General features: G+C 45.0%; 1 protein-coding gene across 1 annotated transcript; it reads right to left on the reverse strand.

The window, feature by feature from the left end:
* Positions 1 to 18,093: 18,093 nt before the first annotated feature.
* On the reverse strand, positions 18,094 to 73,826 carry LOC122128263 (anaphase-promoting complex subunit 4-like). The gene is given in 27 exon segments (XM_042702523.1): positions 18,094 to 18,492; positions 18,495 to 18,561; positions 19,354 to 19,477; positions 20,926 to 21,105; positions 21,549 to 21,623; positions 24,007 to 24,111; positions 24,198 to 24,236; positions 24,320 to 24,381; positions 25,195 to 25,292; positions 27,246 to 27,339; positions 29,268 to 29,324; positions 37,495 to 37,578; positions 39,298 to 39,344; positions 41,310 to 41,365; positions 43,033 to 43,045; positions 43,311 to 43,414; positions 45,660 to 45,761; positions 46,867 to 46,931; positions 47,674 to 47,760; positions 49,528 to 49,618; positions 51,186 to 51,283; positions 51,929 to 52,013; positions 52,897 to 52,941; positions 53,040 to 53,066; positions 53,177 to 53,251; positions 72,052 to 72,148; positions 73,685 to 73,826. Coding segments are annotated over 27 exon segments (2,256 nt in total). The 3' UTR covers positions 18,094 to 18,355.
* Between the last annotated feature and the right edge of the window lie 70,353 nt (positions 73,827 to 144,179).

Consider the following 144,179-nt stretch of genomic DNA (forward strand, 5'->3'; position numbering starts at 1 on the left):
AGAGGTAAGATTGTACAGCCAATGCTACATTAAAAAACTGAAGAGATAACATACTATCTCAGTGGCAGAACACTTGCCTCAATTTACATCTTGGACATCTAACAACACACACACAGTCACAGTCAAGACACCGACACAGATACAGACACAGACACAGACTCAGACACACACACACATTCATCTCCTAGTTAAGTATATTTGTAGATATTGTTGAAGCTCTATTAATAATTGTTTTGTTTTCCCAATTTCTTTTTCTGCATTTTCATTGTTGGAATATAGAAGGGCTACTGATTTTCATAGTTGATTTTGCATCATGCTACTTTGTGATGTGTTTCTTGGAGAAGTCTCCAGAGTCTTTTAAATATACTATCATATCACCTGCAAGTAGATACTTTGACTTCTGCCTTTCCTATATGTACCTTGTTTATGCTTTCTCTTGCCTCATTGCTGTGGCTAGGAATTCCAGCACTGTTTTGAGTAAGAGTAGGTAAGGTGGTTATATTTGTCTTCTTCCTCATTTCAGAGGAAATGGTTTCAGGTTTTCTTCTATTTGTGATGATGTTGGCTACAGATCCACATGTGATATTGTCTCATATATCATTCATTATGTTGAAGTAGATGCCTTCTGTTTTTACTTTCTTCATGGCTTTAACATAAAAGGATGTTGAATTTTATAAAAGGCTTTTTTTTTGCATGTAATGAGATGCTCATGTGTCCTTTATTCTGAGCATATGTCACATTATATTTACTGATTTTCATGTGTTGTACCATCTTTCATGTTTGGAATGAACCCACCTTCCTCACAGTATATTATCTCCCTAGTGTGTTACTGAATGTGGTTTGCCAGTATTTTCGATGAGAAGTTTTTGCATGTATATTTACTAATAAAATTGGTCTATATGTTTTTGGATGTTGTTGTTCCATCCTTATCTAGTTTGGGTATCAGGGTAATACTGGCTCCATTGAATATAGTAGAATTTTTTTTCCATTTTGTGAAATAACTTGAGAGCCATTGGTGTTAGTTCTTCTTTAAAAGCCTGGTAGAGTGAATCAATCTAGTCCTGGACTCTTCTTTGGTGAGGAACTTCGTTTAGCTGTTCTAATCTCATTGCTCATTCTGCATCTGTTCATGTGGTTGATATCCTCCTAGGTTAATTCAGGAACATCTTGAGTCCAGAAATGTATCCATTTATTTTATGTTCCAGTTTATTAGAATCTACGTTTTTAAAGTATTCCCTTATGATCATCTGACTTTTGTTGATATTTGTTGTTTCTCATCAGTAATTTTGTTAATTTGGACCTTCTTCCTCTTTCACTTTCCTTCTTTTTAGTTAGTGTAGGTAACTTATTTCAAGGCTTGAAGTAAGTTTTCTGTCCCAAGCACTCTCAGCTTTCGGCTTCTGTTTAGAAACCATTTTCTGTTGAAAAATCTGCTGTCATTCTAGTGGGTTTGCCATTCTCTTTGACTTGATACTTCTCCTGCAACAAAAGAAGTTCCACATATTTCATTTTTTACCTACAATTTGTCTTGAAGTTGTTCTTTTCTGTTCTTATACATTAGGTGTACCTGACTGGCTGGCTTTTTCTTATGACTTAGGAATTTTTCTTCTTTTTAATTGAATATGTTTTCTAGCCACTTAGCTTGCATCTTTCTCCTTCCATGCCCATCATAAGAATCTCATGGCTGGGCGCTGGTGGCTCATGCCTATAATCCTAGCTACTCAGGAGGCTGAGATCTGAGGATTGCAATTAAAAGCCAGCCTGAGCAGGAAAGTCCATAAGACTCTTATCTCCAATTAACCACCAGAAAACCACAAGTGGTACTGTGGCTCAAGTGGTAGAGTGCAGTTTTGAGCTGAAGAGCTCAGAGACAGCACCCCAGCCCAGAGTTCAAGTCCCATGACTGAGCCCCACCCCCCAAAAAAGTCTCAGACTTTCCTGCCTGGGCTGGCTTTGAAGCATGATCCTCAGATCTCAGCCTCTTAAGTAGCGAGGATTAGAGGTGTGAGCCACCAGCACTGGGTTTATTGAATTCTTCTTCCATATCCTGTACTGTTTTTATTTCATCAGCTGCTTATCTGTTTCTTTCTCAGAATTTGCCCAGCTTTTACATGTTACTTATATAACAAACTTCCTAGTCCTCAATGGAGCAGCACTTTTCTGCTCTGTTCCACCAAGGTGCACTGGCTTCCTTGCAGTGCTCAGCACTTGGTGCTCAGTGAGTTGTAAATTATTCCCTGCTGCAAACCGCAAGCCTGCCTTCTGCTTCACTTGTATCCTGAAGACCACCGTTCCTCCTCCTCCTCCTCCTCCTCCTCCTCGTCCTTCTCCTCCTCCTCCTTGTCCTCATCCTCCTCACTCTGGGTTCCTAGCCTACCCTGGAGACTCTCAATCACTGGGAGTCTACACACCACAGAAAGCAAAATGGACAGGACAATGCGGAAATAGGCTATGGGATATGCACCACATATTGCTCTTTCTACCTGTTCAGTTGGTCATAGGTCTAGGAACATAAAAGTAGATGAGATTCCTGTCTCCCAGAAGTTAGCTCAGACTTCCTCCTTCCCAGGCCATGCAGAATTGTTCTTGTGATCAGTGATGCACTGAAGACAAGATGCCACTATGAACATTGGCTGCTTCTGGGGTTAGAATCAAACCCTAACCAGTTAACCCTCTATTGCTGGCTTTCATCCTAGCTTGCCAATGTCCACAGCACTTTCCTCCCTCCTCCACCACTGCTTCCTAGGCTTAGATCTCAGCCTTTTTACCTACTGAATGATCTCAGGTAACTTGAATTTGTTGCCCTTGCAAAGCCTGGGAGCCTTGGAAGTACACACAGCTTGTCCCGGTCAGTTCTCATTCTTCAGTGACCTCAGCACCCAGCTCACAGCATCTCTTCTAATAATCACATGGACTAGCTATCCAAAACAGCACCATTCAGTTCTTGACTTGGTGGTAGTCAGATTTCCTGTATTGTGACAAAATGCCTGAGATAATGAAGGCAAGATTTTGGTTTGGGCTCACAGTTGGGAGATTTCAATCCATGATCTTCTGGCCTTGTGGCTTTGTGGCTCTGGTGATGCAGTACATCATGGTGGCTAGTTCACCTCATGGTGCCCAGCAAGCAAGGCATAAGACAGGGTTGAAGTCCCACTAAGCCAGGTCTACTGAAGTTTTTACCCCCTCCCAATAGTACCGTGAGCCTTCAGGGGACACTCAGAACCTACTTAGCTTTTGTTCTATCCTTCACCCAAATGGAAGCCACCTAGGCCTTAGTTATACTTGTCATCCAGTGTAGTCCTGTCATTGTCCCACTGCTTGACCAGAGCCTCAGCCTGTCCATTCCTCTGATTCTATACCACCATGTTCTGTCTTCTAATCTATTTGTCCTTTTACTACTACTCCCCTCCCCTGCTGGCTTGCAAATGTCCCTTGCTGGTTGTTGTTTTATACCAGTTTGCCAAAAAAAAACCAAAATAAAACAAAAACCTGTACTGGGTTGCCCCAGCCAGCTCCACACCTCAGCAGCTGGAGAAACTATTCCAACATTAATACTGCCTCAGTGAACTAGCCTCGCCACTCCATGAAACAATTTCACAATTTGCTCTGTAGTCCTCTGGGATATCTTTATATTATTTCATAGGAAAACTGCATCTATCAGCACATCCAGAACCAGCCAGCATCCATTCCCATTTATTACTACTAGGAGATCTCACATCTTACCCTACCCTGGCCCCTCTACTGTCACACTCTTACCCTATCCTGACTAGAGGTAAGGTATCACTCATGTTTCCCTCTTTCCCCTAGAATCATCCATTTTTCTCCCTTTTGTGAGTCCCTTCAACTGATACATAAGTATGCATAATATCCACCTTTTTGTTATTATAAAGGTGGTGTACAGAGGGGTTACAGTTACATAAGTCAGGTAAAGAATACATTTCTATTTGGACAATATCACTCCTTCCCTCCCGGTTTTTCCCTGTTCCCATCCACAAGCTGTATAGTTCTTTTTCAGCATAGTGTCTAGTGAGTACCACTGTTTTATTTGCTCACTCTTTGTCCCTCCATTTCTGTGTATCATCCACCCATTAAGAAAAATGATCCCTAACACCGTGTCTTTCTATAGCTACCACTTTAGTTCTCTTCCTCCTACACCAAGAGTTGCCTGTGCTTGGCCTTCACTCCCTCAATTCACATCTAATCCACAGCTCACAATTCCTGAAAAACTTCTATTGGTGTCCCTGATAGGCAGCTTTTCTAATAAAAACCAATTGTTTCATTCTTGTGCCTGGCAGGCCTCCATTAATCAGTTATCTGGGTCTGTTTGATGGTTCCTCCCACTCAGAAAGAGGGGGAAGTGCTCCTACACGTTGCAGGACCAGGGAACAACGGTTACTACCCACACTGACCACAGGAAACCTGACTTTATACCCAAAAGTAGCCACCTCATATTACGTATTTTACTGTAATTTCACAGCTCTTTCTGCAAGAAATATGCAGGACAAATGGTGAGAAGAAGAACCATATTCCTAGTTACTCAAGAGGCTGAGACCTGGAGGTTAGCAGTTCAAAGACACCCTGGACAGGAAATCCTCAAGACTCTAACTCTAATTTATCAGCAAAAAATCAGGTTAGATGCATGGTTCAAGTGGCAAAACTCCAACTATAAGCAAGAAAGCCAAGCAAACACAAAGCTCTGAGTTCAAGCCCTACTACAGAAAGGAGGTACATTTCAGTTATAAGTTGTGCAGCATTACCCAAATGTCAACATTCATGAGCATAGCTTCTAACAGCTGGCCACTCATCTAATGTGAACCCAAACTGTGGAAATGTAATTTAAAATAACAATAATGTTCACTCAGTAACAGGAACTTCAAATGTAGAAATTTTCAGTATTGTTGAAGGATGAAAGCATTCAAATTTAATGGTAGGAACAAGCTTATTTCCTCACTTTTAACATTTAAAACATTACACACTAGTAGACATAGTTTTCATTTACAGTTCTGATGCAGGACAGATCCATCATCTATACAGCAGTAACTACACCTTACACTTCATGTCCTGGGGCACAGGGAACAGGTGACATTTATGAATAGTAATGGTTATTACAGCATGGCCCATACACACCCAACTAAGCATCAACTACTCAGCAGAACATAATCTTGTCAGGGCGGAAACGTAGCCCGGAGGGACTCATTTCCACATGCTGCAGTGCATAAAGAGAGTTGGAGTACAATTATGCCTACCATCATTTAAGCAGATTTATACGAGTGTGAGCATCTTGCAAGTATAATTAACCACCAGTAAAGATCATTTTTCAAGGAAAATAATAATTTCCAACATATTTATGGGAACAGTTAGTGATCTTACAACTAAAAAAATTATAAACATACTTTCTAAAAATAGCTAGTTCCTGACTAACCAGGATTAAAGCTGATTGAAAATGCAGCTTAGGAAAGGCTTTCTTGGGGTGGGTGGGTGGTGAACTAGCAGAGAGGGTTGGGCTAACAAGAAGGGTGAATGGGAAAGAATATGGTGAAAGTACATCCTTTGCATGTATGTAAATACAACAATGAAGCCCATTGAAATTGTTTTAGAAAGTGGGGCAGAATAACAGAGGGGATAAGACTGACTAGAATATACTGTGTACATGAGTTGGAAATGTCACAATGAACCCTAGCCACAGAATATATGCTTAAACAAATGTTACCCTTGGTGCTACCTTCATATCCTAAGAGAGTCGGTATTTTTACTCACTGGTCTGAACAAATCTGGCCTAAGAAGTGTGTTTCATGGGAATTCCTGTTTTCAATATTCAAGCTTGCTCAGACACCAATTAATACATCAACAATTTATTTCCTAGAACTTGCCACTTAAAAAATTAAGTTCTGGGGAGTTCCGGGAAGATGGCGGAGTAGAAGCTGGAATCTGAACAAGCTCTTGCATAGAAAGCAGTTTCAGAGTTCCAGTGAATAGTCCCAAGCCAGAGAATCACACCAAGTGTGCCATCACAGGACAGAGAGTTAGTCAAGAGAGGGGAAGCCAAGCAGACACATCTGAGCGCCTGCCAGCAGCTGTCGCTGCGGCGGCAGGGTCGTGGTGGCGACCAACGCCGCGGGGTCATACCTGAGACACAGTCCGGGACGAAGGAGCCAGAAGCAGCAGACGAGCGGATTCTACTCAACACCAGCAAGAACCGACAAGGAGCGGACAACTTCATCCTGCACTTTGCAGACCAGAGACGACCCAGGATCGAAGACTCGGCGTGAGTAGAAGCCCGACTTCCTCACTCCTTCTCAGGGAGCAGAGGAGGGAAGGCCACCCCTCCCACCCCCCAGCACCGGTGATCTCCATCTTGGATACCGACAAAGCTCGGAGGAGCGGCTAGCTCCAGCTCAGGCCTTGGAATAAAACGAGTCATTTAGCAGGTCACAAGAACTTAACGGCGAAGTGACCTCACAGACTCAGTTCCATCCAGGGAAAAGTCACCCAGCTCAGGCGCCAGCCATTGGAGTGGCTCTCCTCACCGGGTAACCAGAGCCAGAGGCTGCCCCTCCCTCCAGCAGCCACCACAATCAATTGAAAAACAGAAACCCTGAGAATGGCTCCAGGCTGGGTGCTGTGAGTTTTTTTTCACAAAATAGCCCCAGGGAAAAGCTACTGTTTGTTGAAAGGCCTCAATTCTACCCAGAACCTAGCTTCATCACTGCATCCCCCTCTTTTGTGATTCTCAAAGCAGATCACCTTCCCAGTAAACTAACCTGGGAGGGGGGATCTCAAAATCTTGGGTGAAGCAGAGCATTTTTCTGCCTGTTTGAACAATCTGACTTAAGAAACCAATCAAGCCACAGGACCTCAAGCAGACCAGAGACTCCAACAAGAGGCTGGCTACAGACACAAGGGAGATACAGGATTTTTCCCACCCCTCTCAAAAAAATCAAAGAACTTTTTTTTTTCTTCTTCTTCTTTTCTTTTTTTCTTTTTTTTGTTTTGTTTTTTTTTTCGTTTTTTGTTACCTTATATATATAAAAAAATTTTTTTCCTTTTCTAAAACTTTTATTAATCTTTAATTTTTGCCTCTTCTGAAAAAATAATTGTTTTCCAGTAACTTTTTTTTTTCTCCTCTTATAATTTTTATTTTAGGAATACGTGAATGTGTGTTTTCCTTTCTTTTCTTGTCTTCTTTCTCTTTTTCTTTCATTCTTAATTATCTTTTTGTTTTTTGTCTAGCTCTACTGAACTTCTGATCTTTTCTTCTCACTTTCCTATCATTTCCACATTTTCCTCTTTTGTTCTTCATTATGTGACTTAACTCTTGTCCTGCACATCCTCAGATAAACCCGTAGTTAACTAGTAGACCCTATCCCCCATTGTGTACACACTTAATCCACAAACTTATTACTCAATTCAAAACCTCTGAGACTTAAATTCATTAATAGCAGTACTACCTCTTTATACCTATATAATATTTTAAGCATTTTTTTTAAAGTTTTTCACATCTCCTCTATGTCCCTCCCTTTCTCTCAACATATTCACATTCCTCTCTAAATAGATGGTCTTTTAATATCTATAATAACATTAATTTTTACGTTTCTATTTTTTTTCTGGTCTCTTCTCATTCCCCTTTGCCTTTCTTCTTTTTCTCTCTCTCTCTACTTGCATCCTACCCAACCTATTTCCTGCATTGTGATTAGGACATAGTTAACTCTCCCTGTGCCTCCCCACACCAATCTATTCCTATTTTTTACCCACATCTCTCCCTAACCCTAATAATTTCTGGTTTTCCAAATTCTTCTCTGTGGTTCGAAGTCCTTTAACATATAGTTGTTTGATGTTGAATAGATGTATCTGTTGAACTAGATTGTATCTGTAGACTATTGACTGTACAAATGCAAACTTTGGTTGATGGTTGCCATAAGATAGTGTTCTAGCACAAAACTGGTGCTATCTTCATCTCAAATGGGCAGAGTAAGCCGGAAAAACACAAGAAAAATGGCAAATTCTGGTATCTCAATTCCCAATCTTGATAATCAGGGGTTAGAACAGATAATGAACAATCCAGAGGAGAGTTCCCAAATAGCTCCACAAACACTGCTGGCAAACATGATAAACGAGAAGTTTGACAATGTACAAAGGACTCTGTATGAGCATGATAGGGAGAGAGAGGAGGCATCCCAGAAGTTTATATAGGAATATCATAAGCGTGAGGAAGCTACTCAAAAACTGATACAGGATTTGCATGAACAACTTGAGAATACTCAAAGAGAAAGGGAGGAATGGCGTGAGCAGGCTGAGAACACTCAAAGAGAACCGCAGGAATCCCACGAACGGGAGGAAGCTAATCAAAGAGTAATACAAGAATTGAGAGACCAGGTAGAGAACACACAAAGATCACTAAAGGCATTCATGGAATCCATTAACAAAGAGCTGAAGGAAGTCAGGGAGACCACAAAGGGAATGCTGAATGGAACCCAACAGAAGGAATGGGAGCCCAAAGAAACCATAACCAATCAACTAAGTGATTTGAGGACAAACACTGAACACCAAATTAAGGAAGTAAAGAAATTCATACAAGACCTAAAACAGAGCTTCAACAAAGAACTTGAAGCCATCAAAGCTGACCAACTAGAAGGAAAAGAGATAAAAAAAAATGTAGAGAGTCTTGACAGCAGGTTAGACCATGCAGAAGATCGGATCTCAGGGATTGAAGACAGCCTAGATATTATAGAGAAAGAACATACAACCATCCAAGACAAGTCCAAGAAATATGATAGATCTATCCAACACCTGGAAGACACCATCAGAAGGCCTAATCTAAGGATAATGGGTGTAGAGGAGCACCTAGAAACAGAAGTTAATGGTCTAGGAAACTTGTTTAACAGGATCCTAGCAGAGAACTTCCCAAACATGCAAAAAGATAGGCCTGTCCAGATACAAGAAGGCTTTAGAACCCCAAATAGACCAGACCAGAATAGGACATCCCACCACCACATTATAATCCACACAGGATCAACTCAGAACAAGGAAAAGACCCTTAAAGCTGTCAAGGAGAAAAGGGTAATCACCTATAAAGGGAAACCAATTAGAATCACCTCAGATTTCTCAGCAGAGACAATCAAAGCAAGAAGAGCCTGGAATGATGTATGACATGCCCTAAAAGCAAACAACTATCAACCAAGAATACTGTACCCAGCTAAACTCTCCTTCATAACTGAAGGCCAAATAAAAACCTTCCATAGCAAAGAAAAATTGAAACAATACATCTCCACCAAACGAGCCCTACAAAAGATTCTTAAAGATGTCCTACACATAGAAAACCAACAAGACCGCAATAAAGGCCAAGAAACTGTACCCAAACTGAGAATCCAAGAACCATAGGAAGAACCCAGTTTTCGCAGCCCCCAAGAAGGTAGATAACATGGCAGGAACTCCCAAATACCTCTCAGTCCTATTTCTTATTGTTAACGGACTGAACTCTCCAATTAAGCGACATAGACTTTCTAGTTGGATTAAAAAACAAGACCCTTCTATCTGCTGCCTGCAGGAGTCACATCTTGCCCGTAAAAACAAACACATTTTCAATGTTAAAGGCTGGAACAAAATCTACCAAGCAAACAGACCCATAAACAGGCGGGAGTTGCAATCCTAATATCAGATAAAATAGACTTCAAATTAAAATTCGTGAGAAGAGATAAAGAAGATTGCTACATACTAATTAAAGGATCTCTCCTTCAGGAAGATATTACAATTCTAAATATCTATTCGCCAAACAATGGAGCACCCAAATTTATCAAAGAAACACTACTTTCCCTCAAATCCCATATAGATCCAAAGACATTAATTGTTGGGGATTTTAACACACCACTCTCCCCACTAGATAGATCAACTCGGCAAAAACTCAACAGAGAAACCACAGATCTAAACAGCTGCATAGATCAACTAGACTTAACAGACATCTACCGAACATTTCATCCAGCAGCATCAGAATACACGTTTTTCTCAGGAGCACATGGAACATTTTCTAAAATAGGCCACATTTTAGGCCACAAAGCAAACTTGTCTAAATTCAGAAACATTGAAGTTATACCTTGCATTCTCTCTGACCACAAGGGAATAAAATTAGAACTCAACACCAAAAACCACCAAAGAAAGTCCGGTATCACATGGAGGCTGAACAACACACTGCTGAATCATGAGTGGGTCATGGAAGAGATTAGAAAGGAAATTCAAATGTTCATGCTATTCAACAAAAATGAACACACAAAATACCAGCTTCTCTGGGACACAGCAAAGGCAGTACTCAGAGGCAAGTTTATAGCTCTGAGCTCCTACATCAACAAATTGGAGAGATCTGAAACTAACAATCTAAAGACATATCTAAACCTCCTTGAAAAAGAGCAGCAAGATAAACCCCAATCCAGTAGACGGAAAGAAATAATCAAAATTAAATCAGAATTAAATGAATTAGAATCCAAAAAAACTATAGAAAGAATCAACAAAACAAAGAGTTGGTTCTTCGAAAAACTTAACAAAATTGACAGACCCTTAGCAAATCTTATCAGAAAAAGAGGAGAACACACCCAATTTAATAAACTCAGAGATGAGAATGGAAACATCACCACAGAAACAACCAAGATTCAGAACATTATAAGGGAATACTTCTCAAAACTTTATGCTAATAAGTTTGAGAACTTGACAAAAATGGACCTCTTCCTAGCAAATATTGACATGCCAAAACTAAACCAGGATGAGTTAAATTATCTTAACAGGCCCATATCAAGCATTGAAATAGAAACAGCAATAAGAGACCTCCCAGCTAAGAAAAGTCCAGGACCAGATGGTTTTACAGCGGAATTTTACAAGGCCTTCAAAGCAGAGCTCACACCAATTCTCCTCCAACTCTTCAATGAAATTGAAAGAGAAAGCTCACTACCGAACACATTCTATGAAGCCATCAAAACCCTCATCCCAAAACCAGGCAGGGACTCATCAAAGAAAGAGAACTATAGACCCATTTCTTTGATGAACATTGATGCAAAACTTCTCAACAAAATTTTGGCCAACCGACTTCAACAATTCATCCAAAAAATCATACACCCCGAACAAACAGGATTCATTTCAGGGATGCAAAGCTGGTTCAATATACGCAAATCAATTAATATTATTCATCACATCAACAGGAGCAAGAATAAGAACCACATGGTTATCTCAATAGACTCAGAAAAAGCATTCGACAAGATCTAACACCCCTTTATGATGAAGGTTTTGGAAAAATTAGGAATCTATGGAACATTCCTCAATACAATAAAGGCTGTATATGACAAACCTACAGCCAGCATTATACTCAATGGTGAAAAACTAAAGCCATTTCCTCTTAACTCAGGAACAAGACAAGGATGCCACTCTCTCCACTTCTCTTCAATCTAGTATTAGAATGCCTAGCTACAGCAATAAGACAAGATGCAGACATAAAGGGGATCCAAATAGGGAAAGAAGAAATAAAACTCTCCCTCTTTGCAGATGACATGATCTTGTATTTAAAGAATCCCATAGACTCCACTCCCGAATTACTCAAGCTGATTCAAAACTTTGGCAAAGTAGCAGGTTATAAAATTAACCCCCAAAAATCAATGGCTTTTCTCTATGCCAACAATGAGAAAAGTGTGGCTGAAATTAGGAAAGCAACTCCATTTGTAATAGCCCCACAAAAAATAAAATACCTAGGAATTAACTTAACTAAAGAAGTGAAGGACCTCTATGATGAAAACTTTAAAATCTTGAAAAAGGAAATCAAAACAGAACTTAAAAAATGGCAAAACCTCCCATGCTCCTGGATTGGAAAGATTAACATCTTGAAAATGGCAATACTTCCCAAGGGTATCTACAAATTCAACGCAATACCTATCAAAATTCCAACCTCATTCTTCAAGGAAATAGAAGAGGCAATCCAAAAATTCATATGGAACAATAAAAGACCCCGAATAGCAAAAACGCTCCTCAACGGAAAGAACACTGCTGGAGGAATATCAATACCAAATTTCAAACTCTACTATATAGCCATAGTAATCAAAACAGCTTGGTATTGGCATAAGAACAGACCTCAGGACCAATGGAATAGAATTGAAAACCCAGAAATGAACCTACAGACCTATAGCCGTCTAATCTTCGATAAGGGAGCTAAAACAATAGAATGGAAGACAGACAGCCTCTTCAGTAAATGATGCTGGCAAAACTGGTTAACTACATGTAGAAAACTAAAGCTAGATCCTTATATATCACCCTGCACCAGAATCAACTCCAAATGGATCAAAGACCTTGAACTCAAAGCAGACACTCTGAAAACATTACAGGATGGAATAGGAGAAACCCTGGGTCTCCTTGGCTCAGGCCGAAATTTTCTGAATAGAGACCCGGAAACACAACAAATCAAGAAAGGTTGGACAAATGGGATTGCATAAGGTTGCAGAGCTTCTGCAGGGCAAATGACATAGCTAGCAAGATCAATAGAAAGCCCACGGATTGGGAGAAGATCTTTACTAGCCATACAACGGACAAGGGTCTCATATCTAAAATATACTTGGAACTCAAAAAATTAAACCACCCAACAACAAACCCTCAAAGAAACAACTGCCCAATAAGTAAGTGGGCGAAAGACTTAAAGAGAAGCTTCTCTGAAGAAGAAAGAAGGATGGCCAATAGACACATGAAGAAATGTTCAACATCCCTAGCCATAAAAGAAATGCAAATCAAAACAACATTGAGATATCACCTCACTCCAGTTAGAACAGCAAAAATCAAGAACTCTAACAACAACAGATGCTGGAGGGGATGTGGACAGAAAGGAACCTTACTTCATTGTTGGTGGGAATGTAAACTTGTTCAACCACTTTGGAAAGCAGTATGGAGGTTCCTCAAAAGACTTCACATAGAACTCCCCTATGACCCAGCAATCCCACTTTTGGGCATTTACCCAAATGTTTACAAACAAGACCACACTAAAGCTACCAGCACAAGTATGTTTATTGCAGTATTATTTACCATAGCTAAGATATGGAACCAACCCAGATGCCCCTCAGTAGATGAATGGATCAAGAAATTGTGGTATATATACACAATGGAATTCTATGCCTCCATCAGAAAGAATGACATTTCCCCATTTGTTAGGAAATGGAAAGGCTTGGAAAAAATTATATTAAGTGAAGTAAGCCAGGCCCAAAGAAACATAGGTCCCATGGTTTCCCTTATTTGCAATATCTAGTATATGTATGAGTCAAGCAGAAAAGGTCAGATAATGTGATGTTAGGAAAACAAACCCTCAAATATGTATTTTAATGTTTTTGTTTCTTTCATGCATGTGTTTCTAACGCATATATAAGATTATTTCTTTGTTGCTTTGTATGTCCCTCCCCCACAGTGTAACCCCCGCTTTCACTATATTTGATGTCAGTATAACATGTGGAGGAGATGGGGACAAACAAGTCGTTTAAGGATTCAGGTGGACCTGTTGCAACAATGAGAAGTACAAAATGTCATGTCAAAACCAACTTTACAATGTTGGTGTGGTGAGGGGGGAGGGGGGTATGATTGGGCGGGAGGGAGGGGGGAGGCTGGGAAGGGAGGTGAAGGGTAAACAAAGGAGGAGTCTGCAATGCTTGGTAAGAAATGTATGCATTATCCTGCCCATGTAATTGTAACCCCTCTGTACAGTATGTTCTCAAATAAAATAAAATAAAATTAAAAAAAAAAATTAAGTTCTGGCTGGGAGTGGTGGCACACACCAATCATTATGCACCAGGGAGGCTGAGGCAAGAGGATCACAAATTTGGGTTCTAACTGGGTTACACAGTGAGTTCCCATCTGTAAACAGACAAATGTATGTTTGTGAATGGAATATTCCTCATAATGGTCATTTCTGCTCTCATGTTATTTAGGTTGGGTAACCTTGACAGTATAATCCTAAGTCTAGCTCCCTTTGGTCTATGAGAACTAAAACTATGATGGACAGGCAGGAGTAAATGTTAGTATAAATGATCTGTAAGTAGATAATCACAACTTCAAATGGTGCCAAAGAAACTGACCAGCTCCTATGCAATCAGGCTGCCTGATTTCAATAGAATCCTTCAGATGCTGTAGTTCATGTCTGCTTGCAGACTTTCCTTAACATGCAGAAATAGCTGGGCCCCGGTGGCTCATGCCTGTATCCTAGCTACTCAGGAGGCTAAGATGTGAGGATCATGTTTCAAAGCCAGCCAGGTCAGGGAATTCCATGAGACTCTTAGCTCTAATAAAAGCCTCTTAGAAAACTGGAAGTGGAGCTGTGGCTCAAGTGGTAGAGCACTAGCTTCGAGCTGAAGAACTGAGGGACAGGGCCCAGGCCCAGAGTTCAAGCCCCATGACCGACAAAAAAAAAAAGGCAGAAATATTCAGATAAACTAAGATGCATATAAACTCTCTAGTTATGTTGCCATATAAAGGCTATAGCAACATTTTGTCATGTTTACATTAAAATGTTCTTAATTAAGAAGGCAGAATAAGCTGGGCCCTGGTGAATCATGCCTATAATCCTACCTACCAGAAGGCTGAGGTCTGAGGATTTGAAGCGGGCCTGGGGAGGAAAGTCCCTCTGAGAATCTTATCTCCACTTAACCTCTCAAAAACCAGAAATGGAGCTGTGGCTTGAAGTGATAGAGCTCTAGCCTTGAGCAAAAGAGCTTAGGGACAGCACCCAGGCCCTGAGTTCAAACCCCGCAACCAGCAACAACAACAAGAAAAAAAGGCATCATGTTTTAGCATTTTACTAAATATAAAATTTTTATTTTGGAAAAAGATCAAAAACCCAACAACAACCACAACAAAAAGTATAAAGACAGAGAATCAGGCTTATCATATTTCTATTAAGTTTAGTGTTTAAAAAAAGCAGGGGGGGCAAGGAGTATTTTTTAATGGAACAATACCACACAGACAGGAAAAGGACAACACACAATATGTAGTCAGTACTCAACTTGCTGGGTATTGCCCACGTGGCCAAAGATCATGCTCTCAGTAATGCCTCAAGCCCAGAGATGGGCATTCAAGGCCCTACGATAGGAGGCAAGGCATCCAGTGCTCCCTCTACACAGCTGGAACCGTGAGGTTCTACTTCCCAGCTTCCTCATCCTGCACTTCCCTTGCCATTCACAAAAGTAATGCAAGAGCAGCACCCACAGCTATATATACTAACATGATAGTGTACAATGATCAAATTGGTTCTAAATATTAAAAGCAAAGTAACCAGTGAAGTAAAAAAGTTGTACGATATATTGAACCACTCAATGATAAATAGGAAATCATTTGTTCTATACATTAAAAGTTAACGAGCTTTAGTTAAGAGTATAAAAATTTTCATTTAGATTTAATAAAAAATTAGTTCCTACTTTTTTATATATTTGCAAAGCATTAATAGGAAAAAAACCCTACTACCCATAGTTAGAAACGACTGAAATTAAAATTTTAATTTTAGGTGACAGCTGGCACATCAATAAGAGTAAGACTGACCCATCACTTAAGGTAAGAGGCTGGACATTTCTGTTTCAATTTATGCCTGTGCTAAAACCACAGGAAGCAAATATGCATTTATCAAAAGCACTTTAATAGATACAGTACTGAAGTCCCACAATCAGATTACCAGACTTAATAAAGAACTGGCTACTTATTGTGACATCATAATTCACTCTAAGTACAAGCTGAGATTATTTGTCTCCGAAACCACTGAAGATTGGTGTGGTGAACATGCAATACGTTATTTTAAAGTGTCCTATATTCCTACAACCTATCATTTCTCCACAGAGTCTGACAGTTGATCTTTCCTGCTCACAAATGCTAATCTAAGACATTCTACTCTCTACCATGAGCACTGGTCATTTTATAAATTACAAAATGAAAATAACATATTGATCAAGATCAATTCTATTATGAACTCATCTTTTGAACAGCACAAGCCCTCAATACCCTGCCACCCGCAGTGGCTTCTATTCCTTCAAAATGTACAAAGATCAGGCCATGGTAGGTATCCTGAGCACCTGAAAAAGTCCTGTCAAAGGAAAAAGGTGACAACAAATTTAGTTCCAAGACAACTGGCTTTGAGATTCTAAATTTGAACATTTCCTTCTATAAAACAGAGAAATGTTCTGATGGACTGAATAGAAGATACTAGTTTTCTACAGTGAACACTAAAAGATTCAAAAACAAAGAGCAAAAAGCAGACCTATCCAGGGCTGGGGAGGTGGCTCAGTGGTAGAGCACTTGCCTTGCATGCTTGAGGCCCTGGGTTCGATTCCTCAGCACCACATAAGAAAAAAGAAAAAAGCTGGAAGTGGCACTGTGGCTCAAGTGGTAGAGTGCTAGCCTTGAGGTTGAAGAGCTGAGGAACAGCGCCCAGGCCCAGAGTTCAGGCCCCACAACAAGACCCCCCCCCCAAAAAAAAGTACACCTGTCATTTCAAATTTACAGGGAGATCGAATAGAAAAACACTTGATTTGTTCATCTCAGGTTATTTTATTCTAAGATTAAAGCACAGAGAACTGCATTGTTCTGCCAACTCAAGCTGGTCCATTTGGAAATTTTATTATTTTTCTGTGCCAGTACTGGGGCTTGAACTCAAGGCTTGGATGCTGTCCTATAGCTTTTTGCATACGGCTGGTGATGCTCTACCACTTGAGCCATAGCTCCACTCCTTTTTTGGGTGGTTAACTGGAGGTAGACTTCCCTTCCTGAGCTGGTTTTGAACCAGAATCTTAAGATCTCAGCCTCCTGAGTTAGCTAGTATTTACAGGAGTGAGCCACCAGTGTCTGGGAATTTTAGCTGTTAGGTCTCTTATTTCTTAGGAAGTCAGATAAGAACTCCTGTCTTTTTGGTGACATGGGTAACTTCACTTTTTTTTTTTTGCTGTTCATGGGGCCTGAACTCAGGGCCTGGGTACTGTCCCTCAGCTCTTCAGCTCAAGGCTAGCACTCTACCACTTGAGCTACAGCACCACTTTTGGCTTTTTCTGCTTATGTGGTGCTGAGGAATCGAACCCAGGGCCTCATGCATGCAAGGCAAAAGCTCTACCACTGAGCCACCTTCCCAGCCCCTAACTTCACTTTTTTAGTGTAGTGTTCTAGGACCCAGTAAGGGTGCCTCAAGTAAAACAATGGCCTCCTCTGATTTTTACTAGCAGACCCAAACCCAAGTGTTATCTACCAACCGATTAAGCTGACAAACTACTCATCTACCTGGAAGATACCCACTCACACAGTTAGTGTAAGACTTCCTGCTCAAGGATATTTACATGTTTAAGAACTGGTCCTTTCATTTATCAGTGAACTGATAGTAGAATTCATGCACACTGGAAGCTCCTAAGCATTAGGAAGACAATAGGAGCACACCTGTACTAACTCGGGGTTGTATTTAGTTCAGCCATTCTTCTCAGATTCCCAAGTTAGCCAATCACCCAAACAGCTATTTCAGGTCCTTGACCAAGTATTCTCAGGGGGGAAATACATCTAAACGTGGCTAATTCAAAGCAACTCTGATATGCATACAGAAACACAACAAGGAAACTAATCATGTGGGTACAGTGTATTTGCTATTTAAAGTTTTTGAGGCAAGATTCATTTTTTTTGGCTATCAGCTGATTCATTTTAAAGACAGCAGTAGAAGTATTCTAGAGATCAAACATGATTTAGATTAAAAACCTAGAATAATTATTGTCCAATAGAATGTTTAAAAAATACTAAATATACAAGATTTTCAGTGAGAAAGGATTACTGAATTTCTCAGACAGGAATTCTGAGTAACTTTTTAAGAGAGGAGATTGACCAATTTTTCATCTCATCAAATTTGTGGGAATTTTTGTTGTTGTTGTAGCAGTACTGGTGTTTGAGCTCAGGGCCTTACACTTTCTAGACAGGTGATATACCATGTGAGCCACAACCCTAGCACTTTTGGCATCACTTTTCAAATAGAGTCTTAAGTGTATGCCCAGGTCAGCATCACCATGCCCAGCTTTACTGATTAAGATGTGGTCTTGAAAACTTTGCCCAGGCTGACCTTGAACAAGGATCTTCCAAATTTCTACCTCCTGAGTAGCTAGGATTACCAGGATGAGCCACCACACCTGGCCTCTTCATTTGTGTTTTCTTTACACATTTTTAAAGACTTCTAACAAAGAGAAAGTATTACAATGGCCATCCTACTAAGAGAAGGTGATACAAAATATGAAAAAAGTTAATTTTTTTGTTATACAAAGAAAATTAAGCACAGCCCAAGACATCTCAGTCCATCTTCTAAGTCCTTTCTGCCACAGTAACATGTAATAAACAATGGCAAGTTGGATTATGAGTCCAGTTCAGGGTCAAGCTTCTCCACTTTGACGACTATCTCTGGGGCTGGAGCATCAGCAGAGGCGTGGTGGGCCTCTGTCTCCTTGATCGTCACAGGCTTACCACTGGCTTCCTTCTCTTCATCTGAGACTCATCCAGCTCCCATTCATCATCGATGTCCATTTCAAATACTCTTACATGATGGAGACTTGAACTTAACTAAAGAAAAGGCACATTAATGTGTGTGTGTGTGTGTGTGTGTGTGTGTGTGTGTGTGTGAAAGCGCACATGCACCTGGAACTGGGACTTGAACACAGGGCCTGAGCATCTTTTGCTCATAGCGTTCTAGTGGAGCCACAGCTCCTGAGCAGCTAGAAATATAGGTATGAGCCACTGGTGTCAGGAGTCACATTAACAATTTTCTAACTAATGGCTTTGCAAACAAATTTTATAAAACGAAGCAGAAATCAGAAGCTTTAAGCAAAGAATAGATTTATAGGAAAGTTATATTTTTAGCAATTTACTATAAAATCACCCAATTCCACCTTCATTTTACATAAAAGGATCTCCACACACCACATGGTGAATTTATGTAACTTAGAAGCCAAACTATTTTTGCCAGTCCTGGGGCTTGAATTCTGGGCCTGGGTGCTATCCTTTTGTTCAAGGTGAGCACTCTACCACTTGAGCCACAGAGCCACTTTTGGCTTTTTCTGTAATTCATTGGAGATAAGAGCCTCTTGAACTTTCCTGCCTGGGCTGGCTTCAAACTAAGATCCTCAGATCTCAACCTCCTGAGTAACTAGGATTACAGGCGTGAGCCACCAGCACCTGGCTCTGAAATTGCTCTTAATTACTCAAAGTTTCTCCAAACAAGAAAACAAAATAACTAGCCTGCTGCTTGCTCAGTTAACTGAAACCAAGGGACAGAATGACAAGCAGAGAATGAGCCTTGGAGATGACATGATTGAGTACTCATAGGATGCTGCATAGAAACAAATCCATACTCACCACACAGGACACTTTGTGAAAAACATTCCCAGCAACGTACTGAGCTTTCATGCTCTCCAGTAACTGCCAGTGCTTCTCAAAGTGCAGGGTGCATGTGGAAATAACACTGCTTTGTTCATCTAGCCTGGAGGAAAAACCAGCCCAGGAATCAAACAGGCCCTCCACCTCCCACATTCACTAGAGGAGGGGTTTGGGGCAACTGGGGTCCTACTCCCACCCACACTCCATTCCCAGGTGACAAGACAGTCTGTAAAAATACTACATTCCACAGAGCCTTGGCTTCATTTTAGTAAGGTCTTGGTGCCCTTTGTTTTTTGGGTGATGGGGAAGGAGGATACAGTACTAGAGATTAAATTCAAGCCTTGCACAACTGAGCTATGCACCCAATCCTCAATTCCCTTTCAAGGAGAGCAGATGCTCATGTTTTTAAATTAGAGAAGGAATCTCATTACTTTAAATCCTCAAGCAACTAAAACTATCTCCTAGAACTGACTTTAGACTCTGCAATGGAACTGGGGTCCCAATTCTGGAAAACACTAAAGGCAAGTTTACAATTATTAGTGACAACAAACTAAAGTTAATGCATTCCTTTAAAACATAACTCAAATGAAGTCCTCTTCTCCATTCCAAATAATTCCTCATCTTATTCTAGCAAAAAATCCTAGTTTAATATTAAAGCAAGGGACAAGACAAAGATTAAAGTCGGCACATTTTTTCCCATTTTTTAATTTTTAAGGTAACATACAATTGTAACATTAGGAAATTTGTAACATTTGGGAAGACTTTGTAGCATGAAGGAAGACTTACCTTTTGATTTTTTTCAGTTCTGGGGTAGATGATCCTCCTAAATTTAATAGCAATTAGCCTCCTCCTCACCTTTCCTAACACTGTTTGGTGGGTTTCAGCGTGTTGTATGAAGTTAGGATTTTAAAAATACAAAGTAGGAAGCCAGGCAGGCACTGGTGGCTCATTCCTGTAATCCTAGCTACTCAGGAGGATCATGGTTCAAAGCCAGTCCATGCAGGAAAAACTGTGAAACTCTTCTCTCCAATAAACCACCACAAAACCCAAGGTGGCACTGTGGCTCAAGTGGCAGAGTGCTAGGCTTGACCTGAAGAACTGAGGGACAGCACTCAGGCCCAGAGTTCAAACCCCATGATGGACAAAGAAAAATAAAAGCAGGAGGTTTTCTGCTCAGCTGTCTGTATGGGTAGACCAGTAACTAAAAAAAACATTGCCTAGCATATCTAAGAAACTGGAATTCTTGGCATATGGTAAATATAGCTAAATATAAGCTAAGCCTGGTACCATATGACTGACAACTCAACACCTTGGAGACCAATGCAAGAACTTCATGAATTTGAGACAAGCCTGGTTATTTCAAGGCGAGGCAACCTGAGATACACAATGGGACACTTCTTTTTTAAATTTTTGGTGGTTCTGGGTTTTGAAATCAGCACCTGGTACTCTACCACTTGAGCCACACTTTCAGCTCTTTTTGAGATCCTACCTTTAAAAAAATAAAGCTAACTTTAACCACACAGACCCTCTACCACTAAGGTAGTTAGTTACATTGTGGCATAAGTTCTAGTGAATTGATACTCTGCAGCATCTTCACTATTATACACAAACGACAATGGCAACTGGACCAAGAGTCTGTCTCTTCCTTCACGTCCCATGGTGTCTTTAAGAATGACTGTTACAGTTTCATCATCATAAAACTGGGCATCTAAACAGCTGAAGTTGCTGGAAGTGAGATGCGTTTTGTTATATCAGAAATGATCATAATCACATAACATTATGCTGACACTAAGCAAAAACAAAATAATTTAAAACTGTAGGTGATATTCCCTGCAATGACAAAACACCTTATCAGTTTATACTTTTATATCAATTTTCACAAATATAACTAGTTATAACAAAATAAGTAATCATGAGATCAAACAAAATGATCTGTGACATTTTATCACTGTTCTAGAAAACTCTGGACATAAATGGCTAGGCCTTAAGCCTGTGAAAATTTCATGAGTTATACCTTATATATAACTGAGTGAACAGAGCTAACAAGAATCAAAGTAAAAGAAAATCTGGCCCCCTACAAATGACAGAGCCCCTTTGTTGACAGCACATCTGACATAGCACTGACTACACATACATCCCACATGCTTCTGTCCCAAATCAGGCTTGGGCGTTATCTTCTTCTGACTTTTTCAGTTGTAGCATAGGTGAAGCTCCCAAATTTCACAGCAATTAGTCCATTACTTACAGATCTTGAAGAAAGAAAGGAGAGAGGGGAATGAGACCCTATGGAACAACTACATAGCCAATAAATCTAAATGCCTGAACAAACATGACTGGCAATGTTAGCACACATATCTACTTCCCAAATCCCAGACCAACACTACCACTTCCACTCCAGAATACTATAATTTAAACACTTAGTCAGGCAAACCAGCTTGATTTAAAATCTTAATCACTAAGCAGCTAAAGGCCATAACTAAGGACAACTAACATCTTGAATTCAAAAATTCCCTTTAGTGGAGGTTCTCAAAAGGCACAAAGAGCTCCCCTATGACCCAGCAATCACCTGCTGGGCATTTACCCAAATGACCACAAACAAGGCCATACTAAAGCTACAGCACAACTAGGTTTATTGCCGCATTATTCACCATAGCTAACATATGGAACCAACCCAGATGCCCTTCAGTAAATCAATGGATCAAGAAAATGTGGTAAAGCTGGGTGCCAATGGCTCACGCGTGTAACCCAAGCTACTCAGGAGGTTGAGATCTGAGGAATGCAGTTCAAAGCCAGTCCAGACAGGAAAGTCTGTGAGACTCTTATCCTCAATAAACCACCAGAAAACTGGAAGTGGCACTGTGGCTCAAGTGGTAGAGCACTTGCCTTGAGCTGAAGAGCTGAGGGACAGTGCCCAGGCACAGAGTTCAAGTCCCATGACCAACAAAAAAGAAAATGTGATACACATATGTATACATACATACACACATATGTATACATACATACACACATATGTGTGTGTGTATATATATATATATATATATTATATATATATATATATATATATATATATATATATATGGAATTCTATTCTTCCATCAGAAAGAATGACACTGCCTTATTTGTAAGGAAATGGAAAGACTGGGAAAAAAATCCTATCAAGTGAAGCCAGACACCCCCCCAAAACAGGTCCCATTGTTTCCCTTATTTTCAATAATTAGTATACATCTAGGATAATTTTAACAGATGAGAAAAATAGCTCAAGAGCTATGTACATATGACCATATAAGATGATACTAAGCGAAATGAACTCCAAGACATGGAAACATGAGGTTTTTCTTTGTTATTGTTGATTTTGTTTTGTTTTTTGGGTCAGTTCGTGGGGCCTGAACTCTAGGCTTGGGCGCTGTCCCTCACCTCTTCAGCTCAAGGCTAGTGCTCTACCACTTGAGCCACAATGCCACTTCCGGCTTTTTTCTTTTTGCTTACGTGGTGCTGAGGAATCGAACCCAGGGCCTCAGGCATGAAAGGCAAGCACTCTACCACTGAGCCACCTTCCCAGCCCTGTTGTTTTTAATGTACTATGTACTTTTTGTTTCTTTGGTGTGTTCTTCCCCCTGCGGTTTATCCCCTATTGTCACTGTATTTGATTTTGGTACCCTGGTATTGTACATACATTTATCTGAATTAGGGAAGGGAAAGGAGAACAGAATCGTGAGACAAAGGACAAGGGGGATCCAATACAATAGCCATATTCACAAGTCAATATGTTGGAAATGATCTGTACAATTTGGCAAGTGGGAGGATTAGGGAGGGGAGGGAAAGGAGAAAAATGAGGCAGGGGGTAACAAGTTAGACAAGAAATGTACCTATTATCTTACTTATTAACTGTAACCCCTCTTGACAATGGAAAAAAAATCCCTTTAGCCATGTGCTGGTGGCTCATGCCAGTAATCCCAGCTACTCAGCGCTGAGATCTGAGGATCATCATTTGAAGCTAGCCTGGGCAGGGATCCAGGAGACTCCTATCTTCAATTAACCACCAAAAAGTCAAAAGTGGAATTGTGGTTCAAGTGGGAAAACAATAGCCTTGAGCACAAAAGCTGAGGGACAATGCCCAGAGCCTAAATTCATACCCCAGACTGGCACACACAAATAAAATAGTACCTTCATAGTGAGACTTAAAACGATTTAAAATGCTAATGGAACCCTGAATATCATTTGATTTTCAGAATGTTTACTTTGGAATCTCAAAAAGTCTCTGTGGGCAAGATCTCTTATTTGATGAAAGATAATTAACCTAAAATTTAAAAAAGCCTTTCTATAAAGTACTTACTAACACAGTTTTGAATCGCTAAGTGTTCTTAGATATAACCCAGGTCTGCTGTCATTTTCCTAAACCTATTTTAAAAAAACTTATATATGAGGCTATATACTAATATAAAAGTTAAAACTCTAGAACAAGAAGGGATCAAATAGCTTCTCAACTCAGCATTACCATCTCCCAGATGCAAACCTAAAGTCATGAGGCAGCTTCGCTGAAACCCGAAATGCTGGAGGGAAGCTGAATGGCTTATTATTATTACAAATATTAAGCTCTCATCTCTTCGGTTCAAACTTCAAAGGAATACTCACTGGGAAATATCAGTATGCCTTAATCTTAAGATACACATTTTATACAGTGAGTCTTCTAAAATAGTAAAAAGAAGGTACTGTAGATTTGAACTTTTATTATTCCACCTAAGGAAAGAAAAGTAATGTATTTAGCTATTTAAGTTTAGAACAAAAACTACTGTTTACACAAGACGAGGAGAACACACACTTACAGAAAAGGAAATGTGAACAATCTGCGTGCAGAGTCCTCACTAAAACAAAAGCAAAAAAAAAAAAATGAGAAAAATTCAAACTTGCTGCTAAATTATACTACCTAACAGGTAAAGAAGATTACCTTCTAGCATCTCTATATAACGGAATACAGATGGCTTGATTCATTGATTTTCCAATTTCATCCTACAGAAAAGCAAGATTTGGAAACATCATTAGAGAGAAGGGGAGCAGCTAGTGGTGAGGAGCCTGCTTGGCCTGTGCTAAAGGACCACTCCCTCCCTCTGGTCTCATGACATCAGTCACTGACAAGACAAACCAGCTCTGGGACGAAGACTGTAATGAGATTGATCTGGAGGGGCAAATAAAACACTAAAGATACTAAGACGATAATTTTTAAATTTATGTGAGCAGAAAATGAGGGAGGGGGTTACATTGTTGAAAAAGAAATGTACAGTATTCAGTACCTGACCTACGTAACTGTAACCTCTCTGTACATCACCTTTACAATAATTTTTTTTTGTCGGTGGTGGGGCTTGAACTCTGGGCCTGGGAACTCTGTCCCTCAGCTCTTCAGCTCAAGACTGGGCACTCTGTCCCTCAACTCTTCAGCTCAAGACTAGTGCTCTACCACTTGAGCCACAGTGACACTTCTGGTTTTCTAAGTGGTTTATTGGAGATAAGTCTCATGGCCTTTCCTGCCCTAGCTGGCTTTGAACTTGATCCTCAGATCTCAGTCTCCTGAGAAGCTAGGATTACAGGCATGAGCCATAAGTGCCTACCTTATAATAATTTTAAAAATACATAAAGTAAAATAAATTTATATAAGGAATTAACTATGGATATAACGAAGCCATAAGAAACTGCCAATTTTGACAATCAAAACCAGTTGAATATCAGCATTTTTACAATTTATCCTAATATATATGTTCATTTACATAGATGAGACATACTATACTCTTGTTCCCACACAAAGACATGCATTTCTTCCCAACTTACTGCTGTCACTTGCAAACACTGATCAATAATGGTTTCCATTTGCCTTTTCACAAAATGCAATGATTTTCGAGCATAATAAGGAAACAGCAAAGGGCTTTCTGGTTTCAGACAAAAACAGAAACAAAACAAAAACTATAGCAAACCAATGATTAGGAGAAAATAATCCAGTGTCAGAAGCAGTCCATACTTTTTCATGGTGGAATTCTCATTATACTTTGGACATACCTTGTTAAAATAAATGACCAGAATCTCCCTTCAATCCAGTCCACTTAATACAACTACATTCGCTTGGTCCTTCTCATGCTTAGTCCTACACCAAAGCCCAACAGTAAAATGCTATTGGCTATTAGAAAAATGGAAGGCATTGGAAACCATAAGCTATGTACTGAAACCTGTTCTTTCTTCTCAACTCTGCCACAATGTGATAGCAGCAGCAGTCCAGGCTACTCTGCCACTGCTAGCTTTGTTTCTTTTTTGTTGTTGTATTCAGTATGCTTTTTATTTTAAAATGGTTTTTTTATACAGTATTACAATATCCATAAGAACTCATCGTATTCTCCAACTTAAAAGGAAAAAAAAACAAAGAGGCCTACTGGGCCTCTGGAACTGCCTGGGATGAAAAGAGCTGTGAATCAAGCTGTGATTCAGGCCCACCAGCTCAAATGGCTCTGAGACTGTCTCTCCCACACTCAGCACTTCCCTTCACAGCTGTGTTAGGTAAAAAAAATCATCATTTCAGCACTTTAAGGTTCAAGAGGTGACATACTAGGTAATTACAGAAAAACATGTTGCCTTTGTCCCCAGTTCCCAAAACTCAGCTCCTGAAACCCAGATATCCTGAGTAGTAAATGTGATGGCCAATTTTAATGTGGCCACTCTGGCAGGTTCCTGCAAAGCCTCAGGGTTGGGTGGGGTGGAAAGACTATGCCTTAACCAGAAGCTTATAACTTTCAGCTCCATCTGCCAGACTGCAGGAAAGGAATAGGGGCTTGGGGTTGAATTCTACCCCAGTGACTTAATCATTATAATAAAGCCTCCATCAAAAACCCAAGACAAACTGGGAGAGAGTAAGGGAAAGGGTGACATTGTCAAAAAAAAGAAATGTAATCTTTACCTGCCTTACGTAACCATAAACTTTCTTTTTTTTTCTTTTTTCTTTTTTTCTGGTCCTGGGGCCTGAACTCTGTGCCTGGGAGCTGTCCCTCAGCTCTTCAGCTCAAGGCTAGCACCGTACCACTTGAGCCACAGAGCCACTTCCAGCTTTTTCTGCTTATGTGGTCCTGAGGAATGAAACCCAGGGCTTGATGCATGCAAGGCAAGCCCTCTACCACTGAGCCAACTTCCCAGACCACCATAACCCTTCTTTACTAACCTTCTTAATAATTAAAAAAAAAGACACTGGGGAGGTTTGGATGGCTCCCTGGTTGGTGAACATGTTGAGTGCTGGGAGGATCTAAAAGCTGTGGCCTCTTCCTCCATATCAAACCCTGAATGATGTTTTCCACTGGGCTATGCCCAAGTTAAATTTTTATTACAAACAGTCTGGAAAGGAAAGCTGAATGTGTTCCTGAGCATTGTACACTAGTCTGGAAGCTATGCCAACTTAAGGGAGAAAGTTGGGACATATGTCCCATAGTCAAGTCCCACAGAGGTGTGAGTAAGGGAACCTAGCTCTTGGGACTGATGTAATGTGAGGAGTCTAGCGGACTGAGCCTTCCTCCCCCTGGAGGCTAATGCTCATTGTGGGTGCTCAGTGTCATAACTGCAATGAATTGCATTGCAGGACCTTCAGCTGGTATCATAACTGGCTGGTGTCAGAAGGGAAAAAATAATTTTAGTGTCAGCATAGTTAATGTACCACAGCACAGTTAATTTCAGGGTGCTTTCTATCTATCATGGTGACATCATATTCTACTTGTTAAAATGCTGTTCTCTAATCAAATAAAATGGACATGCCAAGTAAGCCTGAAGAAATTAGACAAATTTTGAGGTTACTCTTTAATCTCAAATAAGTATAAACATGGCCAACATCTGCTTGGTTCATAAAGTACCTTTAAGATGGCTGCTGTTTTGGAGGAAGTCATACCACTGGTTTCCTTCCATGTTAGGGGGTGATACAAGGCCATCATCTTCATCTTTCAAATACTAAAAATAGTTAAAATTTTTTTCAGTTAAGCAATGATTCAGGCTCTAATCTCTATTTAACATTATTCTAGTTAGTAAGTTATCTTGTTGTACTGCCAGGTTCTCTGAAGGTACATTATTTTTCTAAGTGAGGTGACAAATTCTAGACAACATGAAAATGACTTAAATGGCCAGAGTACAGTAAATGTAGAAACCAGAGTTTACATTTTGTGGTTCATTTTCAAGATATATTTTAACCTTACCTATCAGGGCTATATTTTAGTTTTACAAGTACCAACTGACAGTATGCTCCACAAGGGCAGTTCTCACAGTGTAGCCCCATCCCTGAGAGTGCTCAGCATGCTTCCATTGACTACAAGGTTAATGCCAGCTTTAGTGCCAAGGTGTCATTTGCCCTTTCACGGTGTCAACATTTGCACTGAAGGTGTGGAAGAAAGAACAGCCAGTACCTGCACCCCTCACCTAGTGGACCAAATTCTTGTGTTCTTTGTCATATATTCAGTTTCATTAATCCTGATAGAACTATTAAATTGTTAATTCTCAAGTCTTGATGGCAGATCTTTTAACGTTTTTTGAGACAGAGTTGGGAGGCACACAGGGGTGATTTTACAACACATCAAAGCATGCAAGGTTGTCTTGAAGAAAGACTGAAACTGTCTTGTTTCAGTTGTAAAGGCAGACATTTTGTAAAAAATGACATTCCAGGGGGGAGGATGGGAAGGGATGGGAAGGGGAAACTAAGGAGGAGGCTACAATACTTGATAAGAAATGTACTCATTATCTTGCCCATGTAATTGTAACCCCTCTGTACAGTATTTTCACAATAATAAATAAATAAATAATTTTAAAAATGACATTCCATTTTTACTTGGAAACAAAAGACTAGGGGACAAACTGATTCTTCATACTTAGATGTTTGCGAGGTATTTTTTAATTTAAAATTTTTTATTTATTTTATTAAATAGATGCACAAGGAGTTGCCATTGTTCAGCTTATGGACAAATATGTCTTGGTCAATGTTACCCCTTTGAACATGCATACTCATCCATCCCTCTACCCCCTCAAACTCTTACTTTTGGCAGGTATTTTCTTGAAAATAAAGTGACTTTGAACAAAACAACCTAAAATATTTATTGCAAATAACATTTCAGCTAAACTTGGTTCTAACGGCCTATAATTCCAGCACTTAGAAGAGGATGAGGCAGGAATATCACAAGTTTAAGGCCTATAGAGCAAGACCCTGTCTCAAAAAAAAAAGCAACTTTTAAGCAAAACTCAAAATGTTGGCACCTGCATCTGTTACTGAGTGCCTGACAGCTTCACAGTAACTAAAGACTGATTAGAGTAGACTGAAGTCACCTGATATTTATAATGTATAATGGAAGGCATCAGTACTTAAAAAGATCTGTAAAAGCCACAGAACCAATATTTCTAAAAAGACCAAGTTATGATGCTATGAAAACAAGCATGAGTAAAAGTGCCTTTCAAAGTGCAAGGAAGATGGAGAGATTTTTAATGAAACTGAGTATGAAGTGTCTACTAACCCAATTTTAGATTCCACATTAAAAACTTCCAAGAGACCAACACTTGGAAGGATTTTGTATAATATTAAAGAATATCCTCAGTTAAAGGACAAAACTAGTTCAGTACTTTCTCCTTTCCAAGGACACACACCTGCTTGAAGTTAGATTTTCCTTATATACATTAAGCAAATTAGCATATTAAAACAGAATAAACACATAGGTAGACATTAAAATTAGCTGTCTTCTATTAAGCTGGACATCAAAGACAGCTGAGAAAATACACAACAATGCCAGTTATACTGGCATTATATTATTTTCCATAAAATTTAGATAATATGAATTAACAGTACAAAGTCTTAAAATTCGTTCTTAAAAATCAAACCAAGTTCAATAGAAAGCCCATACCTGACCAACTTTTTCAACATTAAAGTATTTTCTTTTTTGATTATAAAAGTCTGGAGCCTAGAAAGAACAAACATAGTTTATTTCTAAAAGCTCAAAATATTAAGAAAATAATCTTAAAATTAACAAACTCAATATGTATTTTATAAAACAGCTATCCATAGCATTTAGTTTTTTGCAGATTGTAAGTACATACAAACAGAAGTCTACTTATAGACTTTATGTTTAGTCTTTTTAAAATTAGTCTTTTTATAAAAGTAATTGCTAATTACTTTTTTTTTTAAAGTTATTATCTTTTTTTTTTTTTTAATTTTATTTTATTTTATTTTATTTGAAAACATACTGTACAGAGGGGTTACAATTACATGGGCAGGAAAATGCATACATTTCTTACCAAGCATTGCAGCCTCCTCCTTTGTTTACCCTTCACCTCCCTTCCCAACCTCACCCCCCTCCCCCCCAACCAATCATATCCCCCCTCCCTCCCCCCCACCGACATTGTAAAGCTGGTTTTGACATGACATTTTGTACTTCTCATTGTTGCAACAGGTCCATCTGAATCCTTAAACGACTTGTTTGTCCCCGTCTCCTCCACATGTTATACTGACATCAAATATAGTGAAAGCGGGGGTTACACTGTGGGGGAGGGACATACAAAGCAGCAAAGAAATAATATTATAAATGCGTTAGAAACACATGCATGAATGAAACAAAAACATTAAATACATATTTGAGGGTTCGTTTTCCTAACATCACATTCTCTGACTTTTTCCGCTTGACTCATACCTATACTAGATATTGCAAATAAGGGAAACCATGGGACCTATGTTTCTTTGGGCCTGGCTTACTTCACTTAATATAATTTTTTCCAAGCCTTTCCATTTCCTAACAAATGGGGAAATGTCATTCTTTCTGATGGAGGCATAGAATTCCATTGTGTATATATACCACATCTTCTTGATCCATTCATCTACTGAGGGGCATCTGGGTTGGTTCCATATCTTAGCTATGGTAAATAATGCTGCAATAAACATAGTTGTGCAAGTAGCTTTAGTGTGGCCTTGTTTGTGGTCATTTGGGTAAATGCCCAAAAGTGGGATTGCTGGGTCATTGGGGAGCTCTATATGGAGTCTTTTGAGGAACCTCCATACTGCTTTCCAAAGTGGTTGAACAAGTTTACATTCCCACCAACAATGAAGTAAGGTTCCCTTCTGTCCACATCCCCTCCAGCATCTGTTGTTGTTAGAGTTCTTGATTTTTGCTGTTCTAACTGGAGTGAGGTGATATCTCAATGTTGTTTTGATTTGCATTTCTTTTATGGCTAGGGATGCTGAACATTTCTTCATGTGTCTATTGGCCATCCTTCTTTCTTCTTCAGAGAAGTTTCTCTTTAGGTCTTTCGCCCACTTACTTATTGGGCAGTTGTTTCTTTGAGGATTTGTTGTTGGGTGGTTTAATTTTTTGAGTTCCAAGTATATTTTAGATATGAGACCCTTGTCCGTTGTATGGCTAGTAAAGATCTCCCAATCCGTGGGCTTTCTATTGATCTTGCTAGCTATGTCATTTGCCCTGCAGAAGCTCTGCAACCTTATACAATCCCATTTGTCCAACCTTTCTTTGATTTGTTGTGTTTCCGGGTCTCTATTCAGAAAATTTCGGCCTGAGCCGAGGAGACCCAGGGTTTCTCCTATTCCATCCTGTAATGTTTTCAGAGTGTCTGCTTTGACTTCGAGGTCTTTGATCCATTTGGAGTTGATTCTGGTGCAGGGTGATATATAAGGATCTAGCTTTAGTTTTCTACATGTAGTTAACCAGTTTTGCCAGCACCATTTACTGAAGAGGCTGTCTGTCTTCCATTCTATTGTTTTAGCTCCCTTATTGAAGATTAGATGGCTATAGGTCTGTAGGTTCATTTCTGGGTTTTCAATTCTATTCCATTGGTCCTGAGGTCTGTTCTTATGCCAATACCAAGCTGTTTTGATTACTATGGCTTTATAGTAGAGTTTGAAATTTGGTACTGATATTCCTCCAGCAGTGTTCTTTCCGTTGAGGAGCGTTTTTGCTATTCGGGGTCTTTTATTGTTCCATATGAATTTTTGGATTGCCTCTTCTATTTCCTTGAAGAATGAGGTTGGAATTTTGATAGGTATTGCGTTGAATTTGTAGATAGCCTTGGGAAGTATTGCCATTTTCACGATGTTAATCTTTCCAATCCAGGAGCATGGGAGGTTTTGCCATTTTTTAAGTTCTGTGTTGATTTCCTTTTTCAAGATTTTAAAGTTTTCATCATAGAGGTCCTTCACTTCTTTAGTTAATTCCTAGGTATTTTATTTTTTGTGGGGCTATTACAAATGGAGTTGCTTTCCTAATTTCAGCCACACTTTTCTCATTGTTGGCATAGAGAAAAGCCATTGATTTTTGGGGGTTAATTTTATAACCTGCTACTTTGCCAAAGTTTTGAATCAGCTTCAGTAATTTGGGAGTGGAGTCTATGGGATTCTTTAAATACAAGATCATGTCATCTGCAAAGAGGGAGAGTTTTATTTCTTCTTTCCCTATTTGGATCCCCTTTATGTCTGCATCTTGTCTTATTGCTGTAGCTAGGCATTCTAACACTAGATTGAAGAGAAGTGGAGAGAGTGGGCATCCTTGTCTTGTTCCTGAGTTAAGAGGAAATGGCTTTAGTTTTTCACCATTGAGTATAATGCTGGCTGTAGTTTTGTCATATACAGCCTTTATTGTACTGAGGAATGTTCCATGGATTCCTAATTTTTCCAAAACCTTCATCATAAAGGGGTGTTGGATCTTGTCGAATGCTTTTTCTGCGTCTATTGAGATAACCATGTGGTTCTTATTCTTGCTCCTGTTGATGTGATGAATAATATTAATTGATTTGCGTATATTGAACCAGCTTTGCATCCCTGAAATGAATCCTGTTTGATCGGGGTGTATGATTTTTTGGATGAATTGTTGAAGTCGGTTGGCCAAAATTTTGTTGAGAAGTTTTGCATCAATGTTCATCAAAGAAATGGGTTTATAGTTCTCTTTCTTTGATGAGTCCCTGCCTGGTTTTGGGATGAGGGTTATGATGGCTTCATAGAATGTGTTCGGTAGTGAGCTTTCTCTTTCAATTTCATTGAAGAGTTGGAGGAGAATTGGTGTGAGCTCTGCTTTGAAGGCCTTGTAAAATTCCGCTGTAAAACCATCTGGTCCTGGACTTTTCTTAGCTGGGAGGTCTCTTATTGCTGTTTCTATTTCAATGCTTGATATGGGCCTGTTAAGATAGTTTAACTCATCTTGGTTTAGTTTTGGCATGTCAATATTTGCTAGGAAGAGGTCCATTTCTGTCACGTTCTCAAACTTATTAGCATACAGTTTTGAGAAGTATTCCCTTATAATGTTCTGAATCTTGGTTGTTTCCGTGGTGATGTTTCCATTCTCATCTCTGAGTTTATTAATTTGGGTGTGTTCTCTTCTTTTTCTGATAAGATTTGCTAAGGGTCTGTCAATTTTGTTAAGTTTTTCGAAGAACCAACTCTTTGTTTTGTTGATTCTTTCTATAGTTTTTTTGGATTCTAATTCATTTAATTCTGATTTAATTTTGATTATTTCTTTCCGTCTACTGGATTGGGGTTTATCTTGCTGCTCTTTTTCAAGGAGGTTTAGGTGCGTCATTAAATTGCTAGTTTCAGATCTCTCCAATTTGTTGATGTAGGAGCTCAGAGCTATAAACTTGCCTCTGAGTACTGCCTTTGCTGTGTCCCAGAGGAGCTGGTAATTTGTGTGTTCATTTTTGTTGAATAGCATGAACATTTGAATTTCCTTTCTAATCTCTTCCATGACCCACTCATGATTCAGCAGTGTGTTGTTCAGCCTCCAGGTGATACCGGACTTTCTTTGGTGGCTTTTGGTGTTGAGTTCTAATTTTATTCCCTTGTGGTCAGAGAGAATGCAAGGTATAACTTCAATGTTTCTGAATTTAGACAAGTTTGCTTTGTGGCCTAAAATGTGGTCTATTTTAGAAAACGTTCCATGTGCTACTGAGAAAAACGTGTATTCTGATGCTGCTGGGTGAAATGTTCGGTAAATGTCTGTTAAGTCTGGTTGATCTATGCAGCTGTTTAGATCTGTGGTTTCTCTGTTGAGTTTTTGCCGAGTTGATCTATCTAGTGGGGAGAGTGGTGTGTTAAAATCCCCAACAATTAATGTCTTTGGATCTATATGGGATTTGAGGGAAAGTAGTGTTTCTTTGATAAATTTGGGTGCTCCATTGTTTGGTGAATAGATATTTAGAATTGTAATATCCTCCTGAAGGAGAGATCCTTTAATTAGTATGTAGTGACCTTCTTTATCTCTTTTCACGAATTTTAATTTGAAGTCTATTTTATCTGATATTAGGATTGCAACACCCGCCTGTTTATGGGTCTGTTTGCTTGGTAGATTTTGTTCCAGCCTTTAACATTGAAAATGTGTTTGTTTTTACGGGCAAGATGTGATTCCTGCAGGCAGCAGATAGAAGGGTCTTGTTTTTTAATCCAACTAGACAGTCTATGTCGCTTAATTGGAGAGTTCAGTCCGTTAACATTAAGAGATAGGACTGAGAGGTATTTGGGAGTTCCTGCCATGTTATCTACCTTTTTGGGGGCTGCGAAAACTGGGTTCTTCCTATGGTTCTTGGATTCTCAGTTTGGGTGCAGTTTCTTGGCCTTTATTGCGGTCTTGTTGGTTTTCTATGTGTAGGACATCTTTAAGAATCTTTTGTAGGGCTCGTTTGGTGGAGATGTATTGTTTCAATTTTTCTTTGCTATGGAAGGTTTTTATTTGGCCTTCGGTTATGAAGGAGAGTTTAGCTGGGTACAGTATTCTTGGTTGATAGTTGTTTGTTTTTAGGGCATGGCATACATCGTTCCAGGCTCTTCTTGCTTTGATTGTCTCTGCTGAGAAATCTGAGGTGATTCTAATTGGTTTCCCTTTATAAGTGATTACCCTTTTCTCTCTGACAGCTTTAAGGATCTTTTCCTTGTTCTGAGTTGATCCTGTGTGGATTATAATGTGGCGGTGGGATGTCCTATTCTGGTCTGGTCTATTTGGGGTTCTAAAGGCTTCTTGTATCTGGACAGGCCTATCTTTTTGCAAGTTTGGGAAGTTCTCTGCTAGGATCCTGTTAAACAAATTTCCTAGACCATTAACTTCTGTTTCTAGGTGCTCCTCTACACCCATTATCCTTAGATTAGGCCTTCTGATGGTGTCTTCCAGGTGTTGGATAGATCTATCATATTTCTTGGACTTGTCTTGGATGGTTGTATGTTCTTTCTCTATAATATCTAGGCTGTCTTCAATCCCTGAGATTCGATCTTCTGCATGGTCTAACCTGCTGTCAAGACTCTCTACTTTGTTTTTTATATCTTTTCCTTCTAGTTGGTCAGCTTTGATGGCTTCAAGTTCTTTGTTGAAGCTCTGTTTTAGGTCTTGTATGAATTTCTTTACTTCCTTAATTTGGTGTTCAGTGTTTGTCCTCAAATCACTTAGTTGATTGGTTATGGTTTCTTTGGGCTCCCATTCCTTCTGTTGGGTTCCATTCAGCATTCCCTTTGTGGTCTCCCTGACTTCCTTCAGCTCTTTGTTAATGGATTCCATGAATGCCTTTAGTGATCTTTGTGTGTTCTCTACCTGGTCTCTCAATTCTTGTATTACTCTTTGATTAGCTTCCTCCCGTTTGTGGGATTCCTGCAGATCTCTTTGAGTATTCTCAGCCTGCTCACGCCATTCCTCCCTTTCTCTTTGAGTATTCTCAAGTTGTTCACGCAAATCCTGTATCAGTTTTTGAGTAGCTTCCTCACGCTTATGATATTCCTGTATAAACTTCTGGGATGCCTCCTCTCTCTCCCTGTCACGCTCATACAGAGTCCTTTGTACATTGTCAAACTTTTCATTTATCATGTTTGCCAGCAGTGTTTGTAGAGCTGTTTGGGAACTCTCCTCTGGATTATTCATTATCTGTTCTAACCCCTGATTATCAAGATTGGGAATTGAGATACCCGAATTTGCAATTTTTGTTGTGTTTTTCCGGCTTACTCTGCCCATTTGAGATGAAGATAGCACCAGTTTTGTGCTAGAACACTATCTTAAGGCAACCATCAACCAAAGTTTGCATTTGTACAGTCAATAGTCTACAGATACAATCTAGTTCAACAGATACATCTATTCGACATCAAACAACTATATGTTAAAGGACTTCGAACCACAGAGAAGAATTTGGAAAACCAGAAATTATTAGGGTTAGGGAGAGATGTGGGTAAAAAATAGGAATAGATTGGTGTGGGGAGGCACAGGGAGAGTTAACTATGTCCTAATCACAGTGCAGGACATAGGTTGGGTAGGATGCAAGTAGAGAGAGAGAGAAAAAGAAGAAAGGCAAAGGGGAATGAAAAGAGACCAGAAAAAAAAATAGAAACGTAAAAATTAATGTTATTTTAGAGATTAAAAGACCATCTATTTATAGAGGAATATGAATATGTTGAGAGAAAGGGAGGGACATAGAGGAGATGTGGAAAACTTTAAAATAATGCTTAAAATATTATATAGGTATAAAGAGGTAGTACTGCTATTAATGAATTTAAGTCTCAGAGGTTTTGAATTGAGTAATAAGTTTGTGGGTTAAGTGTGTACACAATGGGGGGTAGGGTCTACTGGTTAACTATGGGTTTATCTGAGGATGTGCAGGACAAGAGTTAAGTCACATAAAGAAGAACAAAGAGGAAAAGATGGAAAGGATAGGAAAGTGAGAAGAAAAGATCAGAAGTTCAGTAGAGCTAGACAAAAAACAAAAAGATAATTAAGAATGAAAGAAAAAGAGAAAGAAGACAAGAAAAGAAAGGAAAACACACATTCACGTATTCCTAAAATAAAAATTATAAGAGGAGAAAAGAAAAAAAAAAAAAGTTAATGGAAAACAATTATTTTTTCAGAAGAGGCAAAAATTAAAGATTAATAAAAGTTTTAGAAAAGCAAAAAAAAATTTTTTATATATATAAGGTAACAAAAAACGAAGAAAAAAAACAAAACAAAAAAAAAGAAAAAAAGAAAAGAAGAAGAAGAAAAAAAAAAAAAAAAAAGGTCTTTGATTTTTTTTTTTTGGGGGGGGAGGGGTGGGAAGAGTCCTGTATCTCCCTTTTGTCTGTAACCAGAGTGTGGCTGGAGTCTCTGGTCAGCTTGAGGTCCTGTGGCTTGACTGGTTTCTTAAGTCAGTTTGTTGGAACAGGCAGAAAAATGCTCTGCTTTACCCAAGATTTTGAGATTCCCCCTCCCAGGTTAGTTTACTGGGAGGGTGATCTGTTTTGAGAATCACAAAAGAGGGGGATGCAGTGATGAGGCTAGGTTCTGGGTAGAGTTGAGGCCTTTCAACAAACAGTAGCTTTTCCCTGGGGCTATTTTGTGAAAAAAACTCACAGCACCCAGCCTGGAGCCATTCTCAGGGTTTCTGTTTTTCAATTGATTGTGGAGGCTGCTAGAGGGAGGGGCAGCCTCTGGCTCTGGTTACCCGGTGAGGAGAGCCACTCCAATGGCTGGCGCCTGAGCTGGGTGACTTTTCCCTGGATGGAACTGAGTCTGTGAGGTCACTTCGCCGTTAAGTTCTTGTGACCTGCTAAATGACTCGTTTAATTCCAAGGCCTGAGCTGGAGCTAGCCGCTCCTCCGAGCTTTGTCGGTATCCAAGATGGAGATCACCGGTGCTGGGGGGGGGGTGGCCTTCCCTCCTCTGCTCCCTGGGAAGGAGTGAGGAAGTGGGGCTACTCACGCCGAGTCTCGGATCCTGGGTCGTCTCTGGTCTGCAAAGTGCAGGATGAAGTTGTCCGCTCCTTGTCGGTTCTTGCTGGTGTTGAGTAGAATCCGCTCGCCCGCTGCGTCTGGCTCCTTCGTCCCGGACTCTCTGTGTGAGCGCTCAGGTATGGCCGCAGCTGTGGTCGCCGCTGCGACCCTGCCGCCGCAGCAGCAGCTGCTGGCAGACGCTCAGATGTGTCTGCTTGGCTTCCCCTCTCTTGACTAACTCTCTGTCCTGTGATGGCACACTTGGTGTGATTCTCTGGCTTGGGACTGTTCACTGGAACTATGAAACTGTTTTCTATGCAAGAGCTTGTTCAGTTTCCAGCTTCTCCTCCGCCATCTTCCCGGAACTTGCTAATTACTTTTTAACCATGAACCATCTTTGCTGTGATTATTTTCAAAGTGACTTAATTGTAAAAATAGCCATTTCTTTCCTCATAGAAATGTTCAGTAAGAAATTCAGTAACAAATGTGATATCTTTCTGAGTCATCTATTAACAAAAAGGGGCAAAAAGAAAACAAATCAAGGTAAAAAGTAAGCTTCCCAATAATTTGCCTGAATCCACAGTTTGGGCCTGGGTGCAGGTGAGTGGGCTGTGGGGAGCAAGGAGGAGGCTGGCTGTTCTCTAAGCTCACTTTCAGGGAATGCTTCTTTCCACATCCTCACAGAAAGAAACTGCTCATTTCCAGGCTTCAACTTAGGTACAACATTTAAGTACTTATATTTCAAGGAAAATAAAAATGCGTTTAAGACTTAAGGCATAAGATATAGAACCAACCCAGATGCCCCTTAGTAGATGGAGTGGATCAAGAAAATGTGGTATATATACACAATGGAATTCTATGCCTCCATCAGAAAGAATGACATTGCCCCATTTGTTAGGAAATGGAAAGTCTTGGAAAAAAATTATATTAAGTGAAGAAAGCCAGGCCCAAAGAAACATAGGTCCCATGGTTTCCCTTGTTTTCAATACTTAGTATATGTCTGAGTCAAGCCAAAAAGGTCATATAAGTTGATGTTAGGGAAATGAACCCTAAGATATGTATTCAAATGTTTGTTTTTTCTTTCATGCGATTGTTTCTATCACATTTACAAGATTATTTCTTTGTTCATTTGTATGTCCCCCCCCCCCCCCCGACGGAATAACCCCTGCTATCACTGTATTTGATGTTGTTATAATTTGTGGAGGGGAAGGGAAAAAACAAATCATTTAAGTAGGGATACAGGTGGACCCATTGCAACAATGAGATGTACAAGGGCTGGGAAGGTGGCTCAGTGGTAGAGCGCTTGCGTTGCATGCATGAGGCCCTGGGTTCGATTCCTCAGCACCACATAAGCAAAAAAAAAAGCTGGAAGTGGCACTGTGGCTCAAGTGGTAGAGCGCTAGCCTTGAGCTGAAGAGCTGAGGGACAGCGCCCAGGCCCAGAGTTCAGGCCCCAACTAAAAAAAATGAGATGTACAAGTCATATGTCGAAAACGAACTTTACAACTTTGGTGGGGGGGAGGAGGGTTAAGTGGGGGAGCGGGGGGGGGGAGGGGGAGGATGGGATGGGAAGGGGAAACAAAGGAGGAGGCTACAATGCTTGATAAGAAGTGTACTCATTATCTTTCCCATGTGATTGTAACCCCCTCTGTACAATATTTTCACAATAATAAAAAGACTTAAGGCAGTTAAAGAGTATAAGGATGCTATGTTGTAAGAATTATAAAACCTCATTCAAACATGAAAATTGTAAATTCAAATATCCATAACAGTATTCCTCGAGATGAAAATATTATGCAAACACTCAAATTTCTTTAGATAACAAGCCCAACGTCCTGTTATCTAACTCTGTAAGAGTACCAAAACCATGAGCAAGGCTGAGCTCAATCAGGACAATAGGTAAGGAAATTACACAGGTGTCCCCTGTTATCTGAGAGATTGGTTCTAAGACCCCCACAGATAACACAATCCACAGGTGCTCAAGATCTTTATATAAGAAAACACATCCTCCTGTACACTTTAAATCCCATTTAGAGTGCTTGTAACACCTAATACAATGTAAATAACTATTGTTGTATTGTGTAAGGAATAGTAAAGAGAAAAACAAGTACATATATTTGGAACAGATGCATTATTTTCAGAATATTTTTCATTGGTGGTTGGTTGAATCTACTGAGATGGAACCTGCTGACACACAGGGCTGGCCATACGTACTTCTGTGCATACCTTATTCAGCTCAGGAAGCACATGGTCTTCGGTCATTCTCAACATGGCTGGAAATACAAAGTTAAAAATTATCTTAAACGACTGGGGGGGGAGGGGGGGTTTGATTGGGTGGGGGGGAGGGGGGAGGGTGGGAAGGGAGGTGAAGGGTAAAAAAAGGAGGAGGCTGCAATGCTTGGTAAGAAATGTGTGCATTATCCTGCCCATGTAATTGTAACCCCTCTGTACAGTATGTTCTCAAATAAAATAAAATTAAATTAAAAAAAATTATCTTGAAATGTAATTTTTATTACAGATATACCTCAAATACCAAATGAGGTTTACTGAACTAAATTTTCCATTTGAACAGTTTCTTTTTACTACAAAAAACTTTCTCTTTGAACAATTAAACTAAAGATGAACTAAAATCTGACTTAATCAGGATCTGAAATATATACAGGATTGTTGGTCCTCACCCCAAACAAAACCTTATTGATTATGCTGCTGGGGGCAGAGCAGTAAAAATGCCTTCATGGAAATTACATTTTACCAAAAAAATACAACAAAGTTATAACCTCGTGTCAGTGACAAAGCCAGGGTGACAACAGTGTCACATTCTGGAGATAAGAACTGAGCAGTTACTCACTGCTCTTCTACTGCTGATGCTTAGTTAGAGCACGCAATAATTATAAGTAAAACTAAACCACTAATCCCATCAGAGAAAGGATTTCTAAAGTCCTACTTTTAATATTGCAATTTATTCTAATTAAAACTCAGATCTGCAACAAGCTAGCCTGAAAAAACTCCAGTTCCCTATTCCAACTATCAATCATACAGTTGAAAAAAAGGAAACAAACAAAAATATCCAACCAAGAATTCAAGTAACTTAAGATCACATTCAGGTTTTAAACAAAAGTAACTATAGTAGAGTGATAAGCATAAAGTCTGCTTTTGTAATATTAGAACTGAACAGCTGGACACTTTGCAGTATTAGCATATCAAAAGGAATTTATCTTGTATTTCACTCTAAATTTTAACAAATATGAGACATAAAACTAAATGTTGCATATGTTGGAGAGAAATGTTTGTTTCATTATTTAAAGAATATACTTCACAAAAATAGCAGTATAAATGGGCCTAAAAAAATGCAAGTATCTCAGAGTGGTGATCAAACCATCTCATGTGAAGTCAACAGGTATTTGTTAATTAAACTGCCTACCCAATGGCAAAGACGTAGTACGGCATTACAAAGAAAGTCCTAAAGTAGTCTGTGTACCACTTAGCAAGGGCACCACTGCCCATGAAAATGTAATAGCATGGTCCCAGTTCTGTGCTGTCACTGATTATCTGTGACTCCTAGGAACTTCAAAGAGGCTAGCCTGACTACATAACTAAATGTGTAATTTTAGATGATTTCAATCAATTCAACAGCCACAGGCTAGTTAGTGGTTACCACCATGGACCACACAGCTCCAGAGACTGAAGAACAGAGTGTAAAATGTAACACAAGCTACTGAAGGGCTTTTTGAAAATCTTATACCCGTGCCCAATATATAGCAAGGGCTCAAACACTCAATTTTAACCTAAGGAAATACAGTTGTCCCTCGCTGTATTGTAGCTTCATTGCATCCCAGGTTTAAAAAACAAAACAAAACAAACCAGAAATAGTGATCCCTCACCTATCATATAGTTACTTTCCAGAGCAATAAGTGAACCACAATAGAGCATGGGATTTTCACCTATCACGGGGGTGTCTGGAACTTAACTCCCAAGATAGGTAAGGGATCACTGTACTAGTGAGTGTAAGGGGCACAGGTGTTACAAATTAGCTTTAATACTTCTATGGGGGAAGCATGGAGTAGGTGAAATAGGACTGCCATAGATGGACAACAGTTGAAGCTGGGTGAAAGAAGGAAACAAGGAGGCTCATTATACTATTTTATAAGTATTTGAAATTTTAACAGACTAATTCAAATCTAAGATGTATTTCCACAGTTTTCAAAAGTGTTAAAACAACAATGTTAAAGTTAACTTACCCACATAAAGCCACCAGAAAAATGCCTTGAAATTCTTTATACTAATGTCTATAATTCTAAAAAGATAAACAAATCAGAAAAAAAAAAGTTCATGTAGTACTGTTCAACTGTCACAGAGTAAAATAAACCTTACTGTTCTTCTTTGTCTTGTCAGGATTTAAGCCCTTAGAAGAGCAGATTTTACAAGCCAAACATTATTACATTCCTAAAATTAAGGCAATCAAAAACAAAACACATCTCGATTCTTTCAAAAAATTAAGCAAATAAATGATCCTATCTGGTTGTAACTGTGTTTCCAAAAAACTGAATCTTTCCCAGCATTCTGTGACATATGAATTCTTTTCCTAACTCTGCAAGTAAGTGAGGAAAAAATTTTCCCACATTATTTTTTGTTAAAAAATTACTAATCAATAAAAAAAAAAACTGACTCCAAGAGGAAGTTACTACTATAAACTTATGTTATGTCACAATGTCTGATACCACTGGACATCATTTTATGAAACTGATTTTTTAGTCCAATAAATAAATGAGGTCTCAAAAATTGAATTCTCTTGGATTTGACACAAATGAAAAAACGTTAAGTATTATAAATCAAACTCATCTTCATTTTGGTGAACTTTCTGAATACAGAGATGAGTTCAATTTTTATAAACTCTTTAAGTTTACTTCTATGTGATAATTACAGTAAGCAAATAATACCTGTACTGATTTTCCTTGAGGTCCTAAGACCTGAACCGGGAGCCTGTGCATACTAGACAACAGTGTGCCAGTGAGCTACGTTCCCAGCAGTACAAGTATTTTTTTTTATGTTTCATAATATCACTGAGAGGTAGATCAGTATCAATCACCCTACTAGGAAATCAAAGATTGCAGCACTCCTATGTTATCAAGTAAGGTAACTAACATTCTCTTGCAGCACCAGTGAAAAACAAAGTTTCTCTGTGTTCTACCTAACTAATACCTTCACCCCTACCTAACACAACCAGACCACACTAAAGCCCTCCCCCACTGCTCTGTTCCTCCATCTGTAACCCTTCGTAGTGACATTTTTTCTACTTAAGAGGATCAAGAAGTTAAATACTTTCTATTCATCGTGAGAGGTAATCCTAGAAAACTTAGTATATCATATTTGCTCTCAGCAAATGTAAATTCCAAAAATATTCCAAAACACAGGAAAAGCAATGTCATTTCTCCTCTCACTTTGTCTTCTGAGCAAGTGCTGGAGCTTTCACTTTCTAGAGCCCAATTATAATGACAGTGAACAGGAGGAAGCATATGTATTATAAACTTAGAAAAATAAAGAGTAAAGAACAACTTAAAACTAGTTTCAGAAGTACTGAATACTGGTGAGTGACAAAGTTCCCCAGGAGAAGCCAAGTGCAGACAGCTCAAAGAGCCAACAGCCAGGAATGACAAGAGAGTCTGAGAAGCTTGGTGCTGGCGGTTCACGCCTCATCCTAGATACTCAGGTGGCTGAGATCTGAGGCCTGCAGTTCAAAGACAGCCCAGACAGGAAAATCCAGGAGATTCATAAACTCCAACTAATCACCAAAAGCCAGAAATGGAGCAAATGGTAGAATGCTAGCCTTGAGAAAAAAGCTCAGGGATAGCACTCAGGCCTTGAGTTTAAGTTCTGAGACTGGCACCAAAAAAAAAAAAAAGAAAGAAAGAAAAGAAAAACAGCTCAACAGAAAGTAAAATGTATTCCTAAACTGTATCTTACTGTACTGGACATACTAGCCAAATATAAATAGATTAAAAACTGAATCAAAGTTAAATTTCGTAGACTTGAAACTCTTTGTATGATTAAATAAACTTACAATCCTTTTGCCTTAGCATACCAAGCACTGGGATTACAGGTATGTGTGTAAGGTTCTTATTAATTTCAAATGTAAATATTCACAATCAATAGCATCTAAAAGGAAATAAAAAATATAAAGAAATAGTCCTTGTTAAATAAGTAAACTATATCTAATATATTCTGTCGAGATATTAAATCACTGCCTTCAATTCCCATAGCATCCAGTCCAAGGGGTTTGTATTTTTGCTTCCATGAAGCCATTCCTTTCAGTTCACTCAAATGATACAATAAAGACTCTGAGCCACTAGCACAACAGGAGACATAGTATCATTACTTAGTCACAGGAGACATAGTATCATTACTTAGTCACAGGAGACATAGTATCATTACTTAGTCACAGGAGACATAGTATCATTACTTAGTCAGGGTGGTAGGCAGTGGTAGACAGTTCCAATTTTTCAGAAATAAAAATTTAAGGTAACTATTTAATTTTCTTGCCATTAAAAAAATTGTATCTCTAGTTCTGTAAACATAAGCACAATCATCTGGCTATCATCTACTGAAATGAATATACATGACAATACGATTAAATTTTATATGAACAAATTGTGTTTCACAGTCCTGGCACTATCTGGGGGGAGGGGCCATGCTAGGGATGAAGCTAGGGCCTTGCATAAGCTAGCAAGTGCTCAACCACTAAGCTACCCCTTAGCCCCAATCTTGGCACTTTAAAGACAGCCAGTAGGCAATCTTGTTCACCCATATCTACCCAATACTAAACAAATAGTTTTTGAGATCCAACTTTGTGTCAGACATTGTGCTAGATGCGAGGGACAGAAAGCTGACAAGAATCAGGTCCTTGTGACCACAGAAATTACAGCATAACAGGGGAGACAGGTCTCAACCACATGATCATACAGTGTAATCTTCCCAATGGCCATAAATGCCTTGAGAGGAATGCATAGGACAAGGGTATAAGTGTAATATGAGTTAATATGGGGACTGGTGAAAAAATATGGGGACTGATCCAAAAGAAGGGACCAGGAGCATCTGTGAGAGGTATTCTATTGGATTTACTAAGGAATACACATTCTACAGGGATGGGGATATAGCTCACTAGTAGAATGCTTGCCCAGCATATACAAGACCCTGGTTTTGACCCAGAGCATTGCAAGAAAAGGAAAAAGAAGAGTAAAAAGACCAGACATTTGTGGAACAAAGTACAGAAAGACCAGTGCAGAAGGCATTACATAACGGGCTGTATACAAATTTAAACTGAACATTCAGCATCCGCTTGTAAAACTGTCACTCAAGCAGCTATGGAAAGGAACAACACGAGACCTGGAACACTAAAAGGAATCGTGGCTCTGCCATGTACTATCTTTGGGCCATCCATATAACTAATTCAGTTTCATCCTGGTAAAATGAGACTCAGAACAAAATTCTAGGGTGTTGAATTGAAAATACACAATATGTTTTACAAGATAAAATATACAACATACTCAATTTTCTCTGTGGAACAAAAAAAGGAATATACGATCTATTTCAAAATATACCTTATAGTTTAGTGGGGGGATCCAGATGGGAGACTTGCTTGGTGAAAAGATAGTGAAAAATTATTTCATGAAGCAGAAATAATCTTTACACTTGAGTGTGCCAAGATTCCCCTTCAAATGCCAATGCAAAAATTTCAGCTAGGCACTATTCACAATAAATAGCCAAGATATAGAAACAACCCAGATGCAGAGAAATGGATGGAACTAAAATGAATCAGTGTGAGTGATGTAAGACAAGAGCAGAGAGATAAATAGCACATGTTCTTCCTGATATGAGGATGTTAAAATCCAAAACACAAGGAAATACGACAAAGTAAACAGGACTCAAGAAACAAAGGACATCTACTTAATCTGCCATATAATTTCTAAATGACTCCATGTTCTTGACCTCATATAGGGTATATATGTGCACACATCTAAGGGAAGCTAGGAGGAGGGCATGGAATCAGAGGGAAACAGGTGAAAAAATACAACAGAGGAACCCATCAGCTACACTGGACATTGATGAAAATGAACTAAAGAACTCAAGGGAGGGAGGGAATGAGAGGGAAAGAGGGAACAGCTAACACTAAGCAAAAGGAAAGAAATATATTTATCACCCAAAGCAGAAGAAATATTGTCAAAGCTTATAGAATTCACAAACTTTATAGACCAAGATAATCACAATTTGCCTTGCAAAGGTTAAAATGTGTTTGTGATTTTAACAAAATATCACTATCCTACAGTACTATGAAATTTGTTACATTTATATAATCACTTAATCTCACTAAAAATTATTATTAAAAAATTTTCAGGGTAGTGGCACTGTAGCTCAAGTGGTAGAGCGCTCGCCTTGAGCTGAAGAGCTGAGGGACAGTGCCCAGGCCCAAAGTTCAAGGCCCATGACTGACAAAAAAAAAAAAAAAATTCTGCTAGGAAAGATTCCAGAAGAAAATGCCAGACAATAAAGGTAAATTTTCAGAAAGACCAAAGCAATGCCCATCATCTTTATACCTCTGCAAATGACTTATAACCAACTTCTGAATACTGGAATATGATGACTTTAACAGCACCTTTACAGTTAGCTGGTTCACCAAAAGGGGCTGAAGTTCAACACTACAATGAAAAAGGATGGTTTAGTCATTTCTCCATCTAAAATCTGTACACATTGCTTAAAATCATAGATTTTAAAGAAAAAACAAGATTTTGGAACAAAGTAAAACTACTCCCAACAAAAATACAGCTTTCTTAAAAAAATACAACTTTCTTTTGTATACAAAAATAAACAAAAACATAACCCTAACACACTTAAGTACACATGAGGATACACTGCATATTAAAAAGGACTTAGCTTAGTAAGGCAAAGGGCAATGCTCACTAAGCCATATTGTACCAATCTAAGCATTTAGGAAAAAGATGGCAGAGGTTTCCACAAAGCACCATGGAAATCACATCTGAAACACGGGAGGGAATAAATGAAAACCATAAAAAATAATTCCAGAAGTAAATACAGATTAACCTTTTCATGCTCTTAAGATGGGGAAAGTTCTAAGATACCAAAAAGAAAAAGTTTAGTTTGGCAACATAAAAACTAAAATTTCTGTACAAAATGATCACATTAACCCAAAAGGGTGTATCCAAAAACCTGGAGATCTATACTCCTAATACTCTTTTTATACCAGAATTTTCTATTTCATTTGGACAAATGAATTATTCATTTTTATTTACTTTTAAAATAAATTGATTTAAAAAGGGGAGAGAGAGGTGAAACAGGGCATCAGTGGCTCATGCCTATAATCCTAGCTACTCAGGAGGTTGATATCTAAGGTTTGTGATTCAAAGACAGCCCAGACAGGGCTGGGCTCAGTGGTAGAGTGCTTGCCTTGCGTGCATGAGGCCCTGGGTTGGATTCCTCAGCATTACATAAGCAGAAAAGGCCTGAAGTGTCGCTGTGGCTCAAGTGGTAGAGTGCTAGCCTTGAGCTGAAGAGCTCAGGGACAGAGCCTAGGCCCAGAGTTCAGGCTCCAGGACAGAAAAAAAGACAGCCCAAACAGAGAAGTCCCTGTGAGAGTCTTATTTCCAGTTAACCACTCAAAAAACTGGAAACAGGGATGTGGCTCAAAGTGGTAGAGCGAAAAGATCTTAAGGACAGCATATAGGCCCTGAGTTCAAGCCCTACAACCAATCGGGGGAGAAGGGAGGAAAAGGAGGAGTTTATTACCTTGCCTTCCCCCACAACAGCAAGTGCATAAATTCATCCTGTACTGATGTGGTTGTGTTCTTTTCCTAGATAAAATAAAAAGAAATATGTGATACATGTTTTGCAGCTTATAAAGTACATCTACTCACTGTTCTTTCCTCTGTCTTCTCTCAAGCCCTTATATACAGGAAATATCTGAGGTTCAGTGACTGGAGACAACCAGTCAGCTGTTTCAATAGCTTCCTCATTCCCAAAGCCCACCCACTGCATTAAGTTGTTCCAATGGTGGAAGAGTCAGCTATGGATCTGATATGGTTTGTCCCCCAACGGTTCATGTATTATGATGCTGCTGAGGTAGTGGAATCTTTAAGAGGTAAGGCATACTGGGAGGTGGTTAGGTCACTGGGGGTGCTGCTATGTGAAGAAAATGTAGTTCTCATAGGAACCTGGTTAGATCCTGCCGAGTGAGTTATTCTAAAAGAGCAAGAACACCCTTCTCTACTTTCTGGTTCCTGGGTCACAAAGTGATCCCTCTGCCAAGATGCCATCTCCCAGAGGAAGAAAATAACAGAGCCACACAATCTGGGACTTCTAGTCTACAAAACCTCTTTTCTGTATACATTACCCAAGTTCAGGTACTTTGTTATAGTAACAAAACCTACTATAGACTCCTTTTTGCAAATATTTTCTGTGAAAATAGTCGTTAGGCCAAGCTGTCTGAAGAAATTATGGTCTTAACATTTCATAAATTAAACTGACCTTTCTCATATAGCATATGAAGCAAATAGACTTTTAAACTCTTTCCACAGGAAATGTCAGTTACATTACCTGCACAAACTTAGTGAGACGAGAATTCATCTGCATCAGTATTTCTTGCCATGCTTCACACATACATGTCAGTGACAAATTTATATACTATTAGCAAAAAGAAGAAAATATTTTAAACCCACATTCTACCTAATATGTGCTTCTTAAGGTCACAAAAAATCCAGAACTTACTTTCAACCACCCTAATTAACTTAGTTAAGCCAAAGGAAAAGAGAAGACCATAGCTAACCTTTGGTAACTTCTTTTTTTTTATTTCCAATTGTGGGGCTTGAACTTGTGGTCTGGGGACTTCCCTGAGCTCTTTTGCTCAAGGCTAGCTCCTTACCACCTTGAACCACAGTGCTACCTCCTATTTTCTGGTGGTTAAATGGAACTAAAAGTCTCATAGACTTTACTGCCTGGGCTGGCCTTGAACCATGATCCTAAGATCTGAGCCTCTTAAGTAGCTAGGATTATAGGTGTAAGCCACCAGGGTCTAACTATTTGGTAACAACTATTTTTACCAAAGAATCAATGATTCTTAGAACTTTAAAAAGGAACTTTTTTTATACTTAAATTTTATTGTAAAGGTAAATTACAGAGGGGTTACAGTTACATAAGAAAGGTAATGAGTACATTTCTTTTTGCACAGTGTTACCCCTTCCTTCATTTCAAAAGAACATTTCTGTACCTAGTAAAACAAACATCTTTTACATTTTATTATTTAAGCTGTGTTTTATTACACTGTCAAAATGTTCATTTGTTCAACTATTAAACTGTCAGAGGACCCTTAAAAGATTTCGACCCCTAGTTATGTTTGCCATCAAGTAAATTAATGGCTGTGGTAGAACAATAATGAAAAAAATGGCCTGAATTCTTTACAGTTCTTCTATCCTGACTTATTCTCCTCACCTTGCACCTGGCTGCCCTATAACTTGCTCTAACTGAACATAGCAGAAAAAACACTGCTGAGGCCAGGGCCTTCAAGTTGTTTATACATCTTGACTTGTACTTTTTTTTGAGGGGAGGGAGAGGGAGACAGGATCTTGTTATATAGCCCAAGCTTGCTATATAACTCAAGTTGATATTATAATATTCTTGCCTGAGCCTCCCAATTGCTGGATTATAGAAGTGTCCCACCAACCACAGTTCAACTTACACTCTTATTTATTTAATTTTTTGCCTGTCCTGAGCTTGAACTTGGCCTGGGCACTGTCCCTGAGCTTCTTTTGTTCAAGGCTATCACTCTGCCACTTAAGCCACTGCTCTAGTTCTAGCCTTTTTTGTGTACATGGTACTGAGGAATCGAACCCAGGGCTTCATGCATGTGAGGCAAGCATTCTACCACTGAGACACATTCCCAGCCCTCAATGTGTACTCTTGAAACCTTTGCTGCCACTATCCTAGAAAAAGCCCAGGACTAGCTGGCTAGAAGATGAGGGAAGCAGGGCAGAGACAAAGCCACTTCAGCCAGGGACACATATCAGCTTGCATGATCAGGCTGGGTGACGTGAGCCATACCAGGTACAGATCACCACAACTTTCTGGCTGAGTTTAGTCCAAACTGCTAACCTACAAAATTATCTACTAATTTGGGGTATCTTTCTTATGATCAAAAGCTAAAATCATAAAAAGACTATTTTATTTGCAATAAAGTATAAGTAACATTAACAGGAACATTTAAAAGATTGACTGTTTTTTCCCTTTCATTTGGAGGTGATAGGATTGGATGAGTAGATTAATTAAATTACTTTTTCTGGCTTTAATAAATATTGTAAGATTAGCAGAATAGAAATCCAACTGCCTTCAGTTTTAAAAAATAAAATTATAAAGGTTACAGTAAATACTTCTAGAAAGCAAGTGATGAATAAATACCTGCAACAGAGCTGAAATGTGAATAAACTTCCTGGCCATCCGAGTTACTTCATGTAAGAAGGAGTAGAGCACATTGGTTTCAAGCTGAAAAACAAGAATAAATTGAGTCATAATCAGATGTATTTACTTTTTTAAAGATAAATTGTTCCTGTAAAACACACACACACACACACACACACACACATACACACACATGTGCATGCGCACACGTGTGCATCCTCTAACTTAAAGAGGAGCAAAGATGTAACTCAGTATCAGGAAGACCAAATCAGAATTCTGTCCCCTTTGAAACATAACCAAGTTGGAGGCATCAGAACCAAGGGAAGGCATCAAAAGGCATTAAAATACTACTGGTAAAAACAAAGAAAATACCCCTTACCAGTTGTATCACACAGAAGTTGTCATTAAAAAAAAAATCTATTACTAGCTGGGAATGTTGCTTAGTTGTAGAGTGCTTGCCTAGCATGCATGAGGCCCTAGATTTGATTCCTCAGTACCACATAAACAGAAAAAGCCAAAAGTGGCACTGTAGCTCAAGTAGCAGAGTGTCAGCCTTGAGCAAAAGAAGCTCAGGGACAGTGCCCAAGCCCTGAGTTCAAGCCCCAGGACAAAAAAAAAAAAAACTTTTACAAATTTCACAGAAAAAAAAGAGCTGCTATATTATAGCACAAATACAGCCTGGTGATCACAGTTGCTCAGCCTTAAGACACAAATGTGTACTACCATTGTTGTGAATTCTATGTCTAGGGTGCTCTGGAACACTGAACAGCATGCTATTGAAGACACTAAGCAGTCCTCGCATCTTCTATCCTTTTGTTCTACTTTGTTTGAAAATTTACACATTCTTAGGATAAACATATAGGATTTTCAGAGGAAACACTGGGGAAGTTTTCTTGGCAAAGCAAAGGTACAATCTAAATAACAGGAGCCCAAACAGTTTCCTAATCTTATTATGTATGATACACACAATAAAAGAGCCCTCACCAATACTTAAATGTTTTACACAAAAAGCATGTTTAGAGCATGTTTAGGTGCACACCTGTAATCCCAACACTTGGGAGGCTAAAGCAGGAGAACCTAAAGTTCTAGGCCAGTCTGGATTACAGAGCAAGCCTTCCTCTCATTAGAAGGAGAAAAAAGGCACAGAACCTGAATGCAGACTGCCTAGTATCACTTTCCAATTATGAGCTTTTGTATGTGCCCTGTACTTTCTTCAGGTATAATAACAGTTCCTATCCATATGTTGTTGTGTTTAAGGCACTAAGGGCTTGGCATATAATAAATGATGAATATCAGCCCTTATTATTACTAATAACTGAGTCCCAAGAAAATGCTCAAAACCAAGTAATTCTGTTATAGGAACCAATTTGTAGGGCCATGATCATCAAAACATTGTTTTTATGTGGAAAATAATAGTACTACAACAGCATTCAATATGTACAATTTAGAAACTCCACGTAGATGTTTTATTTTGCTGCCCATTAGAATACAGTGAGATATAGATACAAACCCACAGAGGTGGGGACCCAGCTCAGTGGTAGACAGCATGCTAGAACGTCCTGTCAACTCTCAGCACCAACCACCCCTAAAAAACAACAGAAAAACTAAAACATATTCTTAATCTCTACAATTATGAAATTCCAGTACATAGCTGAAAGTATGAAACCTTTGAAGCATCACCAGTGGAAACCTCTGCGACCACTGATAATGATTTCAAATCACTTGATAGACACAATGCAAGACAAGTGCCAGCAATCTGCAAAATAATCACACACCCTCATACATGTGGTATCACTGGTAGGGTGCACTTTGTAATACTGGAAGCAACAATTTATACACAACTTTAGAAAGCTGTGACACACACTTCTGGTTTCAGCGATACTCATGTAGCAGGTAAAGGTAGGTAAAGCAGGTAAAGGGCTCCTCCTAGTCACAAAGACCTATAAACATTAAAACTTCTGATCCCAATCCCATCAACAGTTGCACATCAAAGGTTGATGAACAAACAAATTCCCTGAAGGCTATGACATTTTCTACACCTTGGGGAATTGTGAGAGCAAGATGAAAAAGGCTCTGGAGAAGACTGATTTAGCAGTATTAGGAGACTCAGTACTCAACAAAGAGTGGCTTCCGATAGCTTTCATTAGGCTCCAGTTAAATCACAATCAAGTGGATCAGATCAATCTTTTCATTAAAGGAAAAAGCATGAGTAATTCCACCAAAAGTTTCTCATCTCTATAGTAATATCATTATTTTAGCTTAAAAAATCCTCTAATTATTTAAAAACAAATTGAAACTGAAAAAATAAAAATAAAACTTACTATGTTATTCTTATTCCATAAGTAAACTAGCCACTATATTTTAAGAGAAATAATACAGGAAACCTAAAAGAAAAACTCACCCCTGTGACTCGAGCAATTTTGAACATCCCATAAGCATAAAGCTGAATAAATCCAGAGCTTCCTCCAAGGACAAGAATATTTAATCTAATAAAAAAATGTAACAAGCAGAGAACCAGTGAACAACACAGATGATTGTGGGTGTTTTTTATATTTGTTGATTTTATTTCTACACTATCTTTAAAATATAATTAGCATGAACTTATAGTACAAAAGTGTTACACTGTGATATTTACAACATGAATATAATGTACTTTGATCAAATTTACTCCTAATCTATATTACTCTTTCTTAACTATCCTTCCTCCCTATCTATCCCTTCCTAAGTTTCTGGAGGGCTTCATGATGGTATTGTCATACATATATATATTCACCTTCCCTCACCATCTCTTTTTCCTTTCTCCCTCCTGCTGGTTCCTCTTCTCTCTTTTAGATGACCGTGGTTTTTTTAGCCAAAATATCAATTGTTACTGCTTTCATCTAATCTGAGTGCTAAAATTCCTCTTTGGGGAAAACCGATACACTAAGCAAACACAGCAACTCTCAATATTCAATCACAGCAGGCCATTTCTTTTGTTTCCGAAGAACAATATATATTTCTTATAGCTAACATTAAGCATTTATAGTAACATAACATACTAATAATTGTATTCACATACAGCCAATAACAAAACAGTTTTATTATGGATATGACACAATGAAGAACTTGGATAATTAAAATTGAAATTTTAAAAATTCTAGTACTATCCCCTTTTACTTATTAAAAACAAGTATACTGCATTACTGCTAACACATGAAACAAAGAATGAGCACACAGTAAAAACAGCAAGACGGTGACATCTATTATTTGAAGACACGGAGTGTCTACAATGAGATAACATAACAAAAGATTTGCTCCTGAAAATTTGGAAATGTTCCTCCAATATGAAAAGTGACTTAAAGAAATCAGACTTATTTAAATTAGATTTACCTGACATCTCCCAAGCGTTTAATAATTTCATCAGAATTCTCCTCACTACAATATAAAAATAAATTGAGTCATCTTTCAACCATGTTCTTTCAACTAAAAAAAACCATTATTTTATTTGAAAACAACAAAAAAGTACATCTTACCTAAATATTTTTGAGGTGCTGCTATAACGAGAGAAAAGAGAGACAAAGGTAAAATGATACTCATGAGAGAAGTATGTACCAATATTTAAAGCAGATTAACCTGCAAGATTAAGTCCAAAGAAATACAACTCTGATACTTTTTTGGTAATGTGGGCAGCTTGGGTAAGAGAATGTTTGACTCATCTTCAGCATTATAGAAGGATATTAGAACACTAAAAGGAAGGGGAACCAGGCATTACACAAACAGTAATAAGTTACTTCTCTTTCTATTAAAAATATATTTTTTAAAGACTCATTCCATAACATTAAGAAGTAAACATATGCCAGACACCCTGGCTCATGGCTCATGCCTATAATCCTAGCTACTCAGGAGGAGGCTGAAACATGAGTGTCACCGTTCAAAGCAAGCTGGGGCAGGAAACTCAGTGAGACTCTTATCTCCAATAAACCACCAGAAAATGAGAAGTGGTGCTGTGGCTCAAGTGGTAGAGGGCTATCCTTGAGCTAAAGAGCTCAGGAACAGAGCCCAGGCCCAGAGTTGAAGCCCCACAACCAACAACAACAACAAAAAGTAAAGATATGGCACAGATAGTTTACCTGTCTAATAATCACAAATAAGAAATGATAACAACAGAAATTTCTTTTGTTTGTAAAAACAAATGGACCTACTGTTATTCAACAGTTTTCTTGGGCTGGGAAGGTGGCTCAGCGGTTGAGCGATTGCCTTGCATACATGAGGCCCTGTGTTCGCTTCCTCAGCACCACATAAGCAGAAAAAAAAAGGTCAGAAGTGGCGCAGTGGCTCGAGTGGTAGAGCACTTGCCTTGAGCTGAAGAGCTGAGGGACAGTGCCCAGGCCCAGAGTTCAGGCCCCACCACCAGACCCAAAGCAAAAACAAAAACAGCTTTCTTAGCATAAAATACCTTCGGCCAGGTGCCTGTAATCCTAGCTGCTCAAGAGGCTGAGATCTGAGGACCATGGTTCAAAGCCAGCCTGGGCAGGAAAGTCTGTGGGACTTTTATCTCCCATTAACCACCAGAAAACAGGAAGTGGAGCTGTGCCTCAAAGTAACAGAGCACTAGCCTTCAGCATGAAAGCTTAGGAACAGCACTTAGGCCCTGAGTTCAAGCTCTTATGACAGATAAAAAAAAAAAACACACACACAAAAAATCCACCTTTCATATATACTCAGTATTGGGATACTGAAAATATATGATTTTTAAACTCAAATCTAAGAAATTTTGCTACTAAAAGTAACTTTACAGAACAGTGCAATTAATATATCATTTAATTACTGGTTCTATGGCTTACATACATTTGCCATCTGACAAGACAGCAGGTACAAGAGACTATATCATAAACTTTGCAACAGTCTCAGTAGCTGGGATAACAGCATGTGGGTTTATAGGCATGTACTACTGCACTTGGCTTATAAATAGGTTTATTTCCCCTTGTCATTCTCAAATAAGACTGGAAACAGATAAGCTAGCAAATGAAAGAATGGGAACTTAGAAGTATTTTTCACACTTTTACACAAAGTAGCTATCCTGAGTTTCTAGACTTAACAGGAAACAATTCTAAACCATGAGTACCAAGTATTGAGAACACAGTTAGCAAGAAAGTGAGCTGGGATAGGAAGTACAAATATGGTCTGCTTCTCTCACTTTCTAGAAGATTCACTGATTACCTGATAATGGATTAATCACTGTGGATTCATGTATATTTCAAATGCCAGGCTACCACCTTTTATCTATTTCTTTCAGGCCCTTCATCAAGTTGTCAGTTAACATTCAGGATTTACAAATTTATTTGATATCAAGTTAGTAAAATTTAATCAGTAAGGAGGAGGTGAGGGAAAAAATTATTTTTTTAGGGGGGGTGGTTGGTAGTGGGGTTTGAACTCTGGGCCTTGAACTCTAGCCTGGGTGCTGTTCCTCAACTCTTCACCTCAAGGCGAGTGCTCTACCACTTGAGCCACAGCGCCAATTCTGGTTTTGTGGTAGTGAATTGGAGATAAGAGTCTCATGGACTTTCCTGCTCAGGCTGGCTTTGAGTGGTGATGCTCAGATCTTAGCCTCTTGAATAGCTAGGATTACAGGCGTGAGCCACAGGCTCCCTGCAGAAAAGTAAATTTTTTAATCCTCCCTTCCCCAAATTCAACATCACCCAGATTCACTAGCCCCTCAGTCTACCTTTACTGCAAGCTTTACTTGTCTATACTATTTTGAAAGCATTTTTGGAAATTTTACTTCTAGTAATTAATCTAAGGAGTAATTACACAGAGTTATTTCAAGTACTCAGAATGTTTATACAACATTGCTTATAAAAACCCAAAACTGACAATTATCTAAAACCACCACAGGAGTCATATTAAGTAAATTAGAATATATGAAAAAGTGAATTGCTATGCAAGCATTTAACATTAATGTGATAAATCTATCTCTATTGAGCCAAAAAGAAAAAAATTATGTACGAAAATAGGAAGCATCATTAACTTTAAAAAATTGTATTGTTATTATAAAGGTGATGTACAGAGGGTTTACAGCTCACTGACTTAAAAAAAGTGCACACATAGATCTCTATTTGCATATATCAAGCAATGTGGAAAACTGTTCACCAAAATAAAAGCAGTTGGTACTTTTCAGTGATAAGCTTTCAAAGAATATTATTTATTTGTTTGTTTATTTATTTTGGGTCCAGTAGTGGGGCCTGAACTCTAGGCCTGGGCGTTGTCCCTTAGCTCTTCAGCTCAAGGCTAGCACTCTACCACTTGAGCCACAGCACCAGTTCTGGCTTTTTTCTTTTTGCTTATGTGGTGCTGAGGAATCGAACCCAGGGCCTCATGCTTGCAAGGCAAGTGCTCTACCACTGAGCCACCTTCCCAGCCCGTCAAAGAATTTTAAGTCCTTACATTTACCTAGAAAAAAATTAAGCAATGAAGAATATATATTCACTTTACAAAAGCAATTTGCTTTTTTCTTAGAGTACTAATGATGCAGACAAAGTTGACACTAGGATTTAGTAGTTTACAGAGCTGACTGTATGTGTACCACAGCTTAGAAAAGGACTGTCACTGTGAAATACCTGGCAGAGAAGTTCAGTCATCATAGCCCTACCAGCCACGATAGAAGAGGTAGCAAGAGGCAAAAGACCACACAGAAATGAAAGAACTGGAGTCAAAGCAGGGGTCCTCATGTGTGACCTACTTATTTATATTATGCATATCTTATTCACACTTATTCATACATATTCATAAGAATGCTTCCGAGCCTGTACAATTACCACTGAAATATTTTCTGGGTAAAAGGCCATGATGGCATTGATTAGACTGGCAAACGGCAGCTGGTGCTTGACCAAAGGGTAGAGGACAGGAGTATAGAAAGAACAAAGTTAGAGTTTACTGCACTTATCTTTGCCAAGAAGCCACATTTTTCCAAAGAGGTATCTCCAACAGATAGAATTCGAGCTATGAAAAATGTTTAACCATTTAAAAAAATTCCAAAGGACGGGGCTGGGAAGGTCACTCGGTGGTAGAGTGCTTGCCTTGCATGCCTGAGGCCCTGGGTTCAATTCCTCAGCACCACATAAGCAAAAAAGAAAAAAAGCCAGAAGTGGCACTGTGGCTCAAGTGGTAGAGTTCTAGCCTTGAGCTGAAGAGCTGAGGGACAGCACCCAGGCCCAGAGTTCAGGCCTCACAATTGGAACCCCCCCCCCAAAAAAAAAAGAAATCTAATTTTGCCCAATATTGGATTATGTGACACTTGTTTACAACTAGAATATACACTGATAATCTTTGGTTTTTGTTTGTTTGTTTTTTGGGTCCAGTCAAGGGGCCTGTGGCCCAAAGGGGTAGAGTACCAGCACAAAAGCTCAGGGACAGTGCCCAGGCCCTGAGTTCAAGCCCCAAGACTGGTGCATATGTGTGTGCACACGCGTGCGTGCACTCACACACACACACACACACACACACCCTAACACCAGTATTTCTTATTATCATTTTCTATGACCTTAGGAGCATTAACACCTTGGGACTAGCTAGGTAGTGACATTCTAGGTAAATGAGAGACACCCTCTTCTTTTGACATGTAAGAAAAAGCCACAAAGGGGAGAGGGGAGGGCTGGCACTGTCTCTGGCAAGGGAAGACAGGCGGGAAGGAAAGATCTGGAAACTAGAACCTTCCGATCGCCCGCACCTTCACACTCCTTGCAGAGCTGGGGGTCCTTGCATGTCCTCTGCTCTCTACACTGGAGGCAGCGGCAGTGGCTACAGATGGCTCTTTGCCGTTCCCTGAGGAAGGAGAGGCTGCGGTGCCCTATGCGAACTTCGCCCTGGGGTGATGCCAATGTGGGCCGCACTACTTTCCTCTCCTCTTTATCTCCCAATAGGAGGGAGCTGACAGCTTGGCCCAGCCAGCAGAAAACCTGTGAGCCAGGCTCCACTAGACAAGCAGGCCTTCACCTCCCTGAGGACTGGGGACCTGAGAGAGCAGACACAGGCAGACATTTCCCCCACCGCAGCCAGGGCAAAGCTGTCCATGGCCTGGGCAGATGGCACCATCCCCATGGCCCTGCTCTAGCTTGTCTTCCCCACTGTCTCTCCCATCCTCTCCTTTTCCACACTGGTAGCTCATGCCTGTCTTCCTACCTACTCAGGAGGCTGAGATCTGAGGATTGTGGCTCGAAACCAGCCCAGGCAGGGAAGTCTGTGAGACTCTTATCCCCAATGAACCACAAAAAGCTAAAAGTAGAGCTGTGGCTCAAATGGTAGAGCATTACTCTTGAGCAAATCAGAGCTCAAGGGCAGCACCCAGGCCCTGAGTTCAAGCCCCATGACCTACTTAAAAATAAAAATTGGAAAAAAAAAATTGAAAAATCAAGAGAGTTTCCCCCAGTCAGAGATTTTTACCCAATTTGAGGACCCCACCCCAGCTTCTATCTTCTCATGGGATAAAGTCCAAAACAACCCACATTTTGGTCTCATCCAAAGTCCCAGCTGTGACCTCTGCTCCATCCCCTTCTCCTGCTGCTCTCCCAACACTAAGCAGGCAAAGGTGGGCATTAAATGTCCTTTGAATGCCAGTTAGCTTGAAACACATAAACGCATAAGTGATGTTAAACAAAATCCCTACGAACAATGACACGGCATTAGACCATGCCTGTGGAGAATGTACACATTGGCAGAGAAGCAGAGAGAACACTGAAATAAAAGGTGGGGTTCTAGCTAAAATCAAGAACTCTAACAACAACAGATGCTGGAGGGGATGTGGACAGAAAGGAACCTTACTTCATTGTTGGTGGGAATGTAAACTTGTTCAACCGCTTTGGAAAGCAGTATGGAGGTTCCTCAAAAGACTCCACATAGAGCTCCCCAATGACCCAGCAATCCCACTTTTGGGCATTTACCCAAATGATCACAAACAAGGCCACACTAAAGCTACCAGCACAACTATGTTTATTGCAGCATTATTTACCATAGCTAAGATATGGAACCAACCCAGATGCCCCTCAGTAGATGAATGGATCAAGAAGATGTGGTATATATACACAATGGAATTCTATGCCTCCATCAGAATGAATGACATTTCCCCATTTGTTAGGAAATGGAAAGGCTTGGAAAAAATTATATTAAGTGAAGTAAGCCAGGCCCAAAGAAACATAAGTCCCATGGTTTCCCTTATTTGCAATATCTAGTATAGGTATGAGTCAAGCGGAAAAAGTCAGATAATGTGATGTTAGGAAAACGAACCCTCAAATATGTATTTTAATGTTTTTGTTTCTTTCATGCATGTGTTTCTAACGCATTTATAAGATTATTTCTTTGTTGCTTTGTATGTCCCTCCCCCACAGTGTAACCCCCGCTTTCACTATATTTGATGTCAGTATAACATGTGGAGGAGATGGGGACAAACAAGTCGTTTAAGGATTCAGGTGGACCTGTTGCAACAATGAGAAGTACAAAATGTCATGTCAAAACCAGCTTTACAATGTCGGTGTGGTGGGGGGGGAGGGGGGGTATGATTGGGTGGGAGGGAGGGGGGAGGCTGGGAAGGGAGGTGAAGGGTAAACAAAGGAGGAGGCTGCAATGCTTGGTAAGAAATGTACGCATTATCCTGCCCATGTAATTGTAACCCCTCTGTACAGTATGTTCTCAAATAAAATAAAATAAAATTAAAAAAAAAAAAAGGTGGGGTTCTGAGGCAGGCTCCAGTGGCTCACATCTATCAATCCTAGCCACTCAGAAGATTGAGATCTGAGGACCGTGGTTCAAAGCCAGCCTGGGAAGGAAAGTCTGATGAGAGTCTTTAGTTCCAATGAACCAGCAAAAAGTCAGAAGTGGAGCTGTGGTTCAAGTGGTAGAGCGCTAGTCTTGAGTAAAAAAACTCAGAAAAGCACCTAGGCTCTGAGTTCAAGCCCCAGGACCAGCACACACACACACACACACAGACACACAGACACACACACACACACACACACACACTCTTCAGCCCAGGCCAAATCCTCTGTTCAGGACTTGACACAAGAAAACATGAGTTTTACCCCCAGGAAGTACGGCATTTATTTAGGCACAAGAAAGCCGACTCTACTTCAGCTCCCAATGGACACGCTGACACTAGTCAGAGGGGCCCTGGGGCCTCGTCTGCGTATGACTCATGGCTGACCTCCCTGAAGAGCACTAGGCCAGCGATTGCAAAGACACCAGAGTAACACATGCAGCCACAGAGGCGATACTCAGGAGTGGGGAGCCTCAGGGGAGGGTGGCACTGCTGAACCAGTCAGACACTAGGGAGAGAGCTCCAACCAAGAGCCAGCCCAAAGGTCACCGCCGTGGAGAACCAGCAGACAAACTTCCTGGGAGGAAGTCTGAGGACATGGAGAACGTTCCAGATGAGCATCTGCGACTCCCTGACTTACATGTTCTGCGAAGATCTCAGAATAGATTCCCCCCCCCCCCATTAAAATGGAGGCACCTGGTAGCTCACACCTGTAATTCCAGCTACTCAGGAGGCTGAGAGCTGAGGATCGAGGTTTGAAGCCAGCCTGGGCAGGAAAGTCCATGAGACTCTGATCTCCAGTGAACCACCAAAGGCCAGAAGTAGAATTGTGGCTCAAGTGGTAGAGCACCAGCCTTGAGCAAAAATAGCGCAGGGAAAGCACCCAGACCCTGAGTTCAAAGCCCAGGACCAGCACAATAAATTTAAAAAAGCAACAATGAACTTGATACATGGCTCAAATGGTAGAGTACCTTTACTCCACTTAATTAATTACCAATTCATTAAAGTATCACTTTAATAAGAGACAGGAAGCATAGCTCAAGTGGTAGAGTGTCAGCCAGGAGAGAAAAATCTGAGCATGAGCAAAGGAGGTCCTGAGTTCAAGCCCCAGTACTATCACACACACACACACACACACACACACACACACACACACACACACACACACACACCCCAATTGACTTTTGGTTGTTAAAATTATGATTAGAGAAGGATAAGGTGACATCTAATACTAGTACCCAGACAATCATGCAAAATGTCAAACTGTTGTTGAATGCAAAGGAATAAAGAGTGATATTCTGGGGCAAACACAGGCACACTGTCTCCAAGGAAGGAAAAGAAGAAGGGGAGGGAAGAGAGGAGGGGGGGAAGGGGAGAGGGAAGGGGAATGGAAGGGGAGGGAAAAGGAGGGAAAGGAAGGGAAGGGGAAGGGGGGAGAGGAAAAGGAAGGGGAGGGTAGGGGAGGGGATGATGACATACTATCAGGGACCCATCTGCCCCTTCCTCTAGGTTGAAATTCAAAAATGTTCCCAGCAAAAGAATGGAGTCTTGTTCAGCCTGGATGGGGGGCAGGCTGGGGGGGAGGGGGTGCTAGCGCCCAGGCTAATTGTGCTCTGCATTTGCAGGGTAGTCCCAGTCCCCCACCACACCCAAATAGCACCGCCCCACACGCATGACCCCATAGATCCTGCTCTCTTTGGATGCCAGACACTGACCCCCCAACCCGGCTGGCAGGGGAGGCTGCGGACAGAGGGGCCACATCCTCTAAATAAACAGACACCCAGGGGTCCCACAGGTTCTCAGGAAGTATTGAGCTCATCCACTGGCCAAAGAACCCACGTGCTCCTAAGAGACATCGGGAGAGACAAGACATGAAATGTATCCGAGATGCCGCCAAAGCTGCTGGCTGCACCGGAGAAATCTCAAAACAAAATACAATCATAATACAGCGGGTGTATTATATACACCAGGTTTAATACATCAGGTACCAGTGGCTCACACCTGTCATCCCAGCGACTCAGGAGGCTGAGATCTGAGGATCATGGCTCAAAGCCAGCCTGGGAAGGAAAGTCTGTGCGACTCTGATCTCCAATGAACCACTAGAAAACCAGAAGTGGTGCTGTGGCTCAAGTGGTACAGCACCAGCCTTGAACTCACCACACAATTCTGTACTGCCACCTACACACTTGGGAGACCTCAGCCTATCATGATCATGGGTGAGCAAGGAAGCCATTCCATCCCATGGATTTGCAGACAATTCATAAACCTGTCCCTTAGCTCTTTTGCTAGAGACCTAGTGCTGTACCACTTGAGCCCAGCTCCATTTCTGATTTTCTAGTGGTTCATTGGAAATAAGTCTCGTGGATTTTTATGCCTGTGCTGGTTTTGAACCTCAATCCTCAAATTTCAGAGAAACTGGGGTTCCAGGCATGAGCAATCGGCACCTGGATTCTCCTGAATTTTTACCCTAGCTGCTCTAGAACCTCCATCCTCCCAATCTCTGCCTCAGGAGTAGCTAGAATGATAGGAGAAAGTGACCACACCTGGCTTCACATCCTTTCTGGAAAGCTCCTTTGAAAACAACAATGATTAAAAAACCCATCACTGAAACAGCACTCCCGCCGGCTATTCTCGAGTAGGGAGAATCACGGTCAGTCTCCACACAGAGTCCGAGTACACAGACAGAATGCAGGCAGAGACAGGTGCAGGAGAGTAGACGGTTTCCCAGATGCACAGGGGGGTGCTCGGGACGTATGTACAGCAGGAAAGGGGAAGGTGGAGAGGACAGTAGCCAGAACTCAGCCTTGTGGGAAACGGGATCACCACGTGCGGGGCAATTTCCCGCCCTCTTGTCCTCCACAAAGTACATCAAGACCCGGAAATGGGCTATTTTGCAGGAATTCTAGTCATTCATTCGAACCAAATCAGCCTTGTGTGATGTGCGAAGAGACAAGGCTCTAGAAGGGCACTTTGGGGGACGTCCCAAAGCCAGTGTGGCTAAGGAGTTCCTTCACTTACAATGTAATCTGTGCCTTCCACCCCCAGCGGGCCACACATCAGGAGCTCAACTCTCAGGAGACCTACTCGGAAACCTGGGTGGTATCAGTGCCACCCCAAGTTCTGCAGCCCCTGTCTCTGTGCCTCTGAAGGGCAGCAAGAATCACACAAGGCCAGTCTCCTGAGGCCTCCACGTGTGAACCTGACACAGAATGCCAAGGGCCAGCCACGAGCCTCCAAGGACATCTATCCCATCAGCACCATAGCTGCCGGAAGTCACCACCAGCAGAGACCAGTCACAAGTACCAACGGGAGACTATCCTAGTCAGATTCACACCAAAGGCCTGTAGAGCTTTCACCCCACCCTTTATTTTTTATTTTTTCAAAAACACTATCTCAAGCTCCCTATTTCTAGAAACCTACTTGTGTTTTCCCTTAACTGCTCTCATCTCGCTTTCTGTAAATAAATGTTGATTCACCGGCAAAACAGACTCCAGGAGAAGGTTCTTGAAAGAATCGGGTGTGTTTCAGTAGTAACCTTCTTGGGTTTTTCTTCTTGAAACCAAAGCACCTTTGTAAATAGGCACAGAATAAATTTTAAAAGAAAACAGCTGGGCACCAATGGCTCATGCCTATGATCCTAGCTACTCAGAAGGCTGAGGTCTGAGGATCATCGTTCGAAGCCAGCATGAGCAAGAAAGTCCCTGTGAGACGCTTATCTCCAATGAACCACTCGAAAACCAGAAGTGGCACTGTGGCTCAAGTAGTAGAGTGCTAGCCTTGAGCACAAGGAGGCTCAGGGACAGCGCCCAGGCCCTGAGTTCAAGTCCCATGACCAACTAAATAAATAAGAGGTCGGGAAGATTAAGGAAGTAAGATCGTGTTTGTTCCAGAAAATGGAAGGACAGAGAGAGGACCTGGGATGACGAAGGGGTGAAAAACCCTCATAAGACCTGACCCCAAAACCACTTAGGAAAAATGCTAGGAACACAGATGAAGACAGGAGTTCGAGGACAGACATGCTCAGAGCTTATTTCTAGCTGAGGAGAACAATCAAGAATTGCAGCGGACAGCCCCTTTGGGATGCAACTGGAGGAGAGAAGAGCTTTGAAATGGAGTTGGAGGAATTTGGGGAAACAGCATCCCCACAGAAGGATGAAGCTAGATGAAGACCGAATGACCAACACAGGTGCAATTGGTTCAGCCCTCCTCCTACATCACTACAGCTAGACCGGCAAGGCCTTCCCTCCCTTCAAGTCTAGTCTCCATCTCACTCCAGTAGATTCTACGTGCCCCTCCCTATGATAGGTAGGCCAAAGTGGAATTGTTCTCAAGTCATTTCCAGCAGAGGTGGGTGCAAATCAAACAAATAATGACCCTTGAGTTTCATCCACAATTCCTGGAGTTTCTAACAAGGAGAAACACACACACACACACCCAAGGCACACATACCCAAGGCGCACACACACACACACACACACACACACACACACACACACACACAAAGCTCCCATTCTGACACTCCAGAGGCACACCTGGAGTTTCTAACAAGGAGAAACACACACACACACACCCAAGGCACACACACCCAAGGCACACACACACACACACCCAAGGCTCCCATTCTGACACTCCAGAGGCACACCTGGCCTGCCTGGTAGGAACTCCCAGCCATGGTCACTCAGTCGGTCTGTGATCACTGCCCCTGCCTAGGTGGAGCCCACCAGCAGAGGTCTGAAAACACAGATCCATGGGGCGTGACTTGATTTCCCTGAATATTGTAGACCCTACCACACACACCAGAAAACCCAGATTACACTCACTACCGCTCCTCCCCAACCCACCTCCACCAACAGGCATCCAGAAGAAAAACAACAGAAAAGAAATAGGTAAATAAATGAACACACTGGGCTTTGTTCAGGAACACAGATCCATAAATCTTGATCTTGATTGGCTTTTTTTTTTTTCCTACCTCTGTACATCTGGGTTCCCATTTATTTTAAAACAGAGAAAGGAGGAAGCCAAAAAAGGTGGTTGTGCAAAAACGACGAAGCCAGCCAGGCTAACCATCAGTGATTAAAGCCACAGTCAGGTGAGCAAAGTTGTCTCTTAAGGCTTCCTCCTCCTCCTCCTTGCTCTTCCTCCTCCTCATTCCTCCTTCTCTTTTTCTTTTTCTCCTCTTCCTCTCCTTCTCCTCCTTATTCTTCCTCCTCACTCTTCCTCCTCATTCTTCCTCCTTCCCCTCTTTACGCTTCCACCAACCTCTATTTTGACATCCGCATGACCTGATGGGCCCCAGAAGATGGGAGGATGGAAGTGCTTTTATCTCCAATGAGCCAGCAGAGAGGTGGGAAGTAGAGCTGTGGCTCTAGTTCAAGGCCAAGGAAGCTCTAACCTACAACTCTCTCCCACCCCCCTACAATACCCAGAAGTCCAGTGAAGGATTCTGCCCACCATGTCCACCTCCCACCCCCAGCCAGGCCTTACATTTATAGATCCACCTTGGCCTCTCCTCAGTTCCCCTCCTGCTCTGGCCTCAAAGGCAGAGTCTTGTGCCTCTGCCTCCAGGCGCTGCCCTTCAGAGACCCCTAAAAATTCATCCCCAACAGTTCCATTCCCAGAGTACCACATCTGGCCTTCAGGCTGAAGGCCAGGTATGAGAGCTTGCACCTGTAATCCCAGCTATGCCAAAGGTATGCATGGGAAGAGCACCATCTGAGGTCCCCTACCTGAATAAAAGCAGCTAAAGCGAAAAGGGCTGGGTGCCCAGCTAGTGGAGGGAAGCACCCACCCATTGAGTGAGTGAGAGAAAGAGAGAGCTAGAGAGGGGGGGGAGAGCAAGTGAGCACATCTTCAGCTGAGCCTCGGTTCGTTTTTGTGAATTGTCTTTCCGAATGCAAACCACAGCGTGGAGATTCGAAGGCGAAAAATCAATTTGGGGGCGGCGTCTGTCCAAACCACAACCCCAGGGGCTGGGTGATGCAGTGCTTGGGGTCTACCCCCGCCCCTTCCCCTGTCCACAGTGAGGGAGGAAGTGCTACAGGATCGGGCATGCCCAGAGGTTGTCCTGGGCGCCCCCCTTCTGCCCAATCCCCCCCACACCCCTCACCCGGCCTGCTCTGTACCCCCAGTGAAAGCGGCCAGTGTGTGCACGGCACAGCCTTCACCACTCCAGAAACACAAGGGCCTGGGCCAGCCCCTCTCTGTGAACAGCCAGGCCTGGGCCCCCATCCAGCTCTGTCTTGGCCGATAGTCAACCAGCAGCTTCCCTTTCTTCCTCCTGGCCAGCAAGAAAGCCAGTGGCCAGGGAGGAAGCTTGCTTCGTGTGTCCTTCACTAGCCCCTCAGCTGGACAGCTCTGGTGAGCTAGATCAGGGAGCTGGCCCCCTTCCCGCTGGCCAGAGAATGCACGCACGTGCCCCTCATTACGTGTCTCCCTGAGTGGGGGTGCAGAACACGGAGGGCTGGGCCCTCCACCAGCTCCTTCTCCCTGTGTCCTTCCTCCTCCTCCTGAAACCACTCTCTCCTCCTTTCCTGCAATTCATCCTTCAGGGGGAAACTGAAATATGGGCTGGGGGCCGGTGGCTCTGGCCTGTCACCTGAGCTGCTCAGAAGGCTGAGACAGGAGGATCTTGGTTCAAAGCCAGCCTAGATAGAAAAACTCTGTGAGACTCTCATCTCCAAGGCACCAGCAAAAAGCCAGAAGTGAGACTGTGGCTCAAATGATAGAGCACTAGCTTTGAGCAAAAAGAGAGTATCCAGGTCCTGAGTTCAAGCCCCAGGATCTGCACCAGAAAACAACCAACAAGAACAAAGGAAGGGGAGGCACAGAAATGAGGGGACAGAGGGTGAACAAAGGCAGCCGTGGTCCTCACTGGACACCACGTGGAGAATGAACTCTACCACTCCTGGGTGGGGACGGGAGGGAGAAACTGGGGGAGAGAGCGAGGGAAGGGAAGACATGGTCCACAGAAAAATGAGCTCACAACCCAACTGATGTCACTGTCACCCTTCTGCACGTCATCTTTATCATCACAATAAAAAAATCAATTGTGGGCTGGGAAGGTGGCTCAGTGGTGGAGTGCTTGCCTTGCATGCATGAGGCCCTGGGTTCAATTCCTCAGCACCGCATAAGCAAAAAAGCTGGAAGTGGCGCTGTGGCTCAAGTGGTAGAGTGCTAGCCTTGAGCTGAAGAACTGAGGGACAGTGCCCAGGCCCAGAATTCAGGCCACAACCAGCAAAAAATAATAATAATAATAATTGTAATATGGACTATCCCTCTCTCCCCACACACTCTTCTTGAGATATCTCACCCGGCCCTGAGATGGTCTCCAAGCACTCTGTTCCCACAGTGCTAGAAGGCAGAGAACAGAGTCCAGCCCCAGTGGTCACCCGTGTTTGGCAAATCTGTCTGTAGCAGGTATTTATTGAATAGTTGAATAGAGAAATCACACACACACACACACACACACACACTTAGAAAAGACAGAAGTTGGGCACCAGTGGCTCACACCTGCAATCCCAGCCACTCAGGAGGCTGAGATCTGAGGATCAATATTCAAAGCCAGCCTAGGCCAGGAAGGTCTGTGAGACCAAAAAGCCAGAGGTGGAGGTGTGACTCAAGAGGCAGAGCCACCAGCATTGAACAAAATCAAAATTAATTAATTAATTAAAAATTAAAAAAACTCAGGGCAGCACTCAAGCCCCACAACTGGCACCAAAAAAAAAAAAATTAATTAAATAAAAGAAGACAATGTGAAAGAGAAGAGATGCCAAGATATCAGATAAGATCAATTACAAAGGGGGGGGACCCAAAGAAAAAATAAGAAAGCAAACCACCCATTAAAAGAAAGACCCACTGGACATGGGTACTGAGGAGCCGCCAGCCCTGAGGCAAATCAACCTGGAGACCCTGGGCCTCACTTTCCCCCATCTCTTAAATGAGAAGCCGGCAGTGGACATCTTTCTAGCAGGTCAGAGCTGGACGTTTCCGGTTTCCTCTAATCCACCAGACCAGACAACCCCTGCCCCCAACTTCATTAACTCATTCATTCATTCACTTAGTCCACACGTGTGTATTTCATTAGGTGCTACTAGTCACTCAACAATGTTAAATACAAGTGCTGAATTGAAATCTCTCTCCCCGCCCTGGAGAAGTTCACACACTTCCCGTTCTCCAGCTGGATGCGTGAAGAGAATTTCGGGGCACCAAGTACACCTGAAATCCTGAGCAGCTGCCGGTAGCTTCGAGAAGGCCCAGAGAAAGGCCACAAGGCCACTAACCTGGGAGGAGCATGGACATCCAACCACGAGCGCGCCCTTCCAGCTCACACCACCACTCTCCCATCCCTGCCCCCCGGGTCTGAGGCACCCAATGGGTTTTGTGCCACCGCCAGGGCCTGGGCAGGCCCTGAAGCCCACCCCTCTCTGGACTGCCTGCTGCTGGCCCAGCCCCGGCATCCTGGAAGAGGCCATCAATCCCACCACTAATCTCCTGTCTCTGGAGAATCCCCTGCGGTTGAAAGAGGAGATCCACTTTAATAAAATGTGAACAATTCATTAGACCCATAAACTCCCCTTTTGATCTCTATTTACAGAGAGGGTGGGGGAGGGGGGTGGAGGGACTCCACGAGGATGGGGCTGTGCACACCCAGTGGCAGAGAAGGGAAAATGGGAGTCAACTGTGAGGAAGAACTTTCTAGAATTGTCAGGGAAGCTTGGAGGATGAGGCTGAAAAACAAAACAAAACAGAAGAGCCGTGCCTGGCCAAGACCATCCACACCCCACCCCCTTGGGACAACCTCCATCTTTGTAGTTCAAAAGAGGAAATGCAGGGAGGGAAGGAGGCGCGTCTCCGTTGATAGAGTGCCAGCCAATAGGTTCAGGGACCAAGTTCAAGTTCAAAACGGAAAAAGGAAAGAAAAGCACACTAGCTTGGAACCACCATGCCCAACCACACATAGCCACAGAGGCGTGTCTCCGTTGATAGAGTGCCAGCCAATAGGGTCAGGGACCAAGTTCAAGTTCAAAACTGAAAAAGGAAAGAGAAGCACACTAGCTTGGAACCACCACGCCCAACCACACACAGTCACAAGGCCAGTTCTCCCTGCCCCTTCCTCACACCCTGCCTCAGACAACTGAAGGGATGTCAGCCCACAGAGGGGAGCACAGATGTCATTGTCAGTTGATTCTTGAACAGCGAAACATAAAATGCCATCATCATCTTCCCTGTCCTCTCCCGCCCCATCCTCAAATTCAGCAGAGATGGGAAGGATCTGGAAAGATGTCTTATGATGTAAAAAACATGCTGAGAGCCAGATCCACTCAGCCTGCTTCTCCCTGCCCAAGATCACTTCCTCCATCTGCTGATTTCAGCCCCGGTGCTGTTCCCCACCCAGCCTCCCCTGCACCAGGCCCTACCCATAGGGGCCATGAGGCCAAAAGCCAAGAGGACAGGGAAGAATCTGCTGCCATCTTTCTAGATGCAAGGCCCTACAGTTCCCTCCGCCTCCAGTAGGAGCCGCTCTTCTCAACCAGACTAAAATAAAAGAAGGAGGAGAAAGAAGCCAGGCACCAGCAGCTCACACCTGTCATCCAAGCTACTGAGATCTGAGGATCGAGGTTCAAAGCCAGCCCAGGTGGGAAAGTCTGAGTCTCTTGTCTCCAGTAAATTACTGGGAAAAGGTTGGAGGTAGTGGTGCTGTGGTTCAAGTGGTAGAGCACTCACCTTGAGCTCAAGCGCTCAGTGACAGCGCCCAGGCCCAGAGTTCAAGCCCCCCCAAAAGCAACTGGTGTGCAGAGGGGGTGATTTTTCGAGAGGGATTTTTCTCCTCCCTTCCCTATCCTGCCATTTATCCTCACTTACTCCTCTGCCTGCTGCATCACCCCTAAGAAAAAAATCACCCAGTAGCAGAGGCAGACTCTCAGACAAGACAGGCTTCCTAGAGCCAAGGCCAATGAGTGAGAAGAGGAGGCAGGCCGGAGCCCATGGGCCACCATCCCCATGCAGGGACCCCAGCCAGGCACCCCAGAAACACGGCCCCCAGGGGGGCTGGGCCTCCTCGCTTCGCAGCACCACTGACCCTTCCTGGGAAGTCTTGGTTTCCTATTAATTTCTTGTCTTAATTGCATACCACACGTGCTTCTCATTGCTGTTGCTATTAAAGCTGCTCTTGCTCCCACCAGCAACCTTGTCATGCATGCCACGGGGGAGGGGGCAGGAGGAGACAAAAGCCAACCCAACTGGCAATTCATGCAGCCAGGAGGAGAGGAGAACAAAGGCTCCCCCCTCACACCGACACCTCGCCTTGGGGGTCCCCCCCACCCCACAAAGGCCCACCTGTGGCCACTCCCCCAGAGGCCTTGGCCAGTTGGAACCCCTCACCCCCACTCGGGTCCTTCCCCTCCACAGCCTCCTCACGCCCTTTCTCTTCTCTTCCTCTGCACCCACCTTCTGTCACCCCCTCCCTCCCCATTGCTGGTGGGTCCTGGGGTCCACACATGACAACTGGAAACCTGGCTTTGTCCCACTGGGTGAGTGGGGAGGGAGGGGGGCTGAGACCCTGCCATCGCCCCAACCCACTCCACGCCAATCACTGGGAGACCCAAAGGTACTCACCTGCCAACTCCACCTGCAATCATGGCCCACCCCACCCCTGCCTCTGAGCTATTCTGAAGAAAGATGAAGAGTTCTCCCAGCCCACCCCCTTCCTGGAGCAAGCAGGTGGAGAAGCCAGCTGAGGGACCTCCAAAGTGAGCAAGCACCTCGAGGATGTGTGGATGCGGTGGGACTCGAACCTCTCAGTCTGAGACACCTCGGGCACAGACTGGAGTCTCACACACACTCTGAAATAAGAGGAGATGACTGGGCATCTGGCTGACATCCATCCACCCTTTCTGGCCAATTCTTTTTTTTTTTTTTTTAATAATCATCTACCAGAGGGCGGAGGGACAAGCGCCTTCCGCTGACTCTCCATCTCAATGGTTCCAAAGCATTGCTGCTTCGTTTTTTTAAGACCAGAGATGGGAAAATAAGTAACACACATAAATAAAGGGATGAGATATCGGGAAAGCATTATTGATGATTCTGCTTTAGATTCCTTCCAGACCTTGATCCCAAGCTCAGGCTGGTGTGTACCTATTCTCCGAGTTTGCAGCTGTCTGTTGAGAGGCAGGAAGCTGGGCCCTGGAAGATCGGAAGCTCCAGCTGTTGCCACCCCCCAGCTGGGTAGTGATCCCATCTTGTTTTTCCCTCAGGAGTTACCTTGGCTTGCCCAAGTGGCTCATAGAAGAATCAGTCTTTCTTCAGCTCTCCTCCCCCCCCCCCCCCCACACACACATGCACACACACATTAAGATGCTGCCTAACCGACATTTTGCCATATTGTGAAAATGGATGAGAGGGGAAGGTGGGGGAAATGGAAGTATCCATGTGATTTTCAGAGCTGGTAAGACAGACATACACACACACACACACACGTATGTACGTGCGGGGTCAGTACCATCCCTTTGTTCAGCACAAAAGCTCTCTCACGTGTGGACTCCCTTCCCACACGCCCTGCATTTTGAACTCAGGGAGAGAGCCATTTGCAACCACGGAGCTCCAGCAGTTTGCCCCCCCAAAAAAGGGAGGGAAGGGGGAGGGGGGAGGAATGTGTGGGTACAAATAGATGTGTAGACACAGGAGAAATTTACAGCTCAGAGAGAATACATGGCGTGGAGGATGATTGAAAAACATAAAGAAATAAAGAAATCTCCCCCCCCCCAATCCAAATGAAAAAGCAGATTACAGACACAGTCCCTCCTTGCCCAGCTCAGGATTTTAAGGTCTCCCTCAGCGACCCCCTGGGGGGGGGGGTGGAACCTGGCAATCCTGCCTCTCCAGCCAGCCTTGGCCCCTGGGCGACCTGGCCTCCAGGGACGGGAGGCAGCACGGGACTAGCGGTCTGCCCTCGGGATGGCCGCAGTGACCCTCGCTGTAATCCTCTCTCCTGATTTTTTAATGTAAGGGTGGAGAAGATCATTAGGATGGGGTGGAAAGATGGAGCCAGGAGATAGGGGCGTGGGGGTGGGGGTGGAGACATTAGGCACAAGGGGAGAAGTGTGGGGGGTGGAATCTAGATAGATGGAGCACATGGGGACTGGGGAGGAGGCTCAGTGGTAGAGCGCTTGCCTTGCATGCATGAGGCCCTGGGTTCCATTTCCCAGCACCACATAAGCAAAAAGAAAAAAGCCAGAAGTGGCGCTTTGGCTCAAGTGTTAGAGCGCTAGCCTTGAGCTTAAAAAGCTGAGGGACAGTGCCCAGGCCCAGAGTTCAGGCCCCACGACCGGACCCCCCCCAAAAAAAAGAAAAGAAAAGAAAAAAGAATAGATAGCTGGAGCTCTGGGCAAAGAAAATGGCATTTAACTAGAAAATCATCATTCACTCAGAGGCCTACCCATCCTCCCACCTGCCCCCTGCCAGGATCCCCCAATAAAACCTGCTTGATGATGGAGGGGAAAGAGGCCGCTTTCTTTGTAAGAAGTCTTCCCCCCCCCAAAAAAGCATTATTTTTCAGATCCATTTTTTGGGGGGAAAGACCCAAAAATAAATGAATAAAGAATCACTTGAAGGGAATGAATAGTAGAGACCCCTTTTGTGTGTGTGTGTGGTCCGGAAAGGGGACAGGGGTGCAGGGAGCCCCTTGCCCCCTGTGAGGAGCGGGGTGGTGGGGTGGGGGGAGGCACAGCCGGTGCGGGGCTCACCTGGGTGGGTAAGAGCCGAACCTGTAGCCAGGCCGGTCAGGGCAGCGGCCAGCATTGTTGGGTGGCTCAGGCCTGGGGTGCTGCCTGTCATATCCACCTGGGAGGGAGCCAGGGAGCTTGCATGGAAATCTGGCCCTGGGGTCCAAGGGCGCTGTGGGGCAGCCCCAGCATGGGCGGTGGGCCGGCTGGCAGGTGGGCAGTCCAGTCGGTCAGTCGGTGGGTGGCCCCGGTTTCCCCCTCCAGCGGCCCGCTTGGTGGGGCTCCTACTGTCGGTGGGGCTCTGTGCCTGGCTCTTCTTCCTGACCCTCCTCTTCCTTACAGAGGCTCAGCAGCGGAAGCTAGGGGTGGAGCAGCAGGGCACCGGCTGTGTTCCCCAGGCGGCAAGGGAGCATGGCGCAGCCGCCCCTTCCTGGGGGGGGGGGAGAGAGTGAGAGAGAGAAAGAGGGTCAGGAGGGGGGCGGGGAGGGGAGCGCGCTCCGGGAGAGATCCCGAGTGGGTGGCAGTGGAGGAGGAGCCCCACACCCCGAGTGTGTGTGTGTGTGTAAGGGGGGGCGCCAGGCAGCGCCGGGACGGGCGACCTGAAGGGGGCTGGTGGGGGGGGGGCGGGCGGGGGGGAGGCGTGCACACGGGCACACGCGGGCGAGCACGGCAGTCACTCACACTGGGAATGGGCCAGCTGATGCGGCCAAAGCTGACAGGTAGGGGGCACCCGGACCATGGCGGGGCCTCCTCCTCCTCCTCTCCTTCATCCTTTTCCTCCTTCCTTTTTCCTTCCTCCTTTTCCTCCTTTCTCCTCTCCTTCCTCCTCTCCTTCCTCCTCCTCCTACCTCCTCCTCCTACCCCGGCTTGTGCAGACGGCTCTGCCGGTGCCCGCGCCGCACCTGGGGCTCCGCTCGCAGGCCCGCGCTGGCTTGGGCGGACGCACGCCCCCGTGCACGCGCGCACGCCCTCGCACGCCCCGCCGTGCTCCCCCCGCGCGCGCCGCCGCCGCCGTTTTCCCCCCCCTTCCGCGCATGCGCACTGCCCGCCCCCCCCACGCAAGTCACCACCGCCGTCCCCCTCGCGCACTGTCCCGCCCCCTCCGCTTGCGCGCATCCTCACGGGCTTCACCTGCCATGCCAGCCCCGTGCAGGACCCGGGAGAAGGGGGGGATCCCCAGGGCCCAGCCCGGGCCCCCGCCCCCGAAACCCGCAGAGAACCACAACAAGCCCCCGGGATCCCTTCGACCCCCAAAACCCGCAGAGATCAACAGCGAGCCCGGGGTCCCAGCCGCACCCCCCCCCCCCCCCGCAGGCCCGACGCCGGGCACTCACCCCAGCTCAGTGCCCGCGCGTGGGGGTTGGGGTCAAGGGTCGGGCCGCCTCCCTCCCGCGGCAGGTTTACCTCAGGCAGGTTTACCTCAGTCGGTTGGTTGGCGTCCGGAGCAATCTGGGAGGAACCCGGCTGGCGCGGCAGCGCCTGGGGACCGCACAGGTGGCCGGGCCAGGGATGGATTTGGGGTTCACACCCCCCGAGGCGGGTCGTGCACGCGCACACACAGCACACGCAGGCGCGTGCCCCCTCCCCGCGGGCCTGCACCCCTGCCTCTGCCCTGCAGGATCGTGAGCACCCTAGCGGGGGCGGCGGGGGATACCCAAGGCCGAACCCCGAGTCGGCGGGGCCTCCTGCCGGCCGCTGAGGCGAATGAAGGGGCCCAGGCCGGGGGTGGGGCCGCCCCTGGGCGCCTCTGATTGGCTAAACTCCTCCGTGGGGGCCTCTGATAGGTTGAGAGGCATGATTGACAGGCGGTAATTTGCATAGGGTGGCCAGGCAGCCAGGCGCGTGCTAGGCTTGGTTCCAGCCTTCTAGGAGCCTAGGCGCGGCCGGGGGCCGCCACCATCGCCCCCGGAACCCGTATCAGAGCCCAGGCTGCGCAGTCTGCGGGGTTCTCCCGAGTTCCAGCTAACCAGCACAAAGCCCGGAATGGAGCTGTGGTTCAAGCGGTGCAGCGCCAGCCTCGAGGGGAAAGGAAAGAAAATCAGGGAAAGTGCAGCCTGAGGGCCCAAAATTCGAGGCCCGGAGTTCGATCCCTGGGAAGGTGCGGACTGAGATAAGTGCAAGCAGGATGGGGGATCCGGGGTGCCCCGCAGGCCCCGGCCTCCCCGACACTCGAGCTGGGATCACACCTGTCACGCCTGTTCACACGGTTCACAGTTCACACCCGCTCGTTCGCGTGCAGACCCTCTGTCTCCGACGTGTGCTCTGTCGCCGAGCCAGGCCCTGGCCCACTTTGCACCAGCTTCCTGTGCAGGACCTAGCGGGACTGCGGCCCCCTGGTTCTAGACTTCTCCTTAAAATCGGAATGGCGACCCGGCTTTATCCACAGGGGCTGTGTCCAGCCGATTTTGCTGCCCCTTGCCGGGCCTCCAGCCTCCAGCCTCCAGATCTTAGCGAGGACTCCAGACATGATCCTCCAGATCTCAGCCTCCTGTGTAACTAGGATGACAGGTGTGAGCCACTGACACCCGGCTACTTTTACACATTTTTACAAACAACTTGGCCTCTGTGAACCACAGACCTTTCATTAAAACTATGTCAGGAGCCAGGCAGCTTTTTCAAATCTGAAACGCCATTCCTTGATGTGGCAAATTATGATGTCCTGGCACACCTCCTCACCGCCCCAAAGGAAAGTGCGTGCTAATGAGACAAGGGGTCTGACTGTATTCCCCAGCAATGCTTATTGAGAAAAACAAATTCTCACCAAGGACTGAGTTAGAGGCAATGCCAGATAGATACATAGATACATAGGTACATATATACATACATACCTGCAATACAGAGTGCCTCTTTCTGTATGTCTATAATGTATATGCATATATGTTAGCTTGTATTAGTATTACAGGTGTTTCATTGTACATTTCCACACAGATTATCAATATATTGCAGTCCCATCCCTTCTAGCACTCTTTCTCCCCTTCCCAGAACAATTTCAACAGGTTTCTTCCTTCCACTTTCACAGTTGCTGGCAATCTACTTTAACCCATTTATCTATCCCACAGCTTCACATCCAGAAAGAGCAAGGAGATAAACAGGCAATTGTGACTTCTTCTTGTACCAGAAAGTCTTTCTCTCCCTGGGGCAAGCTACCAACAACCTAAGTCTCTAAGGAGCTGATTCGAGCTTCATAAATAACATCTCACTAAACCCGTTTCCAGTTCAACTTGCGCTTGCATTCAGCTTCATCTCCAGAGTGCTCAGCATCACTTTCAAAATACCCAGCCAAAGGGGCTGGGGGTAGGGTGGGGGTGGAGAAGGGGACAGGGAAAGCTAGGGTGAGATCACCAGGGATCATGATTAAAATATCCTTGGGCCAGGCACTAGTGTCTCATGCCTGTCATCCCAACTACTCAGGAGGCTGAGATCTGGGGATTGGCTGTTCAAAGCCAGCCGGGGCAGGAAAGTCCATGAGATTCTGATCTCCAATGAACCACCAGAAAACAGAAGTGGAGCTGTGGTTCAACTGGTAGAGCACCAGCCTTGGGTGAAAAAGCTCAAAGACAGCACCCAGGCCCTGAGTTCAAGCCTCAGGACCAGCATATACACCAAATATACATAAATGTATAAGCAAAAATCAATAATGACCACTATTGACCATGATTCATTATATAAATCATTACTCCCTGGGGATGCCCCACATAGTGAACAATGGAAACAAAAGGTTTTTCATGCAAGTCATAAATGCTGAAGGAATGACAGGAGAAAATTGCTAATTTCCAACCTCACGTGTAATAATTATCAGTGAATGCTAGTAAATGCTTTTCCGATGATAGCCGTAGGCAAGGCACAGTTACGTGAGTCTGAGTCGCTTTCTTTTGTTCCTTCTGGATTAGCATAAATTAATTGCACATAGGGATTTTATTGTCATATTTACATCTATGTGTCTAGTGTACTAGCATCAAATTGCGTGAGCTTTTTTCGTTCAAGGTTGCCAATCTACCACTTGAGCCACAGCTCCACTTTGGGTTTTGTTGGTAGTTCCTTGGAGATAAGAGTCTCCTGGACTTTTCCTGCCCAGGCTGGCTTTCAACTGTGATCCTCAGATCTCAGCTTCCTGAGTCTCTGGGATGACAGGTATGTAACTTTTTTTTTAATTCAATCATAATAAAAGGCTAAAAGGACCCAAGTTCAAGTCCCAGTACAAGCACAAAAAAATTAAAAATTTTAATTTGCCCAGTGTATAAGAATGTGGGGCTTTCTGACAGTGGATATTTCTGTGTATCTTTAGTGATTTTTTTCATTGTGTTTTTCATTTCACTTTCTGGAACGTTTTTGGTTTTAGAGGATGCTGCTACACTCCTGGGAAGAGATTTTCCTTGGCTCCTTGTCCTGTGCCCCCTTTATCTGGGTTTGAGTCTGCACTAGCACTGTCAAGCTGAACGTAGCCCATCCTTCCTCCTGAACATGTTTATTTAGCATGGTGTTATTGAAATTTTCTGAAGGCCTGGTAAAATTTACTATTGACACAAGCTGGCACTGGGGTGGCACTGTAGGAAGATTTTTAATTACTAATTCAACCTCTATATATTTCAGACCTATTTAGATTTCTATTTCTTCTTGGGAATTTTTTTGAGAATTTGTATCCTTCCGGAATATTAACTATTTACCTAACTTGCCTAATTTGTTACATTAAATAAAAATAGCTCTGAATAGAGCCAGGTGCTGGTGGCTCACACCTGTCATCCTAGCTACTCAGGAGGCTGAGATCTGAGGATCGTGGTTGGAAGCCAGCTCAGGCAGGAAAGTCCGTGAAACTCTAATCTCCAATGAACCACCAAGAAAAGTTGGAAGTGGAGGTGTGGCTCAAGTGGTAGAGCACCAGCCTTGAACCAAAGAACTTCAAGGACAGCACCCAGGCCCTGAGTTCAAGCCCCAGGACTGGCATCAAAGAGAAAGGGGTGAGAGGGGAACAGAGAGAGAGAAAAGGAAGGAAGGGGAAAAAAAAGACAGACATGGGAAATCCACTTGGGTCTTTTGTGAGGCTGATAGACCAAGTTTTGACCTAACTAAGCATTGTTCAATTGTGCCAAGATGTTGAGCACAATTTAGTGGCCCTCCTGTGGTCATTCAAGGCCTGTGGCTTTTGTGCCTCAAGTACTAGGATGTTCCCTGATGCGGTGCAGTTCAAACAGCCACAAACCAGCCAATAAGCCCCAATGTAAGGCAAGACAAGGCCTCTTAGAATCCTTCCCTGGGCTGATGGAACTCACTAGTAAAGGGCTGCTTGTCCTTCACAGGGCTGGGGGGGGGGGCTGTCTGTCCCCTGTCCTCTTGTCCCTGAGGGTGGGGCCAGCTCACATTGATCCTGAAAAGGCCCAGTTAAGTCCTGCTGTCTGAGACTGGCCGGGCACTGAGCTGCCTTTGTGGAGGCCTGCTGCTGGAATGCGTGTTTGCAGAGAATGGAAGGCAGCAGGGTGTGCCCAAGCTATTGTGTCAGAAAAGTCACCAGCCAAGAAAGCAGGACACATGCCCTGGACAAACACGTCCAAGCCCTGTCCCCAGCAAGGGGGCCTAGAGCTGGGAACACTGGGGACAGCTGGCAGCCACAGTGCACCAGCACAGAGAACATGAAGAAAACCCACAGGGGACACGATGGACAGCAAGGCGGTCCTGGCCGGCCCCAGGGATGGATTTGCTAACCTGTGCTCTTCTTCAGTCCAGGCTGGCCCAGCGAGAACAAGAACTGCCCCGTAGTCTGTATCTTCATCCCAGCCACTCAAGAGGCTGAGATCGGAGGATCATGGTGAGAAGCTCAGCAGGAAAGTCCTTATCTCCAATGAACCATCAAAAGGCCAGAAGTGGAGCTGTGGCTCAAGTGGTAGAGCACCAGCCTTTAGCACAAAAGTTGAGAACAGTGCCCAGACCCTGAGTTCAAGACAGAGGACTGGCACTCACTCACTCACACACACACACACACACACACACACACACGCACTCACCCCAAAATGTTAAAATATCAAATTTGAGAAACCCAGTTAAACAGCACCCAGGACTAGATACTTCCTGTGGCCTGAGGAAGTTCACTGTGAATCTCTGAGGACACCCGGGCAGCTTTTGTGATGCTTCTGACCCCTGACCCCAGGAAACCATCAGGATCTCATGAAATGGTAATGTTCTTCCCAGACTCAGAGTGAGGCCCAGTGTATGATCTTTTTTCTTTTTTTTCTTTGTCGATTGTGGGGCTTGAACTCAGGGCCTGGGCACTTCCCTGAGCTCTTCTGCCCAAGGCTGGCACTCTACCACTTGAGCCACAACACTCTATCTGCCCTTGTTTATTTATTTATTTATTTTGGTGGTTCCTTGCAGATAAGAGTCTCATGAACTTCCCTGGCTCAGGCTGGCCTCAAACCTTGATCCACAGATCTGAGCCTCCAGAGTAGCTAGGATGACAGGGGGGAGCCACCAGCAATAGGCTGTGATGATTTCTTAAAGCAACAATAGAAAATGGATAACCAAAACTGCAGGTATCTTCCCTCTGCCCCTGCCCATCTGCCCTTTTGACACTTGTGTCAACATAGAACCATCTGGAACCAACCCTGAGAGTAGCTGAGCTATGTATTCTGTCCACAGCTCCTGTCCACCGTTCCTGTCCACAGCTCCTGTCTACCTTTTGAAGCCTTGTATGAATCTGAGACAGAATAATGTTAAATAACGTGTTGGGTGGCCCAGAAAGAGACCCATGCCATTAGTTAATGAGAAGAAGAGATAGTAACTAATGAAGACAACTAATTGAGTTTTTGGATCCCTGTGGAGTGGAAGGAATCCAGGAGAGCTGACCTACACTACACAGATTCACCAGAGACTTAATATGAATCAAAATGGCAATTCATCATGTTAAATGTAGGGCATATCTTCCCAGTGATTAAAGTGTCTGTGTCCATAAGCAAGGAAACCTTCTTGTTATCAGATCAACTGGTAGATTTAATTAAATAGGCCTACAGTGACTGATTGGGCGAGGATGGGAGCAAAGACGGGCGATCGCTGCAGGTGTCATTGGCTGTGCTGATCAGACCCTGCCAGCTGCCCGGCTCCTCACTGCCCTTGCAAGAATTCTACAAGCCAGGCACTGGTACTCATGCCTGTCATCCCAGCTACTCAGGAGGCTGAAATCTGAGGATCACAGTTCAAAGCCAGCCAGGGCAGGAAAGTCCATAAGACTCTTGACTCCAATAAACTACCAGAAAACCAGAAGTTGCACTGTGGCTTAAGTTGGTAGAGGGCCTGCTTTGAGCAAAAGAGCTCAGAGATAGTGCCCAGGCCCTGAGTTCAAGACCCATGACCACCAAAAAACAGAGAGAACAGCTGTCTTACAGTATTGACATGCTTGTGGGACCAAGTGACAAGACGTGTTCTGACCCTACACTCCTGTGTGAACTTAGAGCTCTAGAGACTTGAGCCATGGCGTGGGTCCTTCCATTCCACTCTGTGAGTGTGTGTGTGTGTGCCAGTCATAGATCTTGAACTCAAGGCCTAGGCACTGTCCCTGAGCTCTTCAGCTCAAGGCTGGCACTCTACCACTTGAGCCACAGTGCCACTTCTGGTTTTCTGGTGGCTCATTGGCAGTAAAGTCTCATGGACTTTCCTGCTCAGGCAGGCTTTGAACCCTGATCCTCAGATCTCAGCATCAGACCCTCAGATCTCCCTGGATCCACACCAGGAGCCCAAGCCAGCACTGTGCAATATCCCAGTGCTGTCCGCATCAACCTTGCTCAACCTTGAGGAAGACTGGTCGCCCCTTGAGCTGAGGAAGATGCTGAAATCAGGGGTCTGGGGCAGGGTGATAGCCGCCGTGTGCTTTCACCCACATTTTGACTCCTATCACCTTCCCACTGGCTGAGACACCGATCACAAGCACTCAGGCAAACAGAGTCCTCCTCCCTCTCCAACAAGGTACTGATTCTCAGTCCTGGGAAGCCAAGCCCCACCGCCTTCGGTAGGATCGCTGTAGGAAAGGGAACTGGGGAGGACAGGGGATGGGGTGGGGGGGACTCAGCTGACCCACAATGGCTCCTGACGGAGAGCAGAGCTGAGTGGGGCCTCCCAGGCCGTCTCCCCCTCATCTAGTGACTGAACAGAAGCCAGCACAGAAATCTTTCTGTGGGAAAACTTTAAATAAAGAAGAGCTCCATCTCCTAGGAAACCACTTCCCTCCTCGTTGTGTCTCTGCTTGGAAAAGATGTCCAGCATTCTCTCTTCCCCTCCCCTCCTCGTTCTACCCCCCCATGCCATGCCTTCTCCAGAAAATCACACACACACACACACACACACACACACACACACACACACACACACACACACACACAAATCACCCAGTCACATAAGGCACCACAAGCGCTCAGTGCCAACCACGGCTGTGGCCAACCCAGACCCCAACGCACCAGCGAGGCCCGGCACCCACTTGGAAAAGATGATGGGGGATTTCAGACATGCTGTACCCAGAAGCATCGAGATCCACAGGGAACAGATGGCACAGGAAGGAGACTGTAACTCCACCCTCCCACCCCGCCATGATCTTCAGAATTCAGCAAAGGCCTCATCATTATTCTCAGAGCAGGCGAAGCTGGGACTCGTGTCTCCCAGATTTGGGGAGGGAGGTTGTACCCACTCGCATGTTCTGGTGGAATGGTGAGGCAGGGGATGAAAGGCCTACAAGGAATGGCCAGCACCCCGGGTTTAAGCGAGGAAACTGCAGAAGAGGTGACTGTGGTGTTGGAGAGGAGGAGTCTCAAGAAAAGATGAAGGTGGCCGGTGCTTGGTAGCTCATGCCTGTCATCCCAGCTACTCAGGAAGCTGAGATCTGAGGATCACAGTCCAAAGCCAGCCCTGGCAAGGAAAGTCTGTGAGATTCTCATCTCCAGTTAGCTGCCCAAAAGACAGAAATAGGGCTATGACTTAATATGCTAGGGTGCTAGCCTTGAGGGGAAAAAAAAGCTTAGGGACAGTGTCCAGGCCCTGAGTTCAAGCCCCACGATGAGCAAGTAATAATAATAATAGTGATAAGAACCTTGTTTTCTTCACTTGGTTTAACACAAGGGCTAGTCCAGGGGACGTGGCTACAAGGTAAAATACATTTCTTTTCATCTAAATGCTCTTTGGGTGCTTTGCTTGTGAATTCAGTGCTGTCTCCAAGTATACAAAAAAGAAAAAGGAAAAAAAATGTGAAATTAAAAGACCAAAGAGGAGAGTAATTGGATGGCTCCATTTGGGAGGGACAAGAAAGCATGTGCAAAAGAAAATGAGCTTAAAAGCCAAAGCAAGCCAGGGTCTTTTATTTCGCCCATGGCATGAGCAATTGGACGAGCTGCCTCCTCTGTGTGGTCAGTGCAAAGAGGAAATGGTTTTGAAACAGTGGAAATGTGCCAGGTTCGCAGCCACCTTGGAAGAAATAAAACTCAAGGCCTGGGACACTGTCCCTTGGCTTTTTGTTTTATGCTCAAGGCTGGCGCTCTACCACTTGAGCCACACCCCTGCATCCAGCATTTTGGCAGTCCAGTGGAGCTAAGAGTCTCATGGACTTCCCAACCTGGGCTGGCCTCAAACTGTGATCCTCAGATCTCACCCTCTTGAGTAGCTGGGAAGACAGACATGAGCCACTGACGCTCATATGATATATATTTCCTGTTGCTTCACTCTGTTCTGGTTAGCTATAGCCAGAGAATGCCACCCGTAGAGGTAGCTGGATAAGAGAAAGCCATCGGTGGCTGGGCCTTAGCATTCTGCGTGCATGGTGCCTCACGAAACCTCAAGTGGAGACCCAGGACTGAGAACCCGTAGGACCTGCTTCATCCGTTGTCATGTTACCCCACTTCACAGCCCAAGGCCAGGATGGAGATCTCACCCAGCCACGGGCAGGCAGAGTCAGAACCACAGGGCTCTACCTGGATCACACATGACACAGACAAGACCCCAGGAGCAGCCACAGGAGCATGCCTGGGTGTGGTTCAGTAAGCTTCTCTGCTACTTCTTTGCTCCTGTCCCAACTGTCTGCTCCCTACTCCTTCCTCCCCACTGCCTCCCCTACCTCCCACACCATCTGGGCAGCCTGGCTTCCATGCTCCAGGCTTCCAGGTGGCCCTTGCAGATCCCGGACCACAGAGAGCTGCGTGGACTGGAGTGGGCAGCCGTGGACTGGCTGGCTTATTCAGTGTTTGCCTGCCTGCTTGGTTGGTTGATGGTTGGCTATTTGGCTGGTTAATTCATTGGTTGGTTGGCAGTTGGTTTATTCATTCATGCATTCATTGGTGATTGGTTGGTTGGTGATTGGATGTTTGGTGAGTTGGTTAGCTGGTTAGTAATTGGTTTATTCACTCATTTGTTGGCAGTGGGTAAGTAGCTTGATGGTTAGATGTTTTTGGTTAGTTTTAGCTAGTTGGCTGGTTGGTTAGTAGTTCATGGCTCATTCATTTGTTGTTGGTTGGTTGGTAGTTGGATGTTTATTCTTTCATTGGTTATTGGTTAGTTGGTTGGATGTTTTTTGGGTTAGTTTTGGCTGGTCAGTTGGTTGGTTAGTAGTTGATGCTCATTTATTTGTTGATGGTTGGTTAGTTGGATGTTTATTCTTTCATTGGTTATTGGTTAGCTGGTTGGATGTTTGTCTAGTCAGTTGGTTGCTTAGTAGTTGATGGCTCATTCATTAGTGATTGGTTGGTTGGTTGGCTGGTTAGTAGTTGATAGTTTATTCATTCACTCACTGGTGATTGTTTAGTTGGTTAGTTAGTACTTGATGGCTCATTCATTCATTCATTGGTGATTGGTTAGTTGGTTAGTAGTTGCTGGTCATTCATTCATTCATTGGTAATTAGCAGGTTCATTCATTCAACTGTTCTCTTCCTCTTCCTTGAGGGACAAAGCTTCTAAACTCAGCAAAATGAAGGTTCTGCTCACCCTCATCTTTATGTTTCTTTCCTGCATGGGAACTGTCCACTGAGTTCTCCTGGGCAGTGATCCTCAGATCTCAGCCTCTTGAGTAGCTGGGAAGACAGGCATGAGCCACTGATGCTCATATGACATATGAGCAAGGCAGTGGCATCAGCTCCGTACTGCTGGGCTAAGCTTCCCATCTGTGAACCGAGTGAATTAAAACCATGGGGGGGGGGGGTGCAAGGACAAAAAAAAGTCCAAAAAATGAGAATCAGCCCTATTTCTGGTGCTAGCTTTCTGATGACAATCGTGCTTGAGGAAACCGTAGCTCAACAGTGGAAATGCACAGCTCACTTGCGGTCTGCAATGCAATGTGGGATGGGACGACTTGGGGTACAGGGAGCCAGTTGGAGGCTGATGTGGGAAAGAGGATTGGAGAGAAATCGAACACCGAAAGATTTTTCTGGGGCTCGCACCAAGATTTGAATCTAGAGCCTCATTCTTCCAAGGCAGAAGCTCTACCATTTGAAACATAAGCTCCAATACTTTTTTCCTTAGGTTCTATTTTTTTTTCCAGAAAGGGCATCATGCTTTTGCCATGCAGAGATTTTCTGTCTACCATTGGTTGGACCCATAGATGTGGCCCAGGTGAATATGGAAGGCTGGCTGTCTTTGGTTTGGGGAGGTCATGTAAGGTTTATCAGTGAAGTCTGACCTCATGACTCTTCTGTGTGTGTGGGACTGGACCACAAGCAATGTTTAAAGCCCCTGAGAGTCATGGCGGTGACCCCTTCAGGGAAAACATGACCCCTGCTGTGACAGAACGAAGAAATCCTGGACCCAGATGCATCAGATATGTGGCGATATGATGTCCTTTTCCTGACATTGATGTCCGGCTTGCTTGCTTCTCATAAGAACCATTCTTCGAGGGTAAATGGCTTGAATTCTTGCAGCAATCAGGAACGGAACACTTACAGTAATTGACATAATTAAGGCACCAAACGAGGAAGAGAGAAAGGTCCGTGAAAGATCTCCAAGGGGAAGACTTACTTATTTATACAGTCTTTATTGAGTGTTTACTGGGTTGTATGTGGGTTTTTTTTTTTTAAACTTCACCAGGCAACTGATGGACCAAAATAACTCAAGAATGATCCCAGCTTCTAAGGTGGTCAGATTTGTGAAAAGGAAAAATAGTGAGAGCCGTGCATACAGACGATCACAATCAGTTATAACAACTTGCAAAGAAGGGGTTTTGAGGAAGACAGTTTTTTTAAGGGAGTCTTTAGGAATTTGTATTTCAGCTTACTCACAAATGAGAAGCCTGAGTTATCAAGGACAGGGGAGGAAAAAGGAGAGGAAATCAAACTGTGAGATTTATTTTTTTATTTTTTATTAGTCCTGGGGCTGGACCTCAGGGCCTGGGCACTGTCCCTGAGCCTTTCACTCAAGACTGACACTCTACCACATGAGCCACAGCTCCACTTCTGATTTTCTGTTGGTTCATTGGAGATAAGAGTCTCATGGACTTTCCTGCCCGAGCTGGCTTTGAACCACAATCCTCAGATCTCAGCCTCCTGAGTAGCTGGGATGACAGGAGTGAGCCACTGGTGCTTGGCTTGAAATCACTTTTTGAGACTCAGAATGAACAAAGTATTTAAATTTTAAGGAAAATATTTAAATTTTAAAGCAAGAGCCAATCAAACAGCAACACACATAACCACAATTTTTATTCAGCGTCTCGGAGATTGGGAGGTGAGGGGTGGGGTAATGGGAGGTCAAGAAATCTTGACATGGGACAATTCAGCATGAAACATTCACTTATCAACTGACATTTCTCTGTCCCCTTAAACCTGGGCTACAATTGACAAGAAAAATCTTTAAGCATTCATGGACTCCCTGGTAAAGGAACCAGAAGATGGCGGCTGCAGCTATTCACAGATGGAATGCTCTGTGCTAATAAAAAATAAATAAGCAAACTTAGAGCCAGGTGCCAGTGGCTCACGCCTGTCATTCTAGCTACTCAGGAAGCTGAGATACGAGGATCTCAGTTCGAAGCCAGCCTAGGCAGGAAAGTCCATGAGATTCTTACCTCCAGTGAACCACCAAAAATGCCACAAGTGGCTCTGTGGCTCAAGTGGTAGAGCATTAGCCTTAAATACAAAAGCTCAGGAACAGCACCCAGGCCCTGAGTTCAAGCCCCATGATCAGCACACACACACACAAGATAAACATTGTCCCAAAAGAAATGTACTTTTTTATCTGACTTATAGAACTGTAATCCCTCTGTACATCACCTTTATAATAACAATTTTTTAAAGTAAAAATAAACACGTAACATAAAATAAACCACTTTAGATTTAGACATCGCTTTTAGCTTCAAAATTACACAGAGCAGTTTCTGCGAGAGAACCTGCTGGAAGAAGCTGATCAAATGCTCGGTAACCCAAATGTTTTTAATGGCCCAACCCACTAAAATTAAAGTTAAATGGCAAAAAAGCCAACCCTGATGCCTGTGTCTGAATGGCAGTGGAGCCGTCACCTTGGGAGGAGAACGTATTTACTTAGGCAGCACTCCTGTTCTCTCCGAGCCTCTTACGAACATGGGGTAGGTAATTAATGAAGTTTAAATTTCCCTAATGATCAGTCTTTGGCTCTGCCTAGGTGGGAGGCAGATGCTGACATCTGTGTTCTTAATCGGGAACTTAAAAAGCAAGGAAGTAGCCAGGCATCCGCCTGACATCCCAGAGATTCAGGAGGCTGACATCTGAGGATCGTGGTTCAAAGCCAGCCTGGGCAGAAAAGTCTGTGAGACTCATCTCCAATAAACCATGAGAAAAGCAGAAGTGGGGCTGTGGCTCAAGGGGTAGAGTGCCAGCCTTGAGCTGAAGAGCTGAGGGACAACACCCAGGCCCTGAGTTCAAGTCCCAGGACTGGCATCAAAAATAAAAGGTCAACAACCTCATATACATATAACAGTACCTGGGCTATAGCTCAGTGGTACTGCACTTGCCTAATAAGCATGAAGCCCCAGGTTCAAACCCCAGCACTGGAAAAAGAAAACACCATATGCACACACACACACACACACACACACACACACACACACACACACACACACACACACACATGACAGCCAACCTCTGGCACAAGGAAAATGCTTCTGGGGCAGATACTGTACCACGCACAACCCCACCTGTTGTCAGCACCAAAGGTGAACCTCAAAACTCTCATCATCAGCCCTCTGGTCTGCCCCCCAGCCGTGCCCTGTCATCAGCAGTCCCAGCCCTGCCCAAACCCCCAGACTTTCCTAAGAATCTCCCACAAACCAACCCCAAGGCTTACACAGCTCAGCCCAGTCTGTGTGCCAGTTCTCTGTACCTTAGCTCCTCATCCCAGGGGACACAACAATGGAGGGAGGGAAGGAAGGAAGGAAGGCAAGCAGGCAGACAGGGAGGAGGAAAGGAAGATAGAGAGGAAGGAAGAAGGAAGACAGGGGGGAGGAAAGAAAAGACAGGAGGGAAGACAGGAGTAAAGAAGGAAGGGAGGGAGGGAGGAAGGAAGAAGGGGGAAGGAAGGAATACAGGGAGGAGTGAAGCAAAAAGGGAAGGCAGAAGGAAGGAAGGAAGAAGGGAGGGAAGAAAGGAATACAGGGAGGAGGGAAGAAGGAAGGAAAGATGGAAGGAGGGAGAGAAGGAAGGGGGAGGGAAGGAAAAGGAAAATAGAAGGAGGGAAGGAAGACAGAGGAGGGAGGGAGGAAGAAAAGAAGACAGGGAGGAGGGAAGAAGGAAGCAAAGGAGGGAAGAAGGAAGGAAGACAGGGAGGAGGGAAGGAAGGAAGACAGAAGAGAAGACCGGGAGGAGGGAAGAAAGAAGGGAGGGAAGGAAGGGAGACAGGGAGGAGGGAAGGAGGAAGGGAGGGAAGGAAGGAATCCAGTTTTGCTTTTCTTGGACCGTACCCTCTGTGGATGGTGCTGTTTTTCTTTGGCTCCTTTCGAGACTTACTTCCTTGTCTTCCTCTCTGCGCGTTCCGCGTCTGGCTTGAGCTTATGTGGCTTTCCCCAGCGGGTCCACATTTGGGCTAAATGGCGGTGTGGATGTCCCCTTGGGCCTGGCCTCTGCGGGACTGGATGTCTCCTCAGGCCTGGCCTGGGCCCTGCTTTCTCAGCGTCTCCTCCTGCAACTCCAGTTCCAGGAATGCTAAAGCGGCCCTTGCTATGATCTCCTGGGCCTAAGCCCCACTCAGCCTCCCTCCCTGTCCCTCCCTCCACCTCAGATTGGGGAATCATTACCTCTGTGTTCTCCTTCCTTTCACTTTTGTACAGCCTTGCACCTGTTGTACAAAGGGGGTTCGTGGTGACCAAGGTATCTCGGCTACATGCGCCCCTCTGCCTCGCTCCTCTCTGATCTCCAGTGAACCACCAAAAGCCAGAAGTGGTGCTGTGGCTCAAGTGGTAGAGCACCAGCCTTGAGTGAAAAAGCTCAGGGATGGCACACAGGCCCTGAGTTCGAGTCTGCTGTCTGAGATTCAAGCTATGGCAGTCAGAAGAGGGAAAAGGCAACGGACAGGGGCAGAGGAAACGAGGTGAACATCTATTCCATCTCACCCCTGCCACCAACAGCACCAGCTGCTTTTATTTATATATTATTTGTTTGTTTATTGAGGGGGTCACGGGTCTTGAACTCAGGGCCTGGTCACTGACTCTGAGTTCTTTCACTCAAGGCTGGTGCTCTACCACTTGAGCCACAGCTCTCCTTCTGCTTTTCCAGTAATTCATAGGTGATCAAGAGTCTCATGGACTTGCCAGCCCAGGCTGGCTTCAAACCATGATCCTCTAGATCTCGGCCTCCTTGAGTAGCTGGGATGACAGGCCCAAGCCATGGGCACGGGGCTTGTATTATTTATTCTTGCGCATTATCTCTCACAAAAGCCTACTGCCGGCTCTTGGGGAGGGGGTGTAAAATAACAGCAGCTCAACCCAGGCATCTGCAGGTGCTTAGTTCGAGCACAAGTCCGCTCACCTCGGGAGCTGGGACCTCCAGCCCTGGCTACCAGGCAGCCTCTCTCTGCTCTCTGGGAGGGAAGCCGGGTGTGGGGGTGCTTGCTTTCGGGGAAGTTCCTCTCAGAAGACCTCCTGACTCCGGAAGTTGGGATATTGTGGGGGTTGCACATTACATAACCTAAAATCACCCCCCCCACTGCCTCCCCCTTGCTCCTACACACAGGCCTGGGAGCGGGGAGGGAGGGAAGACGCACAAACCTACAGGCAGGCAGGCGATTGCAGCAAAATGCCGCACTGGTTGCCTGGGCAACGTCCCAGCCCCATGCAGCTGCTCCTCCAGCTCTTGCTCACCCTATTTTTAGTCTCCAGACGACACATGGAAACCGGCTCTCAAAGATTTTTCTTTCTTTCTTTCTCCCCCCCTGTCTGGCCCCCCCCCCCATTTTTTTATTTCCCTGTATGATGAAGACAGGCATAACCTTTTTATTGGGGGGTTGATGGGGGAGACTCCAAAGGCAGCACTTGGTGGTTCAGGCCAGTGGCTCTGAAAGCAAGGGGGCTCTCATTTTGGGGGAACTGGGTGGTTAAGTTGAGGGGACATGGGGTTCTGGGCTTTGCTAGAGATTACGTGTGTCCACAGCGCATCTCCACATGCATGGTAAAGTAGAGAGTGAGTCACTAAAGAGATGTGAAAGATCACGCCTGTCACCCCAGCTACTCTGGAGGCTGAGATCTAGAGGATGGCGGTTCAAAGCCAGCCCGGGGCAGGAAAGTCCCTGTGAGACTCTTCTCTCTCAGGAACTACCATAGAAATGAAGTGGGAAGTGGTACTGTGGTTCAAGACACACAGCCTACAAAAAAAAAAAGAACCTGAATTTTGTGTGGTGTGTGTTTGTGTGTGTGTGCCTCTGCATACGTGTGCACATGAGCACACACACGCATGCCAGTTTTGGGGCTTGAACTCAGGGCCTGGGTGCTATCCCTGAGCTCTTGTGCTCAAGGCTGGCACTCTACCACTTGCGCCACTCCAGCTCCACTTCCACTTTTTTTGGCAGTTCATTGGAGATAGAGTCTCATGAGTTTTCCAGAGGAGGCTAGCTTTGAACCACGATCCTCACATCTCAGCCTCTTGAGCAGCCAGGATTACAGGTGTGAGCTGCCTGTGCCTTCAGGACTCAAGAGCCCAAATCAAGATGTATTACCACCTTCTTCTTCCTCTTCTTCTTTGTCATCGTCTCCTCCTCCTCCTCCTCCTCCTCTTCCTCCTCCTCCTCCTCCTCTTCCTCCTCTTCCTCCTCCTCCTCTTCCTCCTCCTCCTCCTCTTCCTCCTCTTCCTCCTCTTCTTCCTCTTCCTCCTCCTCCTTCTGTTGTGATATCTGGGAAATACTGTGATAGGCTCTCTCTCTCTCTCTCTCTGTCTGTCTCTGTCTCCGTCTGTCTGTCTGTCTGTCTCTCTCTCTCTCTCTCTCTCTCTCTCTCTCTCTTGTGAACCCTTCCCAGGGTGGATTAAAGAAACGGAACTGATATGATGCATGTTATGCCAATTACCCTGATTTGATGGCACACGAGTATTGAAATGTCGCCTGCATTCTCTACATGTGTACGATGCCCAAGTGTCAATTAAAAATTCTTTTTTTTAAAGAAAAACACAGAATATACCACCAAAAAAACCTCAGTTTCTGTGTGGCCAAAGATGACAGATTGTCAGGCCCCATGTCTCAGAGCGAGCCCCGACATGGAGCCGGCTCTGGGGAGAGGCGGCCCTGCAAGACTCCATGGGAAATGGATGATCCACAGAGGCGCGTGGCACCTGGGGCTGATCGTGCTGGAGGCTGGGATATGCCCCCCCCCCCCGTGTGGGAGGAGAGGTTCGAGCCATGGGGTGCACACGGCTCCCAGGGCCTCTGGATCTGAGGCCCAGGCTGGGACTAAGCGAGTCTACAGCCTGGCTGGTGCACAGGACCAAGTGGATGTCCGGGGTGCCAGGACTTATAGATAAAGAGGTGGGTTGGGGGCTGGGAAGGTGACTCAGTGGTAGAGCGCTTGCCTTGAATGCATGAGGCCCTGAGTTCGATTCCTCAGCACCACATAAGCAAAAAGAAAAAAGCCGGAAGTGATGCTCTGGCTCAAGTGGTAGAGTGCTAGCCTTGAGCTGAAATGCTGAGGGACAGCGCCCAGGCCCTGAGTTCAGGCCCGACGACAGGATCGCCCCCCCAAACAAAACAGGTGGGTTGGGGTACATTGGATCAGCCAAGTTCCCAGGGCAGGAGCCCTCAAAATTCAGCATGAAATGCTCGTTAAAAATGTAGGAATGTGCCAGGCACTGGTGGCTCACACCTGTCATCCTAGCTACTCAGGAGGCTGAGATCTGAGGATCGCAGTTCAAAGCCAGCCAGGGCAGGAAAGTCCTTGAGACTCTTATCTTCAATAACCCACAAGAAAACCAGAAGTGGCACTGTGGCTCAAGTGGTAGAGCGCTAGTCTTGAGCTGAAGAGCTCAGGGACAGAGCCCAGGCCCTGAGTCTAAGTACCATGACCAACAAAAATACACGTGTGTGTCATGCCTAGGACTTAATCACAAGGCCTGGGCGCTGTCTCTGAGCAATTTGTGCTCAAGGCTGGTGCTCTACTGTTTGGGCCACAGCTCTACTTCCAGCTTTTTGGTGGTTCACTGGAGATGAGAGCCTTATCAATTTTCCTGACAAAGCTGGCTTCCAATCGCGATCCTCACATCTCAGCCTCCTGAGTGGCTGAGAATCACAGAAATTAACCTTAATCTGTATGATTGTCACCAAATGGACAATTATCATTTCAATGTCTCAAATACCGGATTGTTCTGCCCAGTGTGTATATTGGTTCTGGAGCATTCTCCTCGTGTTATTTAACGACTTTTTCTGCCTGGTGGGAGACCTGAAGCTGACAGAACCATGGGCTTAATTTGGCTTTGTTTTTCATTTTTTCAATTTGAGAGGGCCACCATAGTTCTGTTTTGTTGTTTTGTTCGCTTTTGCTACTGCTAGTCTATAGATGCGCATGGAAATCTGCAAAGAAAATGAATCATTGTCACATATGAGGTCATCTTCAACCTATGTTCTTCTCTAAGTTGTGTGTGTGTTAGTGTGTGTGTATATGTGTGTGTGTACGCGTGTGAGTATCGGGATTTGAACCCAGAGCCTTGAACGCCCTCACTTGGCTTTTTTGAAGGCTGGCAGCCGGCCACTTGAATTCTGTGTCCGTTCATGGGCTGCGTGACCCAATCTCTCTCTCTAGGAACTTTGTGACATATATGTACATTTATGGTGATGATGGTAGCAGCCCCAACAAAGGACTCTTTTTAGGAGGACACAATTCTTGTTTTAGCTGAAGAACATGGCTCTCACACGTGATGGTGGTGGTAGTAGAGGAAGGGAAGGAGGGAGTTAAGAGCGGCTTCACTAGAGAAAACAGCCCTAGTTAGAGCTCAGGCTGACGACTAGGTTGTTAAATACAGATGTTGTTTGCCAAGTGTCGTGGTACACCTCTGTAGTCCCAGCATGCCGGGGGAATATCAAGTTCAAGGACAGCCGGAGGTATCCAGAAAGGCCTGTTTCAAATGCCCAAGGAGCTGTGTGTACAGCACTTCCCTAGCGTGCACTTTTCCTCAACCTGAGATTTCTAGAATAGTCAGTTCCTTTCCTTGCATTTTTTATTCTAGTAGCTTCTAAATAATTATGGTATACAGCCAGTCGCTGGTGGCTCCCGCCTGTCATCCCAGCGACTCAGGAGGCTGAGAGCTGAGGATCATGGCTAGAAGCCAGCCCAGGCAGGAAAAGTCTGTGAGATCCTTATCCCTCCAATGAACCACTCAAAAAGCCAAAAGCAGAGTTGTGGCTCAAGTGGTAGAGCTCCATCCCTGAGCAGAAAAGCTCAGGGACAGCATCCAGGGTCTTGAGTTCAAGACCCACAACCAACCAAAGATTTAAAAAAAGAGAATAATGGCATATTTTCTCAAATTACATTTGGAGAGTGCATAAAGCAAAAGATATAAGTAGCATTTGAACATCTCACGGTCTCATTTGGGGGAGTGTTATTTCATTTATTATAATTATTATTGTTGTTGTTATTAGTATTATTATATTTGTGCTATTGTTATTGTTATTATTATTGTTATTTTGCCCCCAAGCACCCATAAAGCTTTTGCATTTAAGACCTCATCCTCCAGGTCATTTTTGACATGCACTATACAAACCAAGCTTAGCAGCCATGGCGAGGTTGCCTTGCCCCCATTCTCCTGATGGTGAGTTTGCTGGGCTTTTACCAGGCCCCGTGTGTGGGCGGCTGACCGCTCTGAGTGCCCCGCCTTACGCCTGGCTGGTTGGAGGACAGCGGGAGAGATGCAAAGGAGAACACACGCTTTTAAGTCAAACAACATTCTACACGTGGAGACCAATGGACGCCTTCCAAAAGTCTACCAGGAACTGAGAACGCTCTCTGAGGAGCCGTGTGTGTGTGTGTGTGTGTGTGTGTGTGTGTGTGTGTGTGTGTGTGTGTTTGTATGTGTGCACATGCACGTGCATCCCCGTCCACCCAGGGGCTATTCCCAGGCAGAAGACCCCGGTGTGTGCTGCTGGGGGACCAGGGGCCACTGCACTTCTCCACATACCAACTCCATCCACACATGGGGCCTATCCCACATCAGCCTCTTCTCAGACATCTGGAAAGCTCCAGAACCTTCCAGAGGATAGAAAGATTCAAGCCCAAGTGAGCGAAGACTTGTAGATAGATAGATAGATAAATAGATAGATAGATAGATCTAGATCTGTAGATATTAGATATAGACATAAATATAGATATCTATATAGATATAGGTCTATATATATACACATATATGTATATATGCATATATATGATTATATTTAATATAGTAAATATAATATATTTAAATATATACTATATTTAAATAATATATAATTTAAATATATATATTTAAATATGTTATAGTCTAAATGTTATTTAAATATATTGTTTATATATTATATAATATATACATACTATACATTATACATGTGTTATACTTAAATAACTTATATTAAATAGTACACAGTATATGTAATATATACTATATATTGTGTATGATATAGTATGTATTGACGGGCCACGTCCAGGGAGGAAGATCGTGTAGAGAAGTGTTTTGTCCAGATGGTTTGGCTCAGGTCAGACTTGGGGCTACAGAACTTTTCAAGGACAGTCTATGATAACCTAATTTTTTTTTTAATATTCCCACCCTGTGAGCAATATGTAGTGTTCTGACGTTTTACTTCTCTCTCCTTGGAGGAGAAAGATTTGGTCCACTGGCTGACCTGGCCTGCAGAGGTGGTTGACCGGAGCTGACAAATACCGTGGGAGGTCTTTCAAGGAGTTGTTCAAGAAGGCACCAGAACACACAGGAAGGAGTCCATAGAACATCCACTGCAAGGTGCCGGGGCTGGCCGGTGGGAGGACAATTCCAGCTCACTCCTGGTCTAATGGTGCCGTGTGCAAAACACCATCGTCCAAGACAAAAGGGAAAACAATGATGTTAACTGGCAGGAGCAGACACTGCCACTCCATGAGGGCTGAAATCTCATCTGTGTGTGTGTGTGTGTGTGTGTGTGTGTACAGTATACCTATCCTGGGGCTTGAACTCAGGACCTGGGTGCTCTACCACTTGAGCCACAGCTCCACTTCCAGTTTTCTGGTTGTCCATTGGAGATGAGAGTCTCATGACTTTGCTGCCCAGGCTGGCTTTGAACCGCAATCCTCAGATCTCAGCCTCCTGAGTGGCTGGGATGACAGGTGTGAGCCCTAGGACTGGCCTTTTGTTGTTGATGTTGTTGTTGTTGTTAAGCCAAGTGGAGAAATGAAACCAAAATGAAGTGGCCATTTAACCACATTTTATTCCAGAAGGGTCTTTGCAAAGATCTGCGGGACTGGAAGCGATTTCAGATAGAGAATTACCAACGGTGTGGCAAGAATCAAATGAAGTCGGCAGAGGCTGGAGGATGAAGGAAGGGTTCGTGGCAGAGCTCAGCGTCCAGGGTGTGGTGGGGCCCAAAGCTGGTTGAGGAGGAAGATGATATCACCACAAACTCCAGTGGAGCAGAGCCAGGGAATGGGCACTGAAGGCAGGCTGGGGAGGCCGATGACTGAGGAACAGATGAAGAGGTTCTGTGGCAGGATAATTCCAGATCCCAGGGACTGGCACAGAGGTGAAGGAGAAAATGCAGGGAGGGAGAAACCTAGCCAGGGTTCGCTTAGATGCACCACCAGCCAACAGGGCCTGGATTCTGCATCCAGAACAAGATGAAGCAGGTGGGGCACAGTGGCTCACGCCTGCCATCCCAGCTACTCAGGAGGCCGAGATCCAGGATCGAGGTTCAAAGCCAGCCCCGGGCAGGAAAGTCTGAGAGATTCTGATCTTCAGTAAACTACTCCAAAAAAAACTAGGTGTGTTTGCTGTGACTCAAGTGGTAGAGCATCAGCCTTGGGCAAAAAAGGAGCTCAGGGACAGTGCCCTGAGTTCAAGCCCGAGGAAAAGAGGGAGAGAGAGAGAGAGAGAGAGAGAGAGAGAGAGAGAGAGAGAGAGAGAGAGAGAGAGAGAGAGAGAGAGAGAGAAAGAGAGAGAGAGGAAGGAAGTGGGGCGCTGTGGCTCACACCTGTCATCCCAGCTACTCAGGAGGTTGAGATCTGAGGATTGAGGTTCAAAGCCAGCCCAGGTAGACCGATCTGACTTGGATCACCCGAGTGATCCCCAAAACACTGCTAATGTAGAGAGGGCAGCCACCAACCCCACACCACGTATGCCTTCCTTCAATTCCCTGACCATGTCCTCTGCAGAGCTGAGTGCGGGGCAGGTGGCGCTGGCTGTGGGGAGGCAGGTGCCTTGTTTGTTTAAGGAAAAGGAAAAAATAAAGGAAAAGGGAGCAAAAGGAAATTTCAAAGCTTCCTTATGGCTTCCGTGACAGAAATAACACGAGGCAGATATTGTTATGCCTCGTGGCAAGTCTTCGTTGTGACTTAGCTTCGTTATTTCTTTTTTAATTTTCCTTTTTTTCTTTTTCTGTGCCAGTCCTGGGGCTTGAACTTGGGGCCTAGGCGCTGTCCTTGAGCTCTTTCGGCCAAAGGCTGGTGCTCTACCCTTTGAGCCACAGCGCCACTTCCTTCCTGAAGGCCTGCTCTGAGCTTCCGCCATCTGCTTGCCTTCACCCTGGCCACTTCTTGCATGAGCTGAGATTCGTGTAAGGCCCCACACACCCCACACGAGCACTGTGCCCCCTGCCTCCTCCTGAGAACACTCACGTCATCCTCTTGAATCTCCATTGCTTTGTAACACAAAGACGTCCAAACAAATCCGGTTCTGGGCAGTTGGGAAGATTATAGTTCAAAGCCAGCCTGGGCCCAAAAAACAAAAAATTACAGAGACCCTCATCCCAATGGACAATGCAAGCATGGTGGTTAACATCTATAATCTCAGCCAGACAGAAGTCTTGAGTGAGGAAGAAAGAGGCCTGAGGCTGGCTAGGAGTGGAGGTGTGGGGCTTTCACAACCCTGTTGTGAAAGAAGATGGGAAGTGGGGCTCAAGTTTGTGGGGCGTCTGCCTAGCAAACACAGGGCTCTTGGTTCAAATCCCAGTACTGGTAATAAAGAATACTTGATGCTTCCGTATTTTACCTCACGTGTGCTTTCTTCATTGCCTTCCCTGTCCAAGGCCTCCAGAAGGGACACAGGGCCGAATTCTTGACTTTTACAATACTCAAGTGCAAGTGTGTCACAGACTTATTCAGAACCACATGGCCACTCATGGCTTTCTGGGCAGGGAGACGGAGGGTTTGCTGTGCACACGCCCAGCTCTGCTGGTATGTCAGTGTCAAGGGGCCTGGTCATGCCCAGAGTCCATGTGGGAAGCACTTTCACAGAAGACGAGTTCTTCATGCACAGCCCAGTGCAGCCACAGCATCACGCCACACAGGGGTCGCAAGTCACTACAGCTGGGAGGAGAACCGGATCCACTGAGGCAGGGAGGCCAGCAGGGGGCAGCAGACCACCCCCCAGCCTCCAGACAGAACACCCACCACAACCACCCACCCCACTGCCACTGGCAGGATCCCAGCTGCCAAACTCTGTAGTCACAAGAACCAACTCCACAGGTGACAGACAGACAGACAGACACAGACAAGAGATGGGTGAGAGCTGGAGAGAACAGAAGGGAGGGAGGAAGGGAAGAGAAGAAAGGAAGAAGGGAGAGAGGGAGGGAGGGAAGTAGATAATATGATTGATAGACTGGATAAATTGTAGATGATTGATATGAGATAGATGGATAGATGATACATGATTGAAAGTGTATAAATGATAAATGACAGCTACATACATATGGATGGACAGATGAGTGGATAGATAAATGGATGGTGGATGTATGAAAGATGGATGGATGGGTGGATGATGGATGGGTAGACGGATGGATGGATGGATGGATGGGTAGATAGATGGATGGGTGGATGGATGGATAGATGGGTGGGTGGATGGATGGATGGATGGGTGGATGGATGGCGGGTGGATGGATGGGTGGATGGATGGTAGGTGGATGGATGGGTGGATGGATGATGGATGGGTAGATGGACCGACGGGGATAAGGACACAGGGAGACCCCCTTGCTTCTACTGCCATCTCTGGACCCAGCCCGCCCACCTGCAGGCCCCTCAGTGCCCGTGGGCAGAGGGGCAGTGCACACAAACTGCACACCGGCCTCCTCACATGACAGTCTGCATTTCAAACATGGGCCTGGGCCTGGGCGGGCAGAGATGCCTGGGCATGTGTGTGTGTGTCTATGTCTGTGTGTCTGTATCTGTGTGAGGCAGCTAGGCCTCCACAGCCAGGGGATCAATGCCACCTGTGCACGACCCACACCCTGAGGGCCCCCACCCCCCGACCCCCGCCCCACCCACGGGAGGCAGACGAGGGGCCCGGAGCTTCTGATCGAATCCCACCTGGCCATGCTCTGGGAATCCACCCCGGAGTTGTCTTGACCCTCGGGTAACCCCTCGTGGCCACAGGCGGGAAGGCACCCACCCGGGGCAGCTTGGTGTGACCGGCTTGCTGATGATCAAATGAACACCTTAACTCAGGCAGGGTGGGTTGAGGGCGTGGGCAGTGGAGTGACTGCAGAGCAAGCCGGAGGCTGGCTCCAAACCCCGGTCCTGCCAGGAATACCCGCCTGTACACGTGTGTGTGCATTGTGCATGCACACATGTGCATGTGTGTGCAATGTGCATGTGTGCCCATTGTGCATACGTGTGTGCCCACCCATGCGTGCACATGCACACACATACATGCATGCAAGAGAATGGTGTCTGAGTCCAGATGTGCCCACGTTATTCCCTGGCTGAACTTCGGTGTGTGCTCTCCGTGTGTCTTTGACACGTTATTCACCTTGGTGAGCTGCATGTCATTTACTTAAAAAAAAAAATAGAGTAGAAATGGAGAGGATTTTTCTTCACTTTTGCTTGCTTATCTCTGGTCTCCTGTGTGGGTTTCTCTGTCTTTGGGTGAGGGAGGCATAGAAATGGGGGGACAGAAGGGGAATCAAGGCAGCCGTGGACCTCACTGGACACCATGTGGAGAATGAACTCTATCACTCATGAGTGGGGACGGGAGGGAAAAGCTGGGGGAGAGAGTGAGGGAAGGGGGGACATGGTCCACAAAGAAATGCGCTCATGACCTGAATGATGTCACTGTCACCCCTCTGCATGTCACATCATCAGTAAATTTTTGGATGTTTTGTTTTGTTTCCAGTCCTGGGGCCTGAACTCAGGACTGCTGCTTCTGCTCAAAACTGGCACTCTACCACGTGAACCACAGCGCCACCTCCAGCTTTTTCTGTGTATATGGTCTTGAGGAATTGAACCCAGGCCCTCATGCATGCTAGGCGAGCACTCTACCACTGAGCCACCTTCCTGGCCCCACAATAAAATTTTTTAAAGTCAATGGACTGCAAGTGTTCAGTTGAACTTTTCCAATAATTCATATTCATATTATTCATGTAATTCATGTTATTTCCTAATAATCTTATTCTTCTTAGCTCACAAGAACAACAAACTGTGGTTATGTCTACGGTGAGCCGGTGGGCCCACCTCCGCAGGCCTTCCTATGTCTGTGCGGCCGCCACGCCAGCTCTGGGAACATGGCAGCCAGGAAGAGGCACCAGTGCTGCTAACACAACTCCCCAGGGCTGCATCCTCTACCTGGTCACCTACAAGAAAAATCCCTCCCTCCCTTCGCTCTCTCCATTCTGCTCCTATCCATCCACCCATCCATCTCTCATCTACCTCTATATATTTCTTCCTTTTCTTCCTCCTTCCATCCCTCCCTCCCTCCTCTTCCTCTTCTCCTTCTCTTTGCTCCCTCACTTTCTTTCCCTTCCTCCCTCCCTCCTTCTCCCTCTCATCCTTCCTGTCCTTCCCCCCTCTTCCCCCCCTCCCTTGTATTAGACTAGGGCTGTCTGTACTTCTGAATTTCATCTGACACCTTTTTCTTAGGGGGGCTTTATTTTTACTTATTAATTATCTTCTATTTGATTTTTTTTTCTTGTCAGTCCTAGGGCTTGACCTGAGCACCTGAATGCTCACCCTGAGCTTCTTTTTTCACTCAAGGCTGGTCCTCTACCACCTGAGCCACAGCTCCACTTCCAGGTTTTGCTGGCTCACTGGAGATAAGCGTCTCGTGGACTTTGCTGCCTGGACTGGCTTTGAACCTCCATCCTCAGATCTCAGCTTCCTGGTAGTAGGGTGACAGACATGAGCCACCAGTGCCTGGTGTCCTTTCTGTTTAATTTTTTATTTAATAATTTATTTATTGAATTTATTTATTTATTGTCAGTCATGGGGCTTGAACTCGGCCTGGACATTGTCCCTCAGCTCTTCAGCTCAAGCCTAGTGCTCTACCACTTGAGCCACAGCACTACTGGCTTTTTCAGCTTATGTGGTGCTAAGGAATCAAACGCAGGGCCTCATGCATGCAAGGTAAGCACTCTACCACTGAGTCACCTTCCCAGCCCTATTTATTTTTTACCTGATCTCTGCTTCTCTTCCTTTCTGAATCCATTTCATCTCCCCACCCCAGACCACAGTACACAGACAACTCAGAATAAATACATTTAGAGGGGGCAAATAGGTGAATAGAAATGCCAAAATACAACAGATGTTCTTCCAGTGTGGGAAGAAGCATCTATCTATCTTTCTATCTATCTATCTATCTATCTATCTATCTATCTATCCATCCATCTATCTATCTATCTCTATCTATATATATATATCCCCCCACCCCCACCGTCCAAGGAACACTGTCAGTATAGAGGCCTGTTGCCATGGAAATGAGATGACATCCACACCTCAGCAGCAGCCACCAAATGCACACAGTGCTGTCCTGAGTTAAGGCTACTCACCATGGAGAAGAAAGAGTGGAAGCTCACTGTGAACAAATTCTAACCTAAAGGCCTCCCTCAGGGAAGGCCGCCCCTGCACTCAACACTGCCAGGTCTTGGGGATACAGAGATTAGAAAACCGAGCTCTTGAGCCGGGTACCATGGATCATACCTGTCATCCCAGCTACTCAGGAGGCTGAGATCTAAGGATCATGGTTCAAAGGCAGCCCAGGCAGGAAAGCCCGTAAGACTCTTGTCCCCAATAAATTACAAAAACCTCGAAGTGGTGCTGTGGCTCAAGTGGTAGAGCACTAGCACTGAGCCAAAGAAGCTCAGGGACAGTGCCCAGGTCCTGAGTTCAAGCCCCAGGACTGACACACACAACGGAGACTCAGTTCCTAACCTCTGAGTTTCAGTCTGGGTTGGAAGTCAGACCCATGAATAGAGATAGATAAATAGTGTGGAAATGCAGAGATGGTAAAGCACAGAGAATGCTCTGTATAACCCCAAAGTGACCAAATATGGGCCCTGAAAAGCCATGGGCCTGTGGAGGAGAGTGATCTGCTATACACCCCACCTCTAGCTGCGCTCTATCCCTCAACATGAGGCCTTGAAAGTTATAATGCCTCGGGCTGGGAAGGTGGCTCAGAGGTAGAGCGCTTACCTTGCATGCCTGAGGCCCTGGGTTCGATTCCTCAGCACTACATAAGCAAAAAGAAAAAAGCCGGAAGTGGCGCTGTGGCTCAAGTGGTAGAGTGCTAGCCTTGAGCTGAAGAGCTGAGGGTCAGTGCCCAGGCCCAGAGTTCAGGCCCCACAACCAGACCCCCCCCCCAAAAAAGAAAGTTATAATGCCTGCCAGGCACATGCCCATCAGCCTAGCTACTCAGGAGGCTGAGATCTGAGGGTCGAGGTTCAAAGCTAGCCTGGGGCAAGACTCTTATCTCCAATGAACCACCAGAAAACCAGACTTGGAGCTGTGGTTCAAGTGGTAGAGTACCAGCCTTGAGTAAAAGAGCTCAGGGACAACCCCCAGGCCCTGAGTTCAAGTCCATGATCAACTAAATAAATAAGCACATACATACATATATACATACATAAGTTATGAACCAAATCACTACCTTACCTCTCCCTAAACCCTTTCTGTGTCCTAAGGTTTAACTCTGTGTGTGTGTGTGTGTGTGTGTGTGTGTGTGTGTGTGTGTGTGTGTGTTGCTCCTGGGTCTTAAACTCTGGGACTGGGCGTTGTCCCTGAGCTCTTTCACTCAAGGCTGGCACTCTACCACTTGAGCCACACCACCACTTCCAGTTTTCTGGTGGTTCACTGGAGATAAGAGTTTCATGGACTTTCCTGCCCAGGCTGGCTTTGAACTGTGATCCTCAGATCTCAGCCTCCTGAGTGTCAGGGATGACAGGTACGAACCAGGGGCACTGGGCTCTAATGTTTAACTTTAATCCCTGGGATCCCATCAAAGGCACTCAGACATCCTATAAAGAAAAGTTTTTGGATGAACTTTACAACTCTGATGTGTGTGGGGGGGATTGAGTGGGGGGGCGGGGGGGGGGAGGGAAGGTGGGAAGGGATGTGAAGGGTAAACAAAGGAGGAGGCTGCAATGCTTGATAAGAAATGTACTCATTATCTTGCCCATGTAATTGTAACCCCTCTGTACAGTATGTTCACAAAAAATAAAAATAATAATTAAAAAAAAAAGGAAAGTTTTTGAAATGGGACTAGTGACTCCCGAGAGCTAGGGAGGAACATGAGAAAAACTTCAACCCATCAACTGCCAGCGAGGGTGGGTGGCAAAGCCTGGGCTGAGGAGTCACAGGATGGTGGGGGGTACTTCTTAGGTGCAGTCAGCAAGCGTGCACCCCACAGCTATAGGGATCTGCACCCCAAGAACCTTATCATCTCAGGGCTTTAGAATCCACAGTGCTCTGGAGCGCCCAGCAGGCGGCAGCATGGTTAAGCTAAAGCACCACTGACGGATACTTTCCTCAAAGTACCACTACCACTGACACAATGAACTTCCTAAATGGGGGTAACTCTGCATGTGTGTATGTGTGTGCGTGCGTACACACGTGTGTGTTTGTGTGTGTGTGTGTGTGTGTGTGTCTGTGTGCTGCTCCTGGGTCTTGAACTCTGGGACTGGGTGCTGTCCCTCAGCTCTTCAGCTCAAGGCTGGTGCTCTACCACTTAAGCCACAGCTCCACTTCTGGTTTTCTGGTGGTTCATTGGAGATCAGAGTCTCATAGACTTTCCTGCCTGGGCTGGCTTTGAACCTTGATCTTCAGATCTCAGGCTCCTGAGAAACTGGGATAACAGGCGTGAGCCACTGGCACCCAGCTTTGAAATAACTTTTTAAAGCATAACAAGTCCTAAATAATGATGTCAAGTGCAGAAGCTAAATTATTGTCAAGCAATTCTATATTTCCATGAAGGTGGTTTTGGTGATTTCTGCCACTTGAGCCAATGCCTCCAGTTCAATATGTTCTCTCTGTCTTTCTGTGTCTCTCTTGAACCCCCTTCCATTCCTCCTTCCTTTCTTCTTCGGGATTCTCTATGCTCAGATCTGAACGCAGGGCCTCCCACTTGCGAGGAGGTTGTTCTCACACTCAACCCACATCTCTGGCTTTCAAGTCGTAGTTTTAAAGCCAACCCAGGCTCTGTAGTGAAACCATGTCTCAAAAAACATCAAAAGGAGCTGGAGTGGATGTGGTGGCTCAAGCCTGTAATCCTAGCTACTTGGGAGACAAAGATTGGAGAAAGTTATGGTTCAAGGCCAGCCCAGGGAAGAGAACAGGGTCTCAAGACACCATCTTAACCTATGGGGGGGGGGGGCTTGGTGGTGTGTGCTGTTCCAGCTAGGGGGAAGTGCATGGCTGGGGGCAGTGAGCAGAGGGAGACAGGATGACAGGAGGATCACAGTCCCTGCTGGCCTGGACATAAAGTGAGAGTCTACCTCAAAAATGGCCAACGAGCCAGACGGTGCTCACACCTGTCATCCCAGTGACTCAAAAGGCTGAGATCTGAGGATCACAGTTCAAAGCCAGCCTGGGCAGAAAAGTCTGTGAGACTCTAATCTCCAGTGAACCCAGAAAACTGGAAGTGGAGCCGTTCACTCCAGCCTTGAGTGAAAGAGATCAGGGACAGCACCCAGGCCCTGAGTTCATACCCCAGTATTGACAAAAAGAAATAAAGAAGCCCCAGTATGTTCCACTCAGGCCTCTCCCTGCCCCCCCCTCTTTCCTGCTATCTTCAAAGAAGTGCATTTTCTTTTCACACACACTGTATCTCAGACGTGTAAGGACAGACATGGTGTATACCCTTTGCTTCCTTTGGGAACTGATTTTAGGTATAAGGGTTTTTCTTAACTCTGCCTTCCCAGGCCGCACATGTGTGTTCCTTTCCTGCCTCTTGATTCAGATGGACAAGCACAGCCCTGGCCATGGGCACGCATGTGCATTCCCCTCCTGTCTCACCACCTGGCCGACGACACACATGCGCATTCCTGCCTCACTGCCCAGGCTGCAGGCACGCATGCATTTTTCCATCCCGCCTCACTTCCCCGGGCCGTGGGCACACATGAGCACAGCCTCAGCACTCCATGGTGCGGGCCTTGGTTCGGGGTCGAGCCATCCTTGCCTTCCTGCCCCAGCTGGGTCGGCAGTGCAGACCCTCCATTGTCTACACCAGGGTCCATTTGCTGCATGCTCTCTGCAGGCTGCAAACTCGTGTCCTCATGCACAGGAGAGACCCCCGCCTGCTCTCTGTGCAGACATCCAGCTCCTTCCTGGGTCCTGCCCTGTCCATCCCATCGGCTTCCTTCAAAACCGGTGAAAAAGGGTGACCAGGCTGATCAATTGCCGGCTGATGTGAGACCAGGCTGATCAATAGCTGGCCGATATGCACCCAGGCCTATCAATCACTGGCTGATGTGCACTGAGGCTGATCAATCGCTGGCCAATATGCAGCCAGGCCAATCAATTGCCAGCCGATGTGCACTCAGGCCCATCAATCGCCCACCCAAATGCAACCAAGCTGATGTATCACTGGTGGATGTGAGGCCAGGCCGATCACTCGCCAGCCGGCTTACAGCCAGGCTTGTCCCTGGCTCTCCTAAACCATAGCTAGATGTACTTCCTGGCATTTTCCAGTAAATTCCAGCCAAGGATTCATCCCAGCCCCTCCAAAAAATGAGGGCCAGGGAAGTTGCTGCACCTCACCAGACCCTGGATGTAACCGCAGGCCCTGTGCACAGACAGGAAGAGAAGACCCCATACTGGCAGGGTGGAGATGGCCGGAAGACTGCTTTATGTGGAGACGGCAGTGCTTCTGTGTGGGGAGGACCAACAGGAGGACCAGCAGGAGGAGGACCAACAGCAGGACCGACAGTAGGAGGACCAACAGGAGGATGAACAGGAGGAGGACTGATAGGAGAAGGACCAACAGAAGGACCAATAGGAGTACCAACAGGAGGATGAACAGGAGAAGGATGGACAGGAGGACTGACAGGAAGAGGACCGGCAGGAGGAGGATGGACAGGAGGACAGACAGGAGGAGGATAGACAGGAGGAGGACACACTTCACTTGAAGCTGGTTTGTCTAAAGATAGGAAGCAATCGCCCTGTTCCTGGGTTCAGAGCCCCAGGCGGCTGCGGGTGGGTCTTGGGCGCCTTGGATATGGGGTTAGGTGCAGAGGTGTCCAGGGGCCTTGTATGTGGGGTGCAGAGGTGTCCAGGGGTCTTGGATGTGGGGTTTGGTGCACAGAGGTGTCCAGGCACCGGAGGACCTTTCCTGGGTCTGACTGGAGTCAACCTGTGTCCTTGGTGGAGGAAGGTGAAAGCTGTTCCCAGGCGCTGGTCCCCCAGTCCCATACCCTGAACCCCGAGGCTTTCCATCTCCCTGGGACTCCCCGTATCCCAGCCTCCACCCTGTTTAGGCCCGGACCAGCTCAGCGCCACTGCACCAGACACCCTGTCCCAGCTCCCTCCCTACCCAGGTCCCAGGCTATCCATCCCAGGCCCCCTGTCCCAGGCCCCCATGGTGTCCCTCCCCTCTCTCCACTGGAGTTGATCTTGTTTGTTGGAATGGTTTTCCTGTTCTTCCTTTATTCTGCCTCCCTCTGTGGCTCAGTTTCCTCACCGTGTTAAGTGCATTTGAGGCCGCAAGTTTTTGGGCAGACATGAGTCCACTCACAGTCAACAGCTTTTTTTTTTTTATTTTATTATTTTGATAGGTCATGGGGCTTGAACTCAGGGCCTGGGCGCTGTCCCTCAGCAATTCAGCTCAAGGCGAGTGCGCTACCACTTGAGCCACAGTGCCACTTCCAGCTTTTTGCTGGTTCATTCGCGGTAAGAGTCTCACAGGCTTCCCTGCCTGGGCTGGCTTTGAACCAGGATCCTCAGATCTCAGCCTCCTGAGTAGCTGGGGTGACAGGCATGAGCAGGCTCCTCCTAGCCATTGAAGGAGTTAAACCAACTTTGACTAGGGTGATCTGACTGGACAGACAGGTTCAGAGGAATGCGGCCACACAGGAATCCCTCCAGCCCTGGGGCTGGGAGTGGAGACAGATCACCAGGCCTGGGAGGTCAAGGGTCATGGAGGGTCAGGTCAGGCATCTCTGAATAGTAGAATTGAGGCTAGTGAGAAAGCAGGAAGCACTTAGGCACTTGGTGGTAGCAGGAAGCCGTTAGCAGAGTTTGTCCCAGCCTCCCTTGTCTACATTCCTTCTGGAAGCTTCCCACCCTATCCTTCCCACAGTCAATCACAGTATCCTAGCTGTGGCGGGAGGGGGGGAGGACCAGGAGGGAGGAGAATAGGGAGGGGAAGGGGGAGAGGGAAGAAAAAAGCAGGGCTCTTGGGGGAGGAGAGAGGACTCACTCCTCTCGGTTTTGGGTGACTCCCTATTCTCAGCATTACATCACAGCCCCAGGGTCCTCTAGGCCTGATGGGGTGAGAGGAGAGGAAGGGGCAGATAGAAGGAGGGGAGGGAGAGGGAGGGAGGAAGAGGAGGGGAGAGAGAGGGAAGCCCCCCCCCCCAAGGGCTGGGTTGTTTCTAGGAAGAATCATTCCCTTTGGTTACTGCTGTGCTACGGTGGTAGAGACTGTGGGGTTTCGTGTGTGTGTGTGTGTGTGTGTGTGTGTGCCAGTCCTGGGACTGGGACTTTAACTCAGGGCCTAGACGCTGTCCCTGAGCTTTTTCGCGTTCCACCACTTGAGCCACAACTGCACTCCCAGCTTTTCTTTTACTTTTTTGAAAGTTAATTGTAAATCAGAGTCTAAAGGACTTTCCTGCCCCGGGCTGCCTTCAAACCGCAATCGTCAGATCTCAGCCTTGAGAGGAGCTGGTATTACAGGTGTGAGCCACCGGTGCCTGTCTGCCTAGAACTTTTAAGCCTTTGTCTGTACAAAGCTGTCTCTGGGCTTCTGCATGGCAAAGGACATAGCTAGCAAGATCAATAGAAAGCCTACGGATTGGGAGAAGATCTTCACTAGCCATACAATGGACAAAGGTCTTATATCTAAAATATACTTGGAACTCAAAAAACTAAATCCCCCAACAACAAATCCTCAAAGAAACAACTGCCCAATAAATAAGTGGGCTAAAGACTTGAAGAGAAACTTCTCCGAAGAAGAAAGAAGGATGGCCAATAGACACATGAAGAAATGCTCAACCTCCCTAGCCATAACAGAAATGCAAATCAAAACAACATTGAGATACCACCTCTCCCCAGTTAGAATGGCTAAAATCAAGAACTCTAACAACAACAGATGCTGGAGGGCATGGACAGAAGGGAACCTTACTGCATTGTTGGTGGGAGTGTAAACTTGTTGAACCACTTTGGAAAGCAGTATGGAGGTTCCTCAAAAGACTCCACATAGAGCTCCCCTTTGACCCAGCAATCCCATTTTTGGGCATTTACCCAAATGTTCACAAACAAGACCACACTAAAGCTACCAGCACGACTATGTTTATTGCAGCACTATTTACTATAGCTAAGATATGGAACCAACCCAGATGCCCCTCAGTAGATGAATGGATCAAGAAAATGTGGTATATATACACAGTGGAATTCTATGCCTCCATCAGGCAAGTGCTCTACCACTGAACCACCTTCCCAGCGCCTATGCCTTCATCAGAAAGAATGACACTGCCCCATTTGTTAGGAGATGGAAAGACTTGGAAAAAATTATATCAAGTGAAATAAACCAGGCCCAAAGAAACATAGGTCCCATGGTTTCCCTTATTTGCAATATCTAGTATATGTCTGAGTCAAGCAGAAAAGGTCAGATAAGGTGATGTTAGGGAAATGAACCCTAAGATAGTTATTCAAATTTTTTTCTTTTATGCAATTGTTTCTAACACATTTATAAGATGATTTCTTTGTTGGTTTGTATGTCCCTCCCCCAAAGTATAAACCCTGTTTTCACTGTATTTGATGTCGGTATAATTCGTGGAGGGGAAGGGGAAAAACAAATCGTTTAAATAGGGAAACAGGTGGACCCATTGCAGCAATGAGATGTACAAGTCGTTATGTCAAAAACGGACTTTACAACTTTGGTGGGGGGGAGTGGGGAGAGGGGAGGATTGGGTGGGGGGCGCGGGGGGGAGGATGGGAAGGGATGGGAAGGGAAACAAAGGAGGAGGCTACAATCCTTGATAAGAAATGTACTCATTATCTTGCCCATATAACCCCTCTGTACAGTATTTTCACAATTAAAAAAAAAAAAAAAGCTGTCTCTGGGCAGCGGGAGGAGGCAGGAAAACATCAGCGAAGGTTGGCCAGAAGAAACACCATGTACCAATATCCAGACTGAATTCAGAATCAGGGCCCAGGCACCGGTGAGTGGTGCCTGTAATCCCAGCTAGTCAGGGAACCAAGATCTGAGCATGGGCTATTGGAAGCCAGCCCTGAGCAGGAAAGTCTGTGAAATTACCATCTCAAATTAAGCAAACACACAAGCCAAAAGTGGAGCTGTGGTCCAAATGGCAGAGCACTCGGCAGCCTTGAGCAGACAGAGCACAGGGACAGCAGTTTAAGCCCTAAGGATAGCACCAATATGTGTGTGCATGCGTGCATGCACATGTGCATGCATACACGTGCACACACACACAAAGGAATTCAGAAACAGGGTGCAGGCTTATTTCAAAGACTACTGCTGAGAAAAGAGAATTAAGTGATCGTTGTTTTAGGGGATAATACACAAGGATGTACTCCACCCTGCGGGCAGACAAATGAGGACCCAGATCTAATCATGGTGAGGAGTGGGGGGAGGAGGGGGGGGGGCTGCGCGGGAGAGGAAGGGGAGACCATGCCATTGTCACGTGGTCTGGAGGAATCTGGAGTGGAGCCAGAGAACTGGGATTTCAGTTTCACTGGTCTGCCCAACAAATACTCCCTGCTTACTTGTTATTTTTGCCAGGTATAGTGCCAAGAGGTGGTTAACACAACCACAATCACCATTTAGCCAAGAATAAAGGACCTTTTGTTGGGGGGGAGGTTGAACTCAGGGCCTGGGCACTGTCCCTGAGCTCTTTCATTCAAGACTGGCAGTCTACCACTTGAGCCACAGTGCCACTTCCAGTTTTCTGGTGGTTCACTGGAGATCAGTGTCTCACAGACTTTCCTGCCTGTGCTGGCTTTGAACAGCAATCCTCAGATCTCAGCCTCCTGAGTAGCTGGAATGACAGGCGTGAGCCACTGAGGACCAGCAGAATCTGGAATCTCTGAGCTCCAGCAGTGACAGGACTCACCTCCTATGAAAGTAGATTTGGGGATCCACTGCCACACCACTCCCCCAGGGCTTCCTTAAGGATTCTTGGAAATTCAATGTTTAAGCGAGCAAGCTCACTCTGGATTTTGTTTGTTGGTTCACAGAGGAGAAACCACAGTTCTTGGTTGTTGCTTTCTTCTCGGTGCTGATCTTTAGGGTGCTGATCTTTAGGGCTATCCTCTCCTAGTTTCAGCGATAGTTTAACCCCACGCCTGTTCCTGGGCCCAGACCCTAGCAACCCAACCCCACCTCTGGGCCTTTGGGCAAAGGATGAATAAGATGGGTGGGAAATAACCCAAGTACTCAGAGGCTGGGAGCCTTGTCTCTCATGGACCGGCCAGCAGAGGGAGCCCGAGAGGCCTCGGGGCCACACGCGGCCAGCCATGCCAGCTCCACTCCGCTGACAGCAGACCTCAACTTGAAAACACTCATCCTGAAACAGTCCTCCTCCTCCCCTCCTCCTCCCCCTCCTCCCCTCCTTCCTTCCTCTCCTCCTCCTCCCCTCCTCCACCACCACCTCCACTTACCCCCCTCCTCTTCCTCCATTCCTCCCCTCCTCCTCCTCCATCTCCTCTTCCTCTTCTTCCTCCTCTTCACCTCTGTCTCCTCCTCCATCTCCTCCTCCTCCCCTCCTCCACCTCTCCTCCTCCTTCCCTCCTCTTCCTCCTCTTCTCCTTCTCCTCTTCTTTTTCCTTCATCTCCTCTTCCTCTTCTTCATCCTCTTCTCCTCCTCTCATTCTCTTCTACTTCCTCCTCCACCTCCTCCTTCACCTCCTCCCTCTTCCTCCTCCCCCCTCCTCCTCTACCTCCTCCACCACTACCTCTTCCTCCTCCTCCTCCTCCTCTTCCTCCTCCTCCCCATCCTCCTCCTCCCCCTCCCCCTCATCTGGAGATGAAGCAGGCCATCTTCCACCATGTCTGGCCTCTGCCCCACTGCCCAAAGCCCGGAATGTTCCTGCCCTGGCCCCACCCCCATCCTGTGAAGCCACAGGGATCTGGGCTCCTAAGTACAGTTGCAGAAGAGAAATAAATGCGCAGTGTAAGCCCCCTCCCTTCAACCCCTCCAGGTCTTTTTCTCCATTCTGTTTTTGTGCCCGTCCTGGGTCTTGAACTCAGGGCCTGGGTGCTGTCCCTGAGCTCTTTCACTCAAGGCTGGTGCTTTACCACTTGAGCCACAGTTCCACTTTCAGTTTTCTGATGGTTCCCTGGAAATCAGAATCTCATGGACTTTCCTGCCTGGGCAGGCAGGAAAGTCTGTAAAAACTCTTATCTCTAGGAAACCACCAAAAAGCGGAAGTGGAGCTTCGGATCAAATGGTGGAGGGCCAGCCTTGAGCCCAAAAGCTCAGGGACTGTGCGCAGGCGCTGAGTTTAAGCTCCTTAATCAACCCCTCAAGCCCCCCCATAAAGACTTTTGGGGTACTATATCCTTTGAGCAAAACCAAACTCCATGATGAATACAACAAAAGCACCAAGTTTACAACCTAAGCCCATTTAAAAGAAGAAGGAATTGGAGGGTCTGTGTGGTGGGGGGCAGGGCGGGGGATGGGGGAGCCTTGGGTCAAGAGGGGCAAAATAAATAAATAAGCAGTAAACTGGGGCGAGGTGGGGAGGGCTGGAGCAGGTGGGAGGGCCAGGCCCTGGGAGGCTCTAAAGGCCCTCACCACAAAAGGTTGAAACCAACACAACAGTCACCAGATCCAGTTCTGGGAGGTTTGAGTCGGTTTCTGTGCTGGGTGGAGAACAATAGCCAGAGGTTGAGTGGGTTTGTGTCCCAGCCCTCTTCCCTCCCTCTTTCCCTCCCTCCCTCTCTCCCTCCCTCCACCCCTCCTAGGGTGGGGTTGGTGGGAGGGAAAACAGGGACTGGATTCTCCTGGTGGTTATTTATGTTTGTGTTCCATTGTATTGTTTGTATTTGTCTGTGCGTACAGAGAAGTAGAGCCTGGGGCCGAGCAGGCTGGAGCCTCAAGCTATTTCCTGGAGCAGCAGAGCCGGCTAGAAGATCAGGTCTGGAGCCGCACCTCACAGAGGCCAGGGGAGGAGGAGGAGAGACGGAAGCCCGGCCTCCAGCCAAGATCCAGGCCAGGAGATCACTACACCCGCCCCTGACTGCCCTTGTCAGGAGAGAGGGCAACCCTGGGGCTGGGCCCTCCAGGCTGGGGGAGGGCTGGCCTGCTCGTGGTGGGGAGAGGGTGCTCTGTGGGTTCTGTGTGTGGGACAGGCCCCTGGGGCTTGAAGAACAGCCCCAGCCTTTCTCACCACCCGTACACACCCTTGTCTGAGTGTTGCACAACCTTGCACACCCAACCCTGCAGCTGCCTCCCTCCCCACCCCTCAGGGGGAAAGGAGAGTAGAGGGGCCCTACCCTCACCACACACCCACAAACAACCCTTGGTCCATGAAGACACACTGTGGGGGTGGGACACCGCAGAGGGACCCTCCCAGCCTCCACCACACCTGGGAGGCCCCACTGGGCCTCAGTCCCAGGTGTGATCACAAGGTTGGCCCCAGTCCAGTCTGACCACATCCTGAGGCCAAGGTGGGCCCAAAACAGCAGCAGCCTGCCCTCCGCCCTCGCCCTCTGCCCTAGAAGCTGTGGACAACGTCCAGGTCAGCCCCGGACAGGGGAGAGGCCAGGTGGAGGCCGGCATCCTTTCCCTCCCTCCGAAGTGTTCACTCATGTTTATTAGACAGGCCACACTGCCCAAGTCTCACACCCATCATCCCAGCAGCTCAGGAGGCTGAGATCTGGAGCATCGCGTTTCGAAGCCAGGAAATTTCCAGAGACTCTTATCTCCAGTGAACCAGCAAAAAGAAAAAAAAATTAGAAAGTGGAGCTGCTGCTTAAGAGGTAGAGCACCAGCCTTGAGTGAAATGCTCAGAGACGACGCCCAGCCAGCCCCGGCATGCATGCCCCACACACACAAGAATTTTCCAGATTGCAGGGTTTCTCAAGACCTGAGCCTGTGGGGGGACAGGAGGAGCCATGGAGCTGGTCAACCTTCCCCAGGCTTTGGCCGGGAAGGAAGGTTTCTAGGGGTTCAAAGATGCCCTGGGGGAGAGGAAAGGGGTTCTACACTGTTTCATTCTGTGTACCACCCATGGGCAGTGGGCAGTGGACCGGTCTCTGAACAGACAAATAGAGACGTGTTTGCTTAGGTGTGACTTTGAGGCTCAATTGGCTACAGGCACGGTTCCGGTTGTTGCTCATTGTGCAACTTATTAAGGAAGTTCTTTCAATTAACCAGTAGGCCTGGGCAGCCATGCACCCCGCCAGGGCCTCTGTTGAGTTTGTGGAACAGTCTCTCCACGTGAAGACCCAGTGAACTGAAAATCACAGTGATCCTGAGAAGATTAAGTCTGAGCTTCAGATAAACACACTAAAAATTTCACATCATCTTTTTGTAATATGCGTGTGTGCACGCAAGTGTGCATCAGAGTGTGCATCTCCTGGGGCTTGAACTTGGGGTGGAGGCTCTGTTTGAGCTTTTGTGCTCCAGGCTGGCGCTCTACCACTTGAGCCACAGTTCCACCACTTGAGCCACAGCTCTACTTCTGGCTTTTTGCCGGCTCATTGGAGATAGAAGTCTTATGGACTTTCTTGCTCAGGCTGGCTTCAGCCTCTGTGGTAGCTGGGAGGACAGATGTGAGCCATGGGTGCTTGGCTAACATTTCCCACCTTAATCGACTTCATTCCTCTTGAATCTCTGGATTCGGGGCAATCGACCCCATTTTAGAGATGTGGAAAATGGAGATTGGGAGAGTTGGTTTCTTCCTTACCTTATGGTAGGCAGGGCTGGGCCCAGCACCTGGGACCCAGTCCCTTACTGGGGTGACCCCATCCCAGGCTCTGTGACTCCATCCTGGGCCCTGTGGTCCTGTCCCTCCCTGGGGTGACCCCTGCTCTCCCCAGGGCCCTGTCTGTCTCTGCCTTCTGCCAGCTTGCAGTCCTGTCAAGTTTGTTGTTTTTCCCTCAAAGTAACTCACCACCAGCTGGCCTGGAGTATCTCCATCTTTCCTGCATCCCTGCCATCACCATGGCAAACCCGCAGGGTGGGCGCACCTCCCTTCCCCTCTCCAACCAGGGCCCCAGCTTTGCCTTTTGCAATCCACCACCACAGCGGAGGTTGAAGGGGTGCTTTTGTCCCTGAGAAAGGGATTCCTGTGTGTCTTTCTCTTATTCCTTTTTGCTTCTAATTCTCTGTGGCTGCGATTCCTTTTCATTTCTGATTCTCTGTGGCCGTGTCCCCTTTGCACCCATTTTACAGATGGGGGAACTGAGGCTGGGGTGGGGGGGGGAGCGGATTTGATCATGGTGGCCAGATGTTGCTGATCCTTGGGCTTTCTTTTGCAATGACTCTGCCCCCTCCTCTCTCTCCAGCCCTGCCCCTCCCCTCCCCCAGCACAGGGGAGGAGGAGGGGGAAGGGAGAAGGAGGAGCTAGAGGAAAAGGAGGGGAAGAAAGAGGAGGAAGTGGAAGGAAAGGGAGGGGTGGAAAGGAGGAGGGGTAGGAGGAGGAGGAGAGGGTTGAGGAGGAAGAAAAGGAAGAGGGAGGAGGAGGAAGGAAAAGGAGGAGGATTGGCTAGGAGGAAGGAGAAGGAGGAAGCAAGAGAGGAGGAAGTGGAAGAGGAAGGAGTGTACTTGGCCTCCAGCTCCGCCCCGTCAGCCTCCACCCCTCCAGCTCAGGGCCTCCTCCCAGGACCCCAGCTGGGGCTTGTAATCCCCAAGATTTCCAGGTGGCTCAGCCCTGGGCTTGCAGAGTTGTCCCCAGTCCTGCCTAGAGTGGCCCCCCAACTCCCCGGGTCAGTGTCCACCCCCCTCTCCCCCACCGGGGCTCCCGCCTGTCATCCCAGCTGCTCAGGAGGCTGAGGTCTAGAGGATTGCATTTCAAAGCCAGCCCAGGCAGGAAAGTCTGTGAGACGCTCATCTCCAATGAATCTGGTTCTGTGGCTCAGGGACAGTGCCCAGGCCTTGAGTTCAAGGCCCAGGACTGACAAATAAAAAAAGGGAAAAAAATCAAAGAAAGGAACAGAGCGGGAAACACAGAGGCTGGTGCCGCTGCATCTCCCTGCTCTCATCGGCCCAAACTTCAGCTTTTCTGCACAGAGTCAAAATCTACAGAGCTTCCACAGCCGACCACACAAGAATCACTAACTGGGACCATGGAGGGGAGCAGGAGGGGGAGGGGCAAGGAGGGGGAGGGGAGGCTTTGCTGCAGCCCTTGAGGACCAGGCTAGCAGTCCACTGGGAGCCAAGGCCCCGCCCCAGAGTGACTGGCATGCATGCTAACCAATGAGAAAGGCAGTTGGTCAGCAGGCCTCATTAACCCTTTCCTTGGGTCTGGATTTGGACAGGCCTGGGAATGGAAGGGGATGGGCAGGGGTCAGAAGAAGGAGGGGACAGGAGAGCTGGGCTTGGGGTGCTGGCCCCCACCTAAGGCACTGGAAGTATTTTATAAACTAAGCAGGACAGTCGGGCACACGGCAGCTCATGCCCATCATCCCAGCTACCCAGGAGGCTGAGAGCTGTGGATCGTGGTTCATAGCCAGGCAGGGCAGGAAAGTCCATGAGACTCTTGTCTCCAAGGAACCACCAAAAAGCTGGAAGGGATGGTGTGGATCAAGTGTTAGAGTGCCAGCTTTGAGTCAAAAACCCAAGTCAGAGCATATGGTCCTGAGTTCAAGTCTCAATGTCATAGAAGGGAGGGAGGGAAGTTGGAAGGAAGGAAGGAAGGAAGGGAGAGAGAGAGGGAATGAGGGAATGAGGGAGGGAGGGAGGGAGGGAAGGAAAGAGAAAGAGGAGAGTGGGGATGGTAGCAGGGAGGGTAAGGGAGGGAGAGAGGGAGGGAGGGAGGAAAGGAAGGAGGGAGTTTCCAAGCCTGAATAACTTGTTAATTTGCTTTCCCAAATCCTTTTCTTCCCCCAGAGCCTTGGTTGGGAACACTGCATTGTAGGACACATCTAGCTGGTGGATGGTTAGCCCATGTAATTTCTTCTTTAATTTTTTTCTTATTTTTTTATATTTTTGAACCTTGTAAGTAAGTAATACATCAGAAAGTCCTGATTCCAAAGTTAGCCCCTGCTGCTACACCCTTCCTCGGAATGAGTTGGCCCCTGGCTGTAAAAGAGAACAAAGAATCTATTCAGAGCCAGCCAGAGGCTCTGCCCTTCTCCCAAAAAACACAACTCAAGGGAAGTAGCTAAGACAAAATGGGTGCTCCTTCTCTCCAAAAAGAACACCCCCCTCCCCAGAAGATTCACTGGAAACAGAGAAGAGCCTCACCTGGAGTTTGGGGGTGGGGAGGAAGAGTTGGAGTCTAGAGATGGGCTAAAGTCAGTAGCCAGGGTGGTAAAAAGGAGGTTCAGAGATCAACATCTCAGGAAGCAAAATTCCAGAGCAGAAGCTGAGGTGGGTAGAGGCCAGGGGTGGAGGTTTGGCGAAGCTGGATCTCATCAAAGTACTGCGTCCTTCCTCCTTTGTTTTGTTTTTGGTGTCAGTGCTGCGGTGGCTTGAACTCAGGGCCTGGGTGCTGTCCCTGAGCTTTTTCACTCAAGGCTGGCACTCTTCCACTTGATCCATAGCTTCACATCCAGTGTGGTCGTGGCTTACTGGAGATAAGGGTCTCATGGCCTTTGCTTCCCCAGGCTGGCTTTGAACCATGATCCTCAGATCTCAGCCTCCTGAGTAGTGGGGATGACAAGTGTGAACACCAAGGCCCAGTCTGCCTAAGATATTTAACAAAGCTCTGGATGGGGTGTCCTCATTCTATCCATCAGGATACAGAGTGGACTGATGTGGGGTTGGTCTTGTTCTTCTCAAAGCAATATTCCAGCTCTCGAGAAGCCTCCAGGAACAGCAGGAAGTGTCACATTTTTTCGAGGCAGTTCTGAGTCCGGCTAACACTTGGAAAAGACAGAAAGTGTGGGTGGGAGGAGCAGCTTCAACCCTCACCTCCCCCCTCCCATAGAGTCCGTGGCTGGGGTGGCACCCAGGTATCCCCTAGTCACAGCCTCCTGCTCACCTTCTAGAAACTCCGCTGGACAGCCAGTCATTGTATTCATGGGCACTTGTCTTTCTGATGGAATGCTGGTTGGGAACGACTCCAGGGGAAGAAAGACTTATCCTGACTCCTTGCAGAGATTTCTACCAACTGCGATGGGGAGAATGTCGAAAGGAAGAGTATCTCTTATCATGGTGGCTAGGAAGCAGAGAGAGAGAAACGTGGGGAGGAGAGGAGAGAGACAGAGGAAGAGAGAAAGAGCAAAGGAAAGAGACAGAGGGGGAGAGAGGGAGGACCCCCCTCCCCTGCCCCCGGCTGTTTCTCCCTTTCTTTGATTCTACCAGAAGGCCCAGCCCTTGCAATTTTTCTGACTGGCTTCAGCGCCATCTCCCCCATCTGCTGTTAACTTACTCTGGCCGCTAGGTTTTGGCTTTTGCAATGAGAAGTTAGTGGTTGTTGTTCTTTGCTTTCCTGTTACTTTAGTTTTTTGTTTTTGGATTTTATTTTTAGTTATGATAAAGGTGACATGCAGAGGGGTGGCAGTGACGTCTTTGTGGACCGGGTCCCCCTTCCCTCGCTCTCTCCCTCCCATCCCCACCCACATTTCCCACAGAGTGTCCAGTGAGACTCGAGTGTTTTTTTTTTTGTTGTTGTTGTTTCTTTGGTCAGTCGTGGGGATTGAGCTCAGGGCCTGGGCGCTGTCCCTGAGCTCTTCAGCTCAAGGCTGGCACTCTACCACTTGAACCACAGCACCACTTCCAGTTCTCTGGTGGTTCATTGAAGATGAGACTCTCATGGACTTTCCTGCCCAGGCTGGCTTTGAACTGCGATCCTCACATCTAAACCTCCTAAGTATCTGGGCACCTGGCTAATTTCTAGGCCCAGTACTATATTCTTCCATGTAAAACCTACTGCTTGGTACTCAATCTTGTGCACACATACACACTTGTGTTCTGGGGCTTGAGCTCAGGGCTTTGAGCTTTCACTCAGTTTCTTTTGGCTCAAGGACACAGCCCCACCATTCAAGCCATACCACTACTTCTGGCTCTTTGTTGGTTTACTAGAGATAAGAGTTGCATGGATTTCTCTGTCCCAGGCTGGCTTTGAACCGTAATTCTCAGATCTTTTCCTTGGTGGCTGGGCTGCTGGGCTGCGTGCCTGGCAGTGCTTTGGTGGGGGTAGGAGGGGAGACACAATAGAACTTCCCTTTATTCTGTCATGGTTTCCTGCCCTGATTTAGTTCCTCCTGTGGATGAACAAAAGAATTCATGAAGGGGGTGGGGAGAAGGAGAGAGAAAGAAACATGGGACATAGGAATGCTAGGGAAGAGCTTTTGGGTTATTTTTTGTTGTTGTTGTTTTATTTCCAACTCTCATTAATTCTTAGTTGGGAAGAGTTACAAATTAACCCCAGTCATACGATTTATGACCTTCAGGAACACTTCAGGGCCTGGTGCCACGTATCTGTACTTCCCGGTTGGAACCAGCCAAGGCAGAGGTAGTGAGAGTCTGTCTCAAAAAAAAAAAAAGAATAAATACCAGGCTGGGTGTCAGACGGTGGCTCCCACCTGTCATCCCAGCTACTCAGGAGACTAAGTTCTGAGGATCGCAGTTCAAAGCCAGCCTGGGCAGAAAAGTCCTCGAGATGCTTATCTCCACTTGACCAAATGGAAGTTGGCAATGGAATTGTGGTGCTCAGGAACAGCACCCAGGCCCAGAGTTCAACACCCTCCCCTGCCACTGACAAAACAAGAACAACAACAAAAGAAGAAGATAAGGCCCCATGCTACCTCTCTCTCTCTGAGACTCTTTCAGGGCTATGCAATGATCAGATGCTTGTGGAAATCTTGAAAGAACTGTCTTCATTACAATGGTCTCACAAAACACTCTGGGGATAGCAATGCAGTCTTTTGTAGAGACCAGAAAAACACATCATTCACAGAGAATAAATGTGCCTGCCTGGTGCTGAAGTGGTCAAGATGGAAAGGGTAAGCAGTCCTTCAATCAGCATTAGTCATTACAGAGTAACAACCAGCACCTCTGTCACACATAGTGCCATTTCACAACAACCTTCTCCACAAGGAAGCAAAGACATTTTTCCCTCTTTCTCCTTCATTTAAACATGACATTCCTGGATCTGAACCCAAACTAACATGCTGGGATTCTACAGACAAATACACAGACACACAGACAAACAGACACACAGACACACACACTCAAAAAATTCTCATTAGTACAACCGACAATGTTCTTATACCTAAAATATACCTGGAGCTCAAAAATTAAATCCCCAAAAACAAATCCTCAAACAAACAGCTGCCCAATAAATAAGTGGGGTAAAGACTTACAGAGAAACTTCTCTGAAGAGGAAAGAAAGATGGGCAATAAAAACATGAAGAAATGCTCAATCTCTCTAGCCATAAAAGAAATGCAAATCAAAACAACATTGAGATTCTACCTCAACCCAGTTAGAATGGCTATAACCAAGAACTCTAATAACAACAGATGCTGGAGGGGATGTGGAAGGGAACCTTACTGCACGTTGGTGGGAATGTAAACTTGGTCAACTACTTTGGAAAATAGTATGGACGTTCCTCAAATGATTCCACATAGAGCTCCCCTATGACCCAGCAATCCACTTTTGGGCATTTACCCAAATGATCCCAAACAAGACCATACTAAAGCTACCACACAACTATGTTTATTGCAGCATTATTTACCATAGATAAGATATGGAACAACAACAACAAAAAAAGATATGGAACCAAGCAAGATGTCCCTCAGTAGATGGATCAAGAAAATGTGGCATATATACACAATGCAATTCTATGCCTCCATCAGAAAGAATGACACTGCCCCATTTGTTAGGAAATAGAAAGATTTGGAAACAATTATATTAAATGAAGTAAGCCAAGCCCAAAGAAACATAGGTCCCGTGATTTCCATTATATGCAATAACTAGTATATATCTGAGACAAGCAGAAAAGGTCAGATAAATTGATATTAGGCTAAACAAACCCCAAGATAAGGATTCAAATGTTTGTTCTTTCTTGCAATTGTTTCTAACATATTTAGAAGATGATTTCTTAGTTTCTTTGTATTCCCTCTCCCATGGTATAACCTCTGTTTTCACTGTATTTCATGTTGGTATAATTTGTGGAGGGGATGGGAAAAAACAAATCGTTTAAATAGGGATACAGGTGGACCCATTGCAACAATGAGATGCACAAGTGGTTATGTCAAAAAACGAACTTTACAACTTTGCCCGGGGGCAGAAGGGAGGGGGGTGAGACATGGAAGGGATGGGAAGGGGAAACAAAGGAGGAGGCAGCAATGTTATGAAGAAATGATAAGAAATGTACTCATTACCTTGCCCATGTAATTGTAAACCCTCCGTACAGTATTTTCACAATAAAAAAAATAACAAGAATAATAGGAAATTCACATTAGGAACTGAAGTTCTTGACCACTTCTGAAGTGACGAAGCCAACAAAAGTGACAACTGAGAAGCAGAGCTATCTGCCTCCAGCCGCAACCTGAGCAATTCAAACTGCAAAAGTCCTGGTGTCACCACCAAACATAGCATGTGTGCAGTCTGCGTGCCTACCCTCTTAGACAACAACTCCACAGCAAGAGGTGACAGATTTAAAAAGTCAAATTATTTTATTTTATTTCTTTTTTTTTTTTTTATCAGTCATGGGGGCTGAATACTAAGTCTGGGTGCTGTCCCTCAGTTCTTCAGCTCAAGTCTAGTGCACTACCACTTAAGTCACAGTGCCACTTTCAGCTTTTTTCTGCTTGTGTGGTGCTGAACAATTGAACCCAGAGGCTCATGCATGCAAGGCAAGCACCCTACCACTGAGCTAACTTCCAAGCCCAAGTCAAGTTATTTTTAAGGCGATATGTCAGTTCTTTTCTTTCAAAACCTTTTAGTAAATAAACATTCTGGGACTTTCATCAGTTAGGTTTCTTTCCTAGTAAGATGCTTGTATATGTGTATATGTATATATTTACATATGTGTATATGTTTACATATATGCATATATTTACACAAGAACAATTGTCTATAGTTAAGTATATCCATGTACATATAGAAAAACCTAACTGCTTATATACAAGGATGTAAACTTACATATATGAGTTTATATATGTGTATATAAATATACACATATATGTAGAGAATAATATACATACCAAGTGAATATTTTTCTTTCAATTTTGATCATTGATCATTGATTACTGTGGTATATATTAACACCTATTAATTACTATTATTACTCTTTTTTGGGGGGGCAGTCATGGGGCCTGAACTTTGGGCCTGAGCGCTGTCCCTCAGCTCTTCAGCTCAAGGCTAGCACTCTACCACTTAAGTCACAATGCCACTTGCAGCTTTTTGTGCTTATGCAGTGCTGAGGAATCCAACCCAGGGCCTCATGCATGCAATGCAAGCACTCTATCACTGAGCCACCTTCCCAGCCCCTTATTACTCATTTTGCTCAACTTTCTTTTTCTTTTTCCTCTTTATTGTCAGTCCTGGGGCTTGAACTCAGGTCTTGGCCACTGTCTCTAGACTCTGTTCCCAACGCTAGGGCTTTACCACTTGAGCCACAGCGCCACTTCCATCTTTTTCTGAATAGTTTATTGTAGACTAGAGTCTTGTAGACTTTTTTGCCTGGGCTGTCTTAACATTGATCCTCAGATCTCAGACTCCTGAGTAGCTAGGATTATAGGCATGAGACACTGGCACTTGTCTCTTTTGTTTTTGTATTTTGTGCCAATATTGGGGCTTGAACTCAGAGCCTCATTCTCTCCCTTGGCCTTTTTGCTCAAAGCTGACACTCTTACCATTTTACCACCTGGACCATGTTTGCTGAAGACATTTTGCTTGTAAACTGGAGATAAGATTCTCACAAACTTTCCTACACAGACTGGCTTTGAACTGCAATTCTCAGATCAATTGTAGCCTCCTGAGTAGTAGGATTACAGGTGTGAGCCACCAACATGCAGTTTTAGCATAGGTATAAATGTTTTCTAGTCAGGGGTGCTAGAAAATGTCTGCAATCCTAGCTACTCAAGAGGCTGAGATCTGCGGATTGTGATTTAAAGCCAGCCTGGGTAGGGAAGTCCGTGAGACTCTTACCTCCAATTAACAACCAGACAACCAGAAGTAGCACTGTGGTAGAATGCTAGCCTTGAGTCAAAGAGTGCAGGGAGAGTGCCCAGGCTGAGTTCAAGCCTTATGACCAATAACACCACAACAAAAATGTCTAGCTGAAGATTTTGCTCCATGGTAGACATTGATAAATGATAAATCAAATCAATGATAAATCATATAATACAGCGTGCAAGTGGGTATATATAGATGACAGTTTTTATATAGCTCTGTTGGCCAAGCATAAAATACTAAGTCTTTCCCAGAGGACAACCCATAGTTTATGGGCTTACAGCTTATTCTACTTGACAGATCTTTGTAAGGAAAATAATGGGTTGGGCACCAGTGGTTTACACCTATAATTTTACCTACTCTAGAGACTGAGATCTGAGGATCTGGGTTTCAAGGAACCCTTGACAGGCAAGTCAATGAGACTCTTCTTGACAATTAATCACCAGAAAACCACAAGTAGCCCCAAGTTTCAAAGTGGGACAGGGCTAGCCTTAAGCAAAAAAAAAAAAAAAAAAGCTCAGAGATAGCGCCCACATCCTGTGTCCTGATCCCAGGACTGGCAATAGCAGCAGCATTAAAATGAGACACTCAAATAAAGCTATATTCACACAGATGCAGAAGGCAGAGGCAGGAGGTTTAGGGAGTGAGGCCAACTTGGCCTGTATAGTGAGTTCCAGTCTAACCTGGGCTACATAGCAAGACTTAGTTAAAAAAAATCTTTCCTTCTCCCCCAAGAACAGTAATTTTACTCAAAGAAGAATCTCAGGGAGCTGTTCCTCCATAACCCTACTTCATTTTCTCAATTATTGTCACCTACTACTTCTTTCTCTTTTAAAACTCTCCATAATTAGTTGCTGTCATTTATCATTGTTGGTTCAATCTTGAGGATTATTTACACATCCTAACATATACTTTTCCCCTATTATTGGTTCTTTTAATTCCCTCCCTTCTTTCCTGGGTTTACCCCTTCCTTTTCTTTTCTAGTTCCTCCTTTTCTTTCCCTTCATTGCATTTGTCCTCCCTTTGTCTTGCCCTCCCTTCCTTTTTGAGATAGAATTGGGTGATGTAGCCTAAGCTGTACTGGAATTTATGATCTTCCTGCCTCAGCATTCTTTATTGACTGCCAAATTCTCAATGTGGTAGAATAATGGGCCCTTACCTTTCTCTTGTACTCTTTTTTTTCCTGTCCCACTCAGTGACCCTTAGCCTTGGGGCGGTTCCAGACTATGCCAGGCACACCCAACCCTCTCTGAAACCATGTATCTTGAGCACAGACTCATTCAGACACTGGTTATGACAGAGCATAGATGAGGTGTAGATTGTCCCTTCATTTCAAGACCCATGAGCCATTAGCTGAATGTCACGACCACCTCGACCAGCAAGGAAGACGCGACACCCAGCTCTCTCTGCAGTTTATTCAGGACCTTTGAGTCATCTTCTGACCCCAACCCCGGAGAAAATACCCCACAGTCTTAAGTACCCGCTGGGTAGCCAACCCTGATACGCCACGTGGGATCCACCAATAGGTTCAGGTACGCGGAAGCAAGCCAGATTCTTTGCCTTAGCCATATAAGGAGTTGTTTACCACAGAGAGCACTTGCCATCGGGAAGGCGGAGGGTGGAAGCCGGCGCCATCTTCCAGGTGTGGCTGCACGCAGCTCTCTACAGTTCTCCCTTTTTTATTTTGCAACAGGCAAGAGTAGAGGTCTGATCTCTGTTGAAGAAATTTGGGACATTGTACTGATCCTCACTCAGGTGTTATCCACCCGATGATTACCAGACCCGTCCGATACCCTTTTTCACAGAGGTGGGACTTAGGGCATCAACCCACATGCAATCAGACATGCTCTTCTTGGGACCCACAACCTCGGTGGACCCCAAGTGCAGTGCCTCGCATCCTGTGCTCAAAAAGGGCTAGTCTTTCAGAGTAGCAAGCCATACATGGGGGGACTGCTCCAATGGCTGTAAAGGCTTGGATAATCATGGCTGCACTGCAACGCTGAGAACCTCTAATTTGGCAAATGCACCACAGACATACCAAGGAGGCTAATACCAGGAGGCCTGTCAGGGCTCCCAAACCCGCCCACTCCTTAAGATGATTCATGGCAGCGGAAATCCATGAAGATAACCCCTCCACCAATCCGGCATCCACTCGGGTCGACTTCACCGTGACAATGGCAACCCTGAGCTGTTCCATCAGGCTGTTGAACTCCCCAGTTCAATTACCTAAAAGATAACTAGACAACTGTTTAGACAAATTTGCAGCATTTTTTGAATAGGTTTTTTCCTGGGCCTGAACTCTGGGCCTGGGCGCTGTCCCTCAGCTCTTCAGCTCAAGGACAGCGCTCTACCACTTGAGCCACAGTGCCACTTCTGGCTTTTTTCTTTTCTTTTTGCTTATGTGGTGCTGAGGAATCGAACTCAGGGCCTCAGGCATGCAAGGCAAGAGCTCTACCACTGAGCCACCTTCCCAGCCCTCTCCAAGCAGCATATCTCTGTCCCAAGCTGGGTTTCCCGCAGCCTGATTGGCCACAGCCTCTTCACTAGCAAATTCAATCAAAAAGGCCTTCCAATCTAAATACTGACCTGGGCTCAAACAAGCTCGTACGAGCCCACTCCAATCATTGGGCATCATGCAGTGTCTGTTTAGGGCCTCCACCTGGGCCACAGTAAAGGAGGTCATGATTCCGTATGTCCGCACAGACTCAGCTAAAGATTTTATCACCTTAAAATCTAAGGGTTCATGATACCGCTGTCCCTGTGGATCCTGAAATATTGGACAGGCTAGATGTAACTCGGTTCTGACCGCTTTCCACACTTCTGGGCTGAAAGAACAGCCGGGGCTGCCACTTCCGGGGTCCTGGAGGGGCCGAGGGTGCGGCGCGGTACACGGAAGGCGTGCATTCGTCTTTATCTGGGTCCTCTCTCTCCTTCCCTTTCCTCCTCTTTCTTATCTTTGTTTTTTTTATTTGTTTTATGAGTGATTGTAGTTCCTCTGAGTCTGTAGAATCAGAGGTCTCTAGTTCGGCAAGGTCGGGGTATAACCCCCTCCTGCTCTTCCCCTTTTCACTGCCTGCCCTTTCCAATCTTTCTTCCTGCAGCATTTCTAGGGCGGCCTGACCATTTTCTACCGCCTCACTGCAGCACTGGTCCTCGAGACAGCCTCTTATCAGTTTCCATATTGGTCTCACTCCACTCTTAAGCATTCCTTGTTCAGAGGCAAAATCTATGTCCCTCCCTAGTTTCTCCCAAGAGGCCACCATGAGGCTTCCGGAGACAGCGAACCACGGGGCAATGATGTCACATTCATCCAAAAATCTCTCTAAAGTACTCTTTTATTTTTAACTTCTTAGAGTGCAGTAGCTCATTGAGAGCCAAAAAAATTGGGTGCAAAGAAGAAGTGCCCATGTTTTAAAAATCTTAACCTGGTAAACAATCTTTTACTTTCACTTTTGGCTATTCTATCTAGTAACCCCGGGTTCTCGCTCTCTCCTTATCTACAGAGAAGAGCAAAAATCCCCCCGCTCTTGTCGCAGATTCCCCCTTTACCTGGGGACTTACCCCCCACTCTTGTCGCGGATTCCCCCTTTACCTGGGAACTTACCCCCGCTCTTGTCGCAGATTCCCCCTTTACCTGGGAACTTACCCCGCTCTTGTCGTGGATTCCCCCTTTACCTGGGAACTTAACGGTGCACCACCGCAGAGAGTTCTGAGTCCTCGTTGGGGTTATGGCTGAGTCCCCGTATGGGCCACCACCTGTCACCACCACCTCGACCAGCAAGGAAGATGCGACACCGAGCTCTTCTCTCTGCAGTTTATTCAGGACCTTTGAGTAATCTTCTGACCCCAACCCCAGGGAAAATTCCCCACAGTCTTAAGTACCCGCTGGGTAGCCAACCCTGATACGCCACATGGGATCCATCAATAGGTTCAGGTGCCCGGAAGCAAGCCAGATTCTTTGCCTTAGCCATATAAGGAGTTGTTTACCACAGAGAGCACTCGCCATCGGGAAGGCGGAGGGCGGAAGCCGGCGCCATCTTCCAGGTGCGCCTGCACACAGCTCTCTACAGCTGAACAGGTCCCCTTTAGGAACACACTCCAAAGTAAGTCCCAGGTCAAAACTGCACCAACTGTAATAATGATCTGCACTTTCATTTTTCAGATGTGGCCAGATCTATTTCGTGGTTCTAGTGAGCAGAATACGGTAGAAATGAGAGTTATCAGTTCTGAGATTGCCATATAATGGCTCCTACTCTCACAGTGAGATCTCTTTGTCTCTCTTTCACCCTTTGCTCTGAGTGAAACAATTGCATGTGTGAGCAGTCTATGGAGAAGGCCCTAGGACAGGGAGCTGCAACTTCCAGTTGATGACTGGAGTACATGAGCAGGAAGCAGTCATGCCTGTAGATGACCCTAGCCCCAGTGGAAACTTTCACACTTGTCTCCTAAGCCCCTCACTCAGAACCCCCATGCTAAGCTTCTCTTGGATTCCTGACTCCCAGAAACTTAGTGAGAATAAATGCTTAGTGTTTGCAAGCATTTGTTACACAAGAATAGAGAACTGATGGTGTAGGTAGTAGTGGTACTGGAGTACGGAGTTGTTATGAGGAGTAACAGGTGTAATTCTTACTTCAAGTACAATGTATAGTAGGTCTCTAAAATGTTCTTACATTAAAGAGCATCTGTTCTCCACAAATGCCACTAAGGAATGGTTCCAGTGGTTTTCTGGAGTAAATTGTAGGAATGCAAGATCCAAGGATGGATGTGTCAGTGTCTTGTTGCTATTGTCACAAATGACTACCAATTTAGTGGCATAAAACAACCAGACAACAACATTTCCAATTCTGGAAATGACAAATTCAAAATGGATCCCACAGGGTTCTTATGGGCTCTCAGAGGAAATCAAGGTGTGCGAAGAGCAGTCTCCTTTTGGGAGGATATAAAGCAGAGCCTCTTCCAATGTCTACATAGTCTGCCCATATTCCTTGGCTCATAGCAGCACCTCTCCAAACTCTGTTTCTGCTGTCACACCTCATTCCCTGAGACATTCCTCTCTTAAAAAAAAAGACCCTGAGTAGCATATCATGAGGCCCACCGTAGATAATGTGATAAAGTTTCCTTTTAATATATTCACGTCCACCAAATCTCTTTTTTCCATGTTACTGAATCCCTGTAGAGTTCCAGGGATTATGAAATATTTTAAAGGACCAACACTGATCCTCATTATTCCTCCCACCAGGGAATACATTGTCCCCTTGCCTTCAAGTACTCTTCAGTGATCTCCAGGCTCCAAGATTCTATAAAATCAGGCTCTGAAGCTGGGGGCTAGTTGCTCAAGCCTGTAATCCTTTTTTTTTTTTTTTTAGAATTATAACAAGCCTGTAATCCTGGCTACTCAGGATTCTGAGATCTGAGGATTGCAGCTTGAAGCCAGCCCTGGATGGAAGAAAAATTTGTAAATTAACCAGCAAAAAAGCCATTTAACAGCTGTGGCTCAAGTGATAGATTTGTTAGCCTTGATGATAAAAAAGAAGCTCAGGGATAGTGTTCAGGCCCTGAGTTTAATCCCCAGGACAAGCAGGGAATATAAAAATAATGATAATAATAATAAACAGGTTGTATGAGAGAAATTTTTCACACTTTAATAAGTGAAGACTTCAATTCTCACACATTCCACAACAGTTTAGGAAAACAAACAGTATTTCCTCCCTCTCCTGCTAACACCATTATCCACATGAAAATGCCTGCTTCCTGTTTCAACTGGCTACAAAGTTGCTCACACAAAGAAAGGAGATATATTCAATAAACTCAAGCTGGCATGTTGAAACTGACCTTTCACAGTTGCTCAATTAGGATTCCGACCAGTAGATTGCTAGGGTTCTAACTTTGACAGGCTTGTTCTTAGGAAGAGGTTTGTGTGTATATGTGTGTGTGTTATGAATGTGTGTATGTTACCAATAAGGGGCCAGAGGTTCACACAGGGTATGGACCTGAGGCTCATAAGCATGTAGGGTATAGAAATGGCACCTCTGAGATCAGAGAGTGAGACAGAGCTCACAGGAAGTAGGGTAAGTACATCTGGGTCTCTCTACTCCCTTCTCCCCAACTGAGTGTATTTGGGGCCATCTATGGTCCCATCACTATGTCAATATCCCCCTTTCTCCATAGTTTTCAACAGCATGACATATGGCCAGCACCAAACAACAACAAAAAAGCTCAAGTGGTTGAGCTGTGGCTCAATGTGTGAAGCCTGCTTGTCTGTTGAAAAACAACAACCCTCAAGGAGAGACACCAGGCCTTTAAGAATAAGACATAAAACCTGCACTGAAAAAGTAAAACAACCAGCCTGTGTGGCCAGTGGACTTCTTTCTACTTCTGAATCACCATAAGTTTGCACTCAGGACCAGGTCTTGCCTGCCACAATCTGACATGCTGAGACTGTAAAGGGGTTTAAGACCTTATGTAAGACATTCCTTGTCTTTAAGTGGGAGCTCATTCATCATGCTCAGATGGATTGACTTCTGCTCTGCCACTTTGTCACTTGCAGGGCTTGAAGTGAGGGCCTGACCATCCTATTCATTTTTAATGTTTTTTTTTTTTTTTAATTCAAGACTAGCAGAATCTACAATTTAAGCCAAAGCAGAAATTTTGACTTTTTAAAAATGTTAAAATTTTGGGAGCTAGTGCTAGGGTTTGGAATCATGGCCTGCAATTTGTACTAAATTTTTACCCCTCAAGGTTACTGGATTTACAGCTTTAGCCACAGGTGAAATTCTGCCTTTTTTATTTTTATGGTGCTGGCCCCAGGGCTTGAACTCACTTCCTGCTCACTATTTTTGTTTGTGATAAGACTCTGCTTTGTTCTTGCTATAACATGTTGCTCCCTTCTCAGCACAATTCTTTTTATGTATCCAAAGATGGAATATGAAGGATTGATTCCCACCCTATTTTCCCAGGTGCATACAGATACCAGCAACCCACCAACCATAAGTGCCGACTGCCTGACTCCAGCAGGACAATCACTCTAAGCCCAGCTGTGAGCATTCCACCACTGTGGGCCTACCCACCCTGCCTTTGACCTAGTGGCTTTTTCATTAGCTGCCTCCTTGCTCAGACTTCATAAAACCTAGCTCCTTTCCCAGCTCTGACACACAGTCTCCAAGCCTGTGGGAAGGCTGTTCCTCGCTACTCTATCTCAATTAACAGTCATTGCCCATGGAAGATTGAGTCTGGTATATTTCCATCCTTTCTCCTTCACTTCTTAACAGTTTAGTTGTTTTTCTTCCTCAAGGTTTGCAGCTCCTACAATTTGACAGTTCCCCCCATGACTTTTTCTGTTTGTCTATTTTCTGGTGCTTAAGAAGAGATAAGAGTCCCATGGGAAGCCAAAGGCACTACACAGAAGCTTGAAGCCTGAGGATTGCTGTTCGAGGCCAGCTTGGGCAGGCAAGTCCATGAGACTCATCTCCAATTAACTACTAGGAGTAGTAGACTCCTAGCCAGGAGCAAAACACTCCAGTTCAAGTGCATGACTGGCACACATTCAAACAAGTCTCATGGACTTTCATGCTGGTGCTGGCTTCAAACCATGATCCTCAGATTTCAGTGATTGTGAGCAGCTTGGATTTCAGGTGAGTGTAAAGGTTTCAAAACCTTTAATTGGCTCTTTTTCTTGCCTGCATTTTCATTTATTCTGGGTCTTTTGTTTGCTTCATTTTTTCAGTGCAGGATTCATATCTCATTCTTAAAGGCCTAGTGTCTCTCCTTGAGGGTTCTTGTTTTTAAACAGGCAAGCAGGCTTCACACGTTGAGCCACAGCTCAACCACTTGAGCATTTTTTGTTGTTTGGTGCTGGTCATAGGGCTTGAATTCAGGGCCCAGTTAATATCCCTGAGATATTTTGCTCAAGGCTAGGCTCCACAACTCAGCTTTTGGCTTTTTTTTGTTTCTTGGTGTTTAATAGGAGATACATCTTATGTGAGGCCAGACACTACACAGGGGCCTGAAATCTGAGGATTGTGGTTAGAAGGGGTGGGAGGGGGAGACACTAAGTCTCTGTATGGGGCAATGTGTGGGACAGCTCAGGATGAACAGAAGGAGGGAGCTGCTGAGAGGTGGGGAAGACATGAATCGTGGGTATAAAGTACGGGGTCTGCCTAAAGCCATGCTCTAGTTGAAGCGACTTCTTTAGTCACTGAGAAGATGCACCCCTACCTGGGTTGCCATCTCTTCTTCTCACCAATCACAAACGCACAGGCAAACTTTGCCAATGTGCCTTCCAGACATTTTGGTTCCTGGAAATGGCTCTACTGATGGAAAGAGAAGCTTAAAGTTTGGTTTCACATTTCTGTTCCTCAAATTCAGCACTCTGCAAGTTGCGACTACTGCCAAATTCTTGTGAGGTTAAAACAGAAACCAGAGATAGTCCCATACATATCATAGTGAAGGCCAGATCCTTTAACCTATGCAGTGGCCAAGTGAGGAGTTACCAAGTGAGGAGAATTAGTGCAGAAGTGGATTCTTGTACCCAGGGCAGTCCTAGTAACCTAGTATTTTCTCCTTTACCAACAGGTATACTTGCAGGCCTATGCTGGCACCAGAAATATTCTTTTCTCTCAGGAATGTGTGTGTGTGTGTGTGTGTGTGTGTGTGTGTGTGTGTGTGTCTGTGTGTGTGTGACACATTGAATTTTAAAGTGTTGTACAGAGGGATTATAATTTCATAAGGCAGGAAATGAGTAGGTCATAGGGCTTTTTTCTTTTAAGAAAATGTGAGAAATTATTTTGATCACAGGCCTAAAAAAGAACTTTAGTTCTATCGGTCTGAAGTTCAGGGAAGCTGGATGAACTATTTGGGGTACCATGAACTTACAAGACTGAGAGACAAAGTGGGTAAAGGGACAAAGTGGGTGAATTCTCTGTAAACCAGAGAATTTCAATACTTGAGACAAATTTCAGAGGATAGCCAGAGACAACCTAATTCTTCTGTTTGTAAAAGGACAGTACAAAAGACAAGGAATCAAGGAATAAGCATTGTCAGAAGACAGGGCATAAGCCATCCTCCCTAAAAGCCTTTTGCTGAAAAGTAAAAGGATATTATCTGATCACAAAACTCACATCATGGGGAAAGACAGCATAGAAGGATGGAAAGGTGACTTTGATCATGATGCATTACACTCATAATCTACCTTGTGGAATTGAAACTGCTTTACACAACTACATAAAAATAAATAAACCCATACACACACATACTCGTGAGCCTGATACTGGTTGCTCACACCTATAATCTAGGTACTCAGGAGACTGAGATCTGAAGATTGAGGTTCAAAGCCTGCCTATGTAGACAAATCAAAGGGATGTATTAATTCTTATCAATCATTAGAAAGCTAGAAGTAGAGGTGTGGCTGCAGTGATAGAGCACCAGTATTGAGTGGGTATAGGGTAAGAAAGAGCACCAAGCTCTGAGTTCAAGCCCTACTACTAACAATAACAACAACAACAAAACACACAAGATGCTCTGACTTCAAGCCCCAATACTAACAACAAGGAAAAAACCCAAAAGCCCACTTATCTTCAAGAGTGGATTTTGCATCTCCCCACCAAAAGGTGTGCTTGGCCTTTGTCCCTTTGTGAAGAGCTCTGCATTTGAAGGGAATTCACCTTGAATCTCAACTCTGACTTTGGTAACAGTAGGACCCTAGTTGTGTCATAATATTTTACTTTCTTAATTTTATGTTAGTTTTTCAGGTGAAAACCATTAAGTGTATTATTAAGGCTGTTAGACATAATATACCCAAATGTATCAAAATCAACCTATACTAAAGATACCTGTATACCAATATGTATCTGGGTTCAATTCACAATAGCTATTGTACATCAGCCTAAGTGCCCATCAACAGATGAATGGATAAAAAAAGGTGCATGCTAACACAATGGAGTATTACTTCAGCCATAAATATGTATGAAATTATATGACATATGCAGGAAAATGAATTATACTGGCTATCATCATGTTAAAGTAAGGCAGACAGAAAATATCACATATTTTTCTCCTATGTAGAATCTAGATTGATAAGTTCAATGAAAAGATAGGAACCTAATTGAGAGACCATTTTGTGGAGGAAGAATCAGATAAGTATGAAGTGGAGACAAGGGAAGGTGATGAGGGGACAATAGGATCAAAATGTGTGTGTGTGTGTGTGTGTGTGTGTGTGTGTGTGTGTGTGTGTGTGTGTGTGTGTAGAAGTGTCATAATAAACCACATAATTTTGTACAACAACAGAAAAATATTGCATGAAGGAATATATGAGTATAGACATTCTATCTCCAGAAAAGAGATAACAAATGTAGCCAGGATACTGGTAGGAATGTATTTGTTCATGACTATGGAAATCAGCAGGGAAATGCCTCATGAAATGAAATTTTCCATACAATACAGCCATACTAGGGCTACATACTAATAAGAACTTACCACAGAGCTATTTTTGTACTCACAACTATATTAGCATTGTACACAACAATCAAATCATGAATATAGCATCAATGACCATCATCACAAGGATAAATAAACATAAAGATATTAAATACAGGGACTGGGATAGTGGCTCAGCGGTAGAGCGCTTGCCTTGCATGCATGAGGCCCTGGATTTGATTCCTCAGTACCCGATAAGCAAAAAGAAAAAAGCCGGAAGTAGAGCTGTGGCTCAAGTGGTAGAGTGCTAGCTTTGAGCTGAAAAGCTGAGGGACAGCGCCCAGGCCCAGAGTCAGGCCCCACGACCAGATCCCCCCTTAAAGAAATATACTAAATACATTAGTATAACATACTTACAGACATTATATCAAATATTATATAGGCAACAGAGTATTACTTAGCCATAAACAGAATAGAATTATCTTCCTTTGCTAGAAAATAGATAGAATAGAAGGTTATCTTGTTAAATGAAATAATCTAGTCTCACAAAAGCAAATATTACATTTTCTCTCTCACTATATAAATTAGAAAAAAAGAAAACAAAGGACAGTTTAAAAAGATCATGAAAGTAAAAAGAAGCATGGGAGGGTGGAACAGGGAGAAGGAAAGTGATAGGGTGAAGAGGAAGGGGTATAAATCAGAATAATGGATTAGATCAGCACTACTTACTAGACCCTATGGTGAAAATGAACTATACAACTTTTGAGTGGCAATGGCAGAGCGAGGGAAGTGATAACATTCTTTAAAAACAAATGTACTCTTTTTTTTGTCAGTTGTGGGGCTTGAACTCAGGGCTTGGCCACTGTCCCTGATCCTCTATGGCTCAAGGCTACTGTTCTACTACTTGAGCCATGATTTCTTTAAATTTTTGAGTGGATATTGGAGATAAGAGTCTTATAAGGACTTTTGTGCCTGGGATGGCTTGGAATTATGATCCTAAGGCTGAGTAACTAGGATGCACCAGCACCCAGAGAGAAATGCACTCTTTTATATAACCCCTCTGTACATCATGTTCATGGTGACTCACCAGGTGCAGGTGACTCACACCTGTAATCCTACCTACTCAAGAGGCTGAGATCTGAGGATCAAGGTTTAAAGCCAGCCCTGGCAGGAAAGTCCATGAGATACTTATCTCTAATTAACCACCAGAAAACCAGAGTGGTGCTATGGCTCAAGTGGTAGACCCATTTACCTTGAGCTGAAGAGCTCAGGGACAGTGCTCAGACCCAGACTTCAAGCCCCATGACCAAAGGTAAATAATAATCAAATAAATAATCAAATAAATAAAGCACAAAAAGGAGAATAATAGAGTGACAAAGAGGAGAGACAGAGAAAATGACAGGGTTAGAGACTGACTCAAGACCAGATGGAGAGGGAGAGGAAATGGAAGCAGGAGGTGAGGGGAAGAAAAAGGGAAGGGGAAGTGCAGTAGGAGATGGTATGTGGTGGAAGAAGAGGATGGAAGAGAGAAGGCAAAGCAAGAAACAATGGGAAAAGGGAAGAGATGAAAGAGAAGGAGAAGGAACAGAAAGAGAAGAGAAAAGCACTGATACCAGCCCAGTACCAGCACATACTCAGAAAAACACACAAAAAGGAAAAAGGAAAAGAAAGAACACTGAGACATTATGAAAATCAACAATATTTCCATCCCCACCCAGCCTCTTCACTGAACACTGCTCCTTAAGGACTTCGGGATTCCTTAGCTTCCTCCGCAAAGCTCTCCTTCTGTATCACTGCCATCTGTCTATCAGCAAGCTGCCCATCCTTTGCCCAATGTGGCCTACATTGCTTCTCTCACCTGAAACCCATCTCATTCTTTGATCTGAGCTCTTCTCCTCAAATACTCCTGAGCTGGGCCATTGATTTGACGAGAGCTGTAGCCCATCTCCTCGTGAATTCCTCCTCAGTTGGCTTTGCTAGCTCAGCCTCCTGACCCCAGTGCACACATAGCAAAGACCAGGTGTGCCCAACTCCTCCCCATCACACCCTTGTCTCCCAAGGGTAGCATCAGCCCTCAGCAGTACCTCTGTGTGGAAAGTCTGATGCCTATGGATGAATCAGCAAAATAATCCCGGGGCAAAGGGTCATATTCAGTCTTACCAAATTTCTCTATGTCCTAGGAAGGGTCCATCCACAGGTACCATTGTAACTCCATGTTTCTCAGGTGTCTTGCTTCCTTCCAAGGCTTCTCTCCTCTAGTTGAATGGAAGAAAAAAATGTTTTATTTTGTATACTTCGTAATGCCAGACATCACCTTTGCAAGTTTAGAGTGTTCTAATATTTGAAACTCAGTTTTCTCCCCACTGTGGTTCCCTGAGGACAAAAATCATGCCCTACTAGTCTTCCATGAGACCTATAGGCTTCCCCTGGGAACTGCCAGGGGAAAGGAAGCACCATGCCCAAAGCCTGGTGCTCTGGGAAGGGGGTGTCAGCTGAGGGCCTCTCTGGGGACTCACAGGATCTCTACTAAGATCAGACAGCTCTCAGGGCTGACCCCCTAGCACTGTGAAAATGTAATTCTCTACCTGTCCATTCTCCACTTGCAGCCCAAACCAACACCCTTTCCTTCCCCAAACATTTGTAAGTTGTCCCTCACACAAGTACACAAATTCCTTTGTAACAACAAAGAAACCAACTGAAGACTGAAGGCTCATGTGTGTAACCCTAATTATTTCACATGCTGACACTGAGAAGATTGCAGATAAAGCCAGCTTGGGCAGACTCCATGTCCAATGCAGTAGAAATATCAGACCTAGAGGTGTGACTCCACTGGGAGAATACTAGAGAGAAACATGCCCATGGCCAAGAGAGAGAAACTGATGGAGGGAGAGAGAGGGATGGAGGAAGAGAACTCAAATGAACAGAGAGAATAACAGAGAAAAATACATACATACACACATACATAAAGACAGAGAGACAGATTCAGGAGAAAGGAGCTCTTGAGAAGGAATGGAAAATGGAGAAAAAATGATTAGAAGGAGGAGAATAGGGGAAGTCAAGGAATGTGGGCATAAGAGAGATGACAGACATTAGAAGGAGGCTGCAAGGAAAGGACACAGAGGGAAAGGAGACAGAAAGAGAAAAGAACAAACTTCAAGCCTTACTTCCAGCACATTCCCAAATGCATACACACGATAAACTAAAAGAAAGACAATAAAAAGTATGGAAAAATAATGGACATAACAGTACTTCCCTCCCCACCCACCCTTCACTGAACACTGATTGATGAGGAGTTCGGGATTCCTTACATTCCTGCTCTCAGCTCTCCTGCAGCATCAGTATCAACCCTATCTTGCACCAGGTATCCATTATTTGGCCTATTTTGGCCCTTATTTTTTCTCTCACCAGAAACCCATCTCATTCTTTTCAAAGAGTTCTGTTCCACAAATACCCCTGAGCATTTCCACTGATCCACCAGGAACCCCAACCCTCCTTCTTGATGTTAATCTCATCAGTCTGCTCTGCAGTCTCAACCTCCTGACCCAGTGTACACATAGAAAACACCAAGTGTGTCCAACTCCTCCCCATCACACACTTGTCACCTAAAGGCAGCATCACTCCTCAGCACTGCCTCTGTGTGCAAATCTAATGCCCTGGCTGACCTAATACAAATATCCTAGTAGTGAAGGCTCATATTCAATCTTACTGAATTTCTGTTCTTGTGGGAAGGCAGCCATCCTACGCAGGGTCCGTCCACAGGTGTGATCCATCCACAACCCAAGTCCATCCAGCCCCATCCATCCACATGCACAGTAGATCGCCATGCTTCCTCAGTTGAACTGTTCTTTTACCACCTCTACCTGAAAGGAAGGGAATGTATTTTAATTCAAACACTCGGTCATTCCAAAATTGAACTCTTGATTTTCAGAATGTTCACATATTAAAACTTGGCTAAGTTAGCTCTTTGGTTCTGTAAGGGGAAGAACTGGGCTCTGAATTCCTCTATGTGGCTTAGTCTTTACCTGGGAACTGCCAGGGGAAAGGAAGCACCATGCCCAAAGCCTGCTGTTTTGGGAAATGGGGAGTTATCTGTGGGCCTCTCTGGGGACTCATAGAATCTCTACTAAGACTCTAAAACCTCTCAATGCACTTGTACAGTGCACAAGTTAACCTTCCTTGTCCATTTACACCAACCCACCATCCTCTTCCTCCCACAAAGATTTGTAAGGTAATCCTCACACAGTGGTTCCTCAGAAAAGTACACAAATCCCTTTTATATGAGAGAAAGAAACCTTTGCCGTACCAGACTAACAAAGCCCAATGCATTCTCTGATGCTGTAGGCTCTTGCCTGTGATCTTACCTATCCCACAAATTGCCACCTAGAAGACTGCATTTACAGCAAGTCTGGGAAAATTAAGTAGAGAAATGCAAACCTGGAAGTGTGACTCAAGCAGTAGAGAATCAGACATGACCATGAAAACTGAAAGAGAAAGAAAAAAGGGAGAAAGACAGAGAGGGAGAAGGGGAGAGATAAAGAACACCAGAGAGCAGGAAGAGAAGGTGAGGGAATGAGAAGAGGGCATGAGAAGAGGGAATGAGAATGAGGGCATGAGAAGAATAAGAAGAGGGACAGGGGAAGTAGAGTAGGAGTAGTTATGGGGGGCATAAAAACAAGGTTAAGAGAGAGGGCAGAAGGGGGAAGGTGAGAAAAGTGGAGAGAGTACAGAGAAGGAAAGGAAACAGAGCATAAGAAAAACGCATGGATGTACCAGCACACACTCACAAACACATATACACAACAAACAAAACTGAAAAAATAAAAGAAAATGGATTGAGAAATAATGGAAATCAATGGTAATTCTCTCCCACCCCACTTCTTCACTGAAGAATGGTCCATGTGGAATTCAGGATTCCTCAGCTCCTGTCATTTCTCCTTTACATTTAGTGTCCACCCTGTCATTTCTCATGCACTCATCTTTTCCCTCTTGTGGCACTCATTGAGTTTTTCACCAGAATCCCATTTTGTTCTTTCATGGGAGATCTGCTCTCCCCAAAGAGCCCTGAGCAGTACCACTGATCCACCAGGAGCCCCAGCCCTCCTCTTGCTGCTAATCTCATTAGTCTCCTCTGCAGGTTCAGCCTCCTGACCTAGTGTACACATAGAAAAGGCCAGATTTTTACCAACTCCTCCCCATCAAACACTTATTACCCAAAGGCAACATCAGTCCTCAGCACTGCCTCTGTGTGCAATTCTAAATGCCCTAGGTGAACCAATACAAATATTGTAGTGTGAAGGCTCATATTCAATCTTAACAATTTTTTTTCTTGTGGGAAGGCAGTCATCCCAGGCAGGGTCCATCCACGGGTGTGGTCCATCCACAACCAAAGTCCATCCAGGCTATGTCCTTCCATAGGCCCCAGTTTATCTCTATAATTCCTCAGGTCTCCTGTTCCTTGACCACCTCTAGCTGAAAAGAGGGGAATATGTTTTAATCACTTTGTGATTCCAAAAAAGTCATCCTTCCCTGTCCATTTACACCAACCCATCACTGCCTTTCTTCCACAACCATTTGTAAGGTGAACCATACACAGTTGTCCCTCACATAAATACACAAATACCCTTTCAAAATAGAGAAACCAACCTTTGCCACACCAGATTAACAAAGTCAATTGCATTCCCTGATGCTGTAGGCTCTTGTCTGTAATCCTACCTATCTCCCAAGTTGACAACTTGAAGACTGCATTTACAGCAGGGCTGGGAAGATACCATCATCAAGTAACTAGAGAAATTCAAGCCTGGAAGCGTGACTCAAACAGAAGAGAACCAGACATATCCATGAAAACTGAGAGAAGAAAGAGAAAGACAGAGAAGGAGAAAGGGAAAGAGGGAGAGAGGGAGAGATGTGTAGAGAGAGAAGGAGTGAGGGAGAGGGAGGGAAAGAGAGTGAGACAGATTCAAGAGCTGGAAGAGAGGGAGAGGAAATGGTAGAGGGTAGGAGAACAACAAGTGGAGGAACAGGAGAAGTAGAATATGAGTAGGTATGGGAGGAATGAAAACAAGGGAAGGGAGATGGCGGGCCAAGGCAGGGGGAAGGTGAGAAAAGTGGAGAGAGGACAGAGAAGGGAAAGGAAACAGCATAAGAATAAAAGCACTGAGATGTAGCAGCACACACTCACAAACACATACACACAACAAACATACAAAAGGAAAAAAATTAAAGCCATCTTACAAATCAACAGTAATTCCTTCCCACCCACCTTCTTCACTGAAGAATGGCCCATGTGGAATTCAGGATTCCTCAGCTCCCTTCTTAACCTGCCTCCTGTCACTTCTCCTTTACATTTAGTGTCCACCCAGTCATTTACCCTGTACACATCTTTTCCCTCATAGAGCCCTTATTGGGTCTCTCACCAGAATCCCATTTTGCTATTTCAGGGGAGATATGCACCCGAATAGCCCTGAGCTGGACCACTGATCCAACAGGAGCTTCCATCCACCTCCTGCTGAAAATCTCATCAGTTTTCTCTACAGGCTCAGCATCCTGACATCAGTGCACACATAGCAAAAGCCAGGTGTGCCCAAATCCTCTCCATCACACACTTGTCACCCAAGGGCAGACAGCATCAGCTTTCACCCAACCTTCTCTGTGGAAATCTCATGGCCCTGGCTAAATCAATACAAATAACCCAGTGCTGAAAGGACATATCCAATCTTACTGAATTTTCCCTCACGTCCAGATGCAGTCATCTCAGGCAGGGTCCATCCACAGGCACCACTATATCTTCATGCTTCCTTAGGTCTCTTGCTCATTCACAGGTTTCTCCACCTCTTGCTGATAAGGAGGAAAAGTATTTAATTCATACATTTTTGTCATTCAGAATGGGCTCTGGATTCAGAATGTTCTCAGACTTGAAACTCTGTTCTCCTAGCAAGCTGATTCGCTAAGGAGAAAATTTGGGCTCTGCTATTCTTCCATGAGGCCTAAAGACCTCAAATGAGAACTGACCAAAGCCTGGTGTTCTGGAGAAGGGGGTGTCAGTGGGAGGACTCTGCAGATGCATAGGTTCTCTACAAAACCTCTGACTTCTCTCTGTGCTGACATACTTGCACCATGCAAGTTTTTTTTCTCCCTGTCCATTCTGCCCCAAAATCCATCAATCCTTTCCTTCCCCTAACATTTTCAAGCTGTCTCTTACACCTTGACAGACAGCCCTCAGATAAGTACCTAAATCCCTTTTCTCAATCAGAGAAACAAACCTGTGCAACACTAGGTTAACGAGGTCAGAAGCATTGCTGCTGATGGTGGATCATGCCTGTAATCATAGTTCTCCCAGAAGCTGACGCTCAGAAGATCACAGTTAAAGCCAGCCTGGGCATACTCCATTTTCAATGAAGAAGAAAAATGCTGGCTTGGACTCAAGTGACTCAAGTGGTAGAGCACCAGCTATGAACATGCAAACTCAAAGAGAAAGATATAGAGGGGTAGGAGAGAAAAAGATTTGAGGCAGAGGAAGAGAGAGGGAACAGAACAAGAGAAGAGGGAAAGGGGAAGAAGAGGAGAAGATGAATGACCTGGAGGGAAGTTAGCTGGAAAAGAGGAGAGAGACAGGCAATGGAAAGAAAAAAGAGACAGCAAAGGAGACAGAGAAAGAGAAAATCACTGAGTTCAAGTGCCAGTACCAGCACACACTCACAAACACATGCATACAACAAACAAAAAGAAAGTAAATAAAACAAAAGGACTGAGACAAGATAGAAATCAACATTACTTCCCTGCCCACCCTCCTCTTCACTGAAGATGGTTCCATCCAGAGTACAAGAGTCCTTAGCTTCCTCCTCTCAGCTCTCCTTAAGCATCAATGTCAACACTATCACCAAGATGCCTGCTATATGACCACTTTGGCCCTCACTGCTTCTCTCACCAGAAACCCATCTCATTCTTTGAGAAGAGTTCTGCTCCCTAAATACCCCTGAGCAGCACCACTGGTCCATAAGGAGCCACAGCCTTCCTTCTGCAAATCTCATCATTATGCAGTGCAGGCTCAGCCCTCTGAGTCCAGTCCCCTCATAGCAAAGGCCAGCTGTGCCCTACTCCTCCCCATCCCACCTTGTCACCCAAGGGCAGCATTGGCCCTCAGCACTGACTCTCTGTGCAAATATAGTGCCCTGGCTGAACCAAAACATTCATCACAGTGATGAAGGCTCACATCCACTCTCACCGGATTTCTGTTCATGTGGGAAGGCAGTCAGCTCAGACAGGGTCCATCAACAGGCACCATTATGTAGGCATGCTTTCTCAGGTCTCCTGTTCCTTCACATAATTCACCACCTCTAGGTGAAAGGAAGGGAATTTATTTTAATTCATTCACTTTGCGATTCCTAAAATGGAGATGTGACATTTAGAATAGTTGAATATTTGTGCTGGGAAGGTGGCTCAGTGGTAGAGTGCTTGCCTTGCATGCATGAGGCCCTGGGTTCGATTCCTCAGCACCACATAAGCAAAAAGAAAAAAGCCAGAAGTGGTGCTGTGGCTCAAGTGGTGGAGCGCTAGCCTTGAGCTGAAGAGCTGAGAGAAAGTGCCTAGGCCTGAGTTCAGGCCCCACGACCGGACCCCCCCCCCCCCACAAAAAAAGAATAGTTGAATATTTGAACATCAGCTCCCCCAGCATGCCAGTTCCCCCAGCAGAAAAATTAGGGTCTACTCTTCCATGAGGCCTAGACACTTCCCCTTGGAACTGCCAGGGGAAAGGAAGCATCATACCCACAACCTTGTGCTCTGGGGAAGCGGGTGTCAGCTGGGGGCCTCTCAGGAGACTCCCAGAATCTCTACCAAGATAGAACATTCAGCGCTGAGCCTTTGTGCAGTGCACATGTCCCTCCCTCCCTGTCCATTTGCACACTATGCCACCACCCCCTTCCTTCCACAACCATTTGTAAGGTGTCCCTCACACAGCTGTCCCTTACATAAGTACACAAATCCCTTTCATAATAACTGAGAAAACAACCTGTGCTACACCAGACTAACAAAGTCTAATGTGTTTGCCTGATGCTGGAGGCTTTTGCCTGTAATCCTAGCTATCCCACAAGTTCACCTGTAAGATTACAGATATAGCAATTCTAGGAAATTCCATCTTCAATTAACTAGAGAAATGAAAGCCTGGAGGTATGACTCAAGTGGTAGAGAACCAGCTATGACCATACAAACTGAAAGAGAGAAATAGAGAGACAGAGGAGAGACAGAGAAACAAACATTGTCAGAGACTGATTCAAGAGCAGGAAGAGAGGGAGACCGAATGGAACAGGAAGATTTCAGGAGGAGGAAATAGGAAGAGAAGAGGAGAGAGAAGAATGAAAGGGGAAGAATACGAGGAATGTAAGAGGGAGAAAGAAAAGTAGGGAAGGTAGATGGAATAGGGTGGAGAGATGAGAAGGGGAAGATAAGGAGAGAGAGTAAAGGAGACAGAGAGAAAAGCACTGAGTTCAAGTCCCAGTGCCAGTACAGGTGCACAGACACAAACACACAACAAACAAACATGGAGAGAAAAGAAAAAAGCATTGAGAAATCAAGGAAATTCACAGTACTTCCCTCCCCACCCACTTCACTAAACACTGGTCCATGTGGAGTTCAGGATTCCTCAGTTCCTTTCCTGGCCATCCTCCTCTGAGTTGTAATACAGCATCAGTGTCAGTCCTGTCTTTCAATAAGGTGCCCATCCTTTACCCTCTTTTGGCCCTCCTTGGGCTGTCCTTGGGCCCTCCTTTTGGTCCACCAGAATCCCATCTCATTCTTTGAGGGGAGATTTGCTTCCCAAATGGCCCTGAGCTGGATCTGATTTACCAGGAGCTCCAGCCCACTTCCTTCCACAAATGTCATGTCTGCTCTGCAGGTTCAGCCTATTGACTCAGAGCACAAATAGCAAAGGCCATGTGTGCCCAACTGCTCCCCATCACTCCCTTGTCACCCCCTGTAGCTGAGCCAACACATATAACGCAGTGGTCGAGGGCCACATCCAATCTTACCGAGTTTCTGCTCATGCTCAGAAACAGTCAGCCCAGCCAAGGTCCACACACTAGCAAAGCCCACCCAGGCATCCATCCACAGGCACCACTGTATCTCCATACTTTCTCAGGAATCCTGCTCCTTCACAGGTTTCTTCACCTCTACCTTGAAGGAAGGGGTATCATTCTACTTCATATATTTTGCCAGTCTAAACAGGGACTCTGGTTGTTCAGACTGTTCTCTTATTTGAAACACAGCTAACCCACCATTCTGGTTCCCCTTAAAGAAAATGGGGGCTCCCGGGGAGGGGGAGAAGTTGCAAATCAAACAACCTGTCTAGGTAATAGGGTCTCTTTGACTATGAGCAAACAAACAAGTCTGAAATAAGGGATTCTTTGATGATGGTATTATGTTGGGATAATGATGAGGTTTAGATAGAAATCACACCCACAGAAAACTGCATTGAATAGGAGGAAAGTTGGGGCAGAAACCACTGACAGTGTATGGGGTGAATGGAGACAGGTCCCTCTCCATTCCCAGTGAAGATTTGCTCTTATGTTCCAACCCAGCCAGTGTACCTAGTGTGCTCAGGAGTTGTACCCATTCACCTGAAGACTGCCGAAAGAGAAGCAGAGTCCAGGATGCCTCTTGCCCCTCAGATCCATGGGCTCCTATACCATCAAGCTCAAGGGTCTCACTTTAAACCTAAATAAATAAATGAACTAGAAAGTAAATAGGCAGACAAGCAACATACATAAAAGGTGAGATGATGACCTGCTGCATCATTTGGGACAAAAACATCTTTAGTGTTCAAGGGACAAATGTGAAAGGTTGTTCAATGAAGTGACAATACTCAAGTAAGGGATCGATGTGGAATTAGCCAGCTCAGAAAGTACAGGCAGCTTGACATCACCTTTCAGCTTATCTTTTAGCATTGGAAAGCCAGTGCAGTGTCCTTTCTTGGGAAGGAATCCCAGCTGGAGAATCCCCTAGCACTTGTCACACAACCTGGCCATAATGGCCAGAGACTTCTGCAGTGTGAACTTTCTGCATGACTCCTTCTCCTCCTGCAGCTCTTCAAATCCACACCTCTCAGAGTTTCCACAACCCAGTTAGAGTCACCCTGAAGGTGGTGGTTTTCAATTGTGGTGTTTCAGAGTTCTGCACCACTTTGTCTGGGACAGCTTTACTTTCAATCTGTGGACATTACTTTGGGGCCTTCACACAGCAGCAGATTCTGCAAAATATGGTGACTATCCTGTTGGCCACCCTCCTCCAGCCCTGTCTAATGTTCCACCTGGGGGCTGTGGCCTCCCCCTAAGGCTGCCCAGAGGGAAGGGCATTTTCCACTGAGTGCGAATGCTCCATTCTGTCAAGCAGCTAAAAGAATCCTGGCCCAACATTAAGCTGGAACTGTAGCTCTGCAGGGAGTAGAGAGGAAAGACAGGCAAACTGGCACTTCGGGTTTTATTGAGAGGTAACTGATCATCATTATCATCATGTAACTGAAATTCTGAGGACAAGCTGAAGGCGTTATGTCCTGCAGAAAAGCTGGCTCTCCTTTGTGGAGGGAGAGTTCTGGTGGGATTGTCCTCAGGAATTGTGCCAGGTGGACTATCCAAAAGCATCAGTTTCGATTCCACAATTCTGGCATTCTCTTTTAAGTTTTCTTGGATGAGCAGGTAGGTGCCCATGGCTTCATTGAATTCTCTGTCCTGGATTGCCTTTTCAATGCCAGCTACATTGTACCCCATGTCACACACGACTCTGACAATGGGATCCAGCTTGCCAGGCAGTGGCTCATCAGGAAGCAGGCCAAATCCCACACCTAGAGCCAGCCATGGGTGTTCCATTATCTCCTCAATAGCAGGCCTCAGATTGAAGTCCACAGTCAGCAGTTTAGAAAGGAGATCTTGTCTCTTTGCAGATAGGTGAAGGGGAGCAGTGTACTGGCCTCTAGGACTTGTAACCCCATGTCAGCCATATTACTCCCCTCAAATGGGAACTTTCCCATTGTCGTCACATACAATAGCACGCCTAAGTCCCAAATGTCCACCTTGTACCCATTGAACATTTTGTGTAGGAACATTTGTGTAGGTCACCCTGTCACTCAGCCCAAATTTACTGACCTTGACATTGAGATTGGCATCCAATAGGACGTTGATGGCCTTCAGGTCTAGGTGTGCAATTCCATTCTCATGAAGGTACTCAACGGCACTCGTGATCTGTTTGAATAGCCTCCTGGCTTCAAACTCTAAAAGGTGGCTGGAGGAGGATTTTTTGATCCGCCTCAAGAGATGGCCCCGAGTGGCCAGCTCAGTGACAAGGTACACACAATCTTCATTCTCCATCACCTGGAATAATCGGATGATGTGTGGGTGACGTACAGTTTTCACAAAGGCCACCTCATTTTCTATCTCATGGCTTTTCAGCTCTTTCTTTCAGAGAACTTTGACCCCCACTGTGGTGTCTGTGAGGCGGTGATGGGCCAGATTGACATAGCCACAGCTGCCATAGTCGATGATCTCTGTCAAGTTGTACAGTGATCTCCTTCTTGGGGGAAGAGCTAAAGGAGACTTTGTTGTACATTAACATCTTTCAGCTGAGATGAAAAGTGATCAAGCTTAACTATTACCTAAGATGATCTAAATGAAGTTGCCAAATAATAAATCTTACGAAAAGGTAAACTAACAAGTAAATACAACCCCCAGACTAGTAAATGAAATCCCCAAACCCAAACAACACAAACACAACCCCCACACCCAAAGAAATCAACCAAGTAGCTCTGAGTTAGTCCAGCGGGTCACCAAGGAAAAGCTCCCAGTGCTGTAACTGACAGAGTTGGAGGGCAATTGCCTCTTATGTATCCTGCTGGGCATACCTCACAATGGCCTGTGACATCAGGAGGAAATGGACCAATCAGAAGTCAGGCCATTGACATCAGTGAGAAAATGGGCCAATCGGAGCCCAGGGCAAACCCACCGGCAGTTATACACTTGGGCCAGGAGGATCATTGCCAAGGATGCTGGGCCCATCCACAGATGCTGCTACTGCTACCATGGCAACCATGTGGGGACCACGAGGACATTGGCCAATGGCCCTTGTCCTTCTTGGAGACTAGGCATCCTAGGATGGCCACGGTGGGGACATCACTCAGTGGAGCCTATCCTTGGGCAGAAATTAAAACACTGCCCTTTTCACTTAACATGGTCTATATCTAATTACAACCAACCCTGAGATTTGGAGACTTTGTAACGACTCAACTCAGTTTCCAAATGAGATAGACCAGACACCCAGGATTAAATGATAGTTTTATCCACATCTGTCATTCTCATTTCTGTTCCTAGTTTGTATGGTTTCCTGTGCTTCTTTGTAACTTTTTTTTCATGGTTTTTTTCAATCTTTATTTGTCCCTCACAGGTCAGAAAAAAAGTAATTTGCTTTTATA

This window comes from Dipodomys spectabilis, unplaced genomic scaffold (genome assembly GCF_019054845.1).
Source record: "Dipodomys spectabilis isolate Male_0828 unplaced genomic scaffold, ASM1905484v1 ptg000327l, whole genome shotgun sequence".
Classification (NCBI taxonomy): Eukaryota; Metazoa; Chordata; class Mammalia; order Rodentia; family Heteromyidae; genus Dipodomys; species Dipodomys spectabilis.